The sequence below is a fragment of the Choloepus didactylus genome, chromosome 6 (assembly GCF_015220235.1).
Source record: "Choloepus didactylus isolate mChoDid1 chromosome 6, mChoDid1.pri, whole genome shotgun sequence".
NCBI lineage: Eukaryota > Metazoa > Chordata > Mammalia > Pilosa > Megalonychidae > Choloepus > Choloepus didactylus.
Window position 1 is genome coordinate 89,279,072 of NC_051312.1, and position 144,179 is coordinate 89,423,250.

At 46.3% G+C, this 144,179-nt stretch overlaps 2 protein-coding genes and 1 pseudogene across 4 annotated transcripts; 2 read left to right on the forward strand and 1 right to left on the reverse strand.

Annotated features, from left to right (window-relative positions):
* Nucleotides 1-14,866: 14,866 nt before the first annotated feature.
* Nucleotides 14,867-16,195, forward strand: LOC119537210 (annotated as a pseudogene).
* A 20,505-nt stretch (nucleotides 16,196-36,700) lies between these two features.
* On the reverse strand, nucleotides 36,701-50,974 carry LOC119538004 (olfactory receptor 2AT4-like). The gene is made up of 3 exons (XM_037840682.1): nucleotides 50,853-50,974; nucleotides 39,218-39,292; nucleotides 36,701-37,892 (listed from the first exon to the last, which is right to left on the reverse strand). The coding sequence occupies exon 3, from the start codon at nucleotides 37,837-37,839 to the stop codon at nucleotides 36,847-36,849; it is 993 nt and encodes a 330-aa protein (XP_037696610.1). The 5' UTR covers nucleotides 37,840-37,892; nucleotides 39,218-39,292; nucleotides 50,853-50,974; the 3' UTR covers nucleotides 36,701-36,846.
* Nucleotides 50,975-54,435: 3,461 nt separating this feature from the next.
* SLCO2B1 (solute carrier organic anion transporter family member 2B1) lies at nucleotides 54,436-110,384 on the forward strand. Of its 3 annotated transcripts, none has more exons than XM_037840678.1 (14): nucleotides 54,436-54,807; nucleotides 69,395-69,525; nucleotides 70,711-70,848; nucleotides 72,306-72,468; nucleotides 75,460-75,693; nucleotides 75,926-76,024; nucleotides 79,861-80,051; nucleotides 91,132-91,234; nucleotides 98,003-98,360; nucleotides 100,746-100,911; nucleotides 104,709-104,872; nucleotides 106,299-106,363; nucleotides 106,663-106,783; nucleotides 107,845-110,384. In XM_037840678.1, exons 1-14 carry the CDS (start codon nucleotides 54,792-54,794, stop codon nucleotides 108,023-108,025), a joined length of 2,130 nt encoding a protein of 709 aa, XP_037696606.1. In that variant the 5' UTR covers nucleotides 54,436-54,791; the 3' UTR covers nucleotides 108,026-110,384. The 3 variants fall into 3 exon arrangements, with proteins under 3 accessions (XP_037696606.1, XP_037696608.1, XP_037696607.1); XM_037840680.1 differs by lacking the exon at nucleotides 54,436-54,807 and adding an exon at nucleotides 65,876-65,978; XM_037840679.1 differs by lacking the exon at nucleotides 54,436-54,807 and adding an exon at nucleotides 65,927-65,953.
* Nucleotides 110,385-144,179: the final 33,795 nt, after the last annotated feature.

Below are 144,179 nucleotides of genomic sequence, written 5' to 3' on the forward strand. Positions count from 1 at the left end.
GGAGGGGATGTGGAGAAATTGGAACTCTTATTCATTGTTGGTGGGACTGTATAATGGTTCAGCCACTCTGGAAGTCAGTCTGGCAGTTCCTTAGAAAACTAGATTTAGAGTTACCATTCGATCCAGCGATTGCACTTCTCGGTATATACCCGGAAGATCGGAAAGCAGTGACACGAACAGATATCTGCACGCCAATGTTCATAGCAGCATTATTCACAATTGCCAAGAGATGGAAACAACCCAAATGTCCTTCAACAGCTGAGTGGATAAATAAAATGTGGTATATACACACGATGGAATACTACAAGGCAGTAAGAAGGAACGATCTCGTGAAACATATGACAACATGGATGAACCTTGAAGACATAAGGCTGAGCAAAATAAGCCAGGCACAAAAAGAAAAATATTACATGCTACCACTAATGTGAACTTTGAAAAATGTAAAACAAATGGTTTATAATGTAGAATGTAGAGGAACTAGCAATAGGGAGCAATTAAGGAGGGGTGAACAAAAATCCAAGAACAGATAAGCTATTTAACGTTCTGGGGATGCCCAGGAATGACTATGGTCTGTTAATTTCTGATGGATATAGTAGGAACAAGTTCACAGAAATGTTGCTATATTAGGTAACTTTCTTGGGGTAAAGTATGAATAGGTTGGAAGTAAAGCAGTTATCTTAGGTTAGTTGTCTTTTTCTTACTCCCTTGTTATGGTCTCTTTGAAATGTTCTTTTATTGTATGTTTTTTTTTTTAATTTTTTTTTTCCATACAGTTGATTTAAAAAAGAAGAGAAAGTTAAAAAAAAAAAAAAAAACACAAGGAAAAAAATATGTAGTGCCCCCTTGAGAAGCCGGTGGAGAATGCAGGGGTATTGGCCTACCCCACCTCGATGGTTGCTAACATGACCACAGACATAGGGGACTGGTGGTTTGATGGGTTGAGCACTCTACCATAGGTTTTACCCTTGGGAAGACGGTTGCTGCAAAGGAGAGGCTAGTCCTCCCTATAATTGTGCCTAAGAGCCTCCTCCCGAAGGCCTCTTTGTTGCTCAGATGTGGCCCTCTCTCTCTAGCTAAGCCAACTTGAAATGTGAAATCACTGCCCTCCCCCCTACGTGGGATCAGACACCCAGGGGAGTGAATCTCCCTGGCAACGTGGAATATGACTCCCGGGGAGGAATGTAGAACCGGCATCGTGGGACGGAGAACATCTTCTTGACCAAAAGGGGGATGTGAAAGGAAATGAAATAAACTTCAGTGGCAGAGAGATTCCAAAAGGAGCTGAGAGGTCACTCTGATGGGCACTCTTACATACACTTTAGACAGCCCTTTTTAGGTTGTAATGAATTGGGGTAGCTGGAGGTAGATACCTGAAATTATCAAACTACAACCCAGAACCCATGAATCTGGAAGATAATTGTGTAAAAATGTAGCTTATGAGGGGTGACAATGTGATTGGGAAAGCCATATGGACCACACTCCCCTTTGTCTAGTTTATGGATGGATGAGTAGAAAAATGGGGGAAGGAAACAAACAGACAAACAGACAAAGGTACCCAGTGTTCTTTTTTACTTCAATTGCTTTTTTTCACTTTAATTATTATTCTTGTTATTTTTGTGTGTGTGCTAATGAAGGTGTCAGGGATTGATTTAGGTGATGAATGTACAACTATGTAATGGTTCTGTGAACAATTGAATGTACAATTTGTTTTGTATGACTGCATGATATGTGAATATATCTCAATAAAATGAAGATAAAAAAATGTAACAAGTTTTGAAAAATCCAATGAGCTGATGATTCTTATATAACCAAGACTTGTTAAGTAAAAGTGATAAATCTATTATTCATTAAAATGGCAGAAAGACTTGTAGCAATGTACATAGTTCTGCAGATCTGTACAGGCTTTATACACAACTTGCGATCAGTAGGTTCTTCCTCATTCAACTCTACAAAACTCAGGTTTTTATTATGATTTGATGGTAGGCTCTTCAGTAGAAAAATTCAGGGACCCCTGTGACTGTTATACTAAAGAGTAATCCTAGGCTGTCTCTTCCTGTGTTAGGAGGCCTCCCATACTCAATATCCTCCTGGACATCCAAACTAGTTATCATTGTGTCTCTTGTGTATTCATCTTGACTGTTCAAGGATGAGTAGGCTCTTCATTGGTTCTGGCCTCTCTATCACTAGATCCTCAAATATTTTCACTGGTCCTAAAATTTTACTCTACTTACAATACTCCTCCTGTGTGCAGAGCTCAAAGTAAGGAAGGAAACATTATTACCTGTTCATTGCTTCCACTTACCAAAGTTGTACAAACATTGTTTAAAAGAAAGAAAATGGTTAAATTGCGGACAAGATGGTAATAATAATTTCAAACATCTTTTCAAAATATGAAAATATATTCTATGAAAACTGTAAGTTTCCTATTGGATAAAATAAATACATTAATTTTCAAAAAAAAAAAAGAAAAAGATTATGGCTTTTTCCTGGGGGACATAATATATCCAAACTGGCACAGAGGCTTTGTAAATACTTTTTTTTTAAATTCAGTTTTATTGAGATATATTCACATGCCATACTATCATCCATGGTGTACAATCAACTGTTCACAGTACCATCTTACAGTTGTGCATTCATCACCCCAATCTATTTTTGGACATTTCCCTTAGGACAGAAAGAATCAGAATCAGAATAAAAAATAGAAATAAAAAAAGAACACCCAAATCACACCCCCCCATCACACCCTATTTTTCATTTAGGTTTTGTCCACATTTTTCTACTCATTCATCCATATGCTGGATAAAAGGAGTGTGATCCACAGGGTTTTCACAATCACACTGTCACCCCTTGTGAGCTACATTGTTATACAATCGTCTTCAAGAGTCAAGGCTACTGGGTGGTGTTTGGTAGTTTTAGGTATTTCTAGCTATTCCAATATATTAAAACCTAACAAGTGTTATCTATATAGTGCGTAAGAATGCCCACCAGAGTGACCTCCCAACTCCATTTGAAATCTCTCAGCCACTGAAGCTTTATTTCGTTTCATTTTGCATCCCCCTTTTGGTCAAGAAGATGTTCTCAATCCCAAGATGCTGGGTCCAGATTCATCCCCGAGAGTCATATCTTGCGTGCCAGGGAGATTTACACCCCTGGGAGTCAGGTCCCACATAGAGGGGAAGACAGCAAGATCACCTGCCAAGGTGGCTTAGTTAGAGAGAGAGAGGGCCACATCTGAGCAACAAAGAGGCACTCAGGGGGAGACTCTTAGCAGGTTTAGCCTCTCCTTTGCAGTAACAAGCTTCACAGGGGCAAGCCAAAGACAAAGTGCTCAGCACAACAAGCTGTCAGTCCCCAATGTTTGTGAGAACATCAGCAACAATCCAGGTGAGGAAGTCCAACACCTCTGCATTCTCCCCCAGCTCTTCAGGGGGCCCTGAATATATATATTTATTCTCCACCCTAATTACTTTAGGATGTTTTGCTATTTCATTCTAATCTATACAGACCTACTATAGCTCACTTCCTATTCAAAATTCTATGTAATTGTAGTGTTTGATCAAACTGACTGTAGAAGTTATATTGTTTCGAATATATAGATTCTACAGCAAATAAACATCTCTTCCCTTGATGTCACATAGAAGTTGAAGTTTGAACACCGTCAGTTTCAACCTTTACCCTTTGGCCTGATTTGCTCTAGTCTTAACCAGATCTGCTTTATTCATATCTCTAAATGAAGTCTGGGCTCTATTTCAGCTTCTTTTTGTTTTTTTTTCAACAGTCGCTGTATGCGTTAATATTGATATTCATATCAGCCGAGCTCTAGCTCTGAGTTTCAGGTGTAACACAGATACCAGATGCTCCAGAGACCAATCAGGTTATACATTAAGGGATCAACATCTCAAAGTTTGGAGATAGCCATTACAATTCAGGAATAGATTTGACTGCTATAAGAGCTTACAATCTAGAGACAATTACAATAATTGTTTCCCTGTTAGGCAGTAAACTCTGAGTTTACACATTGTAGTTCATCCATATTGGTGAAGCATTATAGTGTTTGCCTTGGTTTCTGGCGTACTTCACTCAACATGCTGTCTACAGGATCCATTCACCTTGTTGCGTGTTTCACAGCTTCAGTCCTTCTCGTAGTTGCTCAGTATTCCATTGTATGCATCACCACAGTTCACCATTCTGTTCCTCTGTCAGTGTACCCTTAGGCCACCTCCACTCATTTTGTAAATACTTTTTATTCTCTCCCCAAATTACTTTGGGATGTACTGGGGCTTTGTGCTAACCTGTACAAGCCAATCAGATCTCACACAAATTCAAGGTTCCATGTAATTATGGTGTTTGAATAAACTGACCATACAAGTTCAATTATATAGTGCGCTTCAGAAAACATAGAATTTGCATCAAATAAACATCTCTTCCTTTGGTCTCACATAGAAGTTGAAGTCTTAAAACACAGTCAATATCATCCTTTACCTTAGTCCCAACCAACTCCATTTCTTTCATATCTCTTTTTCAGTTTTTTAAAACAATTGCTGTATTGGGTAATGCTGACATTCCTAGCTACTGAACTCTGGTTCTGAGTCTCAGGTGTCACATGTGTACCCAAAGTTACAGGGACCTACTAGGTTATATAAAAGTAGCTCAGCATCTCAGAATTTAGAAATAACCATTACAACTCAGGAAAGGATGTGACAGCTGTAAGAGCTTACAATCTATAGACATTTACAATAAGCCTTCCCCTGATTACGTATGCGCTCAGATTCAATTATACTCACATTATATTTAGTCCATATTAGTGAGGTGTTATAATGTTTGTCTTTTTTGTTCTGGCTTATTTCATGTTCTCAAGGTCCATTCACCTTGTTGCATACCTCACAACTTCAATCCTTCTTGTTACCAGTCAATATTCCATTGTATGTACACACCACAGTTTGCCATTCCATTTATCAGATGATGTACCCTTAGGCCACCTCCATCCATTGAAATCATGAATGCTGCCACCATAAACACCAGTGTGCAAATGTCCATTCATGTCCCTGCTCTCAGTTCTTCCAAGTGAATACCCAATAACAGGGTTGCAGGATCATATGGCAACTCCATTCTTAGCTTCGTGTGGAACCACCACATTGCCTTCCAGATGGGCTGTACCATTCTACTTCCCCACCAACAGGAAATAGTACATACCTCTCTCCACATTTTCTCCAGCACTTGTATCCCTCTGTTTATTTTTTAAACAGTTTTATCCATACCCTATACAATCCATCCTAAGTAAAAAATCAATGATTCCCAGTATAATTCACTGCCCTTCCCCATACACGGGACATGACTCCCAGGGGTGTAGGTCTCCCTGGCAATGTGGGACATGACTTGTGGGGATGAGCCTGGCCCAGGCATCATGGTATTGAGAAAGCCTTCTTGACCAAAAGGGTGAAGAGAAATGAAACAAAATGAAGTTTCAGTCACTGAGAGAGCTCAAATAGAGTCAAGAGGTCATTCTGGAGGTTATTCTTATGCATTATATAGATATCCCTTTTTAGTTTTTAGTGTATTGGAATAGCTAAAAGGAAATACCTGAAACTGTTGAACTGCAACCCAGTAGCCCTTATTCTTGAAGACGATTATATAACTATATAGCTTACACTGTGTGATTGTGTGATTGTGAAAATGTTGTGGCTCACACTCCCTTTTTATAGTGTATGGACAAATGAGTAGAAAAATAAGACAAAAAGTAAATGAATTATAGGGAGGGATGGGGGTATGGGATGTTTTGTGTGCTCTTTTTTTATTTTAACTTTTATTCTTATTTTTTGTGGTATTTCTACATTTATTTTGTGTTTCTGTTCTGTGAAAAAATCAACATTTAATAAAGGGAACTGACTTTGGAAAAAAAAGTAAATTAATAATAGGGAGGGAAGCAGGTATGAGACGTTTTGTGTGTTCTTTTTTACTTTAACTTTTATTTTTACTCTTTTTTGTGTGTGGTAATGAAAATGTTCAAAACTTGATTGTGGTGATGAATGCACAACTATATAATGGTACTCTGGACAGTTAATTGGACACTGGGTATGATTCTATGGCATGTGAATATCTCAATAAAATTGAATTTTAGAAAAAATCTAGACAGCATTAAAACCTCAAAAACAATATAATAATCAAAATGGGAGTCAAAAAATATTTTGGCAACTCACAGGGAGGCAACAAATATAAAACATGGAAATGATAAACAGAACAAACAGAAACAAGTGCTATCATATCAATAATTACATTAAATATAAATAATCTAAATGACCAATTAAAAGGCACAGATTAGGAGAGTGGATTAAAACACTCTATCCAGTTATATACAGTCTATAAGAAACTCATAACAATATAGATGGGTAGAAGTTAAAGGTTGTAAAAGATATATCATGCAAACTTTAAGTGAAAGAAAGCAAGAGTGGCAATAAGTAGGCTTCAGAGCAAAGAAAATTACTAAAGATGGAGAGGAATATTAAATAATTATAAAAGGATCAATCCACAAAGGAGACATAGCAATCCAAAATATGTATACATCCAAATAAAAGAGCTACAAAATACGTGAAGCAAATATTTATAAAATTGAAAGGAGAAACAAAGCTATGATTGTAATTGAACACTTCACTATGCCTCTCTCCTCAATCAATACAACCACACAGAAAACCAGTAAGGCTATAGAAGAACTCATCACTACCAACAGGATCTGATAGACATTTGCAGAACACCACATCCAACAAAATACACTCTATTTTCAATCACCCATGGAACATATACCAATATAGAACATATCCTTGGCTATAAAACTAACCTCAAAAATTTAAAAGAATTGAAATTATACAGAATGTGTGCTGACCACAACAGAATAAAACTAGAAATCAATAACAGAAAGTTAACAGGGAAATCCCCAAACACTTGGAAACTAAACAACAAACTTTTAAATGATCCATGGGTCAGTGAGGAAATCTCAAGGGAAACATTTAAAATACATGGAACTGAATGAAAATGAAAATACAATGTATTGAAATTTTTGGCACACACCTAAAGCAGGACTGAGAGGGAAATGTAAGTGTAAGTGTTTACACTAGAAAAGAGGAAAAGACTGAAATCAATAATCTAAGCTCTTACCTTGAGAATCTAAAAAAGAAGATAAAAATAAACCCAAAACAAGCAGAAGGAAGAAAATAGTAAAGATCAGACCAGAAATTAATAAGTTTGAGAACCAAAACACAAAAAGAAAATCAAAGAAACAAAAAGCTGATTATTTGAAAATATCAATAAAACTGACAAATCTGCCATCACTGCCACAATCTCTGCTTTGCAAAGACATCTCTTCTTTTTCCTGGGCTCTCAGGAGCATTTGTGGTTGCTCACTCTCAGGGGTATCTTCTTCCCTCCACTTGAGTTCCAAAACCTCATAAAGTGAGAAAACTAGATCTGCATTGTGAATTGCACATTTTAACATTAGGACTTGCCCTTCCTTGATTTACTTAGTGCTTTTTGAACAAATTCATCCTACCCTGATATTAAGATCATGGTCCCTGCTTCTTTGATTTCTTTTTTATTTCCTGAATCTTAGTATATCAAGTAATTTTGGATTATACACTAGACATTGTGAATGTTATGTTTTAAAGACTTTGGATTCTGTTTTACTCCCCTGCAGAGTGTTGATGTTTTTGCTTTAGCAGATGACTAACTTGGTTAGACTCAAATTGCAAATTCTGTATTGTCTGTGATGGGCATCAGCTCACATCTCAGTTCAGTTCTTAAGTGCAAGCTGCTCTGAGTCTGGTCCACACTGGCTTTGGATTAAAAAAAAAAATGATCTTAAATATGCTCAAAAAACTAAAGGAAAACATGGAAAATTAACTATGGGATATCAGGAGAATGATGAATGAACAATATGAGGATCTCAATAAAGTGATAGTAATTTTGAAAAGGAACCAAACAGAAATACCATAGTTGAAATAAAAAATTCACTAGAGGGCTTCAACAACAGATTGGAGTTGGCAGAAGAAAGAATCAGTGAACTCAAAGATAAGACTTTGGAATGATTCAGGCCAAGGAGCAGAAAGAAAAAAAGAATTTTAAAAAGTGAACAGAAACTAAGAAACCTATGGGTCACCAAAGTGTACTGTTATATGCATTATGGGAGTCCCAGAGGGAGAATAAAGAGAGAAGGGGGCATAATGAATGGTCAAAGGAATAATGGCAGAAAACTTTTCAAATCTACTGAGAGTCAAGAAGTCCAAAAACCCCAAACAGGATAGACATGATGAGAACCATGTCCAAACACATGATACTCAAATTGTTGAATGCCATGCAAAGAGAGAGTTCTGAAAGCTGCAAGAGAAAAGTAACATGTTATGCACAATGGAGCTCAAATAAGATTGAGCTTCTCATCAGAAGCCATGGAGTCAAGAAAGCAGTGGGACAAAATATTTAAAGTGCTGAAAGAAAATTATTGCCAACCAAGAATTTTATATCCAGTGTGACTGTTTAAAAAATAAGGGAGACTGAATATTTCTTCCCTCTGGGACCTGAGCCTTTTCTGGTCTGGGAAAACCTGATTTGGATAACCAAGGAAACCATGACTAGACAACAGAAAATTACAACCTACACTAAGAAAAACAAAGTTATGGCCCAGTCAAAGGAGCAAATGTACGCTTCAACTGAGATACAGGAATTTAAATAACTAATGCTAAATCAATTCAAAAAGTTTAGAGAAGATATTGCAAAAGAGATAGAGGCTGTAAAGGAAACACTGGGCATATATAAGGCAGAAATCAAAAGTTCAAAAAAACAACTAGTAGAATCTATGGAAATGAAAGGCACAACACAAGAGATGAAAGATACAATGGAAACATACAACAGCAGATCTCAAGAGGCAGAAGAAAACACTCAGGAACTGGAAAACAAAACACTTGAAAGCCTACACGCAAAGGAGCAGATGGAGAAAAGAATGAAAATATATGAGCAACGTCTCCGGGAACTCAAGGATGAAACAAAGTACAATAATGTACGTATCATTGGTGTCCCAGAAGGAGAAGGGAAAGGGGGCAGAAGCAATAATAGAGGAAATAATTAATGAAAATTTCCCATCTCTTATGAAAGACATAAAATTATAGATCCAGAAGCACAGCTTACTCCAAACAGAAGAGATCTGAATAGGCCTATGCCAAGACACTTAATAATCAGATTATCAAATGTCAAAGACAAAAAGAGAATCCTGAAAGCAGCAAGAGAAAAGCGATCCATTACATGCAAAGGAAGCTTAATAAGACTATGTGCGGATCTGTCAGCAGAAACCATGGAGGCAAGAAGGAAGTGGTGTGATATATTTAAGTTACTGAAAGAGAAAAACCACCAACCAAGAATCCTATATCCAGCAAAGCTGTCCTTCAAATATGAGGGAGAGCTCAAAATATTTTCTGACAAACAGACAATGAGAGACTTTGTGAACAAGACACCTGCCCCTACAGGAAATACTAAAGGGAGCACTACAGAGTGATAGAGGACAGGAGTGCATGATTTGGAACACAATTTTGGGCGATGGTAGCACAACAATGTAAGCACACTGAACAAAGATAACTATGAATACGGTTGAGAGAGGAAGGTGGGGAGCATGTGAGACACCACAAGAAAGGAGGAAAGATAAAGACTGGGACTGTGGAACTTGGTGAAATCTAGAGTATTCAACAATTGTGATAAAATGTACAAATATGTTCTTTTATGAGGGAGAACAAGCAAATGTCAACCTTGCAAGTTGTTAAAAATGGGGAGGCATTGGGGGAGGGATGCAATCAGCATAAACTAGAGACTGTAACTAATAGAATCATTGTATTATGCTTCCTTTAATGTAACAAAGGTGATATACCAAGGTAAATGCAGATAAGAGGGGGGGATAGGGGAGGCATGTTAGACACTTGACATTGGTGGTATTGTCTGATTCTTTACTCTACTTTGATTTAAGGTTATTTTTCCTTTTGCTGCTTCCTAGCTGTCATTTTTTTTTCCTCTTTCTTTTGCCTCTCTACCTTCTTTGACTCTCCCTCCTGCCTTGTGGAAGAAATGTAGATGCCCTTATATAGATAGTGGAGAAGGTGGTGAACACATAAATATATGACCATACAGAGAACCATCGATTATTTACTTAGGATGTACTGTATGATGAGTGAACAAAAGCATATTAAAAAAAAAAAATGGGTTGATGACAAAACCTCGCGGGCAATATACTGAGTGAAATAAGCCAGACACATAAGGACAATTATTGCAGGGTCTCACTGATAGGAACTAATTATAATATGTAAACTCATAGACAGAAATATAAGGTACCAAGATACAGGACGAGGCTTAAGAATGGGGAGCGGTTGCTTAGTATGAGCAGAATGTTCAACTAGGATGAACTTAAATGTTTGGAAATGAACAGGGGTGTTGGTAGCAAGATGTGAGAATAACTAACAGTGCCGAATGGTGTGTGAATGAGGTGGAAAGGGGAAGCTCAGAGTCATATATGTCACCAGAAGGAAAGTTGGAGGTCAAAAGATGGGAATGTATAAAACTGAATCCTATGGTGGGCAATGTCCATGATCAACTGTACAAATACTAGAAATCGCTTCTATGAACCACAACAAACGTATGACAATACAATTAGAAGTTAATAATAGAGGGGCGTATAGGGAAGAAATATATACCTATTGCAAACTATATACTACAGTTAGTAGTATTTCAACACTTTTTCATAAACAGTAACAAATGTACTATACCAATACTATGAGTCAACATTTGAGGGGGGTTGGTTAAGGATAGGGGAGGATTCGAGTTTCTTTTTCTTTTTTTCTTCTTTCACTTTATTTCTTGTCTGGAGTAATGAAAAGTTTCTAAAAATTGAACAAAAATTAAGTGTGGTGATGGATGCACAGCTGTATGAGGGTACCCAGGGGCAAGTGATTGTACACTTTGCATTTTTGGATAATTGTATGGTATCTGAACAATCTCAATAAAAATGAAAAAAATAAAATAAAATAAAATTGCACTTTTAAATGGTGCTGACCACCATCACATGAGGCATTTTGTTGAGAACATAACCGCTTAGTAAATTTTGTTGTTCTGAAATGCAATAGACTTTGACAAATTTTGCTCAATCACAAAGGCATTCCTGTAACCAAATAACATGAATCCAGACTATTTATCCATGTTGCTTTGTCCAGCACTGTGCATAATTAGGATAAAATGTAATTTCCCTGGAAATACATTAAATGTCCAATAGAGGGTTAATTAATATATTATGGTACATTCATAAAGTGGAAGATTATATATTTAAAGATATATTTTAGGAAAAATGTTTACAATAGCTGAAAATATTCATTATTAATTTTTTTTAAAGTTACAAAGCTATTTGTACCCTATGATCCCCATTTTGTAAGTCTGTGTGTACAAAATTCTAAAAATGCATTACATCTGAAGTTTCAAGACAATTTTGAGCAGACTGTTTTGATTTTGGTAACACAATACTGTTTTTTCCTTTGATCAGGAACAATTCATTCCTATCATTTTCCCTCCCCCACTTCATTTCCACCTACTCCACAAAAGCCACCATTTCCTTTGTCCACATAAGAATTAATATGAATTTAAAACTGCATCATTCCATTTCCTTTTATACTTCATGTTAAAAGTTTCATGGTTCAATTACAGTAAGAAAATCTGGGAGTCTAAAAAAAAAAAAAAAATAAGGGAGAGATTAAGACATTCCCTGATAAGCAAAAGCTGAGGGAGTTTTTCAACTCTAAACCTAACCTACAAGCAAGGCTAAAGGGAGTTCTATGGACTGAAAGTAAATGACATTAAACAGTAGGTCAAAGTGTTATAAAGAAATAAAGATATCCAGTAAAGATAATGTTATGGGTAATTATAAATGCCAGTACTATTGTACTGTATATTTTGTGTGTAACTCCACATTTTACTTCTTATGGGTTCTAAAATGCAAATGCACACACACACACAAGATAAATCTGTGGTTTTGGACATGCAACATGTTCCGGTTTGCTAAATCTGCCAGAATGCAAAATACCAGAAATGTATTGGCTTTTACAATGGGGGTTTATTGGTTCACAAATTTACAATTCTAAGGCCATGAAAATGTCCCAATTAAGGCTTCAATAGGATGATACCTTTTCTGAAGAAAGACCAATGGCATCTGGGGTTCCTCTGTTACATGGGAAGGCACATGATTGGAGTCTGCTGGGCCTCTCCTGGGGTTAGCTTTTGGTTTCTGTTGCTTTCTCCAAAATGTCTCTAGACTTCTGTCTTACCTTCTCTCTCTCAGCTCCTGTGCATCCTTGCTTGTTTCTCCCAGGGTGTTTCTCTCTTAACATCTCGGGGTCCTCTTTTAGCTTCTCTGGGGCAAATTCGGGATTTCATCTCTTAGCTTCTCTCCTGGTTCTGCTTTCAATGGCTGTCTCCAAAATATCTCTGTTTTTTATCCTCTAATAGAGGATCCCAGTAAAGAAGATTAAGACCCACCTTGAATGGTCAGGGTCATATCTCTAGGGAAACAATCTAATCAAAAGGTCCCACCCACAATTGTGTGGGTCACAACTCCATGGAAATGACTTAATCAAAATTCCCACCCTCAAGATTGGATTAAAAGAACATGGTTTTCCTGGGGTACATAACAGTTTCAAACCAGCACACGATGTTTAATCATACAATTTGTAAAAAGTACAACAAAAATGTGGGGGGTGGAGAGGTGCATAGGAACAGCATTTGTGTATGCTATTAAAGTTGGTATGAAACCGTATGTTATGGTTATAGATTAGGGATATTAAATTTAAGCCCATGGTAACCATGAAGAAAATATGTAAAAAAAAAAAACTACACACACACACACACACACACACACACACACACACAGAGGGAAATGAGAAGGTACTTACACGGTCCACTAAAAAAATCACACGCACAGTGATATCATCAGCATGGTGACATAAGACATCACCTGAGAAAACCTCTCCAGAGATTCAGTGACTAAAAGGACAAATCTCACCTGTTTAGAACTCTGGAGGACAGTAGAAACTGAGAAACTGGGGAAGGATTCCACAAACACTGAATGAAGAAAAAAGAAAATAGGAAACTTCTGCCCCAGACTTGCTGATCATCTCCTCTCCCTCACTCAGTCCCATGCAGCTTGGGGAGTTGCTCAAAGGCAGCAGCCCATATCTGTCCCACCTCCCACCAGGGACAGCAGCAATAGAACCCCATGCATATTCAGGCACAGGGAACCAAGTCCACAGTGACCCCAGGGCAGAACACAATTTGCTAAAGAGTGCTACATACAAAAGGGCCCCTGGAAGGAGGGGAGGGATCATGGTAAAACTGTGGCTGGAAAGTGCTGTGCTCACTCAATACTGTTTCTGCTGACTGGATCACCTAAATGCAAAGCAGACTTTTCTGGAGTAACCCACCTTTCTGAATTGATCCCATCTGGCTCCCTGGGGCAGGACACCCTATCAGGGAAGAAACTGGAGGCAGAAAAGCCTCTAAGGAAAGAAAAGGGGGGGAGGTGGTGCCATTAAACTGAACTGCTGTAAGACAGGAGGGTCCCAGAACTGAGAAGAGTAAGGAAAACAGGACACTGAGTGAGGGAGATAATTTAAACAAATCATAGGAGCTAGGGAGAAAATTCTGCATGAAAACAAACAGGACACATCAAGATTCTCAGAGAAGGAACAGAGAAAGGAAAATTTCTCTTGGAGGTGAAACAATTACAAAAAAAGTGCAATCTTAAAAATTGTACCACATATCAGGGCAAGAATCAGATGAAGAAGAGCTGGGAGGAAATATTATCTAAATGTCTAAAATAAGTTGGACCAAGCATCAAAGAGGAGCATTAACATACAGCCAATCAACAATAAAACCTAGACAAGAGGGGGAACTGAACTTCAGAGTTAATGCATCAAGATAATCAGATGCCTAGACATCAGCAAAAAATCACAAGCCATCCTAAGAAAGAGGAAGATATGGCTCATCAAGGGAACAATTTAAAACTCAGTTGAGACATAAAATTTGGGACAATTAACCAAAGAAGTTCAAATGAATCTCCTAAATCAATGTAAAAAGATGAAGGAAAATATGCATAAAGAGATAGAGAATATTAAGAAAATGTGTGAGCATAAAGAAGAATTTGAAAGCATGAAGAGGTACATAACAGAAATTAGACAATAAAAATACAGAAATTAGACAATAAAAATACATTAGAGGCATATAACAGCAAATTTGAATAGGCAGAAGAAAGAATCTGTGAACTAGAAGATAGGACAATTGAAATCATACAATCTGAAGAACAGATAGAGAAAAGAATAGAAAAAATTCAGCAGTGTCTCAGGGATTTGAGTGACAGCATGAAGTGCACAAACATACATGTATGGGTGTCCCAGAAGGAGAAAAGAAAGGAAAGGGGGTGGACAGAATATTTACGGAAATAATGGCCCCAAATTTCCCAACTCTTATGAAAACATAAATACACATGTCCAAGAAGTGCAACATACTCCAAACAGAATAATTCCTAATAGACCTGCTCCAAGATGCATACTAATGAGAATGTCAAATGCTAAAAATAAAGAGAGAATTCTAAAAGCAGCAAGAGAAAAGTGATTCATCATATACAAGAGATTCTCAATAAGACTAAGTGCCACTTTCTAATCAGAAGTCATGGAAGTAAGAAGGCAGTGGTATGGTATATTTAAGGTGCTGAAATAGAAAAACTCCTAGTCCAAAATTCTGTGTCCAGCAAAATTGTCCTCCAAAAATAAGGGAGAGAACACAGACTCCCCTTTTCCTTGACAAGATGGCAGAGTACCACTTGACTACTAGGATCACACACTTCTTGGGTCAGCATCTAGACTTTCTGCTGTTGAGTTTCTGTCTGTAAAGGAGATATATAATGAAAAAGAACTACTACAAGGGAAACTGGATCTTCTTAGTGATACCAACATGGTAGACTTTGCTATGGATGTATAAAAAAACCTTTATTCTGATGATATGCCTCATGCTTTGAGAGAAAAAAGAACCACGGTTGTTGCACAGCTGAAACACTTCAGGCAGAAATAGAACCAATTTTGAAGATGTTGAAAGATCCATAAACTACAAGGCAAATGCAGTCAATGAGGGATGGTTGGATGCTGTTTGACTACCTGGCAGACAAGCATGGTTTTAGGCAGGAATATTTAGACACACTCTACAGGTATGCAAAATTCCCATATAAATGTGGGAATTACTCCAGATAAGCATCATATCTTTACTTTTTTAGAAAATTGGTTCCAGCGATGGATAGAAATGCTTTGAATTCACTCGGGGGAAAGCTGGCCTCTGAAATCTTAATGCTGAATTGGGATGCAGCCATGGAAGAACTTACATGCTTAAAAGAGTCCATAGGTAATAATTCTGTGAGTTCTTTGCTCCAATCTCTTCAGCAGCAAACATGGCTCATTCACTGGTTTCTGTTTGTTTTCTACAACCACCCCAAAGGCCATGATAATAATATTGATCTCTTCCTATACCAGCCACACTATCTTAATGCAATCCAGACAATGTGTCCTCATATTCTCCACTACTTGACTGTAGTTGTCATAACAAACAAAGGTGTTTGAAAACACTGGCAGGTGCTAAAATATCTAGTCAAAGTTATTCTGCATGGATCTTACACATCTAAAGATATAATTAGTGTGTTGAATGCTTATATGTTGACTTTGATAGGGCTCAGAAAAAGCTAAGAGAAATTGAATAAGTTCTGTGAATGACTGCCTCTTGGGGGCTTGTCTTGAGGATTTCATTGAAAATGCTTACCTCTATATATTTGAGACTTTTTGCACACCCACCAATGTATCAGCATTAACATGTTGGCAAATAAATGGAACATGACTCCAGAAGAAGCTGAAAGGTAGATTGTGAATTTGATTAGAAATGCAAGACTGGATGCCAAAATTGATTCTAAATTAGATCATGTTATTATGGGTAACAATGCAGACTCACACTACCTAAAAAGACCTAAAGCCTGTCCTTTAGAGGCCACATGTTGGCCATGAATATTGAGAAGAAACTTAATCAGAATAGTAGAGCAGAGGCTCCTAACTGGGCAACTCAGGACTCTGGTATCTATGAAGGAATGAAGAAGGAGAGAAAGAGAGAAAGAGAGAAAATGAAAGAAAGAAAAGGAAAAAGAAAGAATGAAAGAAATAAAGGAAGAAAAAAGAAAGAAAGAAAGGAGGAAGGGAGGGAGGGAAGAAGGAAAAGAAAGAAAGAAAGAAAGAAATGGAGAGAGCTGTAAAAGAAAGATGAAATAATGAAACCATTATATAAAGTACAACATACATTTTAGAAACAATTAACATATTGAATAAAAATTTTGGAGAATTTGAATAAAATTGACTTTCATTTTTAAAAAAAAATGAGGGAGAGCTTAAAATATTCACAGATAAATAGAGACTGAGAGAGTTTGTTAACAAGAGAGCTGCCTTACAAAAATTATTAAAGGGAGTTCTGTGGGTTGAAAGGAAAGCACAGGAGAGAGTGGTTTGGAATATGTGAAAAATGAAGATTATCAGGACGGGTAACTAAAAGGGTAAATGCAAAACCCAAGATTACTATATCCTCAACATACAACTCTACTCTTTAATTCCTATAAGAGTCAGAATACAATTGAAAAGAAAAAGGCATATTTCCTCATAAAGGACATGTGAAATATAAAGTGGTAAAGTGGGATAAAAATAACATAGGGAAACAGTGGGATAAAAGATCATAGAACATGTATACTATTGAAGCTAGGTTTTCAAATTAGTAGGCTATAAATGTAAGATGTGTAGTATAAACCCCAGGCCAACCACAAAGGATGTGTTTTTAAAATATACAGAAAAAGAAATGAGAAACTGATCAGTCAGATACATCACAAAAGGTCAACTATACAGAAAATGAGGTTGATAAAAGGAAAAGAAAGAGAAAAAAGATGTGACATACAAAAACCAAAGGACAAAATGGCTGAAGTAGATACTTTTTTAAGTAATAACACTGCATGTTAATGTATTAAACTGCCCAATCAAAAGGAACAGAATGGCAGAATGGATAAAAAAGCTCGACCCAACTATATGTTGTTTACACAAGACTCACCTTAGACCCAAAGACACAAACAGGTTGAAAGTGAGAAGTTGGTAAATGATATTCCATGCAAATAGTAAACAAAAAACAGCTGGAGTAGCTATACTAATATCAGACAAAATATATTTTAAGTCAAAAGCTGTTATAAAGGGCAAAGAAGGACACTATATATTAATAAAAGGGGCAATCCACCAAGAAGAAATAACAGTCATAAATATTTATGCAACCAATCATGGTGACTCAAAATATATGAGACAAACAAAACACTGGCAAAACTGAGGGGAGAAATAGGCACCTCTACAATAATAGTTGGGGACATCAATACAGCATTCTTATCAGTAGATAGAATATCTAGACAGAAGATCAGTAAAGAGAGAACTTGAATAATATGATAGAAGAACTAGACCTAACAGACTTATGCAGAACTTTGCACCCCCAAACAGCAGGATATACGTACTGCTCAAGGGCACATGGATCATGCTCCAGGATAGACCACAAGTTGTGTCACAAAACAAGTTGCAATAAATTTTAAGATTGAAATTATTCAAAGCATCTTCTCTGGTCATAATGGAATGAAGCTGGAAGACAATAACAGACAGAGAACTGGAAAATCCACAAATATGGAAGTTAAATAACATACTCTTAAACAATCAGTGGGACAAAGAAGAAACTGCAAAGGAAATCAGTAAATATCTTGAGATGAATGAAAACAAGAACACAGCATATCAAAACTTACTGGATACAGTGAAGGCAATACTGATAGGAAAATTTATGGCCCTAAACATTTGTATGAAAAAAGAAGAAAGAGCTAAAATAAAAGACCTAACTGAACACCCAGAAGAACTAGGAAAGAACAGCAAACTACTCCCAAAGCAAACGTAAGGAAAGAAATAACAAAGACTGAAGCAGAAATAAATAAAATTGAGAATAAGTAAACAATAGAGAGAATTAAGAAAACCAAAAGCTGGTTCTTTGAAATGATCAATAAAATTGACAAACCCTTAGCTAGACTGACAAAGAAAAAGAGAAGATGCAAATAAATAAAATCTGAAATGAGAGGGGGGGGACTGACCCCACAGAAATAAAAAGGGTAATAAGAGGATACTATGAACAACTGTATGACAATAAATTAGACAATCTAGATGAAATAGACAAATTCCTAGAAACACACAAACAACCTACACTGACTCTTGAAGAAATAGAAGATCTCAACAGACCAATTACAAATAAGGAGATTGAATCAACCATCAAAAACCTCCCAATAAAGAAAAGGCCAGGACCAAATGGCTTCACAGGAGAATTCTACCAATCATTCCAAGAAAAATTCACACTAATCCTGCTCAAAGCCTTCCAAAAATTTGAAGAGGAGGGAACACTACTTAACTCATTCTGTGAGGCCAATATCACCCTAATACCAAATCCAGATGAAGATACTACAAGAAAGGAAAATTACAGACCAATTTCTTTAATGACTATAGATGCAAAAATCCTCAACAAAATATTAGTAAATTTCATCCAGCAACACATTAAAAGAATTACACATCATGATCAATTGGGTTTCATCCCAGATATGCAAGGGTGGTTCAACATAAGAAGATCAGTTAATGTAATACACCACCTTAACAAAATGAAGGGGGAAAAAAAACACATAATCACCTTGATTGATGCAGAAAAGCCATTTGACAATACCCAGCATCCTTTCTTGATAAAAACACATAGAAAAATAGGAAGAGAAGGAAACTTTGTCAACATGATACAGGACATATATGAAAAACCCACAGCTGTCATCTTAATCAATAGTGAAATACTGAAAGCTTTCCCTCTAAGATCTGGAACAATATAAATATACCAACACTGTACTGAAAGTTTTGACAGAGCAATTAGGCAAGAAAAAGAAATAAAAGGCATCAAAATTTGAAAGAAAGAAGTAAAACTTTCACTATTTGCAGATGACATGGTCCTATATTTAGAAAGCCCCCCTGTGCTGGTTTGTGTATATTATGTCCCCCAGAAAAAGCCATATTCTTTGCTGCAAACTTGTGGGGTCAGAAGTATTAGTGTTGATTAGATTGGAATTCTTTGATTGAGTGTTTCCATGGAGATGTGACTCAATCAGCTGTGAGTGAAATATCTGATTGGATAATTTCCATGGAGGTATTACCCTGCCCATTCAGGGTGGGTGTTAATTGGATCACTGGAGTCATATAAAGGAGTTCACAGACAGAAGACGTCAGAGCAACTGAGAGTGACATTTTGGAGGAGCTGCAGCTTACGGAGGCATTTTGGAGAACACAACCCAGGAGCAAGCAGACGCCTAGAGAGGAATGTTGTGGGAGAAAGCCATTTTGAAACCAGAGCTCCAGAGCAGATGCCAGCCACATGACTTCCAAGCTAACAGAGGTTTTCTGGATGTTAATGACCATCCTTCAGTGAAGGTACCAAATTGTTGATGCCTTACCTCGGACACTTTATGGCCTTCAGACTGTAACTTTGTAACCAAATAAACCCCCTTTATAAAAGCCAATCCATTTCTAGTATTTTGCATAATGGTGGCATTAGCGAACCAGAACACCCCCCAAATTTACAACAAATCTACTAGAGCTAATAAACAAATTCAGTAAAGTGGCAGGGTATAAGATAAACACATAAAAATCAGTAGTGTTTCTATACACTCATAATGAGCAATCTGAGGCAGAAATCAAGGAAAAATTCCATTTACAATAGTAAATAAATATAATAGTTTTATTATATTGTTTATATTATATAAAATATATTATAATATAGTAGTAATTCCATTTATAATAGTAACTAAATATAAATAGTAAATATCTAGGTATAAATTTAACCAAGGATGTAAAGGAGTTGGACAAAGAAAACTGCAAAACATTGCTAAAGGAAATCAAAGGAGACCTAAATAAATGGAAGGTTAGATCATGTTAATGGATGGAAGACTGGACTTTATTAAGATGTCAGTTTTACCCAAAGCAATTTACAGATTCAACACAATCCCAAGTGAGTGTAAAATAACAGCACTTAATTATATAGGTGAAAAGGAGAAACTTCAGAATAGAAATTAAAAGATAAAGCATGAGACTGCATAACACAGTGAATGCTATTGTAGACAATAAAGCATAATTAATAGTACAAGTATAATAATATTGTTTCATGAATTATAACAAATGTTTTATACTAATACAAGGTGGTAATAGAGTGGAATTTGGGAGGTAAATAATGGATGATAGATGGAACTATTTTAATAATCTTTCATCAGTTGTAACAAAGGTAGCTGTTAAAAAAATAGTACAATTATAAGAAAGTGCTATCATCAATAGTAACATATGTTCCACACCAATGCAAGGTGTTGGTGGTGGTGTAGTGCACAGAATCCTGTATTTTATGCATGATTGTTTTGTAAACTCGCACTTTCTCTAATTAAAAAAATAGTACAAATACAAAAATGTACTACCATCAGTTGTTACAAATGTTCCACACCAATCCAAGCTGTTAGTGGGGGGTGGTATATGGGAATTCCATATTTTTTACATTATTGGTCAGTAACCATAGAATTTGTCTAATAAAAAAATCCCACAAATATGAAAGTATGCATTAATAAAAGAACTGAGGGACAAAAAAGGTATAAGACTTAAAAAGACCAAATAAAATGGCAGAAGAAAGTTCTGCATTATCAGTAGTTATTTTAAATGTAACTGGATTAAACTCTCCTGTCAAAAAGCAGAGATCGGCAGAATGGAAAAAAGCATGACCCAACTATATGCTGTTTACAAGAGAGTCACCTTAAATTCAAAGACACAAGTAAGTTGAAAGTGAATGAATGGGAGAAAATATTCCATACAAATAGTAACCAAAAGAGAGCTTGAGTAGCTATACTAAAATCAGATAAAATAGACTTTAAGACAAGAACTGTTACAAGGAAGAAAGGACATGTTATACTTATAAAGGGATCAATTTCAAAAGAAGATATAATTACAAATACATAGGCACCTAACAGCAGTGCCCCAAGATATAGAATCAATATCTGACAGATCTGAAGGGAGAAATTGATGGTTCCACATTAATAGTAGGAGATTTCAATGTACCACTTTCAATAATGGAAAGAACAGCTGGACAGAAAATAAATAAGGAAATAGAAGACCTGAATAATACTGTAAACCAACTAGACCTAAAAGACATATATATATAACACTTTACCCAAAGTGGTGGGGTACAAGATCAACATGCAAAAGTCAGTAGTTATGGTCTGTTAATTTCTGATGGGTATAGTAGGAACAAGTTCACAGAAATGTTGCTCTATTAGGTTACTTTCTTGGGGTAGAGTAGGAACATGTTGGAAGTAAAGTAGTTATCTTAGGTTAGCTGTCTTTTTATTGCTCCCTTGTTGTGGTCTCTTTGAAATGTTTTTTATTGTATGTTTTTTAAAATTTTTTTATTTTTTTATTTTTTATACAGTTGATTTAAAAAGGAAAAAAAAGTTTTAAAAAAAACAAAAAGAGGAACAGGGAAAAAGTGTGTGGAGCCCCCTTGGGGAGCTGGTAGAGGGTGCAGGGGTGTTGGCCTGCCCCACCTCGATGGTTGCTGGTGTGCTCGCAGACATGGGGAACTGGTGGTTTTGTGGGTTGAGCCGTCTGCCATGGGACTTGCCCTTGGGGGGACTGTTGCTGCAGGGGACAGGCTAGGCCTCCCTATAATTGTGCCCAAGAACCTCCTCCCGAATGCCTGTTTGTTGCTCAAATGTGGTCCTCTCTCTCTAGCTAAGCCAACTTGAAGGGTGAAGTCACTGCCCTCCCCCCTGCTTGGGATTGGGCGCTAGGGGAGTGAATCTCCCTGGTAACAAGGAATATGACTCCCGGGGAGGAATATAGACCCGGCATCATGGGATGGAGGGCATCTTCTTGACCAAAAGGGTGATATGAAAGGAAATGAAATAAACTTCAGTGGCAGAGAGATTCCAAAATGAGCCGAGAGGTCACTCTGGTGGGCACTCTTACACACAATATAGATAACCCTTTTTAGGTTCTGATGGGTTGGGGTGGCTGGTGGTAGATGCCTGAAGCTGTCAGACTGCAACCCAGAACCCACGAATCTTGAAGATGATTATATAGAAATGTGGCTTGTGGGGGGTGACGGTGGGATTGAGAAAGCCATAAGGACCACACTCCCCTTTGTCTAGTTTATGGATGGATGAGTAGAAAAATGGGGGAAGGAAACAAACAAACAAACAAACAAACAGACAAAGGCACTCGGTGTTCTTTTTTACTTTAATTGCTCCTTTTCCACTTTAATTGTTATTCTTGTTATTTTTGTGTGTGTGGTAATGAAGGTGTCAGGGATTGATTTTGGTGATGAATGCACAACTATGTAATGGTACTGTGAACAATTGAATGTATGATTTGTTTTGTATGACTGCATGGTATATGAATATATCTCAATAAAATGAATATAAAAAAAGTCAGTAGTGTTCTGTACACTAGCAATGAACAATGTGAAGAGGAAATCAAGGAAAACCTCTGTTTACAATAGCAACCTAAAGTATCAAGTATCTAGGAATAAATTTAACAAAGGATATAAAATATTTGTACATGGAAAACTATAAGATATTGCTAAAAGAAATCAAAGGAGACTTAAATAGGGGAATTTTTCATGTTCATGGATGGAAGACTAATTGTTCCAATTCTGTCCAAAGCAACTTACAGAATCTGCACAATCCCAATCAAAATTCCAACAGTCTTCTTGACAGAAATGGAAAAAAACTATCATCAAATGTATATGGAAGTTAATAGGCCTTGAATAGCCAAAACCACCTTGAAAGAGACAAATGAAGCTGGAGGACTCACACTGCCTGATTTTAAAACTTATTACAAGACAACAACCAAAACAATAATCAAACAGCAGAGTACTGGTGCAAGGACAAACATTTAGACCAATGGAATAAAATTGAGAGTTCAGAAATAAATCTTCACACCTATGGCCAATGATTTTGACAAGGGTGTCAAGTCCACACAATGGAAGAAAGAATAGTCTCTTCAACAAATGGTACTGGGAAAACTGGATGCCCAAATGAAAACAATGAAGTTGGATATCTATCTCACAACATATAAAAAAATTAACTGCTATGGATCAAAGATGTAAATATAAGAATCAAAACTATAAAACTCCTGAAAGAAAACACAAGGAAACATTTTAAGGGCCTTGTGTCTAGGCAATGGTTTCTTAGCTTATATATCCAAAAAATGAACAACAAAAGAAAAAATAGATAAAAGAGACCTCATCAAAATTAAAACTTTTGTGCATCAATGGACTCTATTACAAAAGTAAAAAGACAACTTACAGAGTGGGAAAAATATCTGGAAATCACATGTATCATAAGGGTTTAATATCCAGGAAATATAAATAACTCCTACAACTTAACAACAAAAAGACAAACAATCCAGCTAAATAAAAGGGCAAAAGACTTGAATAGATATTTCTCCAAAGAAGATATACAATTGGCCAATAAGCACATAAAAGATGCTTAACATCATTAGTCATTAGGGAAATGCCAATTAAAACCTCAATGAGATATCATTTCACACCCACTAGAATGTTTTCTACTTAAAAAAAGGAAACTAACAAGTGTTGGAAAGGATGTGGAGAAATAGAAACACTCATTCATTGTTAGTGGGAGTGGAAAACGGCGCAGCTGCATTGGAAAATATGTCAGTTCTTCAGAAAGTTAAGTATGGAGTTACCATATTTTTGGCCAAACCCAATTTTAGATATATTCCCTAATGAATTGAAAGCTGGGATTTGAACACTGATGTTCACACCAGCATTATTCACAATGGCCAAAAGATAGAAGCAACCCAAGAGTCCATCAACAGATGAATAGATAAACAAATGTGGTCTATACATACAATGGAATCGTATTTGGTCCTAAAAAGAAATGAAGTTCTGATGCATCCTACAACTTGGATGAACCCTGAAGACATCAAGTAGAGTGAAATAAGCCAGACACAAAATGAAAAATATTGTGTGATCTCACTTACATGAAATAATTATAACATGCAAATTCATAGAGTAAGAAGCTAGAATGCAGGTTACCAAGGGCCAGGTCACCAAGGGTGGGGAATGGGGAGTAAATGCTTAATTGGTACAGAGTTTCTGTTTGGGGTGATGGAAAAGTTTTGGTAATGGATGGTGGTGATAGCAGCACAGTGGTGATTAACACCACTGAACTGTGCATTTGAAAGAGGTTAAAATGGGAAATTTTGGGTTATATGTATGTTATCAGAATAAAATTTTTCAGAAAACCATAGAACTGTTCAATACAAAGAATGAACCCTAATGTGCACTATGGACTATAGTTAATAGTATAATTACAATAATATTTTTCATAAATTTTAACCAATGTACCACACTGATGTGAAACATCAGTAATAGGGAAAACTGTTTGTGAGAGGGTTGGGGTATGTGGGAACTCTGTGCTTTCTGCATGATTTTTCTGTAAACCTACAACTTCTCTAATAAAAAAATGAGAAGAAAAGTTTAAAAGAGTAAAAGAAAAAACTATTGATTTTTGTATTTTCTTGTTTTCTGGAAACACTTTCAATCTTTTCATTTTGTATTTAAACTTCCTAAGAATTGTTTTTTATCTGTTTATTCCAATGCCTTTTAATGTTCTTGTACTTAGTCCTCTTTGTGTACTGGCAACTGTACCAGAATAACTATATCTGCAAATAATTTGAATCTAAGATGACTTACGTTTCATCCAGAGAAAATTTATGTTTGTTTTGGACAGCCCAGAACCACTTTTAAAAAGTAAGGGGGCAAGATGGCAGAATGATGAGGTGTATGTTTTAGTTACTCCCCCAGGAAAGCAGGTAGAAAGCCAGGAACTGTGTGGACTGGACACTGCAGAGCAATTTGACTTTGGGCATACTTTGTACAACACTCATGAACATGTGGAACTGCTGAGATCAGCGAAATCTGTAAGTTTTTGCAGCCAGGAGACCCGTGCCCCTTCCTGCCAGGCTCAGTCCCATGGGAGGAGGGGCCATCAGTGCTGGGAATGAGAAGGGAGAACTGCAGTGGTGGCTCTTATTGGAAACTCATTCTACTGATCCAAACTCCAATCATAGATAGACTGAGACCAGACACCAGAGGATCTGGGAGCAGCCAGCCCAGCAGTGAGGAGATAGGGATAGCAAAAACAGCAAGAAAAACCCAAAAATAAAAACAGAGGCTTTTTGGAGTTCTGGTGAACATAGAAAGGGGAAGGGCAGAGCTCGGGCCCTGAGGCTTATATGCAAATCCCAAAGAAAAACCAATCTCTCTGCCCCCTGGATCTTTCCTGAATGGCCCTAATTGCTTTGCCTCTTAGCATTTCAATAACCATTAGATCTGCCAGGAGGGCCCTTTTCTTTCTTTTTTTTTTTTTTAATCTTTTTCTAAAACAATTACTCTAAGAAGCCATACAGAAAGCCTCAAAGACTTGCAATTTTGGCAGGTCAAGACAAGAGCAGAACTAAGAGAGCTCTGAGACAAAAGGCAATAATCCAGTGGCTGAGAAAATTCACTAAACACCACAACTTCCCAAGAAAAGGGGGGTGTCCACTCACAGTGATCATCCTGGTGGACACAGAACACTCCTGCCCGTCACCGGCCCCATAGCCCAGAGCTGCCCCAGACAACCCAGTGTGACGGAAGTGCTTCCAATAACATGCACACACCACAAAATCAGGCATGGACATTAGCCTTCCCTGCACCCTCAGCTGGTTGTCCCAGAGTTGGGAAGGTGGAGCTGTGTGAATTAACAAAGCCCCATTCAGCCATCATTTCAGCAGACTGGGACCCTCCCTACACAGCCCTGTAGCCCAGAACCACCCTGGGGACAGCACTCAACTGTAACATAGCACAGTCATCCCTCAACAGAGGACCTGGGGGTGCACGGCCTGGAAGAGGGACCCACTCGCAAGTCTCAGGAGCCATATGCCAATACCAAGGACTTGTGGGTCAGTGGCAGAGACAAACTGTGGCAGGACTGAACTGAAGGATTAGACTATTGCAGCAGCTGTAAAACTCCAGGAACAACAGGGAGATTTGATTGTTACAGCCGCCCCTGCTCCCTGACCGCCCAGACACATGCCCCATATATGGGGCGGGCAACACCAACTACACACGCAAGCTTGCTACACCAATTGGACCCCACAAGACTCACTCCCCCACTCACCACAAAGACAAAGCAGGGGAGAACTCGCTTGAGGGGAACAGGTGGCTCATGGACGCCACCTGCTGCTTAGTCAGAGAAAGTGTACTCCATGAAGCTGTAGATCTGACAAATTAGAGATAAGGATTTCAATTGGTCTACAAATCCTAAAAGAACCCTATCAAGTTAAGCAAATGCCAAGAGGCCAAAAACAACAGAAAACTTTAAAGCATATGAAAAAAACAGACGATATGGATAACCCAAGCCCAAGCACCCAAATCAAAAGATCAGAGGAGACACAGTACCTGGAGTATTTAATCAAAGAACTAAAGATGAATGACGAGACCATGGCACAGGATATAAAGGACATCAAGAAGACCCTAGAGGAGCATAAAGAAGACATTGCAAGACTAGATAAAAAAATAGATGATCTTATGGAAATTAACAAAACTGTTGACCAAATTAAAAAGATTCTGGATACTCATAGTACAAGAGTAGAGGAAGTTGAACAATGAATCAGTGACCTGGAAGATGACACTATGGAAAATGAAAGCACAAAAGAAAGAAAGGGGAAAAAAATTAAAAAAATCGAAATGGACCTCAGGGATATGGTAGATAATATAAAATGTCCAAATATAAGACTCATTGGTGTTCCAGAAGGGGAACAAAAGGGTAAAGGTCTAGGAAGAGTATTCAAAGAAATTATTGGGGAAAACTTTCCAAATCTTCTAAACAACATGAATACACAAATCATTAATTCCCAGCAAACTCCAAATAGAATAAATCCAAATAAACCCACTCCGAGACATATTCTGATCACACTGTCAAATACGGAAGAGAAGGAGCAAGTTCTGAAAGCAGCAAGAGAAAAGCAATTCACCACACACAAAGGAAACAGCATAAGACTAAGTAGTGACTACTCAGCAGCCTCCATGGAAGTGAGAAGGCAGTGGCATGACATATTTAAAATTCTGAGAGAGAAAAATTTCCAACCAAGAATTCTTTATCCAGCAAAGCTCTCCTTCAAATTTGAGGGAGAGCTTAAATTTTTCACAAACAAATGCTGAGAGAATTTGCTAACAAGAGACCTGCCCTACTGGAGATACTAAAGGGAGCCCTACAGACAGGGAAACAAAGAAAGGAGAGAGAGACATGGAGAAAGGTTCAGTACTAAAGAGATTCAGTATGGGTACAAAAAAGGATATTAATAGAGAGACGGGAAGAATATATATGACAAACATAAACCAAAGGATAAGGTGGCTGATTCAAGAAATGCCTTCACAGTTATAATGTTGAATGTAAATGGATTAAACTCACCAATTAAAAGATACAGATTCACAGAATGGATCAAAAAATAAATGAACTATCAATATGTTGCACACAAGAGACTCATCTTAGACACAGGAGCACAAAGAAATTGAAAGTGAAAGGATGGAAAAAAATATTTCATGCAAGCTACAACCAAAAGAAAGGAGGTATAGCAATATTAATCCCAGATAAAATAGACTTTAAATGGAGGGATGTTATGAGAGACAAAGAAGGCCACTACATACTAATAAAAGGGGCAATTCAACAAGAAGAAATAATAATCATAAATGCTTATGCACCCAATCAAGGTGCCACAAAATACATGAGAGAAACACTGGCAAAACTAAAGGAAGCAATTGATGTTTCCACAATAATTGTGGGAGACTTCAACACATCACTCTCTCCTATAGATACATCAACCAGACAGAAGACCAATAAGGAAATTGAAAACCTAAACAATCTGATAAATGAATTGGATTTAACAGACATATATAGAACATTACATCCCAAATCACCAGGATACACATTCTTCTCTAGTGCTCATGGAACTTTCTCCAGAATAGATCATATGCTAGGACATAAAACAAGGCTCAATAAATTTAAAAAGATTGAAATTATTCAAAGCACATTCTCTGACCACAATGGAATACAATTAGAAGTCAATAACCATCAGAGACTTAGAAAATTCACAAATACCTGGAGGTTAAACAACACACTCCTAAACAATCAGTGGGTTAAAGAAGAAATAGCAAGAGAAATTGCTAAATATATACAGATGAATGAAAATGAGAACACAACATACCAAAACCTATGGGATGCAGCAAAAGTGGTACTGAGGAGGAAATATATAGCACTAAATGCATATATTAAAAAGGAAGAAAGAGCCAAAATCAAAGAACTAATGGATCAACTGAAGAAGCTGGAAAATGAACAGCAAATCAATCCTAAACCAAGTAGAAGAAAAGAAATAACAAGGATTAAAGCAGAAATATATGACATAGAGAACAAAAAAAAAATAGAGAGGATAAATATCACCAAAAGTTGGTTCTTTGAGAAGATCAACAAGATTGACAAGCCCGTAGCTAAACTGACAAAATAAAAAAGAGAGAAGACCCAGATGAACAAAATAATGAATGAGAAAGGTTACATTACTGTGGATCCCGAGGAAATTTAAAAAATTATAAGGGGATACTATGAACAACTGTATGGCAGCAAACTGGATAATGTAGAGGAAATGGACAATTTCCTGGAAACATATGAACAACCTAGACTGACCAGAGAAGAAACAGAAGACCTCAACCAACCAATCACAAGCAATGAGATCCAATCAGTCATCAAAAACCTTCCCACAAATAAAAGCCCAGGGCCAGATGTCTTCACAGGGGAATTCTACCAAACTTTCCAAAAAGAACTGACACCAATCTTGCTTACACTCTTTCAAAACATTGAAAAAAATGGAACACTACCTAACTCATTTTATGAAGCTAACATCAATCTAATACCAAAACCAGGCAAAGATGCTACAAAAAAGGAAAACTACCAGCCAATCTCCCTAATGAATATAGATGCAAAAATCCTCAACAAAATACTTGCAAATCGAATCCAAAGACACATTAAAAAAATCATACACCATGCCCAAGTGGGGTTCATTCCAGGCATGCAAGGATGGTTCAAAATAAGAAAATCAATCAATGTATTACAACACATTAACAAATCAAAAGAGAAAAATCAAATGATCATCTCAATAGATGCTGAAAAAGCATTCAACAAAATCCAACATCCGTTTTTGATAAAAACACTTCAAAAGGTAGGAATTGAAGGAAACTTCCTCAATATGATAAAGAGCATATATGAAAATCCCACAGCCAGCATAGTACTCAATGGTGAGAGATTGAAAGCCTTCCCTCTAAGATCAGGAACAAGACAAGGATGCCCGCTATCACCACTGTTATTCAACATTGTGCTGAAAGTGCTAGCCAGGGCAATCCGGCAAGACAAAGAAATAAAAGGCATCCAAATTGGAAAGGAAGAAGTAAAACTGTCATTGTTTGCAGATGATATGATCTTATATCTGGAAAATCCCGAGAAATTGACAATACAGCTACTAGAGCTAATAAACCAATTTAGCAAAGTAGCGGGATACAAGATTAATGCACATAAGTCAGTAATGTTTCTATATGCTAGAAATGAACAAACTGAAGAGACACTCAAGAAAAAGATACCATTTTCAACAGCAACTAAAAAAATCAAGTACCTAGGAATAAACTTAACCAAAGATGTAAAAGACCTATTCAAAGAAAACTACATGACTCTACTAAAAGAAATAGAAGGGGACCTTAAAAGATGGAAAAATATTCCATGTTCATGGATAGGAAGGCTAAATGTCATTAAGATGTCAGTTCTACCCAAACTCATCTACAGATTCAATGCAATCCCAATCAAAATTCCAACAACCTACTTTGCAGACTTGGAAAAGCTAGTAATCAAATTCATTTGGAAAAGGAAGATGCCTTGAGTTGCTAAAGACACTCTGAAAAAGAAAAACGAAGTGGGAGGAGTTACACTCCCTGACTTTGAAGCTTATTATAAAGCCACAGTTGCCAAAACAGCATGGTACTGGCACAAAGATAGACATATTGATCAATGGAATCGAATTGAGAATTCAGAGATAGACCTCCAGATCTATGGCTGACTAATCTTTGATAAGGCCCCCAAAGTCACTGAACTGGGTCATAATGGTCTTTTCAACAAATGAGGCTGGGAGAGTTAGATATCCATATCCAAAAGCATGAAAGAGGACCCCTACCTCATACCCTACACAAAAATTAACTCAAAATGGATCAAAGATCTCAATATAAAAGAAAGTACCATAAAACTCCTAGAAGATAATGTAGGGAAACATCTTCAAGACCTTGTATTAGGCAGCTACTTCCTAGACTTACCCCCAAAACACAAGCAACAAAAGAAAAAATAGATAAATGGGAACTCCTCAAGTTTAGAAGTTTCTGTACCTCAAAAGAATTTGTTAAAAAGGTAAAGAGGCAGCCAACTCAATGGGAAAAAATTTTTGGAAACCATGTATCTGACAAAAGACTGATATCTTGCATATATAAAGAAATCCTACAACTCAATGATGATAGTACAGACAGCCCAATTATAAAATGGCAAAAGATATGAAAAGATAGCTCTCTAAAGAGGAAATACAAATGGCCAAGAAACACCTGAAAAAAATGTTCAGCTTCACTAGCTATTAGAGAGATGCGAATTAAGACCACAATGAGATACCATCTCACACCAATTAGAATGGCTGCCATTAAACAAACAGGAAACTACAAATGCTGGAGGGGATGTGGAGAAATTGGAACTCTCATTCATTGTTGGTGGGACTGTATAATGGTTCAGCCACTCTGGAAGTCAGTCTGGCAGTTCCTTAGAAAACTAGATATAGAGTTACCCTTTGATCCAGCTATTGCACTTCTTGGTATATACCTGGAAGATCTGAAAGCAGTGACACGAACAGATATCTGCACGCCAATGTTCATAGCAGCATTATTCACAATTGCCAAGAGATGGAAACAACCCAAATGTCCTTCAACAGATGAGTGGATAAATAAAATGTGGTATATACATATGATGGAATATTATGTGGCTGTAAGAAGGAATGATGTTGTGAAACATATGACAACATGGATGAACCTTGAAGACATAATGCTGAATGAAATAAGCCAGGCACAAAAAGATAAATATTATATGCTACCACTAATATGAACATTGAAAAATGTAAAACAAATGGTTTATAACGTAGAATGTAGGGGATCTAGCAATAGAGATCAACTAAGGAAGGGGGAATGATAAGAACAGATAAGCTATTGTGGGTAAATTTAACTTTCTGGGAATGCCCAGGAATGACTATGGTCTGTTAATTTCTGATGGGTATGGTAGGAACAAGTTCACAGAAATGTTACTATATTAGGTTATTTTCTTGGGGTAGAGTAGGAACATGTTGGGAGTAAAGTAGTTACCTTAGGTTAGTTGTCTTTTTCTTACTCCCTTGCTATGGTTTGTTTGAAATGTTTTTTTTTTTTATTGTATTTAAAAAAAAATTTTTTTTTGATACAGTTGATTTAAAAAAAAATAGTTAATTAAAAAAAAAAAAAAAAAACAAGGAAAAAAATATGCAGAGACCCCTGAGGAGCTGGTGGAGAATGCAGGGCTATTGGGCTTCCCCACCTCGATGGTTGTTGATGTGCTCACAGACATAGGGGACTGGTGGTTTGATGGGCTGAGCCCTCTACCACAGGACTTGCCCTTGGGAAGACTGTTGCTGCAAAGGAGAGGCTAGGCCTCCTTATAATTGTGCCTAAGAGCCTCCTCCCGAATGCCTCTTTGTTGCTCAGATGTGGCCCTCTCTCTCTAGCTAAGCCAATTTGGCAGGTGAAATCACTGCCCTCCCCTCTACGTGGGATCTGACACCCAGGGGAGTGAATCTCCCTGGCAACATGGAATATGACTCCCGGGGAGGAATCTAGACCCAGCATCGTGGGATGGAGAACATCTTCTTGACCAAAAGGGGGATGTGAAAGGAAATGAAATAAGCTTCAGTGGCAGAGAGATTCCAAAATGAGCCGAGAGGTCACTCCGGTGGGCACTCTTACACACAATATAGACAATGTTTTTAGGTTCTAATGAATTGGAATAGCTAGCAGTAAATACCTGAAACTATCAAACTACAACCCAGAACCCATGAATCTTGAAGACAATTGTATAAAAATGTAGCTTGTGAGGGGTGACAATGTGATTGGGAAAGCCATATGGACCACAGACCCCTTTGTCTAGTTTATGGATGGATGAGTAGAAAAATGGGGGAGGAAAACAAAAAAAAGTCACTCAGTGTGCTTTTTTACTTTAATTATTCTTTTTCACTTTAATTTTTATTCTTATTATTTTTGTGTGTGTGGTAATGAAAATGTCAAAAATTAATTTTGGTGATGAATGCACAACTATATAATGGTAGTGTAAACAATTGAATGTATGCTTTGTTTTGTATGACTGCGTGGTATGTGAATATATCTCAATAAAATGAATTTTTTAAAAAAAGAAAGGAAGACAACACCACTGCCAAGAATCCCAAACCCCTCCCCTATATACCCCTCTCATAGACATTTAGCTTTGGTATATTGCCTTTGTTTTCTGACCTTATTATATTGTATTGTATGGTATTTTAAATTTTTAAATCTTTTTTATTATTTGTTTTAAATTTTTTTTGAAGTAGTAAATATGTTCAAGGGCTGATTGTGGTGGTGAATGCACAACTATATGATGATACTGTGGACGATTGTAAATGTGGATGACTGTATAGTATTTGAATATATCTATAAAATTGTGTGGAAAAATATAAACAGGGATAAAAGTGCTGGTAAAAAAGAAAAAAAGAGAAGTAAATAGGAAAACATACAGCTATCATGTAAATCTGTAAAGGAAGATTGCTAAGGCCCTGTCTAGAAGCTCACCACATGCTTTCTAAAAATCACAGCCTCAACTGAATACCCAAATGCAGTCTGTTTCATGGTCACTGTTAATGCTTTGATTGGAAAAGAGTGTGACTCGGATAATATATAGGAAGAGCCAGAGTCATTGAGGATGTTTGACTCTCCAGGAACCTCCGAAACTCAACCTACTCTAGCCTCCACATTCTCCCACTTGATAAAGGTGAAAATACCTGTAATTATGAAGGCTTCCCAGCATCTAATATTGAAATGCCATAGTGTGGGGCCGAGGTGGCAATATGCAATGGCAGATTAGGAAAGGCAGAGATCTATTGCCCATCATCCCCCACATTATCATCATCAGGGCCTGAGGTTGGGGAGATAAGGAAAGGATAACAGGTATAGAAGGAGCAAGGGGTACTGGGGGGTAGGGTGGCACAAAGGAAAATAAATCTTGGGGAATTGTCCCTCTGCTCCAGTTCCAGTGCAGTTCTGAAAAATTGGCAGTCATTCTTCCTATCGTCCAACCATCCTCTCACCACATTATATAACTAGAGATGGGCAAAGTAAACCCCATATTAACCTTTGTGGTTTATGGTTTTGAGGACTTGAAGGTTCAAATGATGACCTTCTCTAGCCTGATAACTAGTTTCAAGACATAGTACCTATTACTATCACCATATGGTCTCGGTTTAGCAAAGACTCAATCCCTAGGTTTGGCAACCCAAAAGCAAGACAGCTGGTTCCTGTTCTGCTAATCCAGTAAAACTGCAATTCAGGCAGGGCTGCCTGTTTCTGGATTCAAGCATATTTGGTGATGACCTGGCAAACCGACTGTTGTGGGTCACTGAGGAGGCCCAACAATGTCATCTGTTTTCCCTACCTGCCCTGAACCAATTGTGGATCTGAACAAAGTCATCAGCAAAGGAGTGTAAATATCACAAAGTCAGAGGACAAACATATATCTGATGACAAGTGATTTTGTAAAACTGCTCCAGAATTTGAGAGATTCTCACCCAGGAATTGTTGGACCACCCCAGATATCACTACATGAGAAAAAGCCACTGTAAAATGTGCATATAGGTGAGCAGTGGAGAAGGCAAGGGTGGGCATGGGAGTAGGAGGGAGGGAATGCGAAGAGAGGAGCTGTGCTAAGATTTTCCATGTTAGTCTTCCCAAACATCAATCAGTTGTCATCCCACACACCCCCCAGGGCAGAGTGACTAATGGGGTAGAAAGAGGTCAAAGCGTTCCATGACTTGAACTCCCTCCACATGGAAGAAAACATCAGGAAGAATCATCTCCTCAACACTGACCTATTTCTTCTTGAGCCATTCAGGACTTGTGTAGGGGAACATGCAATAGTATATTGGCTGACTAAAGGGCTTACTTTTTTTTTTTTCTGATCCCAATGTTGCAGGATCAATCTAATTCTTTCAATTAGTTGTTTCTGTTACAGGGGAGACAATATGTCTCGCTGGGTGACTGAAGGGTTTCACTTTTCAAATAATCTCTTCTTAGGAGCACTAATTGTTGAGATATGGGTAGATTTAACATAGGTTTACATAACAAATGTTTAATTTTGTTCCCCAAATAAACGGTTTGAGAGAAAGTGCTAAAATTTCAACTGGTTGTGGTTGGGATTGGGGAGTGGACATACACACCTGCATAACGACCAAGTATTTGGATTTTCAATGTGAACTTCTCAGTCATAATAGAGAATATAGCAAAGGAAGTGTGATGCTCTTATTAAGCAAGACAGAGACAAGTTTGGAATTCAGAGATGGTCGTTCACTGAACCTAAGATTATACTTTGCCCAAGCCTAGTTCCAGACATGATAATGTGCCAGAAAGACTGCTATTTTAGGGGACAGAAGACCTGTGTTTGAGTCTTGGCTGTGGCATTGACTTGCTTTGTGATTTTAGACAAGTTCTTTACTCCTATGAGCCTCAGTTTTTTATAATTATAAAACTAGAAAGGTAGAACTGGAAGCTCTATGGTGGTCCTTCCAGCTCTGGTATTCTGGGACTCCTGTGTCGTAACTGAGAGGTTTTCAAATGTGTCCAGGTTATGGCGGGTGTGAAAGCCGTGGCATTGCCTGCAAACACAATGAAATGCTGACACATTTCACCCTGTCATTCTCAGGAGGCACAAGTTGCCTTTTGTTCATGATGTGATGATGTATGAGCTATACAAAATTACAATAAAGAACACATATCATTGAAAAGAGAAAATTTTATCTAAGCCTACTTGGATCTTCCATGAATATTTATTCCCTACTTATTTATTCTCTTTCTCCATTGCTAACATGACATAGAGCACATCTTAGCAGATATAATTTTGGCTAAGAGAATATTCTGAAAGGGAACAAAGAGGTTGTTTATTTGTCTGTCCTATTGGGACATCAAAATGCTGACAGCAAAGGCCAGATGGTTTTCACCCAATGCAGAAATATGTCTATGACCTAAATGGACTCTATAACTGGGCTTTATAAGACAATTTGAAGTTTAGCTTGAAATCAATTGAACTCTGGACTAAGAACTATATCAGTATGCTGATAAATTATATATGATATATGACATATATAATGCTAACCTAAGCTTAAAACTCTGTCAAAAAATCTAAAGGAAATAAAAATTGCAGTTTACTCTTATCAAGAACTGCTGAGCATCCTTATCTCTAACTAAGATGTTCTCATATCTGGACCAGCCTCTACTCCTATTCTCTCACATACTCAAATTCTAGAGATCCATATTCGTGCCCACATGGGTCTGCTAGAATGTCATTTCCTCCTTATTATTGTTTGTGAAAAATCTTCTTTCTGTTTATTCACTTATTCAGGGTTCTATTTAAGTGCTAAGCCTTTATCACAAACTGCTAAGGAAGATTTATTTCCCTATAATATGCAGTCTCTCTCCTCTCTCTCTCTCCATTCTCTCCATTCTCTCTCCTTCACTTTCCTTTCTGTCTGTTTGGGAGATGCTGCATTTCCTCCCATCTTTGCTCTGATCTGATCACTTTATGACTCGTATGATATCTGAGAACTGAGTACAAACTCCTTTGGCAGGAAGCACTACTTTCTGATGGGCATCCAAGCTGAAAATGAATCTCTCACATTGGGCAGAGCCATGGACACCTTGCCCGTCCCTGATTGGAGCAGCTAGTGGTTTTCCTTTGCACTATGCTGCTGATAATTGAGCAACTTGCTAACAAACCACTGATAACCAATGCTAAAAATATAATAACTTACAGAAAAATTTAATATTGTATTAAATGTTAACTCCTCAGCTCCCACGAACCCCTTTGCGTCTCTCTGTCATATCATGTTATATTTTTTCTCTCTGGGCCAGACTCTCCCACTAGACTATGGTTACCTTGAGGGCAGCAGCTGTGTCTGGTACATTTCTGCCTCTAGCGCCCACCCTGGCAGCTGATGCATCTCAGATATCAGTAAAGACTTTTATGAATGATGGAGTGGTAAAATTTTATTCATTACATTAATGATTGATAAAAATTGTGAAGACTACAATTATTGTACAGAATCAGCAAGAAGCCTTCAGGATCCAGTATCTGAGAACCAGGTGTTAGCTGTCTGCCTAACCGAAGGAAGCAGTTAGGCTTCTGTAATTCATTTATTCATTTAAAATTATTTATTGAGTTCCTATTATCAATAGGCACAGTCACTGGTGTCCTGGGAGCTGAATTAACTGCTGGACCCTGGAGAGCCCTGGGCCCTGGGGACGTGCCATTTTGGTGATGGCTGCCTTGACATCCTTGTTCCTCAGGGTGTAGATGAGGGGGTTGAGAACAGGGGTGAGGATGGCGAACACCACATTGCCCATGATGTGGAAGTCGAGGGGCAGGTCCGCCCTGTAGGCCATGTAGGCTATGGCAATGGATGAGTAGTAGGTGCCGACCACCAGGAGGTGGGAGCTGCAGGTGGAGAAGGCTTTTGAGCGGCCTTCTTGGGAGCTGATGCGAAGTACCGAGTTCAGGATGTGGGCATAGGAGAGAAGCACCAGGAGAAGGGGCAGGAAGGACACCACCATGGCGATGCAGAAGCCCATGAAGGCCTGATGGGTGGTGTCAGAGCAGGAGGCTTGGACCACAGCCAGGTGGTCACAGAAGCAATGGTAGACATGGGCCACAGGGCCAAATGCCATCTGGGAGGTCTGCACCACTGCTGGGATGGGCAGGAGGAGGGCAGTGAGCCAGGCACTGGCCGCCAGTGCAGCGTTGGTCTGTGGCGTCATGTGGACAGGGTAGTGCAGTGGGCGGCAGATAGCCACATAGCGGTCATAGGCCATGACCACCAGGATGAAGGCTTCAGAGCAGTTGAGGCTATGGAAAAGGTACATCTGCAGGAAGCAGGCAGGCAAGCTGAGGACGTGGTCTCCCAGCAAGAAGAGGGACAGCATTTGGGGGACAGTGGTTGTAGTGGAGAGGATGTCCAGGGCTGAGAGGTTGATCAGGAAGAAATACATGGGCTTGTGGAGGCTGGGCTCTGCCACCACAGCCACCAGGATCAGGGTGTTACCCCCCAGGATGAGCAGGTAGATTAAGAGGAAAATCAAGAAGACAGGGTGGAAGAGGGACTCTGGTAGAGAAGGGATGCCCACCAGGTAGAAGACAGGTGAAGAGTCCTCCGATCCATTACAGGTTGTGACTTCCATAGGAGGCCCGAGCTGGTTGTCTGCAGAGAGACACTGGGAACATCAGGACACAGCTGAAAACCAGAGCAATCAGGAAAATATTAACTAGAACATGGATCCTCTTCACCCCAACCAAGGGTTTCAACCCTTGTTGGAGCATTTTTCTTTGTGCCGGGAATTTCATGGCAAATTTAAGATACCCGGAATGGTGAGGTGTCTATGAATAATGGTTAAAAGAGCTGAGCCCAGGAACTTTTGTACATTGTTGGTGGGAATGGTGAAACCACTGTGGAAAAGTTTTGGTTCCTTAGAAAGTTAAGCATAGAATTACCATATTACCCAGCAACCCCACTTCTAAGTGTATAACCCACTGATGTCCATAGCAGCATTATTTACAACTACTAAAAGGTGGAAGCCACTCAAGGGTTCATCAACAGATGAATGGAAACACAAAATGTGGTATATACATACAAAGGAATAATATTCAACCATAGAAAGGAATGAAGTTCTGATGCATGCTACAATATGGATGAACCTTGGAGACATCATGCTGAGTGAAGTAAGCCAGACATAAAAGGACAAATATTGTATGAGCCCACTTACATGAAATAATTAGAACATACTTATTCATAGAGTAAGAAACCAGAATACAGGTTACCAGGGGCAGGGGTGGGGGTGGGGAATGGGGAGTTAATGCTTAATTGTTACATAGCTTCTGTTTGAGGTGACAGAAAAGTTTTGGTAATGGATGGTTGTGATGTATTGCAAAAGTAGTTGAACACCACTGAATTGTATGTTTGAAAGTAGTTAAAATGGTAAATTTTAGGTTGTATATATGTTGTCAGAATAAAGTTTTTTTTTTGAAAACCATGGAACTATACAACACAAAGAGTGAACCCTAATGTGACCCTGTGGACTGTAATTAACTATATAATTATAACAACCTTGCTCACCAATTTTAACAATGGTACCACACTAATGCAAAGTATTAATAATAGGCAGAACTGTGTGTGTGGGAGGGGGTGTATGGGAACTCTGCACTTAGGCATGATTTTTCTGTAAAACTATAACTGCTCTAATAAACAAAATACCAATGATATAAGAGCTGGACCTGTTTAGACTGAAGGAGAGAAAGACTTGGCAATGAGGGAATGGACACAAATACCTGAAATGCTGTCAAAGGGAGGGGATAACTTTTACAAAACACTGGGGCAAGTGTTAGCACCAAGAGAAAACGTCTTTGAAAGGCACCCATTTATGTTCAAATGCCAATTACAAAACAAGTGAGCTCTTTATTAGTTCAAACAGCTCCTTTAAAGATGTCTAATTTTTTAACCTATCTCCTGCTCTGTGAGGTGAAGGAACATTCTAGGTTTGGTAATATTGGTAAATCACTTACCAGATTTTTGCCCAATCTCAGCACCAGAATCTTGACTTCAGTCGTTTGATACAAGCCCATCCAGTCCAGATATCTCTGTACAGAAATAGAGATTTTTTAATCTTGATTCTTTGTGAGGACGATAGAATAATTGGTTGAGAGTGAAGATAAACCCTGGAGTGAAAACTCTATATGGTTTACTCTAAGGTCCCCCTTGACTGTAATTATGTACCTCTGAGCCCAGAGGATTGTCAGTAGCCTCTGATAAAGACTTCAGCTTGTGAGCTCTAAGGAACTGATTGGAATCCTTCTTTGGGGTTGTTTAAAGAACTGTTTCTGCTCTGCTCTGGATATAACTCCTCTTCTTCTACGTCCCACCTTATTCTCATCTCACTCTGTCTTTACTTGGATATTCTGTCTCCTCAATCAGTGGCCTTTGTCTTTGTCTCTACATTTCCATTAGCTTGAAGATTCCCTTTCTGTGATATTTTTATGGTGATACTGATAGCACTGCTTCCTCCAAGGAGCACTACAAAATGTTGCCTGCTTAACTTAAGAATGGCTTCCATATCTGTTTGCTTGGTGCTAGGCTTCTCTCAGTCTCGGTCTAACCTGGGTGCCCCGTGGTCTGTCTTTGTGCCTCGTCTCTTTTTCATATCATACAGTGACCAAGCACCCCAACTTTCCCAGCACTGTCCTGGTTTTAGCACTGAAGTCCCATATCCCAGGAAATGAGTCCTGGGAAAACTGGGACTGTTGGTCACCCTAAGAGGGCAGAGACCTTGTGTATGTCATTGGTAGAAGGAGTCATTTCCTGAATCCAAGTTGAGAATGGTTTCTTCACCTGGGGGCAAAAATGGACCCCAGGGTCCTTCCGGTGCCTCCTCCTGGCCACTGCAGCTCAGCAGGTGTTACCATTTAGCCACGTCATGCCCCTACCCTGGAGTCTTCCTTCCTTAGCCCCAGTTCAGAAGATAACATAGAAAACTTAAAAGTCTTGAGAGCCAATGTCAAGAGAGAAGACCAAGAGATGTGAATAGAGTAAATCCTCCCCATTTAAGAGGCTGCAGAAGAACGTTATATGCATTCATAGCAGCCACAAGATGTCCAGAGTGAGCATTTTCAATCCACAGAACTGAGCTGAGGGAAAAGGTGGTTTGTCCCTCTAACTAAGCAATCGAGCGGCAGATCATCTTAGCATTCGGATCACTGCCTCTTCTACCCCAATGATCCACTGAACAGTCCCTGGTTGTCCCGAAACCACCTCCACCTTCTCCCTCTTTCTGACAAAAATCTCTCTCATGTTGCAGAATATGTTAAGAGTGGAAATGGCCCTGCAGATAATTGCATCTCTATTCTTTTCTTTACGAATAAGGAAATTGGGCTGGGGTGGGGGAGGGATCAGCCCCAGGTCAACAGCGGGCCAGGGTCAGAATTTGTCCTGGAAACCAGGGCTCCTGGCTTGGACTTTTTCCATCAAGCCAGGCCACCTAGAGAATTTGGAAGCTCTGGTTTCCATGGAGGAAAATTAGGCCAAAGGTTTTATTTTTTCCTCTCTTTCTTAGGCTGTCATTAGAGACATCAAAATTTCAAGAAAATTCTGATTTGTTCTGAGGATGCCTTCAAACTGCTTCAGATGAACTTGTTGTAAATGGAGGCTCTGAGGTTAGGGAAATGCTGTTTTCAAGAAATTGCTTAAGGAAGAGATAGACTGGGCAGATCCACAGCCAAGCCCCATGTCCTGGGCATAATAAACTCTCAACAAATAATTGTTGGATAAATGAACAAAAGGGCTAACCTGAATTAAACTGAACCCTTTCCCATAATGGACCAGTCAGCAAAGTTTTTTCTTTTTTATTTTATTTTAGCATCTAAATGGGTGCAAAACCACATTTTCCTGAAAGTTGTAGCTACTCTAAGAGGTTGTTTTCTGCATGTAAGCCTGGATATGCAAGATTGTTGGGCAGTCTCAGAGCATCAGAACCAGAAAGGATCTTAAAAGCAAGCCAGTGCAATCCAACCCTCATTTCCTCCCTATTTTTCAAATTAAAAAAACTCAAAGACGGGAATGGCTTGCTCAAGGTCACACAGAGGGCTGCTGGCAGACCCAGACTAGAAGCGAGACTCCTGGCTCCCTACCCAGGGCTCCTAAGGGTCCACCTCCGGAGAGGCACTGTAGGCGTCCAGTCATATGCTCTTTCCTGAAGACTCAGCTCAAATTTCCTACCTGTGGAATCCTTCCCTTCCCAGCTTGAGGCTGGCCTCCCACAAACCCTCAGCTTCCCTCTCTGGCAGCCCAGGTCACTCAGAATGTGAATCGTCAGCATACATGTCGGTCTCCCTCACTGACCTGAGGTTTCCTGGGGGTTGGGGATTGGGTCTGAGTCCTCTCCTATAAAACCAACACCGTGGTGGGGCCCAGGGCCTTGATTCTCAGTGTTTCCACAGACAGAGACTGGAGCATGGCTGTCCTGACTCCTTCAGAGCTCTCTTTCCAGCTCTACCATGGAATCAGACAATACTTGGAGCAGGAGGGACTCTAGAGAGCTCTAGCCCAGCTCCCTAATTGTACTGATAGGGAGGGAGTGGCCCAGAGAGGGGCATGATCTGGCCAAAGTCACATGGTGAGCAAATCAGCAACAGAGCCAGCCCAGAAGGCTAGATATTGGGGCTGAGAAAGATTTTAGCCCATCTCCTTTCTCTTAGGGCCCCTCTCCTGGCAGGATTCAGATCCCTAACTGCCTGTTCCCCTCCACCCTGGGCTCCCAGAGCCTGGCCCCTCCCTGGGCTATGACTGGCTCTGAGCACTTCACTTTTAGCCTCCATGCCCAAGACCTCTCAGGGTGGCCCAGCTCACCAGCCCAGCCCCAGCCTCTCCAGCCACTTCCTTCCCTAAATGGGAAGAGCCAGGTTGGGGCTGAGCCTGGTCCCACTAAATCTCCAGGCCCTGCCCCTGCCTGGTCTGCTGGGGCCCTGCCCTCAGAGGTCCCATTCTACTGAGACCTGGAGTAACATTTTTCTGTGGACTCCCAGGTGGCTGGTTAGCAGCTACCATTGGGCTTTGCTGGTAATTAGAACAACAAAATTAATAGTCCTCACTGGGGAACAATGAGGACTGGGGCTTTTACTTACTAAACAATTGGTATCCCTATGTGACAGATGAGGAAACTGAAGCTCAGAAAGGTGAAAGAACTCTGGTGGGCACTCTTACGCACGCTTTAGACAACCCTTTTTAGGTTCTAAAGAATTGGGGTAGCTGGTGGTGGATACCTGAAACTATCAAACTACAACCCAGAACCCATGAATCTCGAAGACAGTTGTATATAAATGTAGCTTATGAGGGGTGACAGTGGGATTGGGAAAGCCATAAGGACCACACTCCACTTTGTCTAGTTTATGGATGGATGAGTAGAAAAACAGGGGAAGGAAACAAACCAACAAACAGACAAAGGTACCCAGTGTTCTTTTTTACTTCAATTGCTCTTTTTCACTTTAATTATTATTCTTGTTATTTTTGTGTGTGTGCTAATGAAGGTGTCAGGGATTGATTTAGGTGATGAATGTACAACTATGTAATGGTACTGTAAACAATCGAAAGTACGATTTGTTTTGTATGACTGCGTGGTATATGAATATATCTCAATAAAATGAAGATAAAAAAAAAAAAAAAAAGAAAAGAAAGGTGAAAGAGATTGCCCAAAGTCACACAGCAAACCAAGGACAAGGCAGTATCCGAAGTCTCCGATCTGCTAAATCTCAGAGCAGCCTCTGCACCAAATGAAAAAGAGTTGTGAAAATTCTCCATGTGAAGTGCTTGGGCTATTGGCCAGGGGAGACCTTCTGAATATTTCTGAGCTAGAGGAAAAAGTGTGAGATCGCATAGAACCCCTTGGTTTCCTGAATCTTTGCGCACTCTCTCTCTTTCTCTCTCTCTCATGCTCATTGTTGCTTTTTCTCACATGCTTTATAATTCTAACTCCAATGTTCTCCAGGAAGTCTTCTTCCAATCCCCCAGTCTCTGGTCACATACCACGCAGTCATACAAAACAAATCGTACATTTGATTGTTCACAGTACCATTACATAGTTGTACATTCATCACCTAAATCAATCCCTGACACCTTCATTAGCACACACACAAAAATAACAAGAATAATAATTAGAGTGAAAAAGAGCAATTGAAGTAAAAAAGAACACTGGGTGCCTCTGGATTAACCAGGCTGCCTATGCCGACCATTTTAAAGATGCGGATAACTGAGACTCATTCATTCATTCCACAGTGAATGAAACTGGTTTTGTGTTGGGTGCCTGGTCATAGTGAATTGACTCAGTCGAGTAGGGTAGCCAGTGAAAACACTGGCCATTTTATCCTGCATGATTTGTGCTGCTAGAGAGGTGATGGGGCCTAGAAGAGGGGTTTCTGGCTTGCTAATGCTGCCATTATGCAAAATACCAGAAATGGATTGGATTTTATAAAGGCGATATATTAGGTCACAAAGTCTCAGTTCTAAAGCCATAGAAGAATCCAGACTAAGGCATCACTGAGAAGATACCTTCACTGAAGAACAGCTGATGGTGTCCAGAACACATCTGTCAGCTGGGAAGTCATGTGGCTGGTGTCTGTGGTCCTTTGATCTCGGGTTGTGTTTCAAAATGGCTTTCTCCAGAACGTCTCTGGGCATCTATTTTAGTTTCTCTCGGCTCTCTGCTTCATGCTCCTGGGGCAAACTCTGGGCTTCATCTCTTAGCTTAGCATTTCCAAATGTCCTTCTGCCTCCATCTCCAAGCGTCTCTAAACATCAGCATCAGCAAGCATCTGGGTCCATGTCAGCTCTTAGCTTCTCTCTTAAATATTTCAGTAAACTAATCAAGACCCACCATGTATGGGTGGAGCTGCACCTCCTTGGAAATAATCTAATCAAAAGTATTACCCACAGTTGGGTAAGTCACATCTCCATGGGAACAATCAAAGTTTCCACCCTAATCAAAGGACTAATAAATCTGCCCTCACAAGATTGCACTAAAGAACATGGCTTTTGGGGAGACATAATATATCCAAACTGGTACAGAGGGATCAGAGCAGGCTTGCCTCATGCAAGACACCCTCCATGTGGCTCATGAATTATAAGCAGGAAGGAGTGTTCTCCAGGCACACAAGTCATGGACAAAGTCAGGAAGGGGTGAAAAAGCAGGAGGATTTGTTAGAAGGACAGATAGAAGTTTGTTCTGGATGCAGTATGGAGAGAAAGACTGGAAGTCTTAAAAGACAAGGCTGGAAAGGTAGGCAGGGGAAAGGGAGAGAAAGTTCTCAAATTCCAGGCCAAGGAATAAGAACACAGCACGAGGGCAGTGGAGAGCCAGGACCAGCCTTTAAGCAAGAGACTAACATAGTCGGCTGCATGTTTCAGAAAGATCACACCCACTGTTGTGTGGGGAATTGATTAGAGGGGGAGAAGCTAGGGCAGGGGCCCAAACAGGGAGCTAGATGGTGAGGAGAGGAAAGGGGGAAAGTAAAAATGATAATGATGTCTGGAGAAGTCTGCCCTTATTGAGTGCTTACCTGTGATAATGACTGTGCAAAGAAGCTCACATACTTCGTTTCATTTAATCCGAGCAATAGTTTATTACCCCTTTGACTAAATTCAAAGGGGTTACATAACTTGCCCAAAGCCATCAGTAACTCGGTCTGAGAGTCCAATCCATTCCAAGGCCCATGCCTCTTAGTCATCAGGATTAGAGAAATCTTCAAGAGGTAGAATAGGCAGAATTTGGTAACTGCTTATGGAAGAATCCAAACTGACACCCAGGATTCTGTCTGGGTAACAAGGCAGACAGTGTTTGATGTTGACTGAGATGGAGAACATGTGATGGGCAGAGAGCAATGCAGATGGGAAAAAGTTTTGGAGGAACCCAATGAGTTCATTCTTGGATATGTCTTTTGAGGAGCCTGTGGGACATCCAAGTGGAGATATTCAGCAGATATTTGGGGGACTACATCTGGAGATCAGGAGAGAGAGCTGAGTTGGAGACAGAGACTTGGGAAATATAAGCTTATGGTAGTGAATGAGATCACCTAGGGAAGGAGTGTAGCATGAGAGGGACAGGACTTCTGGAGAAACCAACATTAGAGCAAGGCAGAACAAGAAGTATCTGCAAAAGATACTGCAACAAAAATAGCCAGAGAGGGTAAAGCAAAATGAGGACAGCATGATATTACAGAGGGGCTCCAAAGGGCAGGCAAAGTCAGCAGCCTCTAATGCTTCTGATAAGACCAGAAAGAGGAGAGGTGAAGAGTGTCCATGGGATTCAGCAATGAAGAGGTCACAGGTGACCCTGGCATGGCAGGTTCTGTGGAACAACGGGTGCTGAGGATTAGAGAGTGAGTGGAGAGACAGGACACAACGTTTTCAAGATGTTTGGCTGTGAAGAGAAGTGGATGGTTGGAGGGTGCTGAAGGGTCAAGGCGGATTTCGCTGTATTTTTTAAACTAGAGCAATCTGAGCATATTCCTGCCATTATGTTGGTGGGAAGAAGCCAGCAGAAAGGGAATGGATGAAGGAATGGGAGAGGAAGGGGTGTGGTCAGCAGAGGAGGAGAAGTGCTTCTGGGTCCAGGGTCTGGGCTTGTGGTGAGTCAGGTGGGAGAGAAGGAAGTTGAAAAATAAAAAATAAAGAGGGGGATAAAGGCAAGTTTGCAGATTTTGTGGAACTGGCAGGGAGGAGAATTTTTGAAGACATTGAGATTGTAGGTGTTTGTTTGCCATCAAATGGGGCTGGGAGGCAGTACAGTAGATAAATGTTCAAATCTTGGTGCCAGGCTGGTTTGGATTCAAGTCTGGCACTTAACTCTCTGAGAATCTGTTTCCTCTTCTGTGAAATGGGGATTTCTTCGTTCAGTAAGTATTTGTTGAGTGCAAGCTCTGTGCTAGTGTGGTGAAGGTTGAAAATGGGTAAAGGATGCAAACAGATGTCACAAGCATTTTCCACCCAGATTGCATGGTCCACTGTGACCGTCTCCTGGGACGGTGTCCTCACATATACAGTCCACTGTTTCTACCTCCTTAGAAAGCCAAGAAGTCCAGAAATGTCTCCAGGAAGAGCCCATGCATCTCAGGAGCATTTTAAACTTGAGAACAAAACTATAACTCAACTCTCTGAAGTTCCCAGGGAAGCAGAGGTCAGCCGTCTACACCCTGCTCCAGGGCCGCCGTGCCCTGGAAACACTCCTCAGTGACGCTCTGTCTCTCTCTGTCTCGCCCCCACTACTCCTCACCCTTGCTGGGGTGCGAGGCTCCGACAGACGCGAGAGGCTGGAAAAGGAAAGTGCCAAGGAAGAGAGAGAAGTTAAAAATATGCCAGGGGAGAACTTGGGCTGCCTTCACCATGGGCAGAAGGCCTGTGGAGCTCTGGGGTGAGGAGTCCAGAATCAGGGCCCAGTTTTGGGTCCTCCAACATTCTCAAAACTGTCACTATCCTCACCACCACCAGGAGGCAATGTAGCCCAGGCCAAGCACACCTAGGTTCAAATCCCAGCTCCACCACTTAGCAGCTGTGCATCCTCAGGCAAGTGACTTCACTTCTCCCTGCCTCTGTTTCCCCTTTGTGAATGGAGTTAATAGTACCAGCAATATTGCTTGAGTGAAGACATTGTCAGATATTTTATGTGAGAACATGTTGCAAACTGTTAAGTGCTGTTAAGAAATTTTCTACTGCCATCATCACAGCCACAGAGGCCACCACTTGTGTTTTTTACCCCTGGAAAGCTGAGGTCCTTCCGGTCTGTTTCTCTTGGGGATTGTGTCTGCCCTGTGACATGTTATACTTGGTTGCTCCACTTTTTATTCCAGTCTCTCAGAGTAGGAAGAAATATCAGAACTCTGTACTCGTCAGAGGAACCCAGGTGAGTGAAAAGGAGGCAAGGTTGGGGAAGATGAACTGGCTGATGGGAAACTCCCTGAGGGTGTGGCCAGCCTGATCACTGCTCACTGACCAAGGACATGTGGAAAGCTAAGATACAATCCTGACTACATCCATATTCTTTTGGGAAGTGTTGGGAAGCACTTAGAAGGAGGAGGGTGAATTTGAAGTGGTCCAGTAGGTGCTTATCAGGTGGACAAAGGGGAGAAGGGCCTCTGACCCGAGGGACCTGCACACACACAGGCACCGAGACATGAGTGTGTAGGGGGGCTTTGCGTGGGCCTAGGGGAGGCAGGGGAGGCTGTGAAGGCAGGTTACAGGTATGTGGTGAAGAAGCATCAAATGTCAGGCTGAGAAATAAATTTTACTCTGAGGAACAGGTCTTGGCTTGATGAGATTAGGGTTTAGAAGGATGACTCTGGTGGAATGTGGAGGAGGGGTTAGGACAGAGAAACCGGAATCACAGAAGAGTAAGGAGGCTGCCACGAGGGTCCAGGTCTCAAACAAGGAAGGGTGAGGGATAGGCTCTGAATTAAGAGGGGTGAGGGAAGGAGAGCAGAGGAGATGGGAATGTGGAGGAGGAGTCGCCATGCAGGCTATGGGGAGGGCAGGAGGGACAGTGACTGCGGATGGGTCTGACTCTAAAGAGACTCTTGCACAGAGTCTGGCAGGTTTCCCAGGGAGGGTCGGGCTCCTTGCTAAGCCTGAGGTGCCTGAGGGACCTGCAGGAAAAGATGGACACGAGGAGCTCAGGAGGGAGCTGGGCTGGAGCAGAGATTTGGGACTCCCAGCTGGGGTTCAAATCCTTCCTGTTGTGAGATTTGACATGGAAAGTGACACGGTCATTCAATGGTCATCAGTAGAACAGATCTAGAACCCACAGAGAACCAATCCAAGGTGCTTCTCTTGGTTCTCGACTTGGTATTCAACCCCATGGCTTAGGGGCTGGTGGACGGTCTGCTGATCTCCAAACTAGCCCTTGAGACAGTTAGGTCTATGGTTAAGGACACAGACATGGACTCTGTCTAGGTTCAAATCTTCTTCTGCCACTTACCAGCTGTGTAACCCTGGGCAAGTCCCTTAACCTCTCTGTGCCTCAGCTTCCTCATCTATACATTGGGGATGATAATAACAGGTTGTTGGGAACATTAATTGAGCTAATACAAGTGAAGTACTTAGACCCATGCTTAGCATGTAACAAACGTTGGTCATAATTATTGCATCCATTTTATAGTCAAGGAAAATGAGGCTTAAACAATGAAGTAACAGCCCAAAGTCACACAGCTTGTTACTGGCAGAGCTCAGCCTAAGTGACTCCAAAGACTGAATCTGTTTGCTTATACTAAACTGCCTCCCCTTGCTGACTATTTCTGGAGGATGTTGATGTGTCTTTAACTCAAGAGACTGGAGATCCCAGCCTGAGAACCCTTAGGAAGAGATTCTGCAGCCCCCTCGGCCATCTGTCTGGGCCCAGCTTTGATTCTGGCACCACCAGTGAGTTCCTCTGCTGGAGAGACTCACCCCCTCCTCCTGCCTGCCCTCATTTAAGAGACACCATCCTAGACTCTTCTCTCCCTCGGAGAGATACACTGTGTTCCACCTGAAAGGACAAAAAACCAAACAAATGAAAGAAGGAACAGGACAGACATTTAAATAAGGACAGAATCACTTAGAGCCCGAGAGAATTTTAGACATGAATGCCAGGAACTGTCGGAGTGCACGCATCTAGGGAAAGTGGGGGGAGAGTTCTGTGTGTATGGGGTATGTGACACCATCGAGAACATGAAGGCCAAGATCCAGGATTAGGAAAGCATCCCCCTGACCAGCAAGGGCTCATCGTTGCTGGCAAGCAGCTGGAAGATGGCCACACTCTTCCTGATCACAACATCCAGAAGGAATCTCCCCTGCACCTGGTCCTGAGCCTCAGGGGTGGCTGTTAGTTCTTCAGTCTTGCATTACAGTGGCCCAGTGGTGACATTACTCTGCACTATAGCCATTTGCCCCAATTTCAGTTTAGGAATCACCAGTTTCAGTAATAGCTGAACCTGTTCAAAATGCTAATAAAGGTTTGGTTGCACGGTTAAAACAAAACATGAGAAGGAGAGGATCAAGCAAAATGCAAACGGACAATGCTGTGAATAAACAGCATTGCTTCAAAAAGTTAGACTTCTCAAGTTCCGGCCCCTCCTGCGAGTGAGAGCTGAGGCACGTTAGGGTGCACTCCCCTTGCCCAGACCCAGTCCTGAAGCCAGAGTAGGAGGCTCCCTGCCTGTGCAGCCCCCACTGGAGCCTCATGGACACCCTCGCCGCTGAAGAGCAGCGGCCCACACCTGCCCTGCTTCCTGCCTCCCCATCTCCAGCCTCAGAACCCCATCAGGAGAGGAAGTGACTCATCTTCCTAGATGAGGCATGCTTCCCCAGCAGCTGTCAAAACCTCTGCCCGAGTCACTTCCTGGCCAGTAACAGGCCTTGGCTTTCTATTGATAACCTCCATGGGGTGCTGCTGAACTTGCTTTTCAGAGCAGTTGTCTCAGGAGAATCAAATAACAGTAACATCTGTCCACGTATTAACCCCATCTTATAGAAGAGAAAACGTAGGCATGAGGAATTAAGGAGCCGATCTCAGGCCACACAGCTACCGAGTGGAGTGGCCGGGAGCCACAACCAAGCAGCCCTGCCCAGGGCCTCGTTCCCGACCACCCCCTCTAGCGTCTTGCTTCTGAACTGGCAGCTGACGCAGAGGGACAGGGGCAGCTCACTGCTAAGTGAGGAAAGATGGCTTTATCCCAGGATGCCTGGGCAGCGGGGGCAGTGTTTCAAGCAGGAGAGGGGCATGCTCAGATTTAAGGTTGGGAAGTTCCCTGTGGCTTGCAGGTAGGCGGACAGGAGGGTGAGATCAGATGTGGGAGGGAGGCTGGGGCACTGCCCAGGAGAATGGCGGCAGGTGAAAAGTGTGGGCAGGTTGGAAGGAATCATGAGGTGGGATAGACAGGCGTGGGGCAGGGGGAGAGGGACAGACAGGCAGTGACTGCAGGATGAACAAGGGTCCCCCGCTCGGGGCTCCTTCTGGTTGCCTTTCGGGTCCTCCAGAGTTCTTCCCTGCTCCCTCCTCCCTCACTAGAGTTGGAGGAGAAGCCAGGGGCGCAGACCTCCTCTCTGGCCCCCAGAGGGCAGTGTTGCAAAGCCTTCAGGGATTGGGGCCCTTGCTCAAAAGCTTGCTCTCCCTCTTGTCTCCCCACACACCCACCAACCCATCCTCATGCTGCACTACCCCAGCCGCCATGCCCTCTCTCCAAGGTGCCATATTATTAATAACCATAATTTGTCATGTCCCACGCTCGACACTTTACAAAAGCAGGTGCATGTCTGTTAGTTCCTGGGGTCCTTCCAAAAAAGGGGGGCCTAGCAAAATGAGACCCTTCCCCCAATCCCCGCCCCCTCAATGTCTAATAAGGAAACTGAGAACCAGGCAGGGGTCAGAACCTGACCAGTGGAAAAGTGATGGTGGCAGAGCCGGAGTTTGGGGCCACAGCCCAGTGCCCAGTGTGGAGGCCGAGAGGGACGCAGCCCTGCAGCACCCACAGACGACAGCTGTGCACAGCGGCGGTCACCCAGCCTGCCTGCTGAGCCCCAGTTTCACCCTCGAGTTCCCTCCCACTTCAGGGGCCCTTTCCGATGATTTACTCCCGTCAGGTTATCAGTCAGGTCAGACCGACCTGGCATGCACCTGCCTTAATTTACCTCCTCCTTCTCCTCTGCTGCCAGAATTACAAGAGTCATCACCATATTAAAAATGGCTGTGTCTGCTCAGCTCTCAGAATTTAGCAGGTACGAATCCATCCATCAGCTCTTCTGAGTCTTCTGACAGCCCTGGAAAGGCATTTCACAGACAAGGGCATTAAGGACTGGAGAGGGCAAGTGGCCAGCCTGAGGTCACCCAGCCAGAATCTGGTGGAGTTTACAGTTTCCTGGGAGAGAGAAGCTATGCACACACCAAGGAGAAGGGGGAGAAAAGAAGCTTTTGTGCACCCCTGCCAGGAGGTTTGTTGTCATCCCTATTTTACAGATGAAGAAACTGAGACTCAGAGAGCCACTTGCTGGCTAGGATTGAACTGTCTGATTCTCTCAAGCTTGTGCTCTTTCTGGGGCACAGAGCTTCCACTTTCAAGGAGGAAGGCAGTCTCCAGCACAGTACACATTGTCTCCAGGCTGTCGGTAGAAGCCAGTGGGAGGTGGAGGCAGTCAAACCCAGAGGAAGCTGCTGTGGGGACAAAAGAGCCAGGTGAAGCTCCCCATGGGAGGTGTCGGAGGGAAGGAGCTGGTGGCTGGTAGGGAAGCTGAAGTCCAGGCAGGGGCAGTGACATACCACAGTCTCTCAGCAGAGCCTGCCCCTCTCGGGACCTCAGTCTCCCTATCTGAAAAGGAAAAGGTTGAATTCCATGACCTCCAAGTTCCTTTCTGCTCTGCCTTCTGAGTGCCCTGTGCCTCTCCTTGCTATCCTTGACTCAGCTCCCAGCTCGAGGTGTAGCCTTGGGCAAGTCCCTTTACCTCCCTGAGCATCGGCATCCTTAGCGGTGAAATAAGTGTTACATTGCAGATTTAATGAGCCATTGCATACGAGCACGTCTACACAGCAGGGTCTGAGGGGTGGGGAAGGCTGAGGCTTCTCACTGAGGCCCTCACTCGTCTGCCCCAGCCAAGGGTTCATTTATAGCTGTCTACTCCCTCGGCTGCCAGGCCAGATGGGAAGTGCAAGCAAATGTGCTGAGGCAGCCTTTCGAAGCCTTTTTCAGGAAGGAACCCCCAGTTTCTTCCCCCCACACACCCCTCCCCCCACCTCCCCGGCACTTCACAGTGCTCCTCAGTGCAGCCCTGAAGGAGGGTGGTTTCATGCATGATCTCCATCCGACAGATGGAAAGACGGAGACCCAGAGAGGACAGAAGACTTGCCCAAAGTTCTGCAAGTTAGTGACAGAGCTGGGGTCAGATGTGAGGTCTTTAGTTTGAAATCCAGGACTCTTCCCTGGTACTAAAATCCAGGTATTTCTGTAAATGAAGTCTCCTATTGCATCTGGTTTCGAAAAAGGCATTTCCATAAATGGGTTGACTTAAAGAGGCAAAGGGCTTGTGTTCCACAAACAGACCAGCGGCTCACAAGCAGCATCAGGCTTGGCAGGAGGCACAGGGCTGGGCGAACGTCACCGTGCCCTGGAAGCTGCCGAGTTCTGCAAACCGGGCCAGGCTTCGCCAACTGCACAGGATTCTAAAAAAGGCATCGAGTTTTGCAAACTGTGGGAAACTGCAGATGGTGCTGAGAGCCACACACATTGTGGGTCCTATAGAATGCACAGGGCTCAGCAAATACCATGGTGGTAAGTGGCAAAACTGGGGTACAAACCAGTTTGGTCAGACCTCAAGCCCGGGCTACCCACAGCAGGATCCCACTGCAGGATTAGCCCAACAGTGGGGCTGGCGGCCTGTTAGCCTCACTCCCAGAGGCTTCTGGGTAACTGACCCCTTCCTTGCTCCAGTTCTATAGCTCTGAGATCAGGAATGTTCTTGGACTGGGCTGTGTCAACCTGGGGAGTAGAGGCAATAGGTGGGGACCAGTCATGCCTGAGTGGACTGTAGGTACCATGCCCAGTGGGGTACCGTGTTTTGTTTGATCCACAGATTGATGAAGTGAACCTGGCCATCCAAGCTAGTCCTACCACCTAACCAGACCAATCGATGTCTAGAGCTTTTCAGCCTCTTGGGCCATGGTGGGGGCAACTGAGCTTCCAGAAAGTCTAAAGTCCTGCAAGGCCAGTCTCTCTGTGAGGACTGACAGTGCTGACTTTGGTCTGAAGGAATTAGAGACAGTCCCAATTTGGTTTCCTCAAGCAGGATCAGGGTCTGGTCTTTCTCTCAATCCAAGTCAACCATTGACCTTTTCCAGTATAGTAGTCTTGTACCACATTTCTGGGTTCTCAAAGATTCGTGCATTCACACAGCAAGGATCTATTGAGTGTGTACTATGTGCCAGGCAGATTTGTGATTTTATTTCAAACATCACCCACTTCCTGCTCACACCCTCATACAGTCACTAGGAGGCAAGTGGGACTAACATATATTTCTCTATCACTGCATCCTGAGTATTAGATTCCAGACTCCCATCCCCATTCCATGCCATGACCCTATTCCCAGAATTGGGTCAGATTCACTTCCTTATCTTGGATTTGGGCAGCCTGGGAGTGGAAAAAGCCCCATGCTAGCATCAGGGGTACAAAGCATGGCCCCACCACCTACCAGCTGGGTGATCTCTAGCAACTTACTGAGACTTGAACACCTCATTTGTAAAATGGGGGAAATGATACCTGCCCTACAGGGTCGATGGGAGAGTCCAGTGGGGCCCCAGGTGTGAAAGTGCTGTGCCAGCCGGGAAGGGGCAGGCAGGTTTGCTTTCTCTTTCACTGCTCTGCTCTGAGCCCTGCCTCTGCCACTCCCTTCTCCTCGGAGCTCCAAGCCTCCAGTCTCGGCTCCTTTCTCTCTCCCTGAACTTTCACAACAGCCCTGACAGGTGTGTATTATCGCTCCTTCTTCAGAGATAAGGGAACTGAGGCTCAGAGATGTGCAGGGACTGGCCTAAGGTCACTCAACCAGCAAATGACAGGGCTGAGATGGGACCAGGTCCATCTGACCCTATGGCCTCATCCTTGGTCGTCAGTCCAGCAAATCCTCTGAGGTTCTTATTTTCCCTCTGCTCCCCTGCTTCCCTCCCCTAAATGGCTGTGACTTAGGGAGCTTCGATCCTGAGTTCCTCCCAGGTGGCCTGGCAGCCGTTGGGATTCCCAAGGGACAGAGCTCCTCCTTGCTGTGGATCCTTGGAGCTCGGTGAGGGGGGAGAGAGAGCTCAGAGTGGGGGTGGGGTCAAGGGCTCTCTGTGGGGCTACCTGAGCTCTGTGAGTGAGAGGGGATGAGGACTTTAGGGGGTCAGGGGCTCAGTGAGGAGGACAGAAGCTCAGTGGGGGGATGGGGGCTTCCTATAGGACTCATTTAGGGTGAGAAAAGTTCTGCGAGGAGGACAAGAGCTTGGTGGGGGAAAGGTCTCAGACTGGAGATGGGAATGTAGTAAGGGGACCAGGAGACTGGGCAGCATGTCCCGAGGCTCTGGGAGATCCACAGTGCTCCCTCTGCCTCCCCCCCCCCCACCTCTCCACTGCTAACAGAGTAGGAGGAAATCTCTGAGAGCAATGTCAAAGAAGGAACAGGCTGGGCCCAAGGAGGGCGGGACGTCTGCCTCCTCCCAGCAGCAGGGCTGGACCATAAACAAACCCAGTCTCCTGCACGACTCTGGTCCTGGATCACTGGAGCCAGAGACTGAGAGTTAGAGAGGGAGAGACCAGAGAGAGAGAGAGAGCCAGGAGGGTGAGACCGAGGGAGGCACACTCTTGGAGAGCGGGATCGAGTTTGAGCAGGACTTCTTAACCCCTACCTGGAAAAGGTGGCTGCTTTCTAGTGTGGCCCAAGAAGCGTCAACCCAGTGTCTGGAGTTCCACTGTCTCAGCCATCCCTGCTGGCGCTCACCTCCTGCTCTCTCCAGGAGCGCCCTGTATGGTCTCACTCCTTCTCCCCTGCTGAGCTCCAGGTCTGAGACTGAGTTAGCGGCTGGAACCCACTGCATACTTCCCCTCAGCAGTCATGGGGCCCAGGATGGGTAAGTCTGGATGAGGTGGGGAAGGGGCATTGGGTGGAAGGCTGGGGTCACATTGAGAGGCTGTGGGGCCAGAAAAGGTTTGCTGGGGTAGGGGGTGGTTCCAGGGCTCGCAGCTCCCTACACAGGGCCAGGCACTTGGCCGGAGACCAGTGAAGGTGGGTTGAATGAATGGAGAGGGAGGCAGGCATGCAGTTTCGCTGTTTACTCAGCTGCATGCAGACCCCCCTGGTGAGCAGAGACTGAGAGTGCAGCACAGAAAGACGGAACTCCTGACCGCTTGCCCTGCCACTGAGCCCTGCTCTCCCTGTCTGAAGGAGACAAAGATAGAGACAGACAAAGCAAACTAAAAACAGAGAGGAATGCAGTCAGAGACGGAGCAAGTCCAGAGATAGGCAGAGTCGGACAAAGGTTGAGCCAGAAGGAAGGAGCCAGAAGACAGAGGCAAACAGGTATCTGCAGGGAAAGGGAAAGAGATCATCTCGACAGAGAAAGATGGGCTGGGGAAGAGACTGAGAGAACTAAAGAGAAGCAGATGAGAGAGAGAGAGGGAAGCAGGGCGGGGTGGGGGTGGGGGGTTGGGTGGGTGGGACCAGAAACAGAGAATCAGAAAAAGCAACACAGACCAGAAGCGATGCAAAGAGAGAGAGTTGCAGAGAACTATATGGCTTGGGGGTTGGGTGGGGAGAACGCTAGAGTGGAAATGCCTTGAAGGGCCTGGAGAAGCCTGATGACCGAAGCAACATGCACATGGCATTTCTGGGAACTGGGCTGACCTCCCGCAGGCCAAGCCTATAAGCAGGAGGAGGGCGGTGACAGTGACAGGAGCACCGGGTCTGGCGCCCTGCAGCAGTCACCTCTGGCCTCCCTCCCGGCTGTCATCCTCCCCTGGCGGTGTCAGCCTCACACCCACCCAGGCAGGGCCCGGCTTGCTCATGGAGTCCAGCGAGGACTTCACAGGCTGAGATGTAGCTGGAGGGACTCCAGGAGGACACGGCTGCCGCGTGGGGACTGGGGCACGGCAGGAAGGGTGGGAGGGACGCTTCCTCTCAGGGGGCCTTTTGGAAGAGACAAGAATGATGACAGGCTCTGAGGGGTGAGTTTGGAGCAGAGGCAGGGGCTGTGGCATTGACAAACCAACTTCCCCCTCAGCCTTGGTGGGAACGGGATGGGAGAAATGGGTGTCCTACAGGTATAGGAAGAAACTAGAGTCTGCCTGTATTGAGTCTGTCCCCCAGCCCCCACATTTTCATGGCTGTTATTCTGCCCCATGCAGGGCTCAGCTCTGGAATCTTCTCTAGCACCCCCTCCCCCGCCGACACCACTCACACATCCAGCAGGAGGCAGAGCCCAGCATCTGCCCACTGGATCACTAGAATCACCTCTGGCCTTGCTTCCCGAGGCCATCTCAGAGCTGTGGTCAGGCTAACACCCTCCCCAGTGCTCTTTCTGGTCTGAGAACACTCTCAGGGATGTGGGGATGAGGTGGGGCAGGACACAGAGCCTGGAGCCTGGGAAGAGTGCCCGCCCAGCTCACCCAAGGAAGGGTATTCGGTCCCAGCCAGCACAGACACCAGAGATAGACTTCAGGGTCAGCCCTGGCTCCCAGCGAGTCTCACCACCACCTCCCCACGTGCCCGCAGGCGGCAGGCAGAGCTACCCTATCTGGGGGTGGGGTGGGGGAATTATCTCCCCAGGCCTTTCCCATTGTGATTCAGAGACTCCCCCACTTTACCACCCCTGCACCTTTACACACCTTTACCACTGCCAGGGATGCCCCTGCCCACACCCCATTCTGGTGAATTTTTGCCCTGTTTTCAGAGAACTTCAAGTGCCAATGCCTCCAGGAAGTCTTCCAGACTGATTGTCCCAGCTGGAAGTAACCTTTCCCTGTCGGATCCCATATGCTGTTTGACCCTCTTAGCAATTCAGCATTCCTGTTCCTGCTATTCTTTCTGTCACTCTCACTAATGCTTTTGTGTTTTCATGTGAATCATTCCAGGGCAGATAGGTGGGGCAAGGGAAAGAGCTAGCAGGCCTAGGTTCAAATCCCAGCTCTGCACTCATTTGAGAATGCAGTGAAAATGCTCTCCCCACTTTTAATAAGTGAGGAAACAGATGCTCAGAGAGGGGAAGTGACTTGCCCAAGGTCACCCAGCAAGTAAGTGGCAGACTAGGAGCCAGAACCCAGGTCTGCTTTATGCCAAAGATCTTTCGCCACACTGATGAGCCTCCACCCTCCTCAGGCACTAATCCACTGACACCAGACAAAGCAAGTTGTTCTTGGATGCTGGTGACTGGGTAGTGGGCAGAGGTGGAGAGTTATTTCCTCCCTGGCTGGGCCTTGTCTGCTGGGCCAGATCTCAGGCAGGGGCTTCCCAGAAGTGGTGAACCAGATGGTGAGCTTGCCTAGACCCCACAATAGAGTGCCAAGCATTCATTGCTCAGTCTATTCCTGTCCCTTTCTGGGACTCAGTTTCTCTATCTGTGTAGTAGATGGAGGAGGTTGGCCAAGGTAGTCACTTGGGGCCCTTCTTGTGCTGAAAAACTCAGTCTCCTGTCTCTGGAAGGAGCAATGGAGCAGAGGTCTCTCCATGGGGCAGGGCCAGGATTCCCCTTCAGTGCTCGGGGCTTGGCTACCTCCAGTGTGCCAGTCTTGGTCTCAAGTCATACCCTGGCAATGGAGAAGAAATAAACTTGGTCCTTTCTGCCCCTCCCTGCTACACTAAGCTCTAATGCTTGAAATGACAGAGAAGAGCACTTGCCTCACCTGGGAGTAGGGCATATATTGATCCATTCCGAGGCCCCGGGACCCAGCACAGGGCTGGGCAGAGATGGGGTATTGGGAAAGATTTGGTACACAAACCATTCTCCTTCTGCTCCATGCTCCTGACTCCCCTGCCCCCCAATATTCCTTCCCTCCCTCCAACCTTTCTTGAAAGCCTACTATGTGCTGGGCTCTGTGCTGATATAGAAGACCCAGAATGAAATCCTCTAGGAGCTCCCAGCAGACCAGAGAGTCACAGACACAAATAACGTGGATAAAACAAAGTTTGAAAAGTGTGGGACCCGGGCAGAAGCAGGGACCAGCACAGAGGAAGTGGTGAGCCACCCCAGCTGAGGGGTGGGATATCTTTCCAACAGAGGGGACATCAGTGGGGCTTTCGACAGGATGAGCATTGCCAGGGAGGAGAGGGCATTTGCAAAAACTTAAGAGACAAGACTAGACTTGGCCTGTTTGTGGGAACAGTGAGCTGCCCGGTGCAGTTAGAATGGAGGGGACACTGGGCAAAATCTTGGGAAATTAAGCCAAAGAGGCTGATGGGGCCAGATCTCAAGGAGCTTCTAAGAAATGTTAAGGCATATGGACTTTATCTTGGAGGCAACTGGAAGCTACAGACAGTATCTGAGGAGGGGAGAGTGGCGGCACTTCAGTAGCTCAGAGAATCATGCAGATTCTCTGGGAATACTTGCAATAACCCCACTAATGTGTGCAACACTTTATAATTACAAAGCACTTTCATGTCTATTTTACAAAAAAAAGAAAGGAAGGAAGAAAAGCTGAGAGGTGCCTACTTACCTGCCCAAGGCCACACAGCCAGTAAGTAGCAGAGCTGAGGCTCAAACATCTGCCTGGGGTCAGGGCCTTTCCTGCCATCCTGCACTGATCCTCCCTTTCTCCTCTTCCTTGACAAGTGTGTACTGAAGACTCCGGTGAGCCCAGCCCTGTGCCAGGCCCTGGTGAACTCAGGCCTGAGTGTTCTGCAAGGGAGCCTGTGCTGGGTTCCCCGGTGCCAAAACAGCTTTAAAACAATTATTTGGATTACCTTGTGTTTGGAGGTTAAATCCTTATCGAGGACTGGGACTCATAATACGGAGTGAGGTGGGATAAAGTGGGGCCCTTGCTGAGCAAATTTAAGCCCAGAGAAATGAGCTGGGACCACACTGCTGGGGAGGCTGTATGGCCAATGGCCACCTGTCTCTGTGCCCCAGGCCTAAGCAGACTGGCCTGGGTTCCCTGAGGGTTTAGGGCTCACCCACCCCACAGGCCTTACTCACTATTTCTAGGGTCTTCATGCATGGGTCTAGATGGGGCAGCCGGGGCCAGAACTGAGAACAGAAAGTCCCAGCACAGGGTCCCTGACTCAGCTTGGAAACCACCTGAAAGTGCCTGCCCCCTCCCCCATCTGTCTCGATCTCCCTCAAGAGGCAACAGCTGGAAGGCCTACCACAGCTGGACCTCGAACACGTTTTGTCCTCCTGACAGTCCTCCAAGGGTCCTGCTAGGAGGAATTTCCCGAAGATGACAGCCAAGCCCAACCCCAGGGAAACCCCCTTCCTGCCTTGACCCTCCCCCTCTAGAATGTTCCACCAGGCCAAACTGGGAACTGGAGCCCACAGGGCCCCTTCAGTGACCACCCCCCCCCCAAGGCCCACCACTGCAGCCCCCGCCTGTATGCCCGTGCTGCAGCCTTCTCTTCTCTCTCATTCAGTTTAGCTCAATTCAACAATGGTATTTTTGAACTGGGCCAGACTTTGAAAGATGAGGAATGGTTTTTCTGGGGAGGAAAGGCTCTCCAGGCTGAGAATATAGATTGTGCAGAGGCTTCGAGGTGCAACAGAACATAACGAATTTGGGAAATGGACAGATCTGTTGGGGCCGGAGAATAATGTTGACTAGAGGTGGGTAGATGAGGCAGGAGTGGCTCCCAGGAGCCTTCACCTCCTGGAGGCTGAGGAGTCTGTGCCCATCTTGCTGCAGGTGGAATAGAGGCACTATTATCCCACTTGACGGAGGAAGAAACTGAGGCTTAGAGAGGCTATGTAAGCTGCCTATGGCCTTACAGCTGCAATGTAGTAAAACAAATATTTGAATCCAAAATCTTCTAAGCCAGAGGGTTGCAGTAAAGATCTAGCCTGATCCAAGCAGGACAGAGGGCAAGACAGCCTCTGCCCAGGGTAGTTCTTTGCCAATAAGTAATGCAAGAGAATGACCAGTGCTGCAGAGCAGAGGAAGGGCTGAAGGAGAGACGACAGAACTGGGCTGCTGGAGCCAGGCAGGGTAATCAGCAGGCCAAGGGATGCCAGAGCCACCTAGGGCAGTGGGAAGAGCTCGAAGCAGGGGCTTGGCCTCTCCCCACCCCAATCACATAGGCCCCTATCTCCGGAAAGAGGTGTCTGCCATCATTGTGAGGGATGGATTGCTCAATGTCTGATGCTGGGAATATTTCCCCTCCCAGGCCAGGGCTGTGGGTGTGTTAGAGCTGGAGGCAGTGGGTTTTCCAGAAACACCTTGGCTTCTGCCTGACAATACCTCCCCACCTTGGCTTCCGGAACACAATTCCAGGGTGGGTTCCTCCTTCCACTCTGTTCTCCACAGTTGGGGCACATGATGGAAGCTTCTCACCCTTGCTAGGCAAGTTTGACCACTTGTGGCTTCTGTTACCCTCTATCCACACATGCCTCCTGGACTCCCAGAGCTCTGTCTCTAGCCCTTACCCTTTCTCCTGGAACCCACAGCCTCCTAGGCATCTCCCCCTGGCACCCCAAACTCAGCATGTCCCATTCTGAAATTGTCAGCACCCTACAACCCTGGCCCTCAGTGATGGGTCTCCCAGCCTCCCCACCCTACCTCACTGAGGCCTCAGCCTCCTGCTCTCCCCACAACTGCTACCCCCCCATGCCCTGTGGCTCCCACCTCCCCACTGTGGTGGTATCTGCTCGTTATTCTCCATCTCTGTTGCTGCTACCTGGCGCAGACCCCTTTGTTACTGCTTGCCCAGACCCTACTCCGGCCTCCTCATCCACCTCCCTCCCTGGGCCTGGCCCCTCCTTTTTCTACCCACAGTCACAGGGATCTTCCCAGGGAGGTACATCTGATCTCCTCATCACTAGCCTCAGGCAAAATCCAACCCTTCAGCCTGGCTTTCAATGCCTGTCATAGTCTGGTCCCTCCAACTTCAGCCTCACCTCCCCATCTTGATCCTGCTCTTCAGCCTTGACACACTATCTGTCCCCTGAGCAATCTTTGCAGTTTCATACTTCTGACCTTTACACTGAAGTTTCTTCCTCCAGGAAGTCTTCCAGAATTCCCCATTCTAGGCTAGGTTCTCTCTTCTGTGTCCCATAGTGCTGCAACTCTCAGTGACCCAGCACCAAGCACATGTCATTATTATTCTGTGTTAGCTGTCTGCAGCCCCTTTGCCCCCACATACACATGTGCTCATACACTGGGAGATCCCTGAGGGTAGGAACTCGGGCTCTTGCCTCTGAGTCCCGAGCAGGCTGGCTTGGGGAGCTGTCAGTGTCACTCCTAGAACCAGCAGAGCACAAGCTCTATCCCTGCTGCAGGGACCCTGGACAAGCCATGCCCGCTCTGGTCCCATTTCCTCCTGCCTCAAAGAGGTCCACCTAGCCCTGGCTCTCCAGGCAGCCTGAGGATTGGCCCAAGATGAGGAGACAGCTGCTGTTGAGTGGACTCCCCAAGCCCTGCCAAGGCAGTGAGGACCAGTGGTGTTCTGGGGTCGCAAACAGGGAAGCTCAGAGTAGGTGAAGGGGGTCTGTGAGGCAGACCGGACAGTCACCCCTGATGTGGCTTCAACAGGGCACATCGACACATGCAGGCCCAGCATCTTGGACCAGTTGAGTGTTGCCAGATGGTAATATAGGCCCAGTGTTGACAGATCTGATCTTTCAAGAAAATCCAAAAATCTGGAGAATTTATGTAAACAAAACAAAACCGTGTCTACAGACCAGATATGCCCTCAGGCAGGACTGCTACACACCGCACAACTCCAGGGGGAACCGTTCACACCGTGGTGCACAGCCTGCTCACCTGTGTGTGCAGCCTTGGGCTGGGGCTCTAGTTGTAACCTTTGCCTTATATTCCATCACTTGCTGTTTCTTTAATGGGTCTGGCAAGGTGTACATGGTGGTGGGTGGAGGGAGAGGCCTTTCCTTCTCTTGCACAGGCAAGTTATTACAGAAAAGCAAACAGGTGGTGGAAAGCAGCTGGTGGGGGTGGGGACAGCAGAGGGTCTGTGCAGCTTCAGGGATAGAAGGAGATGACAGAGTAACGCTACGGCTGAGTCTCCCACAGGAAGGAAAATAAGTTATTTTGAAGCCAGAGTGGCCAAACCTGGAAATAGACTCCCTGGTGAGTCTGGGGCAAAGGCTGACAAAAGGCATTTGGAAGGCACCTTGGAGCTGACAAAGGACATTAACCCGTGTACCCTCGACAGAGCCTTGAAAGGTGGGTCTTATTATACCTGTTTTACAGAGGCTCTGCGAGGCCTAATGGCTGGAGCATTCTGGAGAGAAACTGTCAGGCCGGGCCTCTCTTTGGTCCAAGCCCTCTTCCAGATGACTGACTCAGATTAGTCCTTGGGATGACTTCTTGCTCCCCTGGGTCTGTCTCAGCATCTCTTGGCACCTTTTGGCATGTCTCACCTGAAGGCTCGAACCTGGGCCCTGGTTCTGAGTCCCAAACTCTGCCATTCTCAGATCCCTGGCCTGGGACCACATGTCCTTCCCCCCACATTTCTCTGTCCCAGGCCTTGGGCCCACAGCTCTCTCTGAGCCCATCAGAAGAGGAGATTGTCTAACCGATGACTGCCTGATGAGCTAAAGAATGGACTGATAGAATGACAGACTGTGCCTTTGCAACCACCTTTAATGATTCATAGGAGGGAAGCCAGGCTGATATGAGAAATGGGGGACCCAGCAGCCCTGGGACCCTGGTTAAGGCCTGATTAGGACGGGGTAAAAATCACCCTCTATTGCATTAGGATTGGTGGGAACAGCAAAGCCGGGATTTTTTTTTTTTCTCATTTTTTCCATTGAAATTTTTAAATTCAATTTTATTGAGATATATTCACATACCTAGACCTGTCTGGGAGTCTGACAGGTCTAGGTTTTGCCATTTAGCAGCCCTGGGACCCTGGTTAAGTCACTTCCCCTCTCTGTGCCTCTGTTCTGCATCTGGATCATGGGATTCATAGCTGCTACCTCAAAGGGTTGCTGGGAGGCTCGGCAAGTCGCCACATGAGCCTGGGCCCACACACGGTGCTGTGTGGTCCGTGAGAGCCTCTGCTTCCCCCAGATCCAGAGACCCAGGACCAACTCCTCTGTGTGGGCCTGCTGCCTGGCGCTGACCGCTTCCTCTAGGGGGCCGAGGGCGAGCGAGCGCGCTGTCTCCCAGCCACCACCTTGGTTGTCTCCCCTCCCCTCCCCCGTCCTCTGCTGTTGGACTTTCACCAGATTCTCTGGTTCTGGATGTAGCAATGTGGAAGCAGGTGGATCTTTGCGGCAGGAGGGCAGCAGCCAGCTGAGCGAAGGACGGGCTGCTGACAGGGAGGAAATCAGTGTTCACGGAGCACCTACTATGCGTGGTGTCGATATTGCTTAACCCCATAAGGGACAGCGCCACTCTCAGAGCTTTGGCAGGGTCTTGGAGCAGGGAAGGATTTATGGAGAAGTGGCAGTTTGGTTTAAGGCTGGTCTTTCAATGGGGGTTAGGGGAGGGCGGCCTGATTAGGACGGGGTAAGAATCACCCTCCACCACATCAGGATTGGTGGGAACAGCAAAGCCGGGATTTTTTTTTTTCCTCATTTTTTCCATTGAAATTTTTTAATTCATTTTTATTGAGATATATTCACATACTGTGCAGTCTTACAAAGTATACAATCAGTTGTTCACAGTACCATTATATAGTTGTGCGTTCATCACCAAAATTAATTTCTGAAAATTTTCATTACCACACACACAAAAGTAATAAGAATAAAAATTAAAGTGAAAAAGAACAATTAAAGTAAAAAAGAACACTGGGTGCCTTTTTTTTTTTTTGCCCCCGTTTTTCTACTCATCTATCCATACACTTGGACAAAGGAGAGTGTGGTCCATATGGCTTTCCCAATCCCATTGTCACCCCTCATAAGCTACATTTTTATACAATTATCTTCAAGATTCATGGGTTCTGGGTTGTAGTTTGATAGTTTCAGGTATCCACCGCTACCCAATTTTTAGAACCTAAAAAGCGTTGTCTATATTGTGTGTAAGAGTGCCACCAGAGTGACCTTGGCTCCTTTTGGAATCTCTCTGCCACTGAAGCTTATTTCATTTCCTTTCACATCCCCCTTTTGGTCAAGAAGATGTTCTCCGTCCCACTATGCCGGGTCTAGATTCCTCCCTGGGAGTCATATCCTGTGTTGCCAGGGGGATTCACTCCCCTGGGTGTCAGATACCACGTAGCGGGGAGGGCAGTAAAGCTGGGATTTTGAGGTGAGGGATTCAATGAATCTGTGGGCTGCAAACTGTGTGCTGATGCTTTCCATCAAAGAGTTAATAGTCCTCCAGGAGTTTCTGTCATGAACAATCAAACCATTTGCTTGCGCAGGACTGGACAGTCGGGAAGAGTAAAATAATGCTAATGAGGGCAATGGAATAGCAAAGGCATAGGCAGTGAGGGATGGTTTTGGTTTTCAGTGCCCAGGCTGAAGGTGGGGTAGATGGTTGTGGTTCTCGATGGGCACTTGCTGCCCTGAGAAGTGGGGATGACTGTCTGCACTGCAGAGGAGAAATTAAAGGGGCCGCTGGCCCAAGGCCACACACCCTGTGAGTGACTGGGGGAATTCAAACCCTGGTGAGTGTGCACAGACAGGAGGGAGCCAATTCCTCATTCAGGGTCAGGTCTTGTGGTTGACTGGGGCCTGGGTGAGAGGCAGAGAGATCATTCAGAGATCATTCTGCTGGGGGTGAGGAGGATGGTGATGTCAGAATGGAGGTAGAAACTTGGAGATGGACCAGATGTGTGTGGGAAGCAGATGGATTCAATTGGGCCTTCTTGCCTTGGAGGTGCTTGAAGACTCATGAGGAAAAGGGAGGGAAATGGCCCCTGTACAGTGGGTGTCGACCGTGTACCAGGCACTGGCCAAGGTGCCCTAGATGCCTTACCTCCTTGAGGTAGGCACTCTTATCTTCACTTTACAGATGAGGAAATTGAGGCTCAGGATGTTCAAGCAACATTTTAGGCTCACGCAGTGGGCTGGTGGCAGAGCTGGGATTCAAACCCAGGTCTGAGGACTCCAGAGCCCACACTCAGCCCCACTTCTCCCTAGGATTTGCTGTTTGCACTTGGTGGGTGACTGAAGGAGGCAGGAGCCTACATCTTTTTGGCCAAGAATGGGCAGAGAAAGATGTGTCAGGCTGGCCTCTGAAACCTTGCCCCGCATCACCCCAGGCCCTGCTGGCAGAGGGGTGGCCGGAGGCTGCTGGCAGATAGGCTGACAGGCAGACCCTCCAACTTGCTGACAGAGTCTCTGACCAGTCAGCCACCCAGTGCACAAAGTTTCTGACTGACTCACAGACTTGCAGGGCCACTGTGTGGCCACTTACTGAACAGCTGTAAGGTAGATGGTTGATTGACAGACAGCCCAGCCAGACAAGTCACCTGAAAGATGCCAATGGCTGACTGGCTTACCAGCTGCTGGACATGGGCATGCCTATATGAATACTGGCTGCAGGAGGTGGGCAAGCACACAGACTCCTGCCAGCCGGCTCCCGGGTCATGGGCTCCAAAACCTGGTTGCCCATGGGGAGAGAGACGGACTAGGGTTTTTTATCCTGGCTCCCTGTTCCTTCCTCACTCCTCTTCCAGGCTTAGATCTGGCCCTCCCTGGCTGAGTGTCACTTCACAGCTGCCCACTCTTCCTTTCTGGGCTGGCCCCTGACAGAGGCTGCCCAGGACAGGGAAGGGCCTCAGTGCCCCTTACACACAGCTCTAGTCTCAGGGCCTGCCTTCCAAGCAGAGTTCTGTACTCAGGGAGTCAGACTGTAGACACCTCAGCCCACAGGAGGGGCTCAGAGTGGACTGACAACCTGCCTGACCAATCCCATTCAGTGACCAACTGTCCACCAACCTGCTGACGGACCCCTGTCTCAGAACCCAGAGGGAAATGCTGGTGCTTCCCTCCCACGCCTTCCCCAACCCCCCAGAGGCCTAGGCTGTGGACTCTATCCCCTGGAAACTAGTAACAGTGTTTGGACATAAAACAAACCCAGGCAAGACTTTGAGCTTTGGCAGCGGAAGCTGAGAAAGAAGCTTCAGAGAGGCCCAGAGGAGGAACTGGAGTGAGGGCCACACTGCAGCAGTTGAGGAGGCTCAGGGAGTAAGCAGGTAGGAGTGTGGAGGGCTGGAAGTGGTGCTAGATGGCTTGGGGCACAGGGAAGCTGCCCCCAGGTGTGTCCAGGAAGCCAAGCCATGGGTCCAGGATCTGGCCTGGGGCTCAGGTTAGGCCTCTCTCTCAACAAAGACTGAGCTATGGGTAGGGGGCAAGTTCTAGGCTGATTCACTGACCTTCGGTCTCCCTCCCCCATCCATTCCCTGGGTTTCTTCCAGAGCTGGAGTCCAGGTTACTGGCTTCTGTCTGCTCAGCCTCAGCACCAGGCCTCTCATCTGGCTGGCCTGGCCTGTTGGTGGGTGGGCACTGCTGCCTTTGAAGTGACCAAGCTAGGTTTGGTTGGACAGAGACAGAAAAGAGCGTTGTGTTTCTTTCCCTCATCAAATCTGTGCAAGGAGCATCAGTGATGTTGAGGTTCATACCTGGATTTGACCAGGGTTAACCTGGACCAGGGTTAACCAGGAGAGCTAGTTACCTCTGTGCCTTGGTGTCATCAGAAGCATAGAGATAATAAAAGTACCAAAGGGACTGAGCTGTGGAGAGGGTTAGCAAGCCAATGCATGTAAAGCACATAGCACAGCACTTAGACTAGAAGATGCGGCCAGTCTCTGCTGAGTGAGAGAAACAGACGCTCAGGAATGGCCCCTCACTCCCTCTCCTCCTTCAAAGTGACCTCGGTCTCACTGGGTTAGACCCTTATCTTCTCCCTGTCAGGTGTCATTTTTGTTTCAGCATCTCCTTGACCTTCTGAGTGTTTATGCCCTTCAGCCTATGAACTTCCATTTCCTCAGTCGAATTCCTCAGGCTGTTTGAATAGACATTTCTTCAGAAAAGATATACAGATAGTCAATAAGCACAGGAAATCATGATCAATAATATTAGTCATCAGGGAAATGCACATCAGAACCACAACCAGATATCATTTCACAACCACTAGAATGGCTAGAATCAAAAAGATGGACAAAACAAGTGTTGGTGAGGTTATGGGGAAATTGGAACCCTCATACATTGCTGGAGGGAAAATAAAATGGTGCAACCACTAAGGAAAACAGTTTGGCAATTCTCAAGAATTTAAATATAGAGTTACCATAGGACACAGCAATTCTACTCTTAGGTATGTGTTCCAGTTTGCTAATGCTGCCGTTTTGCAAAACACCAGAAACGAATTTGTTTTATAAAGGGGGTTTATTTGGTTACAGAGTTACAGTCTTAAGTCCGTAAAGTGTCAAGGGTAACGCATCAACAATCAGGTACCTTCAATGAAGGATGGCCATCAGTGTCTGGAAAACCTCTGTTAGCTCGGAAGGCACACCCTCTGGCTGTTATCTGCTGACCCTGGATTGTGTTCCAGCTTCTCTCTCAGCTCCTGCACATTCTTCAAAATGTCCCTCTTGGGGCATTTTGTCCTCTCTTAGCTGCAGCTCCTTGTCAAAATGTCACTGTCAGTTGCTCTGAGGTCCCTCTGTTTGTGGACTCTTTTTATAGGACTCCAGTAAACTAATCAAGACCCACCCTGAATGGGCGGGGCCACATTTCCATGGAAACATTCAATCAAGAGGTCACACCAAAATCAAAGGTGTCACTCACAGTTGAGTGGGTCACAATTCCATGGAAACTCTCAATCAGAAATTTCCAACCTAATCAACACTAATATGTCTGCCCCTACAAGATTGCATTAAAGAATATGGCTTTTTCTGGGGGACATAATACAAACCTGCACAGTATGTACCCAAGAGAATTAAAAACAGGAGTTCAAACAAAAATTTGTACATGAATGTTTATAGCAGCATTATTCATAGTAGCCAAAAGCAGAAATGAATGAAATTCTGATATATGCCACTACATGGATGAACCTTGAAGACATTATGCTAAATGAAAGAAGCCAGACACAAAAGACCACATATTGTATGATTCCATTTATAAGAAATGTCCAGAATAGACAAATCTATAAAACAGAAAGTAGACTAGTGGTTGCCAAGGGCTGGGGGATGAGAAAAGTGGGGAGTGACTGCTAATAAGCATGGGATTTTTTTATTGGGGTAATGAAATATTCTGAATTTGATAGTGGTCATGGTTGTACAACTTGTTGAACATACTAAAATCCCTGAATTTACATTTTTAAAATGAATTGTACATTTGAAGGGATGAATTTTGTGTTATATAATTATATCTCATTTTTAAAATTCTTCAAGCCTCATGGTCCTGCTTGAGGAGCACAAAACCTTTGTTTGAGGAGGTTCAGGGCCTCTAGAGCCCCCTCCCTTTTACTTGCCTTCCGGGTCTGGTGATGGAATGAGGAAGTTAGGACCTAAGGAGTGTCCCCTGGATCAGAGGTGTCCCCAGGTCAGTTTTTAGGCTCTAAAAGGAGCTTGCTCAATGAGGGGAAACTCCTGCAGAGTGGAGAAAGGCTATGAAACAATGGAGGAGGTTTCCTGTAGGAAGTGGAGCCTCAGGGGGAGAGAAAGGCCAAGGAGGCCTGGGGGCCCTGGGGAGGCAGATGGCTTCCAACTAAATCGAAGGGTGGAATTTCCCAGAGCCAGGCTTCTGGGCTCCCTGCTGAGATGAAGCATCGGGAGACCCTGGGAGGTTGCCTCTGAAGCTTTCCTCTCATCTCAGCGGGTGGGATACTGGTGTGGCTACCATGGTTAGTGTGAGAAAACCAACATGCGTCAGGGGGGCCAAGGTTGAGGTTCTAACCACAGCCTCTGCCTCCTGAGGCATCACCCCATTTGGGGCTTGCAGTTTGTTCAGAAAAGGGTTAAATGAGATGACCTCAGAGGGCCCTTTCTGCACTGCCTGGTTTGATGGTTTGCAGCATGGTTTGATGGTGTATGATTTGGGGATTGGGTTGAGTAGCTCAGTGATTACACGCAGGGCAGTTCCCTGTGGGGGTATCGGCATCTGATCCTACACCCTGAACTACACCCAAGGAATACCTTTATTCCCTGACTATGGACAGAGCCTCAACCCTGGCACCTGACTCCAGACCCCTAGATCCTAGACGGAGCCAGACACAACCAGACCAGACTCAAGCTTCCTAGAACACAGCCACAGGCCCTGGGTGCTGCAAGAATGTGCGTGCTCATCCCTGCAGATGGGCCCATGTGAGTTTGCCTTTGTGCAGGGTCAGAAGCTTCTCCCTAGAAGGCAGTCATGCCTGGGAACAGAGTGAAGTTGTGAAATAGGTGCTTCCCAGGAGGGGACCTGGTCAGCCTGCGCACGGGGAGCTCCCAGCCTCTCAGTAAGGTCCTCTCCGTCACGGTGACCTGGGAGTCAGGAGGGCCAAAGGTGCTTTCACTCACGGACTTTCAGGAATGGCTAAAGCCCCTTCCCCCTGAAACAGCTGGTTCTGAGGTCTGGAGCTACCTGGTCAGAGCCATTCCCTGGGATTCTGTTTCCACTTTCACTCCAGGGCCAGCAGGCGAGAGGTCACAGGTGCCGGACAAGGACAGCAAGGACACCATGGGTACAGAAGGCCCACCCGGAGGCAGAGCCAGCCCGGGTCCTCAGGATCCGCGGCCAAGCATATTCCACAGCGTCAAGGTACCTAGGGCTCGGGCTCAAGGGCAGGGGCGTCCAAGCCCAGCAGAGCAGGCTCTGCTGCTACCTGTGCAACACCGAGGAAGCTGCTGACTTTCTCTGAGCCTCCGTTTCCTCATCTGTAGAATGGGTGGCTGGGGGGATGGAAGGGATGGTGCACAAAGGCACTTAGCTTGGTTTTGGGCACATGGCAGGTGCCCTGTAAGTGCTTCCCCCTCCCCGGGGAGGAAGGAGGGGCTGCTCCGTGGGCAGTGGGAGCTGAGCCCCCAGCCTCCCATTTCCCTAGAGAGACAGAGAAGGACAAGGACCCTCCAACCATCCACTGAGCACGACTAGATTCCAGGCCCTGTGCCAGGTGCTTTTCACTCACAATCTTGGTTCTCCCAACAACCCTGGGAGGAAGGGATGTGGTGGTCATTATACAGATGAGGAAGCCAAGACTCAGAAGAAGGAAGTGAATGTTGTTAAGCTCTGGCATAAATACACATTTCTTAAAAAATTCTTTGAAGCAGGTTTTTCTTCTGTTAGGAATTCTGCCAGCTTTTCAGAAGAGGATCAAAGGCAGGCTGGGATGTTTGGGGCAGAGTGGGGTGGGGTTGGGAGGGGTGTGTGCAGTGGTCTCATGGGGAACCTCTAGGGGAGACCTAGGTAGTGGTGGGGTGGAGACAGATCTTGGTGAATCTGGGGTGGCTTCCTGGAGAAAGGGGCAGAGTGGTGGGAGCAGGGTGGGGGGGGGGGGGTCCAGTCCAGCTCAGGGGGTTGCTCTGAGGGTCAGAGAGGGCTCCCACACTTCCTGGCGCCACGAAGGCTCTAATCTCAGCTATGTGGGTCTGGGAGCCCCAGACTCCCAGAGTGTACTCAGGACAACTTTTCTAGCCTTTAGGCCTTGTGAGAAGCCTTGGATTATGCCAAGAATTCTTTCTCTCAAACCTCTCATTTGGTCTCTCTGTCTCTTTCCTCTTGATCTTGACTCTCCTCCCCTGCCTCTTCTCTCCTCTGGTCTGTCTCCTCTGACTCTGTTTCCCCATCTTTATCCCTTGCTCTGCTCTGGCCTCGTGCGTTCTCTCTTTCTCCACCTCCATCTCACTCTGTGTCTCCCCACCGCCACCCTCTGACCATGTCCCTCCCCCCGCCCCCCCCCATCTGTTCTCTGTCCCTCTGCGGCTGCATCACGTGGCTCCTCTGCAGTTCTTCGTCCTGTGCCACAGCCTGCTGCAGCTGGCACAGCTCATGATCTCCGGCTACCTCAAGAGCTCCATCTCCACAGTGGAGAAGCGCTTCGGCCTCTCCAGCCAGACGTCGGGGCTGCTGGCCGCCTTCAACGAGGTACTAGCCCTGGCCCAGCCTGGGGGTGACTGTGGAGGAGACTTGCACTTCCCTCTGCCCCCAACCTCCTCCCTCACCACCACATCCAGTGCTTCAGGCAACCCCCATCAGCCCCCAAACCTCCTTGGCCTGCATCTTCCAAAGCTTTCTGGCTGAGAAACTCATCAGCCATGTGCTCAGGACAGAGACCCAGAGGAGACACCTGCGGCCCTGTGACGCCAGAACATTTGCAGCAGTCTTCTAAAGCCCTGGCAGTCCTTCCCCCAGAGGACTCGAATGGAACATTTTAGAGCTAGCTGGGATCCCCACATCTACCTTTTCTCCCTTTGGTTCCCTGACTTTTCCAGGCCCCTAAACAATCACCTGTCCCAGGGAAGAATCAGAGCAAGTCACTTCAGCAGTAGCAGAGAGCTTTAAATTAGATCAGAGGCAGAACTTTCTGACCTTGGGCAGTGTGGGAAGGAAATGACAGCATGGCACAGAGTGTTGTCCTCAGAATCGTCCAGGAATGCACAGGCCCCTGCCTCTGGGGGCAAAAGTCCAGCAGCTAGGAGTGGACAAGCTGGGTTCCAGGCTGCTTTGGGTGGATTTGGAGATCAGGGTCCAGCTGTGCCTCCGGCTCCTCCCCCACCAGATGTTCTTTCTCACCCTGGAGAAGGCAGCTGTCTAGAGAACACTCTTTCTCCCCTGCCCCCAGCAGCGTTTCTGTGAAATTCTCGCCCCCTTGGGTAATGTGTTGCATCCCTCCCAACCGAGGGCCTGCCAGCCACACAGCCTTGATCCCATATGTCTGTCAGCACCCCACCTCCAGATCTCAGATGTGGGAAGTGAAAGTCATTGCCTTGCTCTGGGATCTTGAGCACATTACTCCCTCTCTCTGGGCCCTAGGTCCCCATCTATCAAGTGGAGAGCGGTTGTACTTCCTAACGCCTAAGTACAACCAGCCAGGGAGCTGTGAACTTGGGTTTACAGCCCAGCTTCTGACTGCAGAGCCTGCCCCTCCCCTGCGAGCTCTCAAGTCCCCTCCACTGCTGTCTTCTACTATTTTGATCCCAAGGCTTGAAATTCCAAGCCTTAATCCTCTGACTTTAGACATGTTAAAATTTGTTTCCCTCATTCATGACTTCCCAGAAACTCCAATGTTTTTCCTTGACTACCCTCTCTCTCCCATATCCAACCCCTGCTCCAAAAGGAAATTGAAATTCTGGTTTTGTCCTCTCTGCCCTCACCCCCACCCCCATCCCCTCAGTGGGACAGCAGGGCCTTTCCTGGATGGACCTAGAGTCTGTATTTATCAGAGGGACCCTGATGATTCTTATCCAGCTGGCTAGTCCATTATACAGATGGGAGAGCCAAGGTTGGGGATAGAGACAAGGATGGTGCAGGCCTCCAGCCCCGGGAGAGGCCTCTCCCACTGGGCTCTGCCCCACTTTAATAGCCTCCTTGTCCTGTTGCAGGTGGGGAACACAGCCCTGATCGTGTTTGTGAGCTATTTTGGCAGCCGGGTGCACCGGCCCCGGCTGATCGGCTGTGGGGCTGTCCTGGTGGCCCTAGCGGGCCTGCTCATGAGCCTCCCACACTTCATCTCGGAGCCATACCGCTACGACCACGCCAGGCCCGGTAAGAGCAGGGGGCCTGGCAGCAGAGGCCCTGAGGAGCTGCACCGTTGTGCTCCGGGGCCACCCGCAGGCCTTCCTCCCCCACCCCCACTGCTTCCCAAGTCCAGCCCAGATGGCTCTCTCCAGCAGTCCTGAGACAAACGGTAGGGTGCAGACCCAGGACAGAGGGGTGAGGCCCTGCTTGCATGTTCCTGTGTTTTTCTTTGAAGTTGGGTGCCTTTACAACATGGCCTAATTTAGGTCCTCATGTAGTAGGTCCTCAGGAAATGTTTGTGGCATAACAGTAGCAGTATGGTACACTTCTTGCCATGCCCAAGCAGTGCTCTAAGCGCCTCATGTGTGTTAATGCATTTAATCCTCACAAGAAGCCAAGATGTTGATTAAATAAAGAATGAATGAATGAACAAATGAAAAAAATGAAAGAAGTTTAGACAGGAACAGTGAAGCCCTGTTCAGTCCAGTGGGATTTTGTTGAGGGCCTCCTTGACAGATGGATGCCTCCCCTTAGAGAATGACCCAAGCTTGCTGAACATTCGCTTTATTCCTTCCCTCTCTCATCCATCCATCGTTCATCCATCCATCCATCCAACCATCCATCCACCTATCCATCCATCCATCAACCCACCCACCCATCCATCTACCCACATCCATCCATCCATCCATCTACGCATCCATGTACCCACCATCCATCCATCCATCCAACCATCCATCTATCCATCCATCCACCCATCCACACACCCACCCATCCATCTGTCTACCCACCATCTATCCATCCATCCAACCATCCATCCATCCATCCATCCATCCATCCAACCGTCCGGTGGTCCATCCAACAAACCTTTAGTAATGCCTATCTTGAGCCAGACCCTCTCAGGGCACTTAGCCCTTGCATCCATGAGTTCCCAGTCTGGGGGAGGAGACAGAGACAAACAATAACCCTCCAGTGCAATTGTGTAAGGAGGAAAGCACAGGGGCTGAAGGAGCCCACACCCCAGCTTGCCCTCAAGGAAGACTTCCCAGAGGAGGTGGTCTCTCAGAGAGCATCCCTCCTCTCTTGCTCCTCCTATCAGCTCACACCTCTGCTCCCACTCTAGCCAGGACCAGGGGTGGAGAGATGAAGCATGTACGACCAGCCCCGAGGAGCAACTGGCAGAGGGTGGGGTTAGGGTGAACGTGGGTAACTGCTACAAGGTATAGAGTCCAGCTCCTTATGAGATGGCCAAAGGGAGCTGTTGGAACCCTGATGGGGGTGGGGGACAATTGCAGCTGGAAGTTGCTAGAGAGGGTGGCACCTGACCTGGTAGTTCAGAAAGAAGACGAGTATTTCAGGTGAAGGGAGCCGCATGGACAAGGGCAGGGAAAAGTTGGGAAGTACAGAGTGTACATGAGGAATGCAGGGAAGTTTATTTAGGCCTGAGTGGGAAGTTGTCAAGAGGCCTAGTTGGAATGCTGAAAAATAATACTTCCTGATGTATATTTGTTTGGAATGTTCACTTTCTGCAAAGCTTTTTCTGTGCAGGGAGTCATGGTTTACTTCTTCCTCAGGCCGTATGACCCTGCTCTGCCACAGGCTCACCATGAAACCCTGAGCAAAGTCCTTCTCTCTGAGCCTCAGTCCTCACATCCGTCCAATGAGTGAACGAGACTCAGTGATCTCCAAGCACCCATCCTGCTCTGACATTCCAGCCCCTTCCATTCATTCGTTCTTCACCCAATCTTTGTTAAGCTCTGTTATGTGCCAGGCCTTCTGTGGGGCCCAGGAGTGGAAAATGCAGACCTGGTCCCTACAGCAGCCGTCCTATCTAACGTCTAGTGGGTGCTGAGCACAGGCACCACGAGCCACTCCTTAATGTTTGCCATCCTCATCTATGAGTGAGGAAACTGAGGCTTGGGGTCTGGAGGTCTTTGCCTAGGCGCCCAGCTAATTAGGGGTACAGTTATGGCACATCCAGGCAGCCTGGCCCTAGAGCCTCTGCTCTGAGCTGCAGAATTATTCTGCTCCTGAATTCCTTCTCTCTAGAACTTCTATTCTAGGAGAGACACTTGAGGGATGAAGAAAGCAAGGCCCTGGCTTCTGTTGAAGTCACATAGTAAGGCTCAGCTGAAGGTCAAAGTACAGATCCTTGACCTTGGTTCCCATGTTCCCTCCAGTTAGAGGGAGTGGCTCCCCAAGCTGGGTGGGCACGGCTCAGAGTCCCAGCTCCCGGAAAGGGCTGGGCAGGCCACTGGGAGGAGGCCACTCCTATAGCCACGTTTGGGATAATAATAGCGTGAGGGTTTCCACATGTTTGCTCACAAAATATTGGTGAACTGCAGGGAACAAATGTCTGGTAGTAAATTAAGAAATTCACCTTTACTACACTCTGCAGCTGTGTCCTGAGCTGACACCACCTTCTCCAAAATGAATGTAAAAGGCACTGGAGCCCTCAATGAGCCAGCCCCAGCTTTTCTCACCTGCCCAGCCCTGCCTTCAGCCCTGGCCTTGCCCCTCATGCTCCGTGATCCAGCTGTCCTGAACTTCTCACCCTTCTAGCACTGTGCCATTTCAAGCCCCTTGGGTTTGCACAAGCTGTGGTCTCTCCCTGGAACCACCCCAGCCCCACCCCATCTTCTCAGTTTGGAAAATCTTGTTTGTTCTTCTGGACCCAGTTCAAACTCTACCTCCTTTGACTGCCCCACCCCATCTGAGGAACATAGCTGCATGGGGCTGTCACATGCATCTACTTAGAAAGGTGGTACAGCGTGGTTTAAGAGCATGGACTCTGAAGTCAGTCCTGCCGGGTTCCCAACCTGCCTCTGCCTCTTTCTACTTGCTTCTGAGCATCAGCTCAGTTCCCTCATCTGTGAATAGGGGATAACGAGAGCACCTATCTCCTAGTTGTGTTGTCGGGTTAAATGATTTCTATACAAAGCACTTAGAACAGTACCTTGCTTCCAGCGAGTGCTTATATAAATATTAACTACTGTCATAATATTTGTTCTCATCTCTCAGAGGATCTGTCACAGGACTTTAAGGCTTCCCTGTGCCTGCCCACGACCTCGGCCCCAGCACCAGCCCCCTCCAACGACAGCTGTTTGAGCTACACGGAGGCGAAGCATCTGGCCGTGGTGGGCATAATGTTCACAGCACAGACCCTGCTCGGGGTGGGCAGCGTGCCCATTCAGCCCTTCGGCATCTCCTACATCGATGACTTTGCACACAACAGCAATTCACCCCTCTACATCGGTGAGGACCAGTCCCACCCCTGGGGCTCTGAGGGCCAGGCAGGCTTCCGGTAGAAGGAAGCAAGGCCCAGGGTGGGGTCAGGCACTGAGTCCCTGACCTCTGCCCCATCTGGCCAGAATAAGTCTGGAGAAGGCCTGGAGAGCTCTCCGGCCCTGCCCAGGGGAGACAAGGTGCCCTTGCCTAGCAGCACTGAGCCAGGCCAGTGGGAACGAACCTGGGCTTTGTGTTGCAGGGATCCTGTTTGCAGTAACCATGATGGGGCCAGGCATGGCCTATGGCCTGGGAGGCCTCATGCTGCGCCTTTATGTGGACATTGACCGAATGCCAGAAGGTGAGCCTCATTTCCCACCTGCCCACAGCACACAGCTCTCCCTGGGGGTAGCACAGACCAGCTACTGGTCTCATAGGAGACACGTGGCCAGGGCACCTGGGTTCAAATTCCAGCAATACCATTGACTTTGGACAAGCCTTTAAATCTCTCTGAGCCTCAGCTTTCTCTTCTTTGAGATAAAGGCCATAACCTCTGACCTATCTCCCAAAGCTACAATCAGGATCCAACAAGATGGTGGCGATAAACTGTAAGGTGCCATCGGATGGGGCGTTGTGGTTGTCATCACTGCACTGTTACTATGAGACTGCCTTATTCCATACGCAAGCTCCCCCAGGCCCCCAGCCCAGGCCAGATATGCTGTGGGAGAAACCGATGAACATACATACGCTCCTGGCCTGTGGGGAGCTCCCATCTTTAGGGGGAAACAAGACTCAAAGACTCTGGCACAATGGAGAGAACTTTCTGAGCAGGACTCAGGGATTCAATGTGCTCCCTTTGGCCTCTCTCAGGAAATTTACTGGGTGATCTCTAAGAGCCCTTCTACTCCTGAACATCTGAGATTCTGGGAAATTGTGCCAGGGGCACAATTTGGAGTCCAGTGGCTCAAGTCCAGGTAGTGGGTGAAGGAGTGGGACTGAAGTTTGGTCTGAAGCCAGGGGAGAGGAGTATTGGGGGTCTGGACCTCTGGAGCCCTGCTGGGTGGGAGGGAGGGGGATTCCTGTTAGAACATTCCTGTTTGGGGGGGGGTCACTGTGGCATCTCAGCTGCCTGCAGGTCACACCAGGCAACTCTGGGTCCCCAGGTGTGCCTTCTGCCTCCTGCTACTCAAAAGTCCTATCCCTCACCTGGAGGATTTTCTGGCATACCCTAGAAGCTTTAGGTGACATATGGATGGCTGGATGTACAGATGTTGCTTCTTGTCCTCTAGCTTTTGCCCAAGGATGTCTTTAGCTGGGATAGGCCTAGGCAGCTCTGCACAAGAGTCACTAGGGACAATCCAACCCCAGCTCCCTTTCTTCTAGAAAGCTGGGCCCAGGAGCCAGGTCTGGGCTCTGGTTGCAAATCCCCACTCCTTGGAAGGAAAGGTCCTGGGAGTCGGGGGTTCCCCAGGCTCCCCAGATGTATGCCCCTGCTCAGGGTGCAGGGGCATGTTTTCTGACTATGTTGACATCATCCTGGCAGATGTGGCATCTGCATAGGCAGATGAGACATTTCTGTCGACTGACGTGTCACCTCCCTAGTCCTTTTTTCCTATGGGGGATTTCATAGGGTGGGAGGATCACGTCCACAGGCAGAGACCAGTATGTGAGCAGCAGGTGAGTTGGGTGCTTGCATGCATGGGCTCTCACCAGCCTGGCTCAGAGGCAGGGGGAGAAATAATCGGAGGAAGGAATTAAGCCAAATCCATCCCTAACTTCACAGATGCATTCGCTGGGTACTGACTGTGTACTGTACCCCTGCACAAGATCAAATGCCTGGGGCTTCAGCCCCACGCACTGGGGTTGGTGTTATCATGTATTTGTATTTTTATAGGTGTTTGCAGGTGCTATGGAGATGGTAGGAGGATGTACCCAACTTGCCCTTGAGGTCTAAGAGGTTTGATGAGAGATTTGTATACTCCAAAAGGTTGTACGCGTGGCATAATCTAGTCCTAATTAAACCTAGGGGGTGGAAGGTGGGTCAAAACCACCTGGGGTGGATCACCTTTCTACCCCATCTGCAGTAAACCTAAGTAGGCCTTGGGTAAGGCCAGGTATTTTTAATTTTTTTCCGAGACAAAATGTAACTTTTTAAAACATTTCTGTTTTTGAAATACAGTACTTTTATGGCACATCCACAGTATTTACATTTCAAGTTCTTTTTACAAAATATGTATGCTGTCTTGAAAGAATAGTGTTAAGATCATGATCTGAAATTCTCGTCAAAGCATTCAAACAGGACTCATGGAGTCTGGTCTTCACAAATCCACTGTACACTGACATAAACAAATGTGGCTGAATGGCAGCTATCCAAACATAAAAATGCTAATTCTATATATGAGTAGTCAGCAAACGATGGCCTTTGGGCCAAATCTGGCTGGTGGCCTGTTTTTGTACAGCTGTGAGCTAAACATGGTTTTAACATTTTTAAACAGTTGTTAAAAAAAAAAAAGACAAAGTGGCATGTGTGGTCTGTAAGCCTAAAATATTTACCATCAGGCCAATTACAGGAAGAGTACACTGACCCTGCTGTATACATTAGCGATCAGAATTTATTATGAGTATTAGAAAAGACACCACCATAGTGTGTCAGTACCATCAGCACTACTCATCTCTAAAATTAGGCACTTCTGTTTGAATATATACGTTTCCCAAACATAAGTACTCCTGATAAGCAGCACGGCTACTCTAGCCTTGTATGATTAAGGCCAGGTGTTTTTTTTTTTTAATTCAGTTTTATTGAAATTAATTCACATACCATACAATCATCCATGATATACAATCAACTGGTCACAGAAAAATCATGTATTATGCATTCATCACCACAATCTATTTCTGAACATTTCCTTACATCAGAAAGAATCAGAATAAGAGTAAAAAAAAAAAAAAAGTAAAAAAAGAACACCCAAACCATCCCCCCCATCCCACCCTATTTGTCCTTTAGTTTTTATCCCCATTTTTCTACTCATCCATCCATACACTAGATAAAGAGAGTGTGATCTACAAGGTTTTCACAATCACACTGTCACCCCTTGTAATCTACATTATTATATAATCGTCTTCAGGAGTCCAGACTACTGGTAGTTTCAGGTATTTACTTCTAGCTATTCCAATACATTAAAACCTAAGTGGTGTTATCTATATAGTGCATAAGAATGTCCACCAGAGTGATCTCTTGACTCCATTTGAAATCTCTCAGCCACTGAAACTTTATTTTCTCTCATTTTGCATCTCCCTTTTGGAAAGAAGATGTTCTCTATCCCAAGATGCTGGGTCCAGAATTCAACCCTGGGAGTCATATTCTGAATTGCCAGGGAAATTTTTCCCCCTGGGAGTCAGGTCCCACGTAGGGGGGAGGGCAGTGAGTTCACCTGCTGAGGTGGCCCAGTTAGAGAGAGAGAGGGCCACATCTGAGCAACAAAGAGGTACTCAGAGGGAGACTCTTAGGCACAATTATATGCAAGTTTAGCCTCTCCTTTGTGATAATGAGCTTCGTAAGGGCAAGTCCCACGATTGAGGGCTCGGCACATCAAACCGCCAGGCCCAATGTTTGTGACAACAAGGGCCAGGTGTTTTTGACAAGTACTTCTGGTGATTTTAATCATCCTGCAGATCTGGGAACCAAAAGAGTAGTCCTAACCATGTATTTAATAATAATAGCCACAGTAGTAATAATAAAAATAATAAGAAGGGCAAATACCTAGATAGCACATACTATGTGCCAGGCACTATTCGAAATGCTTTCCATGTGTGAGTTCCTATTCTCACAATGACCCTGTGATGTAGGTACCACTGGTATCTGTATTTTATAGAGGATGAGGCACAAAGAGGTTAAGGAACTTGCCCTTTAAACTAGTAATGGAATTCAGATCCAGCAGACCATTTCTAATGTCCATGACCTTGATCTCTATGCTACATTGCCTTCGTAAAGAAGCCAGAGCCCCGATGGGGTCAGGGACTTGTCCAATATCACACAGTCCATAACTGGCAGAGCCACAGCTGGAAGCCAGCACTCCTGACTCCCCACCCTGGCTCTGCTGCTGCAGGCTGTCTCACATCTCAGAGGCTAGTCTCAGCTGGTGGCCTTGCAGTGACAGCCCACCCTGAGCCTAACATCACCATGGTCTTCTCTTCCAGGTGGCATCAGCCTGACCCCAAAGGACCCTCGATGGGTGGGTGCCTGGTGGCTGGGCTTCCTCATCTCTGCTGGCGCCGTGGCCCTGGCCGCCGCCCCCTACTTCTTCTTCCCCAGAGAGATGCCCAAGGAGAAGTATGAGCTTGGCTTCCGGCGAAGGGTCTTGGCAGTTGCAGCCTCACCTGTCAAAAAAGTAAGCCCCCCCCCGCAACACCACCATGTCCTCTGCCCCAGCCCAGGCTCCAGCCCCCACCCACTCATACTCCTTTGTGACATTGAATGTCATCCCTCCTGGGCACTGCACTTCACAGCTTACCAAGCTCATACATGTCTGGGATTCATTGCATCTTCTCAACAGCCCTGTGCCATGAGTTATTACTTGACCCTTTCAGTTAAGGAGATCAAAGGACGGAGAATAGAAGTGACTTATCCAAGATCACACAGCCAGGAAAGAGCAGAGCTGGGATGACAACCCAAGCCCGGCAGAGTCCATATCCCTTGCTCTGGCCACTCCCCTTACTGCCTCTCTGCTTGTCACTTGCAGCTTGTGGTAGGAATGTTAAGAACTGGGTGGGAGTGGGGGTTGCAGAAGGTTGGCAGAGGGTCTGGGAAAACTTCCTTGAAGAAGAGGGATTTGAGATGGACTTTGAAGGATGTGTGGGAGGCCAGAAGGGGCCTCCTAGGCTTGGGAATGGTTTAGGCAATAGATTTGGGGCAGAGAAATGAACTTGGTCTTTTTGGGGACAGTGAAGGGGACAAGCTTGTAGTGAGCACCTCCTCTGGGCCAGGCCCCAGGCTGGACACTGGCCATTCAAAAATCAGCACATGGTCTCTGCCCTTTAGGGGCACAGTCCACGGGGACAAAGACTCATCCACAAGAAACAGCAACCTGGTGTGATGCTCTTGGGAGTAGCTCACTGAATCCCCCGCTCGCCTCTTGGGGCAGGTGGTCCTTTCCTCAGCAGAGGACCCTGAGGCCAATTTGTGGCAAATTGGACAGATTTGCTCAAGTTCTGGTAGGAGAGGACAGGACCATGTGAGCCATTGGGCAGTATAGATGGTTCCGGACCTGGGGCCTCCAAGGTTTCCAGGGACCCACAAAAACGTGAGACCTGAGAAATGATAAATTTTCTCCCAAATACAAAAGAAAGCTACAAAACAGACGTGTTTTCTTAAAAGTTTAATCACACACCATTAAGGTCAACTTCATTAATTTTTATTTAACATGCATACATATTTCATTACAATTCAAAAATTTGTGGGTTTGATTTTTTCTTTTTTCCCAAGTATGAGTGACGATGATTGTTGCCAAGTGATTTCAATTTCAAAGGGACAATCTATAAAAATCCTGTCGGATATTTTGCAGCAAGAAGGGTTCTACTTCATGAGGCAGGTTGGTGCATTTGAGTATGTTGGCCGTTCTCTAGAAAACGGCCTCCTTCTTAGAGGAGGAGTCTTTGGGCCTATAAACTCTGCCTAGAAAAGCCACCGGACCCATACTGCCCTCCTGACCTTCACCCCCCACCCTCCTGGGGGGCTTGAGCAGAGGGTGTGTACCTGGCAGGGATCAAGGAAAAATGATGTTGGAAGAACCAGCAGGGGCTGGAGCAGGAAAGTTCTTGGCTCACTCACCAGGAGCTAGCAGAGAAAGGATTGTGAGGGGCGAGGACAGTGTGTGGAGTGGGGTTGAGGGCAGTATGAGGAGCTCCTGGCAGCTCAACCAGTGCATGGCAGTGAGGTGGGGACGGAGATGGACCCGGGAGCTACCCAGGAGGTGGGCTGCACAGACTTAGGTGCTGCTCTGCTATGGGATGCCCCAGAGAAGGTAAAGGGCTGGGCAGATGCTGGGATTGGGTGTAGCTGGCTCAGGAGGCATAGGGAAGCAGGAGCTGGGGGAAAACCAGTTTCAGGAAAGACTGAGTTTGAAACCACAGATGGTCCTTTCCAGTTGTGCCTAGCTCAGGCCAAAATTTGGATGGGGGGAATTCCTGGAACTTGGAGAAGAGTTCTTGGAAGTGGGAGTGATCATAGAGGAAGATGAGAGCCTGGGCTGCTGGTTACTGAAAATTGCCAAGTCGGGTCCAAAATTTTAACAGAGAAGAACAGTCCATTGGGCCATAGGGTGATCTCGACCTTTGGGTAGATAGAAACAGCAAGGGCTGGGGGTGGGCGACTTGTCACATGTCAGCTGTGCAACCATGGGCAGGTCACTTCCCCATTCTGTTCTGTCCTGTAAGATGCTGAGGTTAGATTCCTGGAGCAATTTTCTGTGCCCCTCAGATTCTGAGTGCCCCATTCCTTGGGTCGAAGCTGCTGATGCCGAGATTCTGATATTAAGAGTTATGCCTCTGTGATGCCTTGAAACCCTGGCTTCCCGGCTGTGAACCTGTCTGGCTGTCTAGATTCATTCTGTCAGCATATTGGGGACGGGGAGAGAGGAGGGAAGGGGGTGAGAGGTTCTTAAAAAAGAACCAAAGGCTGAGAACATGAAGATCTGCTTCCAGCAGCTCTCAGGCAATAAATATTGATGTGGGAGGAATTTTTCCTCTGCCTCCTTGAAGCTGCCTTGGCTGGATCTGCTTTCAGTAAAGCTGCTGGCCTGGCTGAAAAAAGCCACTGATGGGAAGGTGGGTGGACCTGGGAGAAGGGCCTGCTCAGAAGAAATCGGCTCTCAGAAAGTATGCTTGGGGTGTCTGTCTTCTGCAGAGAGAGGGAGCGAGTAGGGGGAGAAAGTAAAGGGGGTAGCTATTTGTGAAACCCCTTCAAACATCCCCTCACAAGGTCAGTGTTCAGGGGCCCCCCAAATATCCTCCTGAAAGTAACTGCAGTTTTTAAAAGTATCCAGGAGAGGGTAGAGCATAATCTAATCTCTGGCCTCAGTCTCCCTGTCTGTACAATGGGCACTAGGTCAGACAAGATCTGCCAGCTCTGATAGGTTCCACATCGTTCCCTCTAAATGGCTCCTTGACCCTGGTGTAGTACATGAGCATTTTCACAGGAGAACAGGGGGGTGAATCCCACAGCCCCTCTCGAGGTGCTCTCAGGTGGTGAAGGAAGTCCAGGCACATAGGGGATGACCAACAGCTCCGCTTTCTCCCATGGCCATGACCATGGGGTTCTCTGCCTGGGGTCTTGGGGGCAGGGGTGTAGGAATAGCAGTCACCACAGAGAAGAGAATGAGATGAGGGCAGGGGAATGCTGCTTTCCCACCTTTTGCTCTGTGCCTGCATCTGTGGCCTTAGAGTTCAGGTGGCCACCCAGACAGCCTCCTAGGAGTGACCCAGGCAGGCCCTCTCCCCTCTCGAGGCCTTTACAATGGGCCTTCCTTGAAGGTACCGTCAGGCCCCAGGACGCCTGGCAGATGGTTCTGCAGAGTACGTGGAGTACAGGCGGTCTCTTAGGAGCTCCCTGGGAGACTGTCTGGCCCCTCAGTGGTGGGGGGAGCCCCATTCAGCCAGCAGCCCTCCTGTTCCTGCCCTGGAAGAGGCCCAGCCAGCTACTTCCTGGCACGCAGTCCCCTTCTATCAGTAACCCTTGTCCCTGCCCAGCCTGTGAGCACAACTGCCCTCTGTGGTCTTCCCTCTGCTTTGTATTTTCCAGGACTACATGTACCTATTATTTCCAGGATATCTCTGAGAATCTGGGATTCTAAGATGATATGGGTTTAAAGTTCTGTGATTCTAATAGTTGGAGGATCTCAATTCTTGTGTTCTATTATTCTAAGATTGCATGCCTCAAATGGTCTGAGTCCCAAAATTCATGTTTCTAAATGGCTACAATTTTGGCCCATTAGACTATGAGTCCATGAAATTCATCATTTCCCAGTTGTTAACTTTGATGTACTTCTTTAGGAGAACAGTTAGGGGTGGGGGACAGGGGTGGGAGGTGTCAATGGTCTTTAAAACCCAGGACTTGGGTCTGGTCCATGGGATCTGCCCAGCCGGGAGGCCTGTCTGTTCCCCTGGGACTTTGTGTCCCTCTCTGCAGCCTCTGTGAGTTCCGAGGTGAGGAGGGGCTGCCTCGCCCCCAGGGCCTCTCCCTTGCAGGCACTGCCCCAGACCCCTCCCAGCCCAGCTGGAAGCCCCACTGTGTCCTCCCCCATTCCCAGCAATCCAGGGCTTGAGGCGTCCAGTCTCACCTCACCTCTCTGAAGGTCTAAGGGCCTGTGTGCTCATCCATAAAACCCCCCACTCCATTTTCAGATGGAGGGATTGAGGCCAAGAGAGGCAAGCACATGCCCAGAGCTCGGCCAGCACTATGGCCCCTGTACCCACCTGAACAAGGCCACCTCCTGATCCCAAAGGGCTGAAGGGGGCCTCCCCACCTTGGCCCGGTGCAGATCAGGGGCTGGAGGGGCCTTTGGAGTGATCTGCTTGAGTGCTTTTCAAACGGCATCCCATAGAACCCCGGGGTGCCTCAACAGGGAAAATGAGTGGAGGTCTCCTCAGCAGGGCTGAGAGTCTTCCCAACCCCCAACACACACACACTTCAATCAGAGAAGTTCTACTTTTATGTGTTTTATAAACATCCTTTGAGTGAGATTTCAGTTGGATAAAGAGTTCTGTTGCTAAAAACCAGTTTTAAAAGCATTGATCTACCCCCTCATTTGACCAAGGAGGAGACTGAGACTAAAGAAGAGATGCAAGAGGGAGCTGATTTGGCCCAAGAGGCACCATGTAAGAGGTTCCTGAATAGCTGAGGTATCCCACGGAGCACAGGAGGCTAGAGCTGGGAGTGGTTAGACACATAGGTGTCTGCATCATTCTGAATCCTGGTTCTGCTACTTACTAATTCCAAAATCTGTAAAATGGGTATAATCTTAGCATCTACATCTTGGGATTATTGTGAGAGGGAAATGAGGCAGAATGATGAGACGGATGGTTTAATGCCTGACACATGGAGTGAGGCGCAGGAAACAAGAATGCTTGTTCTTAAAATCTTTCCCTGATGAGATCATCTCTGAAGAGGAAAAATATGGGAATACTTTTTTTAAAAAATTACTCTTCTTACAGGCTTCCACTATAGCCCATAAAAGATTTGTGGCAGCTCATACCAAACACATGTACAGTAAATTGTAAAATAGTAGGAGTAAGGCTAACCTCGATTGCTTTGCTGTGTACCAGACCCTATTCTAAGCCCGTTGTGTCTATTATCTCAGTTAACCCTCATCAGCCACCTATGAAGTAGGTGCAGTCATTACTCCCATTTTACAAGGGAGGAAACTGAGTCACAGAGAGATTAAATAACCTGGCCAAAGCCACATGGCTAGTAAAAGGTGGAGCTGGGATTCAAACCCAGGAAGACCCATTCCTGGACCTCTGCTAAAAAAAATAAATAATTGAAGAGTAAGGAGCAGGAAAAATATAAATAAGAGAAAACAGTTAAGTGAATAAAAGAGAAAAACAGATTCATAGATCATAAAGATCAATTCAGTTGATATAGTTGAACCACATCTTTGGTTCTGCACTTTCTAGCAGGAAAAGGGTAAAGAGAGGTGTGGCCGATTGCATGGATCTCATTATAAGAGAGTCTCATTCTCCACAGAAGCTCCAGTCTGCAGGGCCCCTGCTAGAAAACCCTCACTCTTAGGAAGGACAGAACATGTAGCAGATAATCCCATTCCCGGGCTGCTTCCTGTGGTGCCCTGATGGAAGCTGAGGGCTGGCAGAGTGTTCCACCACACCCAGCCAGAGTCGGCCCCAGGGCCTGGAGACACAGCCCCCGGACAAAGCCTGCTAGAAACAAGCTTCCTCTGAGGAGAGCTGGATCCCTGGAGGCTCAGCAGACAGTGTGACCGTCTGAGTGCTGGATCACACAGGGTCCCGTGGTCCTGCAGGCTTGCAGCAGTCAGCACCAGCCCCTGGAAGGGAAGCTCTAACCAGTTCCTTCTTACCAGTTGCCTGCTGATCTAGACAAACCACAAACCCAGATGGGTCATGCCCCAAGCCCTGCTCTGAATAGTGGCACAATGTTTCCTGCTTCTGGAGTCCACTATTAGTCAGGAGTCCCCAAAACAGATTAGGGAAGAGACAGGCAGAAACCTATGGAAAGCATGGGGGTGAGGGGGTGTGCAGGAGCTAGAGATAGTCAGTGCTCCCAGCACCCCCGGGATAAAGCCCAAATCCCAGAGCCTGGCCTTCAGAAGTGCTCCTAGCTCCAGCTCCAGTGAGACTATTGGCTGTAGCCAGGTTGGCGTCCCCACTGACTCACCCACATAACAGGCTCCTTCCCACCACCTAGTTTTGTTTATATTGTGCCCCTGTGTCAAATGGCTGCCCCCTTCCTGTCTATCCAAATTCTCAAACCTCACTTCTCCCTGCACACCTTCCCTGACAGCCCAGTTCCTGGAAATCTGTCCACACCACCCACCAATCTGTCTCCAACCCCACATCCTTTTTCACAGCACGCGACAGGATTGACATGGGGTCCTAGCAGACCCAAGTTCAAGAGCTTGCTTGGCTGATAGCTCCCCTTTCTTGTCCTCAGTTTCCTCTTCTGGAAAAGAATGTAGTCATAATCCCTGAACTAGTCGGTTGTGGAGATTAAATGACACTGTGGACATGAAAGTGCAGTGTAGACCTTACGGGGTTGTACATATGGGAGCAGATGGAATTGTGTTGGTTGTTTTTACTCTTCATAAGAGGGCAAGGAACTCAGGCAAGGAACTCATGGATTTTCCCTGCCTCTAAAGGCGTGTCTGCCCCTGGCCCTGGACTCTGTCACTCTATCCCCAGCCCCCATCCTACTTCCCTCCCTGAGGCAACACCCCACTCCTAGCACCCTTCCCCCTCAGGTGTCCTGGACCCTCCCACCACACTGTGATGTCCCTCCCAGACCACTCTCCCCATAGCTTGGCTAGGACTGAGGAAGATATAAGGAGATTCACGAATTCTTTTTAAGGCAGGCTGTCCAGTAGAAATATTATGTGAGCCACATATGGAATTCTAAATTTTCTAGTAAGCACATTAAAAAGTAAAAAGAAAATAATTTTAATAATATATTTTGTTTAACCCAAATATATCCAAAATATTCTTACATCAACATATAATAATAATAAATAATGGGATATTTTAGATGCTTTGTCTAAACTAAACCTTTGAAACATGGTGCATATTTTACACTGACAGCACATCTGGAATGAGACTAGACCTACTTCAAGAGCTCAGGAGCTACCACATTAGACAATGCAGTTATATGGTCTGAGTGACTAACAGACTCAATGTGCTGTACCAAAAGAAATAGGCTTAAATGGTGGGATTTCAGGCACCCAGACGAACAGGTGAGCTTGGCCCCTTTGAATCACACCACAAAGGTGCCTTCTAATTCTGCTGGTCCTGCAGGGCTTTAGGCTCACAGGGCTTAGTGGATAAAGCATGAGTTTTCTACTCAGGCAATCAAGCTCAAGTCTTAGTTCTGCCGCTCTCCAGTTGAGTGATGTTAGACAGGTTACCTAACCTCGGAGTTTTGTGTCCTTACATGTGAAGGACTGTGAGACTCCTTCCTTTGCAGGTCACAGGGAGGATGGGGCAGGGTCATGTATGTGTAGCCACCAGCCCATGTACCAGTGGCCTGGTGTGTCCTTGAATCTCAGTTCTGTTAGACCCCCCAGAGTGTCCAGTGCAGACCCTCTGCCTCTCTCTGAAACATCAGCACAGTGCCACCTTCTCTTGACATTCTCATTTTTCTTCCATGAGCCTGCTGTTGCTTGCACCCACTGCCTGTTGGAGCCATGTCTTGTACTCACTCTCTTAATAGATATTGATCGGGCACCTACTACGTGCCAAGGCCTCTCAGAACAAGCATAAACATGCTCCATGCTTTTGCAGAGATCAGAGTCCAGCAGGGGAGATAGGCATTGAACAGAGTTGAACTGAAACCTAAGTGGACATAAAATAGGTATTTATTTTCTTAAAAATCAACTTAACTTCAACTCTCAATGCCCTTCCTGCCAGATCAGCAAGAAGTTCAACCTCAGCCTTTTGCAGGCTTCCCCTCACTAAGATGAAGCAATGGCCTTGAGGACTCGCATGGTGCCCAGACACAAGGGAGGTCCCAACCCTACCCAGGAGGCATCAGTACCAGCCCCCCTGGTCTCTGTGGGGTCCCACGTGGTCCCCTTAACATGCTTGGAGCACAGGCATCCTGGTGTGGCTGGGAACCTGGGCCCAGCCTCCCAAGGTCAACCTTGGCCTGCCCCTCAGAGGTCAGCTGCTTTCTTGGGCCCTGTCTCAGAGGGACGTGGCTCCCTGCTGCTGGTGGAACCCAGAGATTTCTTCGCCCCCGACTCACTACCATTCTAATTTTTAGTTGTAGGTAGGATCCCCTTCTCTTCCCTCAGCCTTGGAGTCTGCCCTCTCTCTTCACATCCCTCCACAACATTTGGCATAATCTCCTCAATGGACTCAGGCTTTGGAAACAAAAGTCAAGAAGGGAAATCTTGCAGCTGATCACTGCTTTCTGCCCTGCCACAAACCTCCCCTGATGCCAGGAAACCCGGAGCCTACTATCTTCTCAAATGAAAGAAAAGAGAAGGAAAAACCCCAGCGGGAGCAAACACACAAATTAATATTCGAATGAATTATCCTGCTGGATGAGGCCAGCCTTGAGCCATTCAGCACAGGGAATGAGGTGGGGGGAGCGTGGAACCAGGCATCGGAAACCCCAGGGTGGGGGTGGGCACGCAGGTTCTGAATTGTGGGAAAATCCAGCATTTGCTTCATGAGGCTCTCTACAAAAATGAGAGAGGAAAGAGAAGGTGTTAGACCCCTAGGGAAGAGGCAAAACCAGAGGATGCCAGATGAGTTCTCCAACCTAACCCACACTCCGCCGTGGCATACAGCATCCTTGACTAGGCTGCTTGCATGCTTCTAGTTATGGGCAGCTCACTTCCTCCCAGGGCAGCCTCTGCCAAACCATTCTTTGCACTGGGCTTAAGTCTTCCTCCCTGGAACTTGTTGCTCCTAATTCTGATCTTGGGTTGCATACAATATGTAGTAAAATCAGACTCCACTTGATTTCTTATAGACGAATGACTCCATGCAAGCAGCAACTTCTCCAAGACTTAGTTTCCAGTTTCCTCACCTAAAAACTGTGCATAGTAATAGTACCTCCTCAAAGTGTTTTTGTTTTAGAGGCAATGCAAATATAGCACCTGGGTACTCAACCTGCCTTGGCTCCCTCCTGCCCACAGGGTGTACCAGCTAGGTGCACAGGCTCTTGAGTCTGGGTTCAAATTCTAGCAGGACCACTTTACTGGTTGTATGACCTGAGGCAAGTTACTTCACTCTCTGTCTCAGTTTTATCCCACGAAAAATAGAGATTATAATGGTACCCACTTCAGAAAGTTGTTGTGCGGTTTCAATTATGATTTATTGCATTAAAGTTCTTAGAACTGTGCCCAGCATGTAGGAAGTGCTTAGTAAGCATTAACCATCATTTATCATTATTTCCTTCCTTCTTTCTGACAATCAAAAGTGCAGGATTGTGACCTCCCCCAAGTCTTCTCTTCCCAAGAAAAAAGATTTCTCCTTCAGTTGCACACAGGACACCCTCACCCAGGTGTAGGGGCACACTCAGGATATTGTCCTTGGCTTCCCCACAGTGTAAGTCCCAGAGCTGAGCACATCCTCTGGATGTGGCCTGATTCATCCAAGGAGAGGGGAGGGGACTGTTGCGTCTTTCCTCCCCTGACCAAAAGTTCCCTCCTTTCACAGCAGACAGTATAGAGCAGGATGGGCCTGTAGGCTCCAGGCACCCCAACCTCTTGTCAGGCACAGCTTGCTGGAGGCTCCTGCTCATGGTGACTCTCAAGGGGATAATCTCCTTGAGATGGTGTAGTACCAGAAGATAGAGGTGCGGTCATAACTGTGTTGTTGATGTTGATGGTGGTGTTGATGGAGACAGTGAGTGGTAAAGATTTCAGTGATGGTGATAGTGACACTGATGGTGATGGTGGAGATGGGATAGGTGACATTGATAGTGGTGGTGAAGTGACATTGATAATGGTGTCATTGTAATGGAGACATTGTTGGTGACTGTTCTAGTTTGCTAATGCTGCAGAATGCAAAACACCAGAGATGGATTGGTTTTTGTAAAAAGGGGGTTTATTTGGCTACACAGTTACAGTCTTAAGGCCATAGAGTGTCCAAGGTAACACATCAGTAATTGGGTACCTTCACTGGAGGATGGCCAATGGCGTCCGGAAAACCTCTGTTAGCTGGGAAGGCACGTGGCTGGTGTCTGCTCCAAAGTTCTGGTTTCAAAATGGCTTTCTCCCAGGATGTTCCTCTCTAGCAAGCTTGCTCCTCTGCAAAACGTCACTCACAGCTGCACTCCGTTCAGTCTCTTTGAGTCAGCACGTTTATATGGCTCCCCTGATCAAGGCCCACCCTGAATGGGCAGGGCCACATCTCCATGGGAGTATCCCACCAGAGTCACCACCCACAGCTGGGTGGGGCACATTCCAAGCAAATCTAATCAGCACCAAAAGTCTGTCCCACAAGACTACATCAAAGATAATGGTGTTTGGGGGACAAAATGCATTCAAGCCGGCACAGTGACGGTCGTGGTGGTGGTGATGATGGGATTGGCAAATTGATGGGAGTGATGATGATGATGATGGAGATATCAGTGAAACTGATGTTGTAGAGACAATGGTAGGGATAATGATGGTGTTAGAGATAGTGATATTTATGCTGGTGATTCTAAAGTTTCAGATGATGGTGATGATAATAATGATTATGTTATTTACGGTGCCAGTGGTGGCGACCATGAATGAGTCAATGATAATGGTAATGGCAATGTTGGTCACTAGTATTCAAATGATACTGATGGTAAAATGGATGATGATGCTGGTGATGTTAATGGAGATGATATTTAAAATGATGGGAGATGATATTTAAAATGATGGTGGTGGTTGTGGAGGTAATTTTCAGGGTAACGGTGATTATTATGATGCTAATAAAGGCAATCAACAATGTGGACACCAGTAAGGGTCGTGTCAGTATGACTCCATGGCATGTGAATATATCTCAATAAAATTGAATTATTAAAAAAAAAAATATTCAGCCACTGGCATTTCACTTCATTTTTTCAAAACACTCTTGTTGAGCACCTAAAGGCCAGCACAAATAGAATGCTGCTGGTTGCCATTGCTGCTAATGAAGTGACAGCCCTCACCCTCTCCCCTCCTAGAGCTCCCTCCCTGGTCCACAGCCATCTCTGAGCAGAATCACTGGCATTCAGCTGACCGCCCTTGGTGTATGTCTTCCCAGGGTGAGGACTCCTCCTCTGAACAAAGCCCTGGGGGATCCCCAGAGAAGCAGGATGGACTTGTCCAGATTGCCCCAGACCTCAGTGTGATCCAGTTCATCAAAGGTGAGTGAGCTCCAGGCCATGTTATAAGAGGTGGGCCACGAGGCATTTGAAGCCCTACAGGATCCAGCCACTTCCTGCCTTTCTTGAGTCACCTTCCATACCTACGCCCGCCTCATTAGCAGCTGTATGTTCCTTGTGAATCTTTGCTCTACCTGGAACATCATTTTTTGTTGCCATCTATCAAAATCTTTCTTGTCCCTCTAGGTGAAGCTCCAGTGTCACTCCTCCTTCCAAGCCTGCGTCTCTCCCTCCTCTGGGCTCTCAGAGACCTTGGAGCCTGTGTGTCAGCTTAGCACTGTGGCTTGTTCTTATACCTTTCCTCAATAGTGAGCTCCTAGAAGTCGGGGCCTAAGCTGGCTCGTCTGTAACCCCTCTTCCTACAAACAGGTAGCCCTCAGTAAATCTTTGTTAAATTCCCTGGCTGTGGCACGGGCAGAAGGAGCTCTGGGCTGAAATCCAGAGACCTCGGCTTTTGTCTTGGGCCCTTGCTCCAATGGTTTCCCATCCGTACAGTGAGGGGTGGACTCAGTGATCTAAGGTCTAGGTGGCTGTGATCCTGAGACTGTGACCCAAATTGATTGGTAACCAGGGTACCTGCGATTAAGCCATCCTTTCAAAAGAGTCTCACCCCACGAACACTGATGGAGGGCCCACTGTCAGCCACTGGACAGCAAGTCAGGAGGCCTGGATCTGAAACCTGCCCCTAACACTGATCAGTATATGGTCTTGAAGAAGTTACTTTCCTTCTCTAACCTGTGTCTCCTCACCTGAAAGATTGGATCAATAATCCTTGCTCTGCCGCTCTCAAGGACGGTTGTAAGAATCAAATGGGATGATAAATGGAAAGCCTTTTCCATTTACAAAAAACTGAACTTATATAAAGTACAATTATTATTTCAATTATCACTCCTACCCTGCTGTTATTATTCCAACCATCTCCCAGGACAGTAAATTGAGCTGCCTGTGGTTTAGGAGGGTGATAACCACAGGGTTTGCTCAACTTCTCACCAAGGACTTGTACAAAAGGAGGGAATTAGGCCTAATTCTTAGGAAGAGCTTCCTAAGATGTGGCTTTGGGATACCAGCGTTCCAGCCCCTGGTTCCCCAGCATCCCCAGAGAAGTGGGGGACCTGGGCTTCATGGGGCTGGGCAGGACTTTGGATTCCCTGAGCTCAGGTCCTGCACCCAGCTGCTGGAAGGCCCCGGCATGCTGCAACATGGAAGAGATTATTAATCACTGTTTTGGCTCCTGCCCAGGGGAAGGCCGGGGCCAGTTGCTGAAAGTGGATCCTGGAGTGGGTATCCTGGGCCAGATGGTCTCTGGTGGTTTTAGCTTCTGTAAGCGCCTGTAGGAGACTGAGTGGCACTGGCCACAGGCCCGGGGGCTGGTCAGCCAACCTGGCTTCTGGGCTTCCGATGAGCTCTAGAGGGGCCAGTCTGACTCTGAGGCCTGGTCTTGACCACCTGGGACCACGGGGAGGGGAACAGAGGAAGGAGGAGCCACAGCCCTTTGGCTGGAGGACGTCTAGACTCTTGGGGGTGACATAGTCCCTGAGTTGGGGGGAGGTCCCTGTAGATGGAGATGCATAGTGTCTGAATGGAGGGAGAACTGCCTTGTCTAATGGAGGAGACCTGGTCCCCAAGCTGGAGGAGGCCCCTGTCTGATGGGGGAGACTAGTCCCTGAACTGGAGGAAATTCCTCTCAGTGGGGGGTGACATTGTCCCTGAGCTAAGACAGACCCCTGACTGATAGGAAAAAAAATATATATAGTCTCTAAATGGAGGGAGGCCCTGTCCTACCTGAGGGAGGATGCCTGGCCTCTGAGCTGGGGAAGCCCCTGCCTGATGGGGCAGACACAGTCTCCAAGTTGAAGGAGGCCCTGACCTGTCTGATGGGGGAGACATTGTGCCTGAGATAAGGGAGGCCCCTGTCTAATGGGGAGGACATGCCTTGTGCTAGAGGCAGCCCCTGGAGGTCCCATTCAGGTGTCTCTATCTAAGTGAAAGGCACAGCCCCTGTCCTCCAGGAATTTTCCATCTGTTCTAGAGACGGGCTCTGGATGCTGAGGAGAGATGGAGGATGAGTACAAAACCCACTGCAGTGATTAGCACAGGAGAATGGCTGGAAGAGGGAAACCATTCGTGAGATGGAATCCTCTGGAGTCAGGCAGCCAGAGAGAAACAGAAATGGGGCGGGGATAGCACTAGGAATCAGGAGACCCCGGGCAAATCCTGGCCCCACCCTGGCCTCTCTGGGTTAGATGACCTTGGGCCAGGCCTGTCCATCTCTAGACTTCACCTGTACAACTTGTGCCAAGCCCAGATTAAAATTCCGTGGCTCATATGGGATATCATGTGCTCCAGGCAGAGCAGCTCACTGAGGGAGGGAGGCTGGAGAAGCTACCTGGGGTGAGGGCTGAGCATCACACTTCCCCACCCCAAATGCTGGCTGAAGGCTCTGCATGCATAGCAGGGACTAGGGACAGGAGGTGGGCCTGGGAAGTAAAGGAGGGGGAATTCCATGGCCCCTGCCCCCTGCCTGGACTGTTTGTTTTTATTTTCTGGCTCCCAAGGAAACAGCTTCTGGTCCAGCTGGGGGGTTGGGGAACCAGATGGCTTGGCCATGCTCTGAGGACAGACAGAAATCTTCTCCCATGACAGACGCTCTGGTACTGCAGCGGCAGAACCGGGAGGGACCCCAGTTCTGCCTAGAGGACTCCCATGGCCGTCTCTCCCTGCCAGCCGAGTCTGGAACAGGGTTTGCACCTCTGAAAAAGCCTCTTCTTAGAAAGACCTACCCTTCCTCCCACACCTTCTGTCTAAGTTCAATCTTGCCTACTGCAAGCAAAAACACATCGCTTCCTCTTTTGTTGTTAGTGGAGAGAGGTTCATACGCATCAGAACAAAGAGCATTCTTGGACATCACTCTGGCTGCCCTACTGCCAAGGGCACTGAAACCCAGAGGGAAAGGGACTTGCCCAATCTTATGTACCCTTCAGTTGAACAGACTTGCAACGAAGGTAGCCTGTGAATGCGGTATGGTTTTAGGAGCTAGCGGGGGATTGGAGAGGTCATCGGTGGCCACCAGTCACTTCTATTCTTGTCTCCAAGTTTGCCCCTCCTGTGCCCCTACTAAGAATCCCTTTTCCTCTACTCTCCACCTCTCTGGAGCCTTCCAGTCTTTAGGTCCTAGATCTGTCCTACCTCCTCCAGGAAGCCTCTATGCTAAGCCTTTCTGGAGGTCTTAGATCCTGCCCCAGACAATTTGACGTTTGATCACATACTAGTCTGTATGTTTATTCATTCATTCATTCATTCCACAAATATTTATTGAGTGCCTACTATGCCCCAGGCTCTGGAGATACAACAATCAACAAAACAGACAAAAATCTCTGCCCTGAATGAAGCTTACATTCTGGTGGGAAGACAATAAAACTGAATGAGTAAGATGTATAGTATGTTACATAAAGCGCTATGGAGAAACGTAAAACAGGGATGGGGGAGATCAGGGGATGGCATGCAATTTTAAATAGGGGACTCTGGAATGAGAGAAGGTGACATTTGAGTAAAGGCTCGAAGGAGGTAAGAGAGTGACCATGTGACTATCTGGAGAAAGAGTTTTCCAGGCAGAGGTTACAGCGAGTGCAAAGGCCCCGAGGTAGGAGTTGTCTGGTAATGATGAAGGAAGAGCAAGGAAGTCGTTGTGGTTGAAGCCGGATGAGCCGGGAGAGCAGAGTGGTCTGGAGCCACGTTGAGACTGAGCAGAGCTCTGCAGGCCGTGGTGGTGACTTTGGCTTTTACTCAGCATGAGATGAGGGAGCCATTACTGGGAGCACTTTGGGAACAAAAGCCAGTCTTCTTGATTGGCAAACCTGGCTAAGTTACCTGGCTCCTGCTTAAAACTCTCTCATGGCTCCCAGTGCCCTTTGGGCTGACCTTCCACACCCATCATGACCCAGTTCCTGCTGACCCCTCCAGTCTTGCTCTGTCTCTTCCACACACATGCTTGACATGATCACTTTCAGTTCCCTGAGGGCATCACGGTCTTCCAGGCCTCTGCCCTTATTATATGCCAGTCGCTGCACTAAGCGATGGACAAACGTTAACACCGCTAAGCCCCACAGCCACACGGGGGTGAATAGCACCTCCCACTTTACAAAACAGAATGAAACAGTTCAGAGACAGGGAGCAAATTGCCCAAGGCCACACAGCTAGTAAGTGGCAGAGAAAGGATTCAAAATCCAGCTCTCCCTGACTGCAGTGCTGCTGTCCTCCCTCTCTCTTTCCTCATCTGCTGCAGCTGCCAGGCTGTCCTGTCCTCTAAGGCCTCACTCGAGCATCCTCTCCTCTAGGAAACCATCCCGGACCCATCAGATAGGGTGAAAGACTCCTCTGATCTACAGCCCTCAGGGTTTCCTGTGGTCTCATTCATTTGTTAATTCAATCAATCCATCACAAAGTATTTTATTGAACACCTACTATGTGCCAGGCAGTGAGATAGGAGCTGGGATACAACAGGGAACAGGGGAGGCATGGGCCTGTCCTTCCAGAATACATATGCCAATGGGGAAGCCAGTTCTGAACAAGTCATCTCATGGGTGGCGTGTGTTAGAAGAGGTAGCAGAGGGAGCAATGGTGGGGGGTGAGGCAGGGCAGGCTTCTTAAAGAAGTGACATTTAAGTGGAACTCTGAAGGATGAGCAGGCGTTTACTAGTCAAAAGTGGAAGAAGGCAGGAAGGGAAGAGTCATCAGGCAGAGGGAACAGCATGTACCAAGGTCTTTAACTGGAAGTCCTGGGGCTTTCAAGGAACCCAGAGTATCCAAAGCAAAGGAGAGGGCAAGCAGATGAGGCTTCAGTGAGGGAAGGGGCTCGAGCAGATAGAGGCTTGAAGGCCAGGCCAAGGGACTGAGTTTAGTCCTGTGAGTAATTGGGAGCTATGGAATGTATTTGAGCAGGAGAGTGACTGGGTCAGATTTGCATTTGTAGTCATGGTCTTTATCTCCTTGTGCTGTATGGTGGATATCTCCAGATCTGTTTTAACAGGTGAACTCTTTGAGATATGGGAGCAGGAGGGATTCATTACTATGACTAGGTTGCCCAGTTCAGGGCTGGCACACACTAGGTGCCAGGGTATGTGTTCAGTATGTGAAGACTGAGGGGACAGTTGTCCAGCCCACAGTCCTCCACTTACGGCTGAGGCCCCAACAGAAGCTCAGCCGAAGCAAACTGAACAGAGGAAAACTGGGATCAGTTCACCTGGTGCACTAACCCAAGGACTCTTACCCACAAGAGATGTGTCCCACAGCCTGGGGTGGGAAGAGGGAGAGCGTGCCCAGGGGACAGTTACCCAGCAAGGGGGACACTCTCTGCTTGAGGGCCGGGTGAGCAAGGCAGGAGGGTGCTTGGAAAGACCGGAGCAGTCAGAGAAGCTTTCTGGAGGAGAGAGGATTGAGCCAGACCTTGAAGGGGGTGGTGGGAAGTGATGAGTCTGGAGCAGTGCAGGCCCTGGCCAGGTGTGGGGGCCCAACCCAGGAGAAGCAGGAAGAGGGGAAAGAAAAGTCAGCAACAAAATTTCACCTATTCAGTTCCATGCCTGGGTCTGTGCTGAGGACACAGAAGAGAAGAAAAAGGCCTGGGCTGGCTCGGAAAGGGCTATGGCAAACTAGGATAGAATGGGCTTAGTGAAAATAAAAATGGGATGAATGAATGGAATGGAAGAAATGAAATGAGATGAATAAATAAAACAGAATTAGATAGGATGGCATAGAGTAGAATTATATGGAATGGATTAGAATTGAGTGGAAAGGAACAGAATTCAATGGAATGGGAAGAAACGGAATTTTTAAAATGCAGAGAATTAAACGGAATGGAGTCAAATATAATGGAGTCGAATTGAATGCAATAGAATTAAATGGGATGGGATGGGAACATGTTCTAGTTTGCTAATGCTTCCAGGATGCAAAACACCAGAAATGGATTGGCTTTTATAAAGGTGGTTTATTTGGTTAAAAAGCTACAGTCTTAAGGCCATAAAGCGTCCAAGGTAACACATCAACAATCAGGTACCTTCACAGGAGGATGGCCAATGGTGTCCAAAAAACCTGTTAGCTGGAAAGGCATGTGGCTGGCGTCTGCTCCAGAGTTCTGGTTTCAAAATGGCTTTTTCCCAGGACGTAGTAGACTGCAGTTCCTCAAAAATGTCACTCTTAGTTGCACTTGGGGTATTTGTCCTCTCAGCTTCTGCAGAGCAAGAGAGCAAACTGTCTCTCCTGCAGCTCCTCTCTTCTCAGCTCCTGTACATTCTTCAAAGTTTCCCTCTTGGCTGTAATGTCACTCTCAGCTGCACTGAGTTCCTTCTGTTTGTCAGCTCATTTATTTGGCTCCAGGGATTTAATTTAGACCCACCCTGAATGGGTGGGGTAACACCTCCTTGGAAATTATCCAATCAGAGTCATCACCCACAGCTGGATGGGGCACATTCCAAAGAAACGCTCAAAGAATGACAATCTAATCAGCACTGATACTTCTGCCCACACAAGATTACAACAAAGATAATGGCGTTTTGGGGGACATAATACATTCAAACTGGCACAGAAGGAAAGGGTGGAACAGAATTAAATGAAAAGGACTGAACACAGTGTAATAGAACTGATTCAGGGAGAAACAGATTTAAACTGAGTGGGCGAGGACAGGACAGAAATGGATGATGAATCTGGCCTGCCTGCCCAGCCTGCCCATGCTGACCTCCTCCCCTCTCACCCCAAAAGTCTTCCCCAGGGTGCTGCTGCGGACCCTGCGCCACCCCATCTTCCTGCTGGTCGTCCTGTCCCAGGTGTGCCTGTCGTCCATGGTGGCGGGCACGGCCACCTTCCTGCCGAAGTTCCTGGAGCGGCAGTTTTCCGTCACCGCCTCCTTCGCCAACCTGCTCATCGGCTGCCTCCCCATCCCGTTGTCCATCATGGGCATCGTGGTGGGGGGCGTCCTCGTCAAGCGTCTCCACCTGGGCCCCCTGCGCTGCAGTGTCCTTTGCCTGCTGGGGTCGCTGGCCTGCATCCTAATCAGCCTGCCTCTCTTCTTCATCGGCTGCTCTACCCATCAGGTTGCAGGCATCATGCCCCCGCCTGGGTGAGTGCAAGCCTGGGGAAGGGCGGGACCCAGACAGAGGCCAAGTCAACGGGGCCTCCCACCACCACAACTCTCACCCCCACCCCAGCACTGGTCCCCGACCCACTCCACCCACGCCCCACCTACAAGTTCCCTATAGGAGTAGCTCAGTTGCAGGCTGTGGGGCGATCTTTCTTGAAGGCTCTAGTGAAGATGTCATGCACCACTAGAAAGGGCAGGGATGGAACTGGAGGCTCAGGGAGGCTCAGGCCTGGGGAGGGGTGGAGGCTGCGACAGAGCAACCCCCCTGCCCCGTGATGGTGACCTTTCTAGAGGTGGGTGGAGGATGCAACACAGGAGACTCAGCTCAGGGGAGGGATTTTGCTCCCAGGCAAAGGAAGGTCTTGCCGGGGAAGGATCGAGCTCTCCATCCCTCAGGAGGTGGGGTGGGGGGAGTCGGGACGAGCAGGGGCTGGATGGCCCCGTGTGGGAGGCTGCAGAGGGGGCTTACAAATGGGAAGAAGCAGTTGGACTGGCGAGCTCTGAGGTTCTTGGTTCTTTAGAGTCTGGGAGCTGAAACTCTGCTGTTCCATGATCCTAAAATTCCAGAATGCTCCGTTCAAGTCTGTGAGGCAGCACCTGCCTCCCCCTCCAGGAAGAAGGCCCATGATGCCTCGCTCCCTCCTGCCACCTACCTAACTACACCCCTATACACCCTCTCCTCTTGGGAGCTGTCTCAGAGGCCTTGGGAGGATGTTGGAAGTTCCATTCCTGCCTCTTCTCCAGAATGAGTTCATTTTTCCTGGGAACCACTCCAGGCTTAGATTGGCCCAACACCCAGCTAGAATTCCCCAACTTTCTCTGTCCCTGGCTCTCCTTTGGCATCTCTGCCCTCTGCCCAGGTGCTGACTTTTGGCAGAGTCCTGTGGCCCGACCTCCTGAGGGGCCCTCCATTCAGGCAGTGCCAGCCGGTTCTCCCCACCTCCTGAGATGCGCCAAGACAGTGTCAGACACGGACTGCAGCTTGGCAGGGGAGGAGGAGGGGACTGTGCTGGCCCGTGATCCTCCTCCCCACTCAGATGGATACCCCCACACTAGGGAGGCAACCGGGGAGCTCGCCTTTGCCCGATGCCCCACCTCCCCACCCCCAACCCTGGCCACAGGCCTTCTCAACACGCATCCCACCCCAGCTTTCCTAGTCAGTGCTGCCCCATTTTTCCACGGAACTGATTTCTCTAGCCTTGCCTGGCTAGGGCTCTGCCTGGGCCTCTGTCCCACACTGACCGCAAGCCCAGGGCTCTTTCAGCTTCCATGCCCCCGCTCCCTGCAGCCTGGCCACTTGTGTCACCCTGGCTGAGGCTGCAGCCTCTCCGGGCCTCCATCTCCTGGTAGGTCTGCTGTGCTCCCTCCTGGATGTGAAGCCAGGCCATGCTTTGAGGCCCAGGGGCCTCCTCCTTCCTGCCTCCCTCCCAGGGTGACCTGCCCCTTCCAGCTTGGCCTCTCTTCTGACCTTCTGCCCACCCGCCCCTTACCCTGGCAGGAACAATTGGCAGCCTGGAGCAGGGGCACTCGTGGGATTTGTGGGGGGCCCTCAGAAGGGAGGCAGGTGGGGCTGAACATGTCCTGGACACAGTGAGCAGGGTGGGGGAGTGAGCAGAGATGTCATGAGACTGCAGGATGGGGACGAGAGGGGGATCCCCACTGGGCTGATAGGGAAACCGAGGCCCAGGGAGGGGCAGGAACAGCTAGGAGATCCCACTGCCAGTCAGGTCTCCTGACTTGATCCCACACTCAGAGCTCCGATTTTCTGAGAAAAGGAAGCAAATCAGCTCATTGGGAGAAAGGCACTTTTCATCTGACACTAAATACTGGGAGGAATTTATCTTGTGTTCCTTATAGAAGGATCATTGAGGAACAGAGATTTTGTTTGTTTGTTCTTTATCTTCACCTTTTCATTTTGAAATACTTTCAAACTTACAGGACAGTTGCAAAAACAATACAAAGCCCATACAGAGAACTCCAAACACCCAAATCCACCAATTTTAATATTTTGCAACATCTGCTGTATCATTCCTTATTTGTCTGTCTATCTATCTACCCATCTATCTGTTTTCTAAACACTTGGGAGTAGAGATTTTTGCAGAAGAAGCTTAGAGACTCTATTATCTTGGGACTGGAGGCGGCTCAGAGGTTTCTGGTCCAACATCCTTTCCCACCCCTCCCACTGTGGCCTCCCTGCAGCATCTGGGCCTTCTACCTGCTCGCACCTCCATTGCAGGGAGCTCAGCACCACACCATGATGGGGAGGCAGAGCTGAAATCTCAGGCCATCATGACGGCGGGTGGGGTGCAGGCTGCAGGAGGGAGAGAAAGCCAGGCCAACCCTGCCGGCCTTCTCTCCCACCAGTGGCCAGCCTGGGCCCGTGCTGTTTCCTGGCTGCACAGAGCCCTGCTCCTGCTCGCCAGACAACTTTAACCCCGTCTGCGACCCTAGCACCCGTGTGGAGTACATCTCGCCCTGCCATGCAGGCTGCACAGGCCGGGTGGTCCAGGAGGCTCCGGATGATGGACTGGTGAGTCGGGCTGCTGACGGCTCTGCCTCTCCCTGTCTCTGTTGCCTGCCACATTCTCCACCTCTGGATCATTGCTAACGTGAGCTCAGCCATGTGCCAGGGGACCAGGGGACAGGCATGAATAGATGTGCACCCCCAGCTGTCCGTGCAGGGGAGACCCAGAAGGAAATAACTCACAGCAATGCCAAGTGTGCAACAGGTGTGCAAAGTGGCCCCTATGAGTACACAGAAGGATGGAAGGAGATATATCCCATTAGGGAGGGTCTCAGAAGGCTTCATGGGGAAGTGGCCCTTGAGCTGGAGTGTCGAGGGTGAGTAGGCAAACTAGGATGTGGGAGGGGAGGGTCTTCCAGGCCGGGGGAGCAGCATAAGCAGAGATCTGGAGACACAAAAAAATATGATGTTTCAAGAAACTTTGAAGAACTTTTTGGGGCAGAAGCATAAGAGTTCATGGAGGAAAGCCAGGCCCAGATAAGGAAGGGCATTGAATGCCAAGCCAAGAGTGGTGACTTTGACCTGAGAGCAACGGGGAGCCATGGACAGGTTTTGAGCAGAGGAGTGACAGCGTCAGGTCTGTGTTTGATCGTGCTGGAGGCCACAGTGTAGAAGGTGAGCAGAGTGCAGGATAGGAGACAAGTAGTCCGGTGAGGAGGCTGTATAATCAGCTGTGGATTCTCCGTGAAGCCTAGGAAAGGTCAGTTGGCTCCCCTTTCCCTTTCTCCTCATCTTCCCAAGTGAGGAACCTGCAGGCTGGACTAAACATGTGAGTGCAGGTAGCGATGTCAGGCTGGTTGTTATGACAACACCTCCCTCTCTCCAGCATCCCCTCCACTCTGTGACATGGTGTGTGGGGCATGAGCATCCGAGCCCAAGGGCTCCTCTGGGGACAGTGTAAATCCCGCTGCTGACTGTAGGCTCTTCAGAAGCCAGCTAGACGCCTCCAGGCTGTGTAAACTGTTTGCATTTGGAATGATCACAATCCAGCCTTTTTGGCCCTCCCACACTCACTGTCCCCAGGCCCTGCAGGGGTGGGTGGGGCAGTATCCCCAAGGAGGCAGTGACCCCCGTGGAGAGGAGCCCCCAAGTACTTAGGCCGCTACCTAATTCAAATCCCTGTTCTGCCTCTACTGTGGTCAAATTATTTAATTTCTTTGCCTCCGTTTCCTGATCTGTAAATCCAGCAAGAGAATTAAGACCCATCCTGATTGAGCTAGGCCACACCTTAACTGAAGAAATCTCATCAGAAAGTCCTACTGACAGTGGCTTCTAACCACAGGATTGGATTTGATTTGAGAACATGTTTTTCTGGGAACATACAGCTTCAAACCACTACAACGCACCCGCCTCCTCAGGTTGACTGTGAACTCCTTGGCGTGGGGACAGGTCACTCCCAGTTTATGAACGAAGGAATGACCAAGGGCAAAGTGGGCAGCTCCAGGGCTCAGGGGATGGGGGCTGAATCCTCCAAGAGAGCGAGACTCAGGAGCAGCTGGAGAGATTGAAGTCATTCATAAGAACTTCCCGCCATGGAAGAGGAAGGTCTCCAGCCTTTCTGTCCATCCCAGCAACCTTCTGCCTCTCAGAAAGGGAACAAGGACAGGATACCTTTCTTCCATATTTCTCCCCTTACCTGTCTCTCCATTGTATCTCCAGCCCAGGGAGCTGCTCAGCCAGCAGGTAAAGCCCAAAGGCCACTTTTCCCGCAGTATAAATGGTGTGTACTCAGGAGGCTGTGTGTGGCCACACAGCCTGTGACATATGTCAGGCAGGGTAAGGGAAAGAGCACCCAGGTCCCCAAGCTTGAATCCTAGAGCCTCTCTCTCTCCCTCTCTCTCTCTCTGACTCTCCCCTCTTCTCTCTTTGCTGCCTTTCCCCAATTTCAGCTCATAAATATCTCTCAAATCAGAAACCTTTCCTCCAGCCACGCCCCCACCCCCACCTCGTGCCACTCTCCATGCTGGGCCCTGCCCCCTGCCTCCCCCACCCAGTCTCCCCTCCACGCAGCAGCCGGAGTGGCCTTCGTGATAGCAGGTCTAGCCTCTCCCATGCTTAAAGTCCTTCCAAGGATGGATAAACAAAATATAGTATATCCATACGAGGAATACTATTCAGCCATAAAAAGGAATGAAGTTCTGGTACATGCTACAACATTGCTGAATCTTAAAAATGTAATGCTAAGTCAAAGACGCCGGACACCAAAGGACAACTATCGTGTGATTCCACTTATATGAACTATCTAGAATAGGCAAATCCATAGAGACAGAGAGTAGACTAGAAGTTACCAGGGACTGGGGTGAGGGGAAGGATGGGGAGTTATTGCTTAATGGGTACAAAGTTTCTGATTAGGGTGATGAAAAAGTTCTGGAAATAGAGGTGATCATTGCACAAAATCGTGAATGTAATTAATGCCACTGAATTGTACACTTAAAAATAGGTAAAATGACACATTTTGTATTTATGTATTTTACCACAATAAGATAAAAAAAAAAAAAAAAAAACTAAATACCTAAAATCCTTCCAAGGCTCCTTGCACCCGCGTCAGGGCTCCCTAACCTCTTTCATACTGGGAAGTACCTGAGGTTGCCTGGACTGCAAGTGAGAAGCCCTGAGGGCTCCAGCTGCCCCAGGCCAGCCAGGCCCCCTGGAGAGATGGTGGGATCAATTCCTGCACACGCCTCCCACCCGTGGCCTGCAGGTTGCTAGGACTCAGTGGTCGAGAAGCTCCAATCCACCAGAAGGAAAACCCAGGCTTCTGGGCTCAGCTTTGCTCCAGTCAGGCACCCAAAGGCACTGCTAGATCTGATCACTTTGGAAAAACTCCTTGGCTTAGGTTTTCCAGGCTGCCTTGAGGGTGTGAATTCAGGCTGCAATCAAGTACAACTGAGGGCCAGCCGGGGGCTATAATTCTCAAGGGAGATGGATGTTTCTTTGCAGTTTGCCAAGGGGGTTGTCATGTATTCCTTGGTGAGTCTTACATTCATAGTTCAGCCCTTGGAGGCGTCCCAGTGGGATTTCCTGTGAGAAGGAGTTAAGACTTGCACTCTCGCACCGTAGACCACTGAACCCCAAAAAGCTATACTCTAGTTGTACAAGGTTCTGCAAATGCCCTCAAGCCAAAACCTTGTTTCAGAACTCTACTCACTTTCCTGGGTTCCTGCCTCGTTCAGTACGAGACCTGAGTATATTTTACTTCCTGGCCAGCACATGGATGCATCTAGGACAATGTTTTCTGTAGTTTACCCAGCATTTTAACTTGTCAGCAGGACGATTGGCAGCACACCTGGTCCACCATGTTTCTGGAAACAATAATCCAGTTTCTTTTCATGATCTAGCCCCAGGAATAGGGGCTCTCCAGAACCCAGCACCCCGGAAGACCTCAAAGTAGGAAGGAAACTGATCTGGAAAACCTCTGAGTTCCTTCCCCAAAAGCATTCTTTGTTATTTTCATTTCTTGGACAGACCGTCAAGAACTTGTATGTGTGTGTGTGTGTTTATTGGACAGTGATACACTTCCACGTCCCTCCCCTTTATTTCCCTCCACTCCTGTCTTCCCCTACAGTCCCAGCCCAGGATCAGCCCAATCTGTGCACAGACAGCCTGTGTCCAGTTAGCTGCTTGACTCCTTAAGCCCTCCTGCCACCGCCACGGGGTCAGGAGTCCGGGAACCCAGCTGGCTCTGCCCCAGCTGGCTGTGTGCCCTTGGGCCTGTCACCAGCCTTTCTGGGCCTCGGGCCCTTGGCCAGCTGCTTGCCCTTGGAGGTTCCTGAAAGCTCTTCTCTGCCCTCCTCCACCTCCAGGTTTTCTACACCAACTGCAGCTGCGTGGTGGGGGGTGGCCCTGTGCCCGCAGGCTCCTGCGACTCAGCCTGCAGCCACCTGGTGCTGCTCTTCGTGCTCCTGGTCAGCCTGGCTGCGGCACTGATCAGTGTCACCCACACACCATCCTTCATACTCATCCTAAGGTGAAAGCATTGCCCAGCCAGGAAGCAGGGGCAGGGCAGGGCCAGGCTGGGTGGATAACAAGAGGTCCTTCTCTGCAGGCAGGACAAGGAAATCTGAGGGAAGAGTCTGAGGAGGAGGCCACTCAGGTGCCCTGGGCCCCCACAACAGACCAGCCCCCAACAGCCCTGTTTTCATTCTTAAGAAAACCTGCTGAGTTGATGGGTTTTTCTCTCCATCTTACAGATAAGGAAAGTGAGGCTCAAAGAAGTTCAGGAGCTGGCCCCAGGTCACACAGCAAGTGTTGAATGGAATAGTGCTGGTGCCCAGCCCAGAGCCCAGACCCTACCTGCCCCAGGGGAGAGGAGAACACACCTTAAGGCTCTGCTCTGGCCTCCCAGTCAAATGAGGGGACATCATGCAGGAGTGTCACCTGACTCCCTGCTCCCCTGCAACCTGCAATAGGCAAGTCACTGAAGGTGCCTCCATAAAACATCAGCACTTAGTAAGCACTTAGTAAGAGCCCACTGTGTACCCAGCCCCATGCTGAGCACTGGCTCTTGGTCATTTCTAGCCATTGTCCTGAGGATGCCTGCTGGGCCTAACAAATGGTCACCTGAGCCCAAAGGATAAGGGGACCTCAGAGCAAGAGAATTCCAAGTTTTCATTATATGGGGGATAATTTTACTCCTTATCTACTTTTTGGAAAATTAGAGGGGGATGGAGTCCCTTGCAAATATTAGAAGACACGTAGATCCCTAAGACAGGTTGGCCTCAAGAGAGAAAGTGCAGGAATCAGAAGCCCCAGCCAGCAGCCTGAATAAGGAGGGTTAAGATGCAGGCTCTGGTTGCACAAATCCTGGCTCTGCCACCTGTCAGCCTCGAGACCTTGGCTAACTCACTCCACCTGCCTAAGCCTCGGTCTCCTCATCTGTAAAGGGGGGGCTAATGATTTACCTGACTCACAGGGGAATGTGGGGGTTGTGGAGTAGAATTACTGAGCCCACAGAAAGCACCCCGCAAATGCCAGCCATCATTATAATTTAGAAGGAGGAGCCAGTGATTGCCAGGGGATCCCAGGCTGAGGCACTGCAGGGATTGGGGGAGCTGGGAAGGTGTCTGGCTGTCCCAGCTCCAGGTCCTGCCAAGGTTAGGAAAAGGGGGAGAATCTGGCAGGGCCAGCAGACAGGAAAAGAAGGGAGGTGTCTGTGACCAGGACCCCAGAGAGGGTCAAACAGGACCCTAGTGGTCGTTGGATGTGGTTGGTATACAGGGACCAGGCTCTGCAGGTTGAAGGAAGATGGGGTGCAAGACCTGAGCCCCCAGGCTGGGACTTCAGACTGAAGGAAGGCCAGCACTGGGTGATAGGAGAAAAGGGAGTGGTGACAGCTGCTCCCTAGAGACTGGAACCTTCTTAAACCTCATGTCACCAATGTGTTTGCTTGTTAGGGGAGTGAAGAAAGAAGACAAGGCTTTGGCTGTGGGAATCCAGTTCATGCTCCAGAGAGTTCTGGGTAAAGAGCCTGCTGGGCACCATTGGTGGTAGTTTGGGGGTCCAGATACCCACAGTGTGCCAGGCATGGGGGACAGAGGGATGAGCGGGACCCAGCCCCTGACTGACCTCAGGGCTCACAGACCTAACAGAGGCACCCTGGGCAAGCAGAAGCTAGAGAACCCTGCCATGGAGGCTCCATCTGATACCAGAATAAGGGGTGGGCTTGAGGGACAAAGACTTCCTGAGGGACCCCCTCCCTGTGAGGTCTCTGAGTGCCAGGGAGGGGGCTGGAAATGCCGAGCCTCTGTCGCCCCCCAGCCTGGATGCCCAGCCCCGTGATTCACGGCAGCGCCATCGACACCACCTGTGTGCACTGGGCCCAGAGCTGTGGGCGCCGAGCTGTCTGCCGCTACTATGATCACGACCTGCTCCGAAATCGGTGAGGCCTGGGGTGGGGCTGCTGGGGGGCTGTGGGAAGGGGCCTGGAAATGCACTTGGGATCCCAGGCAGGATGCCAGCCAGAGAGGGGAGGTGTGCTTTATGTCCACCTGACACGTGACAGGGACTGTATCCAGGGCTGAGCTTGCCAGACCTGTGAGCCAGACTGTCCCCTGATTTTATAGGTGCAGAGGGAGAGTGGGCAGCCTAAGGTCACACAGCTAATGACTGGCAAACTGGGCCTTGAACCCAAGCTGTCTGACCGAAGTCTGTGCAGGAACCATATGTGGTTCACAGCTGGGTCTGGGGGAGAATCAGGGACTATCCCAGCTGTGAGAGAGAGAGGGGGGCAGGTGGCTGGGGACAAAGCCCTGCCTGGGACCAGGAGGCCTGGATTCCAGGCCCGGCTCTGCCACCCTCATCGTGTAACCTGGCTTCTCTGGGGCTCAGTCTTCCTGTCTGTATAGTGGGGAGTTCAAAGGAACCTGAAGGCAGAGAGGCAACTGGCCCAGAGATGGGTATGGGGAGATTTGTTAGCAGGACTTGGGGGCATGGGCTGGTCACTGCCAACTCCAAGGAGGTCCCAGTTCCTGTGGGCCGGGACTGTCCAGGATGACTTCCTAGAGGAGACAAAGTCAAATAAGAGCCTTGGTTAGTTAGACAAATAGGGAAGAGGGAATTTTCTTGGAGGAGATCCAAAGCTGTGATTGTCAGACTGTAGGAGCCCTTAGAAAGTGTCCAGAGAGAGGCAGAGCTCAGGAAGGACAGTAGTAGGGAAAGGCAAGGATGCCCAGGCTTCTGCCCCTCTTCCCAGGGCTCCTTTGGTTGCTCTCCCTCCAGGTAAGGGCTCCCATGGGGGTTAACTCCAGGGGCTCCCCCTGTCTTTCCAACCACAACCCTGGGGCCATGGTGATAGCATCCCCTGTCCTGGGGCTGGAGGCCTCCTACCTCAAGGCCTCAGCCTCTCCAAATACACATTGGGCAATGTCTGCTGACCCCATTCTGCCCCCAAGCCCTGCATGGGAGGTCCTGACTTCAAGGGTTCCCTGCTCTTTCCCCCAGGTTCCTCGGCCTCCAGTTCTTCTTCAAGACCGGCTGCCTGGTCTGCTTCGCCTTGGTTTTAGCCGTCCTGAGGCAACAGGAAAAAGAGGCAGAGACCAAGGCAGCCCTACCCAGCCCTGGCCAAGAGCAGCAGCAGTTAATGCCAGGGCCAGAGAAGAAGCCCAAGGAGTCCAAAGTGTGAGCTGTCCCGGGGCCCCACCCTGGCCAAGAGTGACAGCCACAGCAGATACCTTCTCTGGGCCCTTTAACCCAGACTGTGTGTCAGAAGCCACCTGGCTCCTCAACAAACTTGCTGTGTGACTTCAGGAAAGTCACTGACCCTCTCTGGGCCCTCATTTGCTCATCTGAACCAATGCATTATTTGGAGGTTTGCTGTGTTGACCGGTTCCAAGCAAGAGGGTCTTCACCTTTCCTTCTCCACCCAGGCGGGCTGACTTAGGGACCAGGATTTCCCGAGTGGAAGGGCTGCACATCTTTCCCAAGGGGCCTGGGATTCAGAAGTGGGCCATATGGGCCAGGCTGCCCTCCACTAGGGCCGCAGTCTGGCTCTGCTGCTGACTCAGAGCACCCTCTATGACCTCAGCCACCTCCTCGGTAAGGTGGTAATGGACTTGCCTGCATTCAGGGTTGCTCTGACTGTGGTTATCTGTATGGTCAGTATGGCTTTACACTTTCTCCCAACCCCACTCTAGAGCTTCTGTCAAGAAGTGTCCCTTTGGCGCCCCCTGCAGGCAGATCCCTGAACTAGATTCCAAGGGGACATCCATGGGGAACTGGCCTGACCCTCAGGACATCCGGGCTTCAGGAGGCCCTGCAGGAGGGGCCCTGGCCTATCCTCAAGTGGCCCTGCCCACAAGGAGCCTTGGGACTCAGGAAGCCCCAGCCCCTACTCTCAGGGAGCCACAGTATGGGGCTGAGGCCTAATCTCTGCCTTTAGAGGCCCTGGTCTGAAGACGGAGGGAAACCCAGGCCCCACACTTGGGCAATTTTCTAACTCCAGAGACCAACACGCATCAGCACGCACTCACCCATACCTGTGCATCACCAAGATTTCTCACATTTGACCATGTGCCATCAAAATCACTGCAACCTCTTTTGTGAATAGAATTGTAATGTCACAAATTCCTTCCCGGTGACAGTCTGTGTCACCCAGGACTGTGTGGATGATGTCTGGTTCCATGACACCCAAGTTTTGGGGGGTGACATCTGGTTCTCTTTGATGCCTGGTTGGTACAAGGATTGGTTCTTTGTAGGGCTCAGGTTTGTAATCCTGGGAGCCATAATGCCCAGTTTTGCGTAATGTGCAAGTCTGGGTAATGCTTGGGTCTGAACAGCACCTTGCTTTTCTACATCCATCAGACCTCGTCTTGTTTCATGCCCAGTCCCATCTGGCCTGGTTATTTCCCTGGGAGGGGAAAAGAGTTTCCTGATCTGTTCCCAGCCCATTCTATTGCCACCGCACACCCCACCTGGCTGGGACCTGTCATTCAGGAGGCAGGAGACAAGACACCATCAGCAACCAGCTCCCAAGCCCTGGGTGCCCAGCCCTGTGCTGGGGGCTGTGGGCTAAGGTGGGGTAGGGAGAAGGGACACGCGTGGATCTTGCTCTGAGTGACTCCCTGTGGCAGGGGTTTGAGGCTGAAAGAAGAAGAGGAAAGACACAAAAGTTCTAATGCCCAATTTTGTTCTACTGATTGATACCTTTAAATATTTAGCATCTATCTGAGCTTGTATTTATCAATGCCAAGAACTTCAATGAGGCTCTTCCGACCAGAAGAGTCCTCCCTCCTGTTTCCCAGGTTTCACAGAAATAATCTGGAATTATAGATGCATTCACTTTTGCATAATGTCTCTTCTATCACAAAATCTTTTTTTACAACCTGTATTAGAGTTTGCAAAAACTGTATTATTTCCAGTTATTTAGATTTAAGTTTTACTGGATTCATGCTCACCATTATTTCTTGTCTATTACATCTTTCCCGATCTTTATATTCTGGTCTAATTGTCATTTGACTGAATGAAATGCATTCTTCTAGTAATAGTTTTAGAAATGCATTAAGACCGTGAGGCTTTCTGAGTCCTCACCTGTCCAAATGGTCATCCCCATTTTACAAAAGAGGAAATGGACTCAGAAAGGAAATATAACTTGCACAAAATCACATAAAAAATGAATGGTGGAGCCAAGGGGTAGATCCAGATTTTGTGGGAACTGAAGCTTATACAATTTAGGGAGCCCTCTTTAAGAAAAATAATACAAAACTGTGAATACAAAATTAGGCAATAAAGTGAATAGTTACTGTGAATGAGAAAAAATTAAAAAAAAAAAAAAACAAAAACAAATACATCACACAATCCAGAAAAAATAGCGTAATGTTTTTATTAACTAAGTGCCTTAGACACCTAGAAAATACTTTCGTTTCCTGATGATTGGAAGACTTTTCCACAGATCACCTTATGGTTCTGTCCATTTCAAACCTTGTTCTCCCCCACTACTCATGTCCTTCCAGGGTCAGGCAGAATAAATCACGTTCATATCATGATATGATCTTCGAATGTGCCACCTTAATGTCACAATGCCAAGTGTGTTGAGCAGTGGGTAAGAATATTCCTAGAAGCCATTCCCTACACAGAGACGGCTAGCAGTGATTTATCTATACGCAACCATGACCGAGAGCCACATAAATATCTCCTGATGAACCCGAGTTCAGTCTATCTCCAACTTGACTCCTTCTTAGACAAATATCAGAAATGCCTGTGGCCACCCCAACTACCTCAACAGAGGGAAACTGTGACACAAGGGAAGGTGGAGTGGGAAGAAATGGCAGTCTTTACTGATTGTGGTTGAAGTCTCTTGCCTTTGAAGATTTCACAAAAAAATACCACCATATGAACACATTGATGGGTCCCTTCCAGCTGCATTAGCTGCATGGTGAATCCACCTCTGAGTTGAGCTGAAATTTGAAGGAGAAGATGAGGTCCTTGTGCTTAAAATCTCCCAGGCCAGGCAGGGTGAGGAGATTCCCAGAGGCACCACAAGGTGAAGCTAAGGCTAGTTATAAACATGGCTCCCCCAGAGAACCTCTTTGTTTCTCAGTTATGACCTCTCTTGCTCTAAGCCAAATTCTGCGAATAAACTCATTACCCTCCCCACTATGTGGTACATGACTTTCAGGGATGTAAGTCATCCTGGCAACGTAAGACATGGCTCGCAGGGATGAGCCTGGCCCTGGCATCGTGGGATTGACAATGCCTTCTTGACCAAAAGGGAAAATGAATGTAACAAAACAAGGTTTCAGTGGCTAAGAGATTTCAAATAGAGTCCAGAGGTCATTCTGGAGGTTACTCTTATGCAAGCTTCAGCCAAATATTACAAATTGCCCTTGTATGTCAAGCCCCAACCAACAGTGTCCCTGAAAATCCTAAAGAAAACTAGGGGCTCTATCTAAGACTGTATAAAAGTTTTACTTGTTAAGTTTGTATTCCAGAAACTTAAAACCTCCAGATTGTTCCTATGCCAGATAAGCCCTGAAACGTAGAGGAACCAGTCTCTCCCAGAACATCAAACAGTTGCATCCCCCTACCCCATAATGTCGACACCCCTTTTCAACATGAAGAAGTTAGAATGGCAATTGCCCAAATATCCCTGAAGACTGAGAAAATGATCAAATGAGAGGGAGGAGTGGTAATGGAGAAGTTAGGATTAAACAAATGATTATGACTACTGAATCCTTATATAGATATTTCCTTTCAGTTTCTAGTGTGTTAGAATAACCAGAAGGAAATGCCTGAAATTGTGGAACTGTAACCCATACTATACTTCGAAATTTGCTCTATAACGACCTGTTAAACTCTTTTCAAATTTATCACTTTTCCATATATATGTTATTTTTCACAATAAAAAAAAAAGTTTCTTTTTATTAAAAAAAAAAAAAAGTCACCACAAGACAGACATGGAGCCAAGATCCAAGGGGTCAAACAGGTAAGAGCTGGAAGGGTTCTCGGGGACTGAGAAAGTCCGGGAAGCAGCCCTTTCTCCTTAACATAGCCCTGTCAATGAGGAGCCACAAGCTTTTGCATCTGTAAGCTTATCTTATTCTCACTCTATACCAAAGAGTTGGGAGGAGAAGGCATTAAGTCTCCCTACTAGATTCTACTGATGTTAAAATCCAGATCCCACAGCAAGTCGAATGACTGTATTGGACCAGAATCAACATCCTGATGCCAAGCCCTAAATTCCTTCTGCCTCTAGGCCCATGTGGGCAATTCCATGGCAGGCAGATCCCCCTTCAGGAGCTGGGTGTCAGGAGCTGTGGTTGGAACCAAAAAAACAGGGAGAACCCACAAGCTCCCTTGCCGTTCCCTGGACCTGTGGGGTTCTTTCCCACTACCACACTTTGGTTTGTGCTGTTCCCTCTACCCAGACCACCTTCTTCATCCCCACCCCATTGCTTGTCTCTCCACCCGCACTTCATGAAGTCCTGCCGAATTTTCCAGGCTCAGGTCAAAGGCCATCAGCTCCAGGGAGACAGCCTGGTGTAGGCAAGGGGGGCAGGTGACAACTACTTTTGGGAATCTGACAAAAGCTACAGACTCTCTGTAAAAAATGCACACAAGCACTTGCACAACTGTGCATACAATTTCAGAGGCTGGGGACCATCTGATGCCCAGTTGTAGACCTCCTAAAGGTCTAGGATCCCAGGTCAGAAATCCTTAGTGAAAAGAACAGTTTTAGAGTTGGTCAGATCTGGATTCAAATCTCGACCCTGTCATCTACTCATGGTGCAACCCTCACCATGTGTATCTCAATTTCTTTACCTGTGAAGTGAGGTTACTCATTTCTATATTCTATCTCCCCAAATTTGTGAAGACCAGATAAGATAATACATTCACTCTCAGGCACAGCACCTGATGATCAACAGTTGTAAGTCTCCTTCCCCTTCCCTAGTCCCTGAAAGGATTTAATGTGCCCATAGAGCATGGAAGCACAAGGCAGGTGAGGAAGCGAGAGACAAGAGGCACTACTGTGGGGGGACACACTCTCTTTGCCCTGCTTTGGCCCCAGCTCCACTTGTCCCCTAATCTCTCTCACACTATCAGCCAGGGCTCAACTAGCCCAGTCTTATCTCTCCCCACAGCCAGTCTGGGACAGCTTTTTCCCAACCAGATTTACATTTCTATTGATTTTCTTTCTCCCTTACAGAGTAGTTCCTTTCCTTTTGCTTCCCCTTTTGCTATCAAATGGGCTTTTCCTGGGAAACAACAGTTCTGGGCCTGGCCAAGGAGTAAGGGTTCAAAAATGTATTCATTCACATTCATCCGTCCATTCATTCATTTACTCAATCATCAAACCAACCAACATATCTTCCAGGTCTGCTCCGTGACACTGTGCTAGTGCTGGGGACACAGCCGTGTACTGATACAGTCTTTGATCCCAGGAAACTCTCAGTGTAAGTAAACAAGCTGACAAACAGTAACAGTAAAAGTATCAGTGGTCATATACAAAAGAAAGAGGAGGAAGCCAGGGACTCTTCCTGGGGCCATCAGGAAAGGCTTCCCAGAGGAGGTTAAATCAGAGCTGGTCTTAAAGATCAGGCAGAAGATCCCCAGGTGGAGAAGATGGGAAAGGGTATGAGAAAGAACAGAATGAGCAAAGATAGGAAGTCCTGAGAGCAAGGTGTGCCTGAGATAAGGTGAAAAAGAAAGTTGCTGGAGTGTAGTGCATGTGAAGGACAATCAGGTGAGAGAGAAGAGAGATGAGACTGGAGAGATCAGCAGGGATGGAGCCTTGAGTTCCAGGCTGAAGGCTTTGGATGTCTTCCTGAGGGCAAGGAGGAGCCCTTGGAGCATTGATTGATGGATTATTCCATTGATGGGCTATTTTAGGCAGAGAATGACATGACAAGATTTATATTTTAGAAATGCCACTGGCTGGACCATGGGGGCTTGGAGAGGAAAGGGGAAGATGGAGGCTAGGAGCTCAGGCAAGAGGCTGGTGCAATAGCCAAGAGGAGAGGTAGGAGGCCTTGAGCCAGGTCAGGAGAGGCATCCTAGAGGTGGGGACAACTAAACTGAGTCTTTAAACGTGAATAGGAATGTATCAGGTGGAGAGGTTTGGAAGGGTATCCAGGCAGAAGAAACCGCACAGATAGTCTCAGCATACAGGAAGCTCCAGGCAGGTTTGGGAAATTTCCACTAGTTCAGCAGGGCTGCAGTATGGCCTGAGAGTGAAGCTGTGGTGAGTGATGAGGCTGAAGAAGTGGGTTGGGCCTTCAATGCCACTCAGTATTCTCTGTCTCCTGAACCTAGACCAAGTAGGAGAGGTGAAGGAGCACTTACCACTTATGCAGAGGTGCTGCAGGGGCTGCCTCCCCTGCCAGCCCAAGAGCCCTAGGCCAAGGGTGGTCACAACACTTTACAAGGCTCTTCACTCTTGATTTTCTTGGTTTCCTGGCAAGGAAGGCAGTGTAGGGATATATTATTCCCATTTAGTGGGTAAAGAAAATGCAAGAACTTGCTCAAGGTCACCCAGGAGTCCAGGTGCCCCCCTAATAAGCCTACTGGTCCTTGAATCTAGTGCCTTTGCACAGTATATGCTCACTAATGTGGTTGGGATGAAAGAAGGAAGAGAAAACACGTTGTAGAAAGAGACCGCCTGTGCTGGTTTGTATATATTATGTCCCCCAGAAAAAGCCATATACTTTAAGGCAATCTTGTGGGGGCAGATGTATTAGTGTTGATTAGGTTGGAACCTATTGGTTCAGTGTTTCCATGGAGATGCGATCCAATCAACTGTAGGTGAAGACTCTGATTAGATAATTTCCATGGAGATGTGGCCCCACCCATTCAGCGTGGGCCTTGATTAATTCACTGGAGTGCTATAAAAGCTCAGATAGAAGCAGCTCACTGCTGCTGCAACTTACTGAGACATTTTGAAGACAGCTGTTGAAAGCAGAGTTTTTGCTGATGCTTCGGAGGTACTAGTCCAGAGTTTGCCCCAGTAAGCTGACACAGAGACATTTTGGAGAGCAGGTAAGAGTGACATTTTGGAGAGCAACTGAGAGTGACATTTGGAAGAGGAACTGCAGCCTAGAGAGGAACGTCCTGGGAGAAAGCCGTTTTGAAACCAGAACTCTGGAGCAGATGCCAGTCACGTGCCTTCCCAGCTAATAAAGGTTTTCCGGACACCATTGGCCTTTCTCCAGTGAAGTCACCCGATATTGTTAATGCGTTGCCTTGGACACTTTATGGCCTTAAGACTGCAGCTGTGTAACCAAATAAACCCCCTTTATAAAAGCCAATCCATTTCTGGTATTTTGCATAATGGTAGCATTAACAAACCAGAACACTGTCACATGTCCCTAACTCAGCCTTCACACTGGAGCTGGAGACATTCCAACTGAGAAAACAAAACCAAATTTTCTTGGCTTTGGAATCCAACAGACATAGGGAAAATCCCAGCTCTGATACTTGGTAGCTGTGGGAAATCATACTCATCTGAGCCTTGGTTTTATCATCTGTAAAATGGGAGAAATAAAAGCCACCCTTCAAGAGTTGTTGAGAGGATTTAATGGGATCATATTAGGATAGCACTGTATTCATTATCTATTGCTGTGTAACAAATTACCCCAAAATTTAGCATAGTAAAACAATAGGCATTTATTGTCTCATGCAATTTCTGAGGTCAAGAATCCAGAAATGGCTTAATTGTGTGGTTCTGGCTCTCAAGGATCTCTCATGAGATTTTAGTCAAATGTCAGTCATGGCTGCTGTCATCAGAAGTCTCAGTGGTTGGAGGATATGCTTCCAAGCAGACTTGCATGGTTATGGTAGGCCTCCATTCACTGCTGGCGGTTGGTGAAAGGCCTTCTGTGATATTGCTCAGCACATGGCAACTGGTGAATGACCCACTAGAATGTGTACAACCAAGGCAGAAGCCACAGTGTCTGTGACAACCTAATCTTGAAAGTGCCATGTCATCACCTTTGCCACATTCTATTAGTCACACAGACTAATCCTGGTACCGTGTGGGAGGCGAACACACAGGGTGAAAACCAGGAGTCAGGGACCACTGGGGGCCTTCTCAGAGGCTGGCTACCACAAGTACACAGATGAGGGCCTTGCACACTCTGGGTACTTATTCACTAGTAGCTGCTATTATTCTCCCAATACTCAGTCTGGCTGGGAAGGCAAGATATGGATATGGAAAGATGAGAGAGCTTGGCAATGTGGAAAGCAACTTGCATTGGGAAATGCTCAGTATTGGTTGTCTTCCCACAGCCAATCCCCTCCTCTTGTCAAGGAAGTAGTAAATGTTCTCAAGTTTTATACCTCTCAGCCAGGTTTCCTTTTACTTGTATCCTACATGATTTCATGAGCAAAGAACACTGGCTCCTTCTGATTTATTTGCTTTTTCCCAAGGAAAGTAGAGTGGAAATGGGGAATGAGAAAGGGCCTGGGCTGAGAGGTAGCCATCCTCGGTCTAACCCCAGCTCTGCCTCTGAGTTACTATGTGATCTTGAGCAAATTTCTGCCCTTGCTGGGCCTCTGATAATGATAGCTAATATTTATTGACTGCTCATCATGGGCCAAGCACTCTGCTAAGAGCTTCCCTTCCATTATTGCATTATCTTGTTCATCCTCACATCAACTCTGCTGGGTCAGTATTAATAGTCTCTTCATTTTTCAGATAAGGAGACTAAGGCTCAGAGACATTAAGTAATTTCTCCAAGGTTACAAAGCCAGTTAGTGCTGGATCTCTGAACTCATGCTTTTCTCTCTCCAAGGCCCAGTCTCCCAATCATATCTAGACTGCCTGGTGGTAAAATGAGGTCTTTGGACAAGGTGATCTCTAAGGGTCATTCGAGCTCAAACATTCTTTGATTTGCTGCCCCATTTCTAGCTACACGATGGATAAACCAGCTTAGCCTGGAGAAGAAAGAAATAGGAACTGTCTTGAGTCATCTGAAAAGCTGTCATGTGAGTAGGAGATTAGACTTACTCAGTGTAGCTCAGAGGATATGAACTGAACCAGTGTGGGGATACTATGGGTAGTGCAACCCATATAAGGGGGAACTTTCTGGCTGCCTTTTGGCAGTGTGTTGAGTTATGCACAGAGGTACTGACTGCCCTGTCATAAAGGTTATGCAAGCCTGTGTTTGATAAACTTTTGTCAGAAGTACTGCATTGGGGAGGAATGGGACTGGGCGGCCTAGGATTCAGGTTAGGAATTAAATTGGATAGTATATGAGAATATTCCCAGTGCCAGAACCAGTACAAATAGAGGGGATCAATAAACTATTGTTTCTTTCCCCTTTTGACACTGAGATTCTTGGATTTTAAGATTCTATGATATGGATTCTATGGCTCTTATATATTAGAATTCTAGAATTTCAACATATTGTGATTCTGCTCCACTAAGATACTCTGATTTTAATACTGTAATTTCTATGATTATATAGCTCTAGAAGCTAACAGTCCATGACTTTATAATTTAATAGCCTGTGACTTTAACAATCAAAAATTCAGTAAAGTGTCTCTCACCAGCTCCAGAAGAGATGAAGGAGTTGCTCCAAATGTTGTGCTTCAGTGGCCTGGGCACACATTAGGCTACTCCTTCTGCTTTATCTAGTTACCTTCATCTCCCCCCAACCTTAGCCTCAAGCTTTCCATTTCAACCAACCCTCATCCTTCTGCATCCCCACTCTGCTCTCATCATCCCTTCCCCACTCTCTTCTCTCCCAACCTCCTAAGTGTATACATTTATTCTATGTCCACTTGTGGTTGTTCATTAAACAAGACCCTTCTCTGTGCCCAGGGCTTGAGTTTATTCCAAAAGGGATATAAGGGAATAAGAAGACATGGTCATGATCCTCAAGGGGCCTATGGTCTAGGGACCCATGTGCCTTGCTTTCTTCTAGGTACAACTAAAACTTTCCTCTACCAGGAAGGCTTCCTTGATTTACACTAAATATTTAGCACCAATAACATTAATGACAACTGTGAAGATCTGAGCTCTTTGGTTACTATGTACATCTGGAACTTACCTTTCCATCCTGCGTCCCTTATCATATGTGAGGTTCTGCCTAACTCAGTACCCTGTCTCCTCAATCAAACTGATGGTTTTCCAGAGGAAGACCATGTCTTTCACATAAGACTGGATTCTCCATGTATACCTGGGCAATGCCTCCTCTATATCCTACCTGAGTTAGAGGTAGAGTGATGTTTCTCCACTAATCAATATATTCCCAAAGGCAAATTCATGCCTCCACATTGAACTGAGGATTTCATAAAGGTAGAAGCCACATCTCCCTTTAAGATGGAGCACTCACCAACATCAAAGTCTGTGCCTCCACCAGACTGAGGACCCCATCCGTGAGAGCACGGGATCCAGGGCTCTTCTCTTTGTGTACTTTCCTGTAGCCCCACCCAGGACTCTGGTCATTAGAAGGAATATTTTCCCTAAAGTAGACAGGTAAATGGGGAAGGGAAGATTCAGGAGGCAGAGTAGGAACTCCAACCCTCCCCTCAAGATTTTCCAAGCCCACTGTTGCTCTATCTTGGATAATCTCCTAAAAGCATCCATCCCTCTGATCAGAGTGGGCCCCTCCCAGCTCCTCCCAGCAACTCAGAGCAGTAAGTGAAGATGTCAGCACCTTGGACAACGCCCAACCCATTACAGTACTCGGAGCCAACGGAAGCCAAGCTCTCCAACTCCCTCAGCCTCCGGGTGATGGATTTCCTCGTTTCTCAATTTGATTAAAGCCCAGTAGATAACCAGAGCGCCTTGTTCCTTTCCCTTCTCCTTTCCTGATGAACATAATTAACTCCGTCAGGCTGGGAATACTTGCTCTTAAATACTGCCTGCCCAGCCCCCACCTAGGCATGAATCACTAACACACAGCCAGAGCACTGGGAACACACACATTGCTTAATGGGGAATGGAGGAGGGAGAGGAAGTTTTCCATGAGATATATAGGGTCAGTGAGCTGTAAAGGGAGCCTGAAAAGTGGTGGTTGGGAAACACATACACACACACACACACACACACAATAAACTAGAAGTCAGGTAATTTGGAATTTAGTCCTGGCTTTGCCACTAATCTAGATGTGAGCTGGAGCAAGTCACATGTCATTTCTGAGCCCGTTTGTCCATTTGTAAGATGAGGAGGTTGGGTTGGGCAATATCAAATGCTGTGCCAGGTGCTAAGACTCTATAGGGGAAAATCTTTGAACAGAGAAAGAAAGACACTTGCCCAGATCATACAGCAAGCTCATGGTAAAGCTGGTTTGTACTCATAACTCCAGGCTTCTATCCTAGTGTTATTTTCTCTGTAAAGAGCTTCCCCCTTAATCCACTTCACAGACTTTCTCTCCTGCCATTATGACTGAGGAAGCAGAAGGCAGGAGGGAGTGGGTTAATTGGGACCAAAAAAAGAAACAAAATTTAAGATATGTGAAAATGCCAATTTCTCTGTTAGGAGCAGGAAGCATAGCATAAATCAAAATTAGGGAGAAAGAGCCACCTGATACAGACAGAAATCCAACCCCAAACTTAAGGGAGCCCAAAAAGGTTGTGTGACTTTCCTAAAGTTATCCAGCAAGGTAACAGTAAAGTCTTCTTAAAGAAAGTGAACCCTTATTCTGATCCACTGTTGGGTGTACCCATGTAAGAGAAGAGGAGAAGGGACAATAGCAATCAGCAAGTGTGTATTAGGTTTCTAAAGTGCTCCCATGTCTGTACTAGACACTTCTGAAGGGATATAAAGAATAAGACATGGATCCTGCTCTGCCAACACCGTATCTTTGATATGCTGTTTCTGTACTTGGAATGTATGTTCACAAATTTATGTATGTCCAAATACTGCTGTTACATCAATACCCGACCCAAATCCCCCTCCTGCCATGAAAGCATCCATGACCCCATCTAAATGTCACTTCTTCCTCCTCTGAATTTCCAAAACACTTTTTTTTGTTCCTGTTTTATGGTATTTAGCATCAACTGTCCTATCTGCTCCCATCCCTCCCCTAAGAAGAGTGAAGTTCATGAGGGATTCTGAGACAGAGAAAAGGAGACAGAAACTGTGTTTTATTAAGCTTTGAGTTCCTCAGAATACTCAACACAAGATTTGACATGCAATGGAATCTCAGTAAGTATTGCATGAATGGCTGAATGATGAATATAGATGTTTGGATGACTGGGAGAGAGAGGGTGGATGAAGGGATGGATTTAAAGATGGGTGAGTCAGTATATGGGTGGATAGGTGAATGAATAGATGGATGGATAGATAGGTAAGTACATGATTGGATAGATGGATAGAAAAATGGATAAAAAATAAATGGGTAATTAGATAGGTGGATGGATGGACAGGTCAATGAGTGTTTGGGTGATAGATGACCAGAAAAATGGAAGGGTATGTAAGTGGATAGCAGATCTGGGGAATGGATGGGAATATGTAATTGAATAGATGTATGGGTAAATGACTAGATGGATAACTGCATGACTGTATGGAAAGATAAATGTCAGAGAGAATTATGGGAAAGAATACATTAAAATATTCCTAGTATTTCAAAGTTCTTTTTCATGGAGATTTTCCATGCTAATGCCAGAAAAATAACTATGAGGGTAGCTGACTTTTGCTCAAGCTGAGTCAAAAAAGTGTCAAGGTTCCAAAAGATCTCAGGCAATTTCAGGCTGTGTCAATGGAAGTCTAAAATCAAGACCAAGAGAGGTGATAGTCTTGTCTTGAGCTATTCACACTACTCTGGAGCCTGTGTTCTCTGTGCATCTGGAAGGATGATGATATCCATGACTTCTCCACATCAGGAGATACCATGAGGAGTAATCTGTAAAGTCAACCAAATGAGAAACTGGCAAAAGAACCAGAGGTGTTCAGCCTGGAGAGTAACAAATTTAGAGGTGAAAATGACCATCTCCCGAGACCTGGCTAGCTCTCCTGGGACATGTCCTACAGCACCAGGGGAGAGCTAGGTCCCAGAAAAAGTCACAAGTCTGCTTTCTCAGCTCCATGTGAGAAAGAGCTCTGTTGTAGTTGGAGCCAACCCACAAGGGAAGAACTATCTGAGGGGAGTGAGCTCCCCATCCATGGGGGATGCACAAATAGGGTCTGAACAGCTTCTATTAGGGAAGCTGTAAAGTGGAGACTTGCCTGGAGTGGAAAGCAAATAAAGACAACTCTAAGGTCCCTTCCCACCCTAAAATTAGATCACACATTCATCTCCTCATTCCTCGACAAATTAGGTTTAACCATTGTACATGGGACCCTGCACTCAGATTGGAATGCAGGGAATTTATGTCCAGAGCTAAGAGTTTGATGCTGGGTACAAGGGTAGGGGTGGGGGGTAAGGAGGAGGGGGTATAGGGAGGGTGATGGCAAGTATTTGAGGGAAAGATAGGGAAGGTCTCATGCAACCCTCAACTTTCTCTAAATGTAGGGCTGGGGCTTGAGGAATGAGGAGGAGCTAAAATTGACCTCTCAGAGACCCAAATGGCTGGGGAGGGGGAGGATCAGAGCCACTCAAAGCCAATCCATGACCTAGATTCCCTGTAATTAATGCACCCACGTCACTGATGTGTTGGCTTCTGATCAACACCATCTCCCCAACTCCAGCCAGCTCTGTTATGAGAAGATTAAATCAATTAGGAGGAGAAGGAGATCTGGCTGGCGCTGGTTGGGGACAGCAGATAATTCACTTACATAACAGGGGATTGAGGTTTGGACTTGGCCCTCTGATAATGGGGGTTGATCCCAGTCCCCAGGCCTTTGGAGGGGAACTTCAGGCTTTTGAAGGGAGTCCAGGGCGGGCGGGAGATCAGCAGTGGCCCCAGGCAGAGCCCACCTTCCATCTTCCTGCTGGGAACTAACCCCCACTCCCTTACCCATTGTCTCGGCAGAGAGAGGGCCAAATTTTTAAAAAACCACTATCCTGTCCCCAAATGAGGGTGTCATTCAACAATGACACCAGGATCATTCAACAATGCGAATATGGCCAAGCCACTCCCATTAGCCTGGCATTTAAGGCCCTGCAAACTCTCCAGCTGTATCTTCCAAGGGTTGGAGGTGGGTAGAGAGGAAGCAAATGTCCTGGTACTCCCCCTGTGCCAGGTCCTGGCTAGGCACTGGAGGTGCAGAGAGAAACAGGCTCAGTGCCTTAAGGGGTGTTGCCTAGTGTAGGGGGACACACATGGGCAACTCTCTGTGCCATGTGACATAATAGAGGCCTGCAGAGGCAGGGCACAGAGGGGGCACAGATGAGGGTTTCTTCTCAGAGGAAGCGGTCTTTGCACTCACTGAGCCTTAAAGGAAGGATAGATTACAGTGAGTTCATCAGGCTGACCTGGTTGAGGGGGGGCTTTGGGGTGGAGGGAACAGCATGTACAAGGGCATGGCGGGTGAGACAGCTTGGCACAGATTCAGGAAACTACAAACAGTTCATGTGGATGGAACTTAGAGTATGAGGCAGGCATAGAGGAGATGAGGCAGAAGAGGTAGCTGGAAATCAGGTCTCCCTTATCAATGGCATGCCAAGAAAGGACTGAGGCAATGATCCCAGAACATCTGATCGATCTCTGTTTCCTGAGCACCAATGACCTGCCAGGCCCTGTGCTGGGACTGGGATGGGGTGGGGTCAGGAGTAACAGGGATGAATCAGACTCAGGCCTTAACCTCCAGGAGTTCTGGAAGGGCACACGAATACTCCCTCTGCCAAGCTGGATAGGCCCAGCTTGACTCTAAGTGGGGCTGATTCCTGGGTGTTTCTGGAGTTCCACTTGTAGGTTGGGCCCGTCTACAGGCCCTTTGCCCAGGGATTGAGATGCCCAGGCAAAGAGTTCCTCAGTGCTTAGGCAAAAGCGAACTGGACAAAGGTGAACTGACCTCTGGGGGCCTCATTCTGATATTTAACTGGCCTCTTGGGGACCAGTCCTTTGGTGAGCAATGGTGAGCAAATGCAGACAGCTGAAAGGTAACGAAGGGCTGAGCTGGGTTCCTGGGGATGGGCTCAAATCTTGGATTGAGAGGCATTTAGCAGGTGGATTCAACAGGACTGACTGCTTGCCTGGAAAGGGCGAGTGAGAAAAGAGTCTTGGATGACACCCAGGATTGTGGTGTGGGTGGTAACATCCTCTGACAAGGGAAACACAGGAGGAGATGAGACTGGGAGAGGAAGAAGATGAGTTACAACTGTTTTGGACTGCTAAAATCACAGTGCTCATCAGGTGGCCTCAGGAGCCTTACAAATTCAAGTGGGCCACACAGAAGCTGCCTGCAGGAGCTTTCTTCATCATGCAGAAATCCGTCTTCCCCTCCTTCCCTCCCTCTTCTCTTCCTTCATTTTTCCTTCAGCAGCCCTAACTGAGAATCTCTTCTTCCCAGTGGGGCTCTGGACTAGGAAGGGAGGCAGAGATCTGAGGTTCACCCTGTTCTTCTTCCAAAGGCCAACATCATGCACCTTGTGGTTGCTAGCAACAGAAACTGACTCAGGCTGAGTAAAACAAAAAATGATGGCCTTTCCACCAGGCAGCTCAGAATCGATGAGAAGGCTGGGCAGCTGGATTTACCAGCACTGCCTCGGCCCTGTACACACGCACTCACCCCAGTGCACCCAGATGTGGTAATGCTGTATGGCATGAGCACAAACAAATTCTAACAAATCTTCCTCCCAGCTTCACTAATTCTCAAATCAAAGTCCTGAACAAGGCATCTAACTGGCCAAATTGCCAGGGACTGGAGGTGGGAGTGGATCTGGCCACCGTGGACTTTGAAGCAGAAGGTGGGGTCCTAGTTCCCATAAAGACTTACTTACTAGTGGAAGATTCCCTCAAACTAGAAAGTAGTAGTCCTAGGCAGCAAAAAAATGGGACAAAGGTCCACCACGCCTTTATTGAGCACCCACTAAGTTCTGGATGCATTTTGAGGAGTTTTAGATGTATAAATCTTCCAAGTAACTCTACAAGCTAGATAATGGTTGATCTCATTTATAGTATAGCTGAGGAAACAGAGATCTATAATGGTTAAGTAACTTTTCTGAGGTCACTTAACTAGTACAAAATGGAGCCGAGATCTAAATACAGATATGTTTTGTTAATAAATACATTATACTATCTCCCAAACTCTAAATACGAAACACTTGCACATATAAGTCCTACAATGTTAAAAATTTTTTTAAATAAAAAAAATAAAAAGCATGGGGCACATAAAAATGACTAGAAGTAGATATTCCAGTTCTTTGTAGTGGTTGATGGGATAGTAGGATAATGGGATTGTGGTAGATTTTTTCCTACTTTTAAAAATATTTTCTGCATTTTTTTTACAAAGAACATGGTTTACTTTCATATTCATAAGTAAAAATAAAGTAAAATAGTTTTAAAGATTATAGTAATGCTATCATGATTATGAAGAAAAGATGCATAGAAAAAAGACTGGAAGGAAATTCATCAAAAAAGTCAACTCATGGTTGTCTCTAGATGGTAGGATTATGGATGAGTTTATTTTTCTTTAAACCTCTATTTTAAAAATTTTCTATGGTGAGCCCATTCTGAAAAAAAAAGTAAACTAAATTTAATTTAAAACTAAACATAAGAATGATATCAACTAAGAGATGGTACTGACGTGTCTTGGTCCTTTCGAGCGCCTGTAGTAGCTCGGCAGTAAAGTGAGTTCTGAGTTTTCTGGGGCAGCCCGGAGGTCCCTGGCCATGTTAGCTGGCATCGCATCACAGTTACCACAATTATCTCAGGCCAAACACTCTGAACCAGGGTAGAAATAACGCAGTGTCCTCACCTCTCGAAACAACGTGTCTGCTGTCAGGGTTATCAGGCCCTTCAGTGCTTCACTGTGCTCCTGTGGTGGGAATCACCACCCTGTTGCTTTTCTCTCTCACTTCCCAGACCTCCAGGCTCGCCTTCGCCTCTGTGAATGGGGCAGGGCGGCTCAGGGCTCAGTCTCGAGCCCAGTCAGCAGGCCCCCCCAGCCTTCTCCATCTCTCTTGTCTGCGTCACGAGCCCCTGGACCCCTTTCCTACCTGCACTGCCTCTGCACTGAGTGCCGGGGATGGACAGAGGACAGAGATTCAGTCCTGCCCTGCCCCCAGTCTGGAGGGGCAGCCAGTCCCTCAGCATCAGGGAGACTCCAGGCTGATGGAAAGGCATTCCCTGCTCTTTGGAATGTTCCAATCTGATGGAAGAGCCAGTGTGGTGGGGAGACCACGCAGCAGGGGTAGCTGGTTTGTGCAGGAAGGAATCAAACCTTAACTCCTGATTTGGGCCTCATGCCGCCAGGCCTCCCCACTCCGTTCTCCATGTGGGAAGTCACTGTCATGACCCAGTCCTGGCCTCTACGATCCTCTGCCTCCCTTCTCCTTCCCCCCAAACGCAAGGAGGTTTCTTGGTGCCATGTGCATCCTCTGGCAAATCACTCTCCATATTGGCATCTTGGTTTTACCCTGGAGAAAGATAGGGAACTGGATAATCTCCAAGGCCCTCCAACTCAGTGATAACATTCAAGGTTCCTTTAGTCCCTTCACAGACCCCTCTCTTTCCCCTTCCCTTCCCGGCTCCTTTGCTGCTCCACTCCCTCTCTTCCTCCTTCCAGGTATAGTCCCTTCCTCTTTCCTGCCAGGCTGTCTGCATCTCCAGATGAAGGCCCCCTTTGGCTCCTGTAGCCAAGCTGCTGCAGTAAGAGATGCAATGAGTAGACTGGAGGCAGCTGGGAACTGAGGAGGGCTCAGGCCAAGGCCAAGGTTGAGGAGACGAGCAGGGTGGGCAGCCAGCCCTAGCAGTGCTGACCAGAGCTCCCTCAGCACAGCCAAACCCTAGCAAGGCATCTATGCTTGGGTGGCAGCCCCAGGTCTGCAGAGACTTGCAGGGGAAGGGTAGCAGTCTGCTGTGGTCAGCACATCCTCCAGAAACCTCTCCAGAGGAGGCAGAGGAGGAGGAGGCTACAGAGAGTCCAAGCCCAAGCTCTGGACTCAGGGATGGATGGAAATGACACTTCTTCCTCCCTCAGGCAGGTGTCTCAGATCCTGGAAAGTTAGAATTCAGGGCCGAAAGGGTCCCCAGAGGATACCTGTGGATCTAGGAATCTCCACTGTGGCAAGAAGTTCGTTCCCTTCCAGGCAGCCTGCTCCACTGCATCAATTATCAAACTTCCACTGATGCCTCCTCTGTGTCAGGACCAGTGTTGGGCTTTGGGGATACAGAGAGGACTGTGGTCTCTATCCTCAAAGAGCTCACCCTCTAAGTGGTAAGCTGATCACACACTGATCACACACTGGCATGGGGAAGCATGGGGCTGTGGGAGCCCAGAGATACCACTGAGTCAGTCTCGGGGTGGGATGGGGGTCAGGAAAGGTGAAGAGCAGGTGATGGACCAAGGAGGTTCCTGAAAGATAAGCAGGCACTATGGTTCCTCAGCTTCAATAACCACCTAAATGTTGACAACTCCCAGTTTTGCATCCAGCTCCTGAACTCCATCCAATCTTAAATATCCAACTGTCCAGTCAACATCTCTGCTTGGGTGTCTCCAGCTCATCAGGACCAACGCTGATTTCATCCTCCCTGCCCAGCCCTACCCAGTCTTCTCTCTCTCAGTGAATGATGCCACCATCTACAAGCCAGAAATCCAGAGCTCATCCCACCCTTCACCCCCATATCTATTCTATAGCCAGGCCCTGCATGCCTCAAACCCACACACTTCTCCCCACCTCCATGCCAGAACCCAGCCCAAGCCACCATCATCTTTCAACTCTTCTCCTCCAAGAATCTCCTCATTTGTCTTCTCACACTTGGCCCCTTTCAATCATGCAGAGAGAGTGATCTTTCAAAAATGCAAATAAAATCACATCACTTCTTTGCTTAAAAGCCTTTGGTGGCTTCTTGCCTTTGGGATGAAGGTTAAAATCTTTAACATGGGGCTTCAAGGCCCAGCATGGCCTGTCCTTTGCTAACTGCACTAGTTATATCTTAACAACCCCTGCCCCCCTAGCATCTCTTGACCTCTTGCCTTCTGCCCGCCTGGCCCCTCCCCACCCACCCTTCCCCTTAGAGGCCTTGGTACATGTTATTTGCAATCTCTGCCACAAGCACAAGGACTTGAATTGCCTTCCATTCCTCTTCCAAATTAATCCCAGGATACCTGTTCTTCACATTTTCACTGTCCCTGAATGCCAGACTCTAGCCCTTCTCATTTGTAGGAACAGCTTCAGGACACAGCCAAGGGTTACAAAGTAACAAGCACGTTCTGAGTCCAAGATCCCAGAACCTCCCAGTACTCCCAGATGCACATCCCTGACCCCTATTCCAAGATGTCCCCAGAACTCCCCCTCACCTCCTGCTCTCTTCTTCCGTTTCTGGGCTGAGGACTTGGAGTGGAGGGTTGGCAAACCTCCCTCCTTCAGTCCTGCCCCTCCTGGGCCTTAGAGTGGGGTCAGAGGTGAGGGGCAGAGTGGAGGAGCCAGGCTGGTTCACTCTACCTGGGCCCACCACCCGCACCCTCCTGGGTTCCAGACAAGCCCTCCATCCTCAGGCCTCCGTGCAGATGGCCTTGAACTCCCTGAGAGAGGAGGGCCCTTCTCCCCCGGGCCCCCACTGCATTCGGTGTGTACCGCTGTCCAATTAGCCTGTTGGAGTGTAGGTTTCTCTTCTCCAGACTGTGAGCTCTGCTTGTGCAGGGGCTGTGTGTTTTCATGTCTGCACCTCCCGCATGGCTCAGGGATGGCCCCGGAAGAGAGGCTCACAACAGCTCAGCCTTTGAATTCAGGACTAACAAATGCATGCTTTTATTTTCTTTTCACATAAACTAAGCTCCATCTCCTCAGTCCTGAATCTTTGTGAGAAGAATGGGCCTAGAAGCCACATGAGCCTCAGTTTTTATCTCAGCTCCACCTCCTACTGGCTATCTGACCTAGAAGCAAATTCCTAGCTTTGCCCTCTGTTTCTTCACCTATAAAATGAGAACAACCTTCATATAAAGTAAGACATCTTACATAAAGGGTGTGGTATACAACATGTGTGCAATAATTCCTCCCCCTCCCCTCCCCACCCCAATCCTTGAACCCAGATGGGGTCTTGGCATTTACCTCCATGAACTTACACCTTCTTGATTGTCACCAATGGGTCAAGTCAATCCAGACCATTTCAAAACTCAATCCTGTCATCTGACATAGTCACTCTCCCACCCACAGATTTGATAAGCATGTTTTGTTTGTCCTCGTCCAAGTCTTTCTAAGATACATCCGATTGAGCAGGATAGCATAGCAGACAGAGCCCAGAGCAGGGCACCAGTCTTCCCACCTGGCTGCCACTGATCCATTAATCAATCCTCTTCTACCAGTTATCCAGGCAGCTAGGAATTCCCCTCATGTACCACTATCTGATCCCACCCCTGTCTTGCCATTTAAAATGTCTAGGGAGACTTTCCAAATATTTTTATGAAATCAAGACTCTCAAGACTCCAGTAGATCCCTGAAATACTACTCGGGTTCCCCCAACAGAACAGAAGAAGGAGACTTCCTTTTTTTAACTTTTTATTTTGAAGTAATTTCAAACTTACGGGATGGTTGCAAAAATAACACTAAGCCTTTTACAGAAAACTCCAACATATCTCCACCCACCCCCAGATAACCAGATCCACCAATTTTAACATTCTTCTACCTTTGCCATATGATTCTACCTATTATCTATCTTTCTATCTATCTAACAGTGCTGGTTTGAATGCATTATGTCCCCCAAACTGCCATTATCTTTGATGAAATCTTGTGTGGGCAGACGTATCAGTGTTGATTAGATTGTCATTCTTTGAGTGTTCCCATGGAGATGCGCCCCACCCAACTGTGGGTGGTGACTCTGACTGGACAATTTCCATGGAGGTGTTACCCCACCCATTCAGGGTGGGTCTAAGTTAAATCACTGGAGCCATATAAATGAGCTGACAAACAGAGGGAACTCAGTGCAGCTGTGAGCGACATTATGAAGAGCAACTGAGAGTGACATTTTGAAGAGGAGCTACAGCCAAGAAGGACACTTTGAAGAATGCACAGGAGCTAAGAGAGTAGCTGCAGATGAAAGACAGTTTGAAGACAGCTGTTGAAAGCAGACTTCTGCTCCGGAGAAGCCAAGAGAGGAAAAACGCCCCAAGAGCAACTAAGAGTGACATTTTTGAGTAACTGAAGCCTAGAGAGGAACGTCCTGGGAGAAGGCCATTTTGAAAGCAGGACTTGGAGCAGATGCCAGCCACATGCCTTCCCAGCTAACAGAGGTTTTCCGGACACCATTGGCCATCCTCCAGTGAAGGTACCTGATTGCTGATGTGTAACCTTGGACACTTTATGGCCTTAAGACTGTAACTGTGTAATCAAATAAACCCCCTTTATAAAAGCCAATCCATTTCTGGTGTTTTGCATCCTGACAGCATTAACAAACTAGAACACTATCTGTCTGTCATCTATTTTCTGAACATCTGAGAGCAGTATACACATCAAAAACCTTAAATGTGTAATATTTCCACGTACATTTCCTATAAACAAGGATATTCACTAATGTAATCACCTTAAGTACAGTTATCAAGTTTAAGAAATTTAACATTGATATAAAGCTTACTTTCTATATTCCAATTTTTTCTTATGTCCCAATAATGTCATTTTGAGACTATTCTCCTCCGTTCTTGATACCACCCAGTATCATGTATTGCATTTAATTGTCATTATCTCTTTAGTTTCTCTTTCTTTTTTTTAACTGTGGAAACACATATACAATATAAATCTTCCCATCCCAACCTGTCCCAGGCATACCATTCAGCAGATTAACCACTTTCATAATGTTGCAGTACCCTCACCACCATCCATTACTGGAACTTTCCTTCACCCCAAACAGAAACCTTGCATTTATTTTGCGTTAACTTCCCATTACCCCTACTTCCCACCCCTGGTAACCTGTACTTTACTTCTGTCTCAATGAGTTCACATATTCTCTGATATTTTCTTTGTGGTTACCATGGGGCTTAAATTTAATGTCCTAAATCTGTAACAATCTTGTTTGCTTTGATACCAACTTAACCTCCATAGAATACATGTTCCCATACCACTCTGTCCCCCTCCCTTATGTAGTTCTTGTCACAATTACTTGTTTACATATCATAAGTCCAAATCCACTGATTTCTCATTATATTTTATGCATTTGTCTTTTAGATTCTGTAGGAAGTACAAAGTGGAGTTACAAACCAAAAATAAAATAGTACTGGCATTTATATTTACCCAGGTTATTACCCTCATCAGAGATCTTTATTCCTTCATGCAGCGTCAATCCATTCTCTAGTGTCCTTTCCTTTCAACCTGCTTTACCCCTTTTAGCATCTCTTGTAGGGCCGATCTACTGGTGATGAATACCCTCAGTTTTTGTTGATCTGGGAATGTCTTAATCCCGCCCACATTTTTTTTTTCATTTTTATTGAGATTGTTCAGATAACATAAAATTATCCAAAGATCCAAAGTGTACAATCACTTGCCCCTGGGTACCCTCATACAGCTGTGCATCCATCACACTTAATTTTTGTTCAATTTTTAGAAACTTTTCATTACTCCAGACAAGAAATAAAGTGAAAGATGAAAAAAGAAAAAAAGAAAAGGAAACTCTAATCCTCCTCTATACCTAACCAACCCCCCTCAATTGTTGACTTGTAGTATTGATGTAGTACATTTGTTACTGTTCATGAAAAAATGTTGAAATACTACTAACTGTAGTATGTAGTTTGTAATAGGTATATAGTTCTTCCCTATATGCCCATCTATTATTAACTTTTAATTGTATTGTCATACATTTGTTCTGGTTCATGGAAGCGATTTCTAATAGTTGTACAGTTGATCATGGACATTGCCCACCATAGGATTCAGTTTTATACATTCCCATCTTTTGACCTCCAACTTTCCTTCTGGTGACATATATGACTCTGAGCTTCCCCTTTCCACCTCATTCACACACCATTCGGCGCTGTTAGTTATTCTCACATCTTGCTACCAACACCCCTGTTCATTTCCAAACATTTAAGTTCATCCTAATTGAACATTCTGCTCATACTAAGCAACCACTCCCCATTCTTAAGCCTCGTCCTATATCTTGGTACCTTATAATTTCATGTCTATGAGTTTACATATTATAATTAGTTCCTATCAGTGAGACCCTGCAATAATTGTCCTTATGTGTCTGGCTTATTTCACTCAGTATATTGCCCGCGAGGTTTTGTCATCAACCCATTTTTTTTTTTTTTTAATATGGTTTTGTTCACTCACCATACACTCCATCCCAAGTAAATAATCGATGGTTCTCTGCATGGTCATACATTTATGTGTTCACCACCTTCACCACTATCTATATAAGGGCATCTATATTTCTTCCACAAAGCAGGAGGGAGAGTCAAAGAAGGTAGAGAGGCAAAAGAAAGAGGAAAAAAAAATGACAGCTAGGAAGCAGCAAAAGGAAAAATAACCTTAAATCAAAGTAGAGTAAAGAATCAGACAATACCACCAATGTCAAGTGTCTAACATGCCTCCGCTATCCCTCCCTCTTATCTGCATTCACCTTGGTATATCACCTTTGTTACATTAAAGGAAGCATAATACAATGAATCTATTAGTTACAGTCTCTAGTTTGTGCTGATTGCATCCCTCCCTCAATGCCTCCCCATTTTTAACACCTTGCAAGGTTGACATTTGCTTGTTCTCCCTCATAAAAGAACATATTTGTACATTTTATCACAATTGTTGAATACTCTAGATTTCACCAAGTTACACAGTCCCAGTCTTTATCTTTCCTCCTTTCTTGTGGTGTCTCACATGCTCCCCACCTTCCTCTCTCAACCATATTCATAGTTATCTTTGTTCAGTGTACTTACATTGTTGTGCTACATCTCCCAAAATTGTGTTCCAAACCACGCACTCCTGTCTTCGATCACCCTGTAGTGCTCCCTTTAGTATTTCCTGTAGGGCAGGTGTCTTGTTCACAAAGTCTCTCATTGTCTGTTTGTCAGAAAGTATTTTGAGCTCTCCCTCATATTTGAAGGACAGCTTTGCTGGATACAGGATTCTTGGTTGGCGGTTTTTCTCTTTCAGTATCTTAAATATATCACACCACTTCCTTCTTGCCTCCATGGTTTCTGCTGAGAGATCCGCACATAGTCTTATTAAGCTTCCTTTGTATGTAATGGATTGCTTTTCTCTTGCTGCTTTCAGGATTCTCTTTGTCTTTGACATTTGATAATCTGATTATTAAGTGTCTTGGCGTAGGCCTATTCAGATCTCTTCTGTTTGGAGTACGCTGCACTTCTTGGATCTGTAATTTTATGTCTTTCATAAGAGATGGGAAATTTTCATTAATTATTTCCTCTATTATTGCTTCTGCCCCCTTTCCCTTCTCTTCTCCTTCTGGGACACCAATGATACGTACATTATTGTACTTTGTTTCATCCTTGAGTTCCCGGAGATGTTGCTCATATTTTTTCATTCTTTTCTCCATCTGCTCCTTAGCGTGTAGGCTTTCAGGTGTTTCGTTCTCCAGTTCCTGAGTGTTTTCTTCTGCCTCTTGAGATCTGCTGTTGTATGTTTCCATTGTGTCTTTCATCTCCTGTGTTGTGCCCTTCATTTCCATAGATTCTACTAGATGTTTTTTTGAACTTTTGATTTCTGCCATATATATGCCCAGTGCTTCCTTTACAGCCTCTATCTCTTTTGCAATATCTTCCCTAAACTTTTTGATTTGATTTAGCATTGGTTGTTTAAATTCCTGTATCTCAGTTGAAGTGTACATTTGTTCCTTTGACTGCGCCATAACTTTGTTTTTCTTAGTGTAGGTTGTAATTTTCTGTTGTCTAGGCATGGTTTCCTTGGTTATCCAAATCAGGTTTTCCCAGACCAGAACAGGCTCAGGTCCCAGAGGGAAGAAATAGTCAGTATCTGGTTTCCCTGCGGGTGTGTCTTAGAAAATTGCTCCACCCTTTTATGCCTCAGGTCACTGTGCTTTTCTGCTCAGCAGGTGATGCCTGTTAGCCTATAATTCTTGACTGGTGTGAGGAGATGTGGCCGTGTTCCCCCAGGCTCTAGGGTCTGGTTCTGAATGGAAAGGGCCCCACCCCTTTCCTCCTAGAGATGACAGACCCCCCAGGTGGAGGTCATTAGCATTTCAATGGTCTCTCTCTCTGCTTGTGCTGTCTCCACCCTTCCTGGAGTCACAGCCCTGGAAACTGAAAATGACTGGGGCTTTCTCCACTGAGCCGAAAAAGAAACAGATAGTCCCCTTCAGACCCAGTCCAAGGTGACCCTCTGGCTTTCCAAGGTCAGTCATCACCCAAAGCCTCTGTCTGTTTTTTTGGGATGTGTACCTGTAGTGAGCAGTTCACACTCACTACTTAAAACCTCAGTTGGAGCTCAGCTGAGCTAGATTTGCTTGCTGGGAGAGAGCTTCTCTCTGGCACCACGAGGCTTTGCAGCTCGGGCTATGGGGGAGGGGGTCTCACGACTTGGATCTGCAGGTTTTACTTACAGATTTTATGCTGTGTTCTCGGGCATTCCTCCCAATTCAGGTTGGTGTATGATGAGTGGATGGTCTCGTTTGTCCCCCCGCAGTTATTCTGGATTATTTACTAGTTGCTTCTGGTTTTTTGTAGTTGTTCCAGGGGGACTACTTAGCTTCCACTCCTCTCTATGCCGCCATCTTGCCCCTATTCCTCCCACATTTTTGAAAGACAGATTTGCAACACATAGAATTCTTGGTTGGCAATTTTTTGCTTTCAGTACTTTAAATATATCTTCCCACTGCCTTCTTGCCTCCATGGTTTCCAATGAGAAATCAGCACTTGATCTTATCAGGATTCCCTTATATATGACATGTTGCTTCTCTCTTGCAGCTTTCAGAATTCTCTCGTTATCTTTGGCATTGGACAGTTTTATTATAACATGGTACAGTGTGAGTCTATTTGGGTTTATCCTGTTTGGAGTTCGTTAAGTATCTTTGATGTGTATATTCATGCCTTTCATTAAGTTTGGGAAGTTTTCAGCCATCATTTCTTTAAATATTCTCTCTGCCCCTTTCTTTCTTTTCCTTCTGGGATTCCTACAATGCATATACCTGATACTGTCCCACAGGTTCCTCAGGCTCTGTTTATTTTTCTTCATTCTTCCTTCTGCTCCTCAGAATGAATGATTTATTGTTTTAGCTTCAAGTTACTGATTTTTTCTTCTGCCTGCTCCAATCTGCTGTTAAACCTCTCTAGAGAATTTTTAATTTCTGTTACCGTGGTCTTCAGCTTTGTTTGGTTCCTTTTCATAATTTCCATCTCTCTACTGATAATTGCTTTGTGTTCATCTATTTTTTTTTAATTTCCTTTAGTACTTTGTCCATGTTTTCCTGGAACTCTTTAAGCAAATTTAGGACTATTTTTTAAGGTCTGTCTTGAATGTCCCAGGTCTGATCCTCCTCACTGATGGTTTCTAATGCTTTAATCTCCTTTGCCGGAGCCATTGCTTTCTGTTTCTTTGTATGTTTTGCAAAGTTTGTTGAAACCAGGACATTTTGATATTTTAATGTGGAATTTAGATTCTTAGGCATCTGTTTCTTAAGCTTGTGTCCACTTATGTTACGACAGAGTTTTCCTTGAATTCCAGGAGCAAAACAAAACCAAAAAAAAAAAAAAAAAGGAAAGAAGAAAACAATCATAAAACAGTCATGGCAGACTGAGTTGTGTGAGTGCTTTCCTTCAGAGCTTATGCATACAATGAGTCTAGAGAATAGCTTCAGGCCAAACACAGGGGTCTTCCCGGTCCTTTCTGTGCATGTGTCTTGTCTTGCACATGCATGGACTTCACTTCTTTTAAGTAAACCTATGCTAGGTCCTGGTGATCACTACATTTTATTCTTTTATTTAATGATATAAACCATTCTTTTTGCCTCTGTCTTTGTTAGTGCTGTTAAATTTGAGCAATTTTCAGTGATCAGTGAAAAGTCTCATTTTGAAATGATCAAATTAACACATAGACTACTTGCCTACAAATGATGGGGCTATTGTAAGAAAAAGCTGAGTGTTGGCTGAAGACAATTTAGAATACTTAAGTTAGAACCTCCAAGAAGTTTGCTTTCTGAATGAATGGAGTTTTCTATAGGAAGGTACACTTTCATCCAGCTCTTCCAACTCATTATAAGTGTGATATGGTGAAATTCAAAAATATTCTGTCTTCTTGTAATATTGAGACAAATATTTACTTTTTAAAAATTTAACAACGTTGTACCTTAATAAAAGTTTAACTGTATATTTTAAGACCTAGAAAGTAAGCTTGGCAACCACAATTTTACAAGTTTTGTAAGACTACTGAGATCACAAAAAGCCAGAACAAGAGAGAGCACAGTGAAATCCAGCAGGAATAATTTGTAATTAGAAAACTCCATGCAATTCTTCAGCCACAGAGAGTGGCAATCCATCTTAAAAACACATGTGTCCCATGCTGGGCCTTGATGAGCCCTAATCAGATGTACTGCACTGATGTTTTTCACATAAGGAGGGGTCCGTAATTACTGGTGGGTGCAGGCAGGTAAGCTTCTTGCTGCTCCTCTCATGAGATTGTAATGATTAAGAGCAGAGCCTAGAGCTAAACAGCCAGAGTAGAATTCCAGCCCTCCTCCTACTCACTGTGTGACCTTCGGCACATCACTTACCCACTCTGTGCCTCAGGTTCCCCATCTTAAAATCAAGGTGAGACCACTTCCTTCTGAGTGGTGGTGTGAGGAGTGAATCAGCTGATCTGTGATGCATGCCTGGCCTGCTGCATCTCTTCTACTCTCTATTTGTTACTGGGGAGTTCACAGGCAGGGCCAAAGGAAGGTCCCCTTGCTCCTCCATTCTGCCTCTCTCCTTTGTTAGGGATACCCACCCTTACCCCTGTCCTCAGGCCCAACATGCCCTCTCTTCCTTAACATCCCACCACCACAATTCTGGACCATGGTCTGGCCCCAGAACAGCTGGTCTGCTGGTGATCTGCCCAGGCTGCAGCAGGGTGGCTTGGCTCCAGCAAGGGCTAAAGGTTCTCATTTTGTTTCCTCTTCAGCTTAACCATCTGGGGCAGGGCGGGGTGGGGAGGCTGAGAGGAGAAAGGAAATGCAGGGCACCATTTCCATACTTCCTCCCCTGCCTACCCCTATGGGTGGGCGTGAGGCTGCATTCTGTTGGGCATTGCCTTCGGCCCCAGGGAAGCCCCCCTCAGGGTTTCCCTGCAGTGTTCCATGTAGTTGGAGTGACCCACCTCTCTGTCTCTGTAATGCCTCTGTCATCCCTCCATCTGTCCGCTTCTTTAATGTCCTTCCTCGGCTCCGCCTCTCTTGCCCATTTAGTTCAACAGCTCTTCCCAGCACTTGCCATGTGCCCGACCCTCCCTGGGCTGAGCGCTGGGGACACAGAGATGACACAGACAAGGACTCTGCCCTCCAAGAGCTCATTTTATAGTACTGGGAACACAGACTTCAGAGTACACAGGCCTGAGCTGGACTCTCCACTTGGCCCCTTTTAAGCTGTGTGATCTCGGGTCAACTACTTAACCTGAGTGTACACTTCCTCATTTAAAAATTAGAGCCAATTAAAAAATAAAAATGAAAATTAGAGCCAAAGTACCTACATTTGAGGGCCATTGTGGGAATTAAATACAATCATGTGCATAAAGCTCTCAGCTCAGCACACTGCATACAGTGGATGCTCAGTCAAGTCTGCCTGCCTCCACTCCTCCCTCCCTCCCTTTCTCTTTCTTTCCTTCCTCCTTCCCTCTTTCAGTGTAGTCAATTGCCTCTTCCAGAGAGAGAACCCTGACAGGGTCCACAGAGAGACGGGGAGCTCTGCCCCCAGCTGGGGGCCTAAAAGCCAGTGTCAGATGGGCATCGGAGGGGCAAGCCCATGCTGGGCAGCAGGGGTGAGAGGACCAACCCACAGCTCTGCCTGCCAGGTGCTTTCTTTCAGAAGTAGACTCGGTCCTCTGACCTCCTTTTTCTCTCTCCCAGTGGCTAATTAGGGCCGATTGTGGGCTCCTTTTTAGTCTTTCCTTTTCTGAACTTCCAAATGACTTTTTTTTCCTTCCTCAGGGCAGGGCTGGGGACATACTGGCAGAGCAAAGTGAAAGAAAGCCCCTTGCACAGCCAGGCCCTGTGCTAGGGAGGTGGTGAGAGCTATTTGTGGTGGGTGTGCTGTGGTGGCTACTGAGGAACAGAGTTTTGAGGTTGCTCCAAAAGGGAACTTTCTCTTGACTGCTCAGCCTGCTGTCCACCTGTCTTTCCTGAGGTTCCTGCCCAATGTCCAGGAATAGGTGGAGCAGTCAATAATCAATGCTCCAGCCATCCTTTGAGGTCTTCCTGATTGCCGGTGGCCAGCCAGAGAGTAATGAGCTCACAGAGATCCCCAGGGGTGTCACGCCCTTATGGGGGTGGGGAGGCATATCCCAACCCCACCTGATGCTGAATGCCTTCTCTACCATTTTCAGACACAGTTGAGGAAATCCAGAGACCTAGAATCAGACCTACTTGGGGGACCCATAGGGGAGAGGAGGCTACAGGGTGGCAGAGAAGGAGGCCCTGCAGGAGGTCCATGCTGGTAGTAATAGATGGCCTATCTGCAAAAAGTAGGGTTCTCTGTGGGGCTGAGGTGGGAGCCTGACACCAGATTCCAATTTCTGGTATCAGGAATCTATGGTGATGTGATTACAAGGATATATGTAATCTATGACTAGGATTCTACAATTTTAATTCTAAAGGCTCTGTATCAGTTATCTACTGCTTTGTAACAAACCACCCCAAAACTGAGTGGCTTAAGACAACCACTGAGGACTAGCAGCAAAGGGGATTGAGGTCAAAGGTGGTATCCAAACATCTTCACTCACTAGGAGAGGACTGAGCCAGCTGGGCTGACAGGAGGGCCAGAGTGGCTGGAACCAGGGAGGGCTACTACTTACAAAGAAGTACAAATCAATGGAAAGGGTCGGCAGGTCAGGGTGGTGTCATATAGGAGTTCCGAGCAGAAGCAAAGAAATAAAGAGGATAAGGGGGCCAGAGGAGTCATGAAGAAGGCTTTTTGGAAGAGCAGTGTCACTTAAAAGGTCAGAAATCTGGTGTCAAAGGTTTGGGAGGTGAACTGGATGTGGGATCACCAATGATTATGAGCTCCAAAGCCTACACTATGGTGTGGCTTTGCCTTCTGGGGGTTGGTGGGGGACTGATGCTGGAACTCAGTGCCAAGGTGTCCTCCACGCTCCAGCTCCAGCACGCAGGAGGCTGCCACATGTTCGCATCATGCCTTCTCACCTGGAGCCAGAGCTCCTCTGCTAATGGTTGATGGCCCCTCTGCTAATGGCTTCCAGGTGTGTCCTTGGGTCCCTGGGGAGAGATATTCTGGAGGATACAACCCCTCCTACCCAAGCCCCATCCCTCTGGTCACCTTCAGCCACAGAACCTGGAATATCTGGCCCAGGGCAGGCCATGGTGCACTGGTGTACTCTCACTTCAGAGGACAGACTGCCTCCTCTGCTTGGCTACTAAGCTCTGAGACCCCTCGTCACCATCACTTCCGGCTCCTCAGTACCTTCAGTGCATGGGGACTGACATGGTAAGATGAAAGCTTTCCTTTGGAATAAGATGGCTAGGTGGCCCGCATCTTCTTTGGGAGAGGAGTTGATCTGGTATATCCTTATGAGACTAAGTGTGTCTGTTCTTGTGGGTCTCCATGACTATGGGCCTGTTTCTCTCTGCATGTTTGTAACTCTGGGAGCCTATATTTATAACCATTTGTCTCTATTTTTGAGGCTATGTGTTTCTCTGTGTATTATACAACCAAGCTTTCCTTGACAATAATGACAAATTATATCAGAGTTTATGGTCCAATAAATGGAAGTCCAATATTTCCTTTCCCGTTTTAACTCCCTAAGGCCTTAAGTTTTCATTACAGAGTTATTTTCAGCCTAAATGGGGGGAGGGGATATGATTCATGCCCTGTGGGGGTGACTTGGATGAAAGAAAGCAGGGGACTCTTGGCTGATAAACTGAAAAGCAGCAGGGGTGACAGAAATCATTCTCCTGTGATTTGGCACAGACTCCAAGTCTCCTGTAGCCGCAGGGTCCATCTCCCAGTACTCTCCTGGTCCAGACTAATGGTTAAGTGAATCCCAGCTTCTAGGTTCAAGCTTATATTGACCATACCATCCTCACCATCATCTCCTTCTTCAACACTGTCATTCCCATCATCAACATCACCACCACCACCATCACCGTTGTCGTTACTATTGACATCACAAGTATTATTCCATAGTCACTGTCACCATCACCACTGCTCCATTACCAGTATCAGAAACTTCTAGTTGCTTTTCAGTAGCTATTTCTCCTTTCTCAATAATAAAGACCCCAACTTTTTGCTGGGCATATTGCCTCCCAGTTAAAAGACTACTTTTCACACCCCTTGAAGCTAGTTGGGTGTGGTCATGTAAGTAAAAGGGTGAGTAAAATTCTGGGAAGTGCCCTTAAAGGGAAGGGGCACTCTTATTTATCCCTTTCCTCCATCTTCTGCCTGAGGTGATGGCTGGTGTTCTGGCATCTATTTTAGAGCAAATGAATGAGAACTACATCTTAGAAGAGGCAGAGTGAGAGGCAGGAGGGAGTGAGGTCCCTCGTGACTGTGGAGAGACCATTCAGACTCTGGACTGCTACTTCTAGACTAATTTTTATAGGAGAAAAAGGACTTCTATTTCCATCTCATTTAATATACTGTGTTTTGAGTATTCTGATTATACAGCCTAATCCTAATCCTAACTAGTATTATATCAACATCACCACCGATTATTCTGCATTAAATAGTCCAGGCTAATCTAATGATCTGTATAAGAAAGAGAAAGGGTGGAGGAGGGAGGGAGGGAGGCATGGAGAAGCATCCGGACACAGGAATAATCCACACCCTTGGGAAGTCCCCATTTTGGTTCCAGTGCAGTAAGTGGCGAGGATAAAGAGATTCAGCACCACGGACAGATCACGAGCAGCCGTTGTCGGGGGATAGGGCAGGAGGAGATGAGGAACAAGTTTTCTTGAGGTGGTGGTTCTCCTCGACATATGCTCATTAATCTCTCTGTACTAGGCACCATGCTAGGAGCTGGGCTAAATACCAAGATATATTTTTCCCAACTCCACACACAGCTCCTGGGACCCAAGGAAACAGATCAACATGGGAAGGCTTCCTAAAGCAAAAGGAGGGGATTGAGAGCCAGCAGAGGAGTGAAGCAAGGGACTGTGTGACAGGATGGAAAGCGCGCTGAAGAACAAGGGACCCTTGTGTGTGTGTGTCTGTGTGCATGTGTGTGTGTGTGTGCGCTCCTTTAGTTCACAGACCGTCTGGTCTGTGAACTAAAGGAGAGTGTTGAACTGGTTGGAGTTAAAGACAGTGAGTTATCAGGACTTTTCATTCCTCTTATTCTACATCAAAGATTCTAATTGCTGGTCTCAGGAATCTATGGTGCTGTGATTACAACATATATGGAATCTATGACTAGGATTCTACAATTTTAATTCTAAGGCTCCGCTTCAGTTACCTACTGCTGTGTAACAAACCACCCCAAAACTGAGTGGCTTAAGACAACCACTATTTTATTGTTCACACCAGAACCAGAGTTCAGCAGTTCTACTTGTCTCATCTGGCATCACTTGGACAGCCAGAGTCAATCGGAAGATCATCTGGGGACTGGTTGGTCTAGGGGGCTTCAGGCGAGATGACTCATTTCTGGTCTCTTCCTCCAAGAGGCTTGATTGGGTTTCTATAGATGGCAATTTCAGGTGAGCAAGAAGAGGGGAACCCCAACACACAAGTACTTTTTAAGCATCTGCTTGCATCACATTTGTTGATGTCCAACTAGCCAAGGGAAGTCACTTCAGCAAGCCAAGAGTCTGTATGGGAAGGGAAAGCATGAAGAGTGTGGGTACAGATTGGCAAGATTCATCGAAGGCCATTAATATAACAACCTACCACAGGTTCTAAGTGTTTTATTTTTAAGACATCAACACCGTGAGAGTCTATGTTCTGATTCAAAAAGACCATGGTTCTATGGCTTTCTGAGTCCTGTGGTTCAATGCTGACTGTGGTTCAATGTGAGTTGATACTGCAATCCTGGGGCCAGACCCTGCCTGGCCTTGTGACTTGGTCAGGGGGAAACCCTTCAGCTTCTCCTAGAGGAGGACTGTGGAAACAATCAGAGGATCCATGAGCAAAGGAGACCTAGACCAGGGTAGAAAATTTCCAGTCTGAGGGATCAGCAGCAATCTACTGGCTATAGCACAGGTAAAGAAATAGGAGCCCAGAGAGGAACAGTCACAAAGCCAGCCAGCAACAGACCAAGACCAGAAGCCAAGTGGAGTCACTCCCTTTTGCTAAACTTCAGTTTCCAACCTAAACTGGGGATAACAACCCCTATCTGGAGCACCATTTGTAAACGGTAAAGCATGTTACAAAGGTAGTAAGGAATCATTTTGCTGATAGCCTGGGAGTGTGGGAGGGTTTGGGAGGGTAGAGTGGACAGGCTTATGACTTTCAGAGGAATCATCCAGCTCATTTATTCTAGCTTTTCCCCTGAGGCCCAGGACATAGAGTGGAGGAGAAGGGTATTATTAAATATCAGAGAGTTACTTAAAAGCCAGTTACCCTCCCCTCAGATGCAAAGCTTGGCCTTTGCTGACTCAACAGAGAAAATGAATCTTGGGCCTATGGATTTTCCTGTGTCTCTGGCAGGTGGAGGATGGGGGGTGGTGAGAGTGAAAAATAGGAACAGCAAGGTCTGCAGTGAAGTTTTCCCCTCCTGCTGGTGCATAAGTTACTCAAGAGGAGAGAACCTGGGGCTCCCCCCTCTCCCCTTTGCCGACAGATCTTCATCCTGCCAGGCCTGCCAGGCTGCTCCTCCCCATTCCCCATAGGAAGGGGGAGCAGAAGGAGAGGGGGAGCAGCAGGAAGGCGGTCGGGACGAAGGAAGTCTAGATCACAGGATGCTTCAGCATCAAACCTGGAGGAACCCCAACCACCCTACCTTTGCTTTATAGTTGGGCAAACTAAGGTCTTAACTGGGCTGGGGCAAAGCTCAAGGTCATATATAAGAAGATGGGGCACTTACATGGACAAATCACAGCATTACATTCCCCTCCATGACCCCCATCCCTAAAATAGCAAGGAACACAGGACTAGAAACTCCTCTAAGATCATCCTGTCCACACCTGCACAAACCCACATGCTTTTTTTTGCAGAGAAAGTAAGGTCTGGAAAGACAGAGACTTTCCCAGGGCCTTTAGCACTATCAAGATACCTCTGATGACAAAATGGACCTGAAGGTTCATGGGGAAGGGGCTACTGGCTGGGTAACCTCAGGAAGGTCACCGAACCTCTCTGAGCTCCCTATCAAGGTCCAGCGGGGCTTAGAGAGGGACAGGGTCTTTGGAGGGAGAGAAGCAGCTCAGTGAAGGAACTAGAAGCTCAGACAGGAGACAGCACCTTGAAGGCTCAGAGATGGACTTGGGGGTCTAGTAGGGTGGTAAATTGAAGAACTGGGGTCTAGCATGACTGACAGATTCTCATTTGGGCCCGGGACAATCACCTTACTTGGGTGGGAATGCGGGTGTCCCCCATGACCTGCCTTACTCTATGCCCTAAGGAAACCCTGAGGGCCTGAGTTTCTTTACCCACAGGCTCCCCTGGGATCTGACCCAGCCACACTCTCGGGAGAGAGGGAGACTTGGAGGGAGAGAGCTGCAGGGAAGATAAGCAGGAAACCTGAGCGCCTGTCAGGCTCAGGTCTCAGCCAGCTGTGCAACCTTGGGGGGAAGCACTTAACCTTCCTGGACAGCTGTCTCCTGATGTAAAGCAGAGATGGGGGATCCTTACCAAGCTTGCCTCACAGCGATGGGAGGATTGAGCCAGAGGTTTAAAAAATCATTATTTCATTCAATAAGCATCCCTGGTGCCTTCTCTGTGCTGAGCCCTGAGCTTCGTGCTGACAACACAGGAAGTCAGACCAGCACTGAGCCTGAAGAGCTGACAGTCAGGGAGCTCAGGGGAGCCCTGGCCCTCTGCCCACTAAGGAGAGAAGTTCAAAAAAGGGAGAAGGAAGCCATGTGGGCTTCCTGAAGGGGCAGAACTCAAGCGCAGCTGAGGGACAGTGGGCTGGACTTGAGTCAAGGGGAGAGAGCACCCCAAGGGGGGTGGGGGGAATACTCTGAGCAAAGAAACTTCCACTGGATACATCAGAAAATAAACACACAGCCTCAGATTCAAACACATTTATTGAACACCTACTGCATACTGAATGCTGGCAACCACAAGATGGACATGTCTGCTCCTCCAGGGAAAAGAGACCCTTGAAAATGGCTCACAGACCTGGCTCCAGAGAAACTTGGACAAAGGAGGGGAACACCTACCTACAGATGGGAGGGGTGAACACTGGGCAGAGGCCACACACAGAGACAAGCAAGTAGAGACTCGTTTTATTAATAGCCACAGTGAGTCTGCCATGTTGGGGGAGGGAGCAACATGGAACAGCACAAAATGACATGGGAACTAATTAGTCCCCAAGAGGAGCAATGCCTCATCCAATATCACACGGTTGAAGCTTGGCAGGTGAGTGCTAGGCCCCCAGACCTAGGTGATATGGGTTTTCTTGTTTCAATGCACTTTCCATTCACTTTGTCACAACAGCCCCAAGAGGCTGGCAGGATGTAAGTTTGGAAACCACCCACTTTACAGAAAAAGCTGACAGCCCAGAGGTGGAGGGAGGCCCAAGGTCACACGAGACCAAACCTGGCATCTCTTCCTGGCCTCAGCTTTCTGGTTCAAGATGAGCTTTCCATTGGCACTGGACCCTCTCAGAGGTGGACCACCACCTTGGACAGAGCCTTGGGCGTGGAGCCTGGGGCCAGGTTTCCAAAGCCCTGACAACTCCTGGCTGTGAGGCAAATCCCTGGACCGCAGGCCACAGTGTCCCCATTTGTGCAACACAGTCGTTGCCTTGTTTTCTGGTACCTGATGATTCTAGGTCCTCTTCTGTGCCTCCTTTCCCCAACTGAGTATCTAGCACCCCCATTCAAGGCTGCCTGCTGCCCTGCAGCCCCTTTCCCAGAGGGGCCACCAACCAATCAGAAGCCAGACACCATGGGAGCCTGGGGAGTGGGCTCTGGCCTAGGCAGGTATTCTGTGGTTCCCCAGGGGCTGGAGGCAGAAAGGAATCTGTGCAATGGGACAGCGGAACACAGACCTTTCTATTCATTCATGCATGCATGCATGCATCCATTTATTC

What these genes read in the sequence shown, in the direction of transcription:
- SLCO2B1 (XM_037840678.1), top strand. An exon ending in CAATTCACCCCTCTACATCG is followed by an intron (nt 75,694 to 75,925) that starts GTGAGGACCAGT and finishes TTTGTGTTGCAG; the next exon opens with GGATCCTGTTTGCAGTAACC. An exon ending in CACGACCTGCTCCGAAATCG is followed by an intron (nt 106,784 to 107,844) that starts GTGAGGCCTGGG and finishes TCTTTCCCCCAG; the next exon opens with GTTCCTCGGCCTCCAGTTCT.
- LOC119538004 (XM_037840682.1), bottom strand. Translation starts at nt 37,839, where the DNA reads ATGGAAGTCACAACCTGTAATGGATCGGAGGACTCTTCACCTGTCTTC.